We start from the raw sequence: 118,671 nt of genomic DNA on the forward strand, positions 1-118,671 counted from the left end.
TTTGACTGCAGGTATTGTGGTTCATGCAGACATGAATCCTCGTAAAAAGGTTTCAGTTTTGTTGCCAGAAAAAATGGGAAAAACCCTATTATAACCCCCTACCTCCTCGTGGTGCCGGACGGCAATGCTGTGGTGGACAGTGCCATGGGGGAGGGCCTATTTAGATTGGCCTTTCCCTTCATGGCGTTTGTAGCCACGACAGTGGCCAAATGTGGGCTCTGGATGGGTGCTAGGGGCAGGTAGCCCCTCCACCTTCAATTAACTACCACCAAACTACGATGCAAAAACGTATTAAGCTTGTGCCAGACGCCCCGGGGGAACAGGCGTCTATGACATCTCCTGGCCAAACCCCATTTGGCGGAACCAGGAGACTGAATCTCTACCCTCGGGGTTCCTCCAGAAGCAACAAAAAGCCACTACGGATGGCCACGTGGAATGTTCGAACGCTCACTGCGGAGGAGAGGCTGCCACTCCTCTGTCGGGAGCTGGACCGGTACCGCCTGGATCTCTGTGGTATTCAGGAGGTCCGGTGGACCGGTTCTGGTCCCTGCCACAATGAGGGGTGGACAGTCCTCTACTCGGGGCAGCAGACTGCCAAACAACAGGGTGTGGCTCTTCTTCAGAAGAAAAGAATGAAGGGGGCGTGGGAGCATAGCGGTGAGGTGTGGGAAGCTGAAAGCACCGGACTACTTTGGGCTCACCTTCCCATAAACCAGAGGCGAGGAGTGGTGGTCGTGGTTACTTATGCCCCCACTGAAGACGAACATCCGTGGAGGGATGCAGGCAAAGCCGATGAGTCAGATGCCTTCTATGACCTTCTGTCACAGGTGCTGGCTAAAGTGGCCCTTCGGCATAGTCATCCTGTTGGGTGACTTCAATGCCCGAGTTGATCATGATGCTGGCACCTGGTCTGGAGTGATTGGAAGGCATGGGCCAGATCAGCTCAATAACAACGGCAGGAGGCTGCTAGATTTTTGTGCAGCCCATGGGCTTGTAATTACCAACACGCTGTTCTGGCATCGGCGCATCCACACAACATCATGGATGCATGCCGGGTCCAAGCAAGAACACCTGCTGGACTACGTAGTGACGGAACATCGGATGCGGGCCCATGTCCTTGACACCAGGACGTACCGTGGAGCTGATCTGCCCACTGACCATCGACTTGTCATCTGTAAGATGCGCCTGACATTCTTCCACTCCAGTGGTGGGTGTACACCCAGGACCCCATTCAAACCCTTGGTGGCCTGGTCTCAGCTAGCTGATGCAAGTTGCAAGCGAGAATTTAATCATCGCTTGCGGCTGGGGTTGGCATCGTCCCCCACTCCTGATGTGGAGGGGAAATTGGCGAGGTTTAGGACTGTGGCTCATGCAGCTGCAATGGCTGCTTTGGATACACGGTCCAGACCTCCCCAGAGACCCTGGCTGACAAAGGAGGTGATCCAATCTGCAACCCCCAGGGACAGGTTTGCAGATTTGCTGAGAATCTCTGAGGTCCTGGGGGAGGGGACATCCCTCAGCCTGGATAACGTGGGACTAAGCGGGGATGACCCTGCTGAGGCTGCGGTGTCTCAAATATTGGAAGAGGAAGTCACCCCCTGTGAGCGGCTGGCTGAGGTGCCATCTGTTGTGGAAGTACTGAAGGCGATCCAGAGTCTGAGACGAGGAAAGGCACCGGGCAGAGATGATCTCGCAAGCGAAATGCTGAGGGTGGCGTTTGTGCATAGACTGCCCTACATATCATCATAACAGCCTGGAACACTGGACGGGTTTCACAGGATTGTAAGGATGCCCTGGTGGTCCACCTCTTTAAGGGGGACCGCACAGACTAACAACTACAGGGGCATCTCACTCCTCAGTGTGCCGGGAAAGGTCCTGGCAAGGATTATTCAACATCGCCTTGCCAGGCACGCTGAGGAGAGGCTTGCGGAGCCCCAATGCAGTTTCAGAAAAGGGCGGTCCTGCACAGATGCCATATTTTCTGTCCGTCTACTACAGCAGAGGTGTAGAGAATTCTAACAAGACCTACATTTCTGCTTTATTGACCTGGTCAAGGCCTATGATACCATCAGTAGGCCTGGGCACTGGGTTGTTCTGTGTGCTTTTGGAGTCCCTGACCCTCTGCTCACGATCATTAAGGACCTTCATGATGGTGAGCGGGCCCGGGTAAAACTACGTGGCCTGGAGTCAGAGCCATTCCCTGTACACCTTGGGGTGCGACAGGGATGTCCTCTGGCTCACACATTATTTAACATCTATTTTGACCGCGTAGTTCGTGAAGCCTTCAATAGCTGTACCGTGGGAATCTCCATTTGGTACAGCTATAATGGGAGGCTGATCGATGCCGGGGTGCGGTCAAGGGATGGCTCCCTATTGCTCAACCACATTATGTATGCTGATGATTTGGTAATAGCTGTTCATTCAGAGGAGGAGTTGGAGACGCTGTTGCTGAACCTGGAGCTTGCCACTGAGAGGTGGGGACTTACCATCAGCCCCACCAAAACCAAGCAACCTGCCTGGGTATTTTGTACCATCGGACACTCCACCCCCACAACTCCCAATTGGTGACAGGGCAGTTGTGGAGTGGAGAGTTTCCCATACCTGGGCAGTGTGCTCATGACCGGCTCCGATTTATCAGCAGAGGTCTCACTCCGAATCAGTCGAGCGGCATTATCTTTTCATCAGTTGCGTAACGCTGTGTGGAAGCTACCTGGTCTGTCGCTCTGCCCTAAGCTTCAGGTCTTCTCGGCCACAGTCATTCCCTCCCGTCTCTACGCTTGCGAAACGTGGACCCCCTTAATGGAACATCTTCGCCGGTTAGAAACATTTAGGCTGCCCTGCTTACGATCCATCCTGGGTATAATCAGGTTGGATTGTGATCTCACAAATCCTTGAAAGATCTCGACAAAGTCCCATCGGTGAGCTACTCCGGCAGGCAAGGCTGCGTTGGCTGGGTCATGTAGCGCGCATGCCTAAACAGCTTTTGTTCGGCCGGATCGAGGCGGCTAAACGGACGCGGCACGGGCTAGAGAAGAGATGGAGTGATGTGGTACAGAAGGACGTGGAGCTGAGTGGGCTTGCCGATGACTGGCACCAGCGGTGTCAGGATCGGCCAATGTGGAGGAGGCTCGTGAAGGACGCTACTGGGCAGTTGGAGGCAGTCGCCCTCCAACAACAACAGAGGGCAGAGGAGCGACGCTCACAACAACGAGCGGAGCGCCGGGTGGCTAAAGCACAGCAAGTTGGTAGAGTAAACGGCACAGGTGGCGTATCAGCCAGTCGTCTCAGTCATTCGACCTATTGCACCTGGGTCTGCCCTGTGACCTCCTGCCAGCGGGCGTTCGACAATTCACGTGGCCCCAAGGTGCACCTAGCCTGGCACAAGCGTCGTGGTGACGTCACCGCCACTTAGTGGCGTGTGTGTGCACGTGTGTGTCCGTCTTTGTGTCTGCGTGTGCACGTGTGTGCACGTGTGTGTGTCTGTCTTTGTGTGGGGAGCGATAGTGTAGCGGTTAGCGCGCTGCGTTATGAACCCGGCGACACGGGTTCGATTCCCGCTCACAGCCAACACCAAGTGACGATTATCTTAACCGATCCATGACCTCCCCTACGTCGACTCAGCCTCAAATGAGACAAAGGCGGTCGGGCGTGGTGCTGGCCACCCACCCCCTCGTGTACCGTTACCGGCCTTCATAGGTGCTCGCTAACAGCACTTGCCCCTACAGTCTGTTAAGGCTATATGGGGGATCTCTGTCTTTGTGTCTCTGTGGTGGTTGGGTGGGGTGGTGGGTGTCCTTGTGAATTCACGACACACCGCTGAGCCACGGCTCCTGTCACGGGATGCATTATTATACAACCAGTGACATTACCCGTCACGCGACAGGTTCGTAAAACACGATCGAACTTCAAAACGGTAAAGACTCACATTTTAATTTTTTGTTATAATCAACATCTCTCATTACAGGAGCCCGACCGTGGAACCTTCCCCGGTTCCAATTCTCCCACGACCGTCAAAGCGAATCGGGGGCGGCCGGGCCACGTAGCCGCCCGATGGCCACGGAACGGTCCTCCGCCGACGATTCGGAGGCAGTGGGGGCCACGGAACTCCCAAAAAGGGTCGATTCACGTCGTACGAAGCCGCTGCCTTCGCCGATTTAAGAAAAACAAAACGGGGAGAGCGGGCGAGATCCAACTCTGCATTCGAGCGGGAAATTGAGCGGATAACAGAGCATCTACAAGTGCGTCTTTAATCTGCTGCCGTGAATCCGTGCGAAAGAATGATTTTATTGTTTAAAATGTCTCCATGCAAAAATCACGTTTGGTGCACAAAAAATTAACCGTCATTGTACGTACGGTGGTTTTTTTTTTGGGGGGGGGGGGTGGGATTAAATTTATTCTCTTGTAACAAACTAATAATTGGTTACAAATTTTAATAAAGCCCTTAATGAAAAACACAAAAATTGCGTGAAAATCCACGTAGGCCTAACCCAGCGTTACACACAGCGGTAGCGTCAGGCACAAATCACCAAAACTTATTTGCATTTCATACTAGTTCTAGATTTAAAGCTTTCGTGACTGCAAGGATCCATACTCTTTGGTTCTATTGTGGCCGAAACGTCGTGAATTTTTTTTTTATTTTTTGTTGTTTTTTTTTACGCGACTTCATACTAGTTCATAAAGCCCGTCTTTGCCAGGAAAAAAACGTTTAAAACGAACAATAATTAAGCTTTTGATTTAAAGCTTTCGTGACTGCAGTAATTCATATTCTTAGTTTTTTCGGTAAAGTCACGTTGAAGAGAAACAACACACCTGAAGATGACCGTTTGAGTTATGGTCGAAACGTCGCGAGAATTTTTAATTGTTTTATATATATTTTATTATTTTGTTGTTTCTCTTCAACGTGACTTTACCGAAAAAACTAAGAATATATAATAATTAAGCTGATATTATTCTTGTCGTCACAGTTTGTATCTACGAAGAGACACCAACTAATTCGCAATACAACCAAATTTGACTTAAATCAACTCATTGTATTTAAAAGACGTACCTATTGGAAACCGCACAATTTAAAAAAAAAAGATTTCGTTCTTTTGTTATGAGAAAGAACACACATTAACTTGGTTTATAGAGGGGAAGCTCTGCGGTCTTTATATCGTTTTCGAATTATTCAGATGTGATCATAAAATGTGGAATTTTGATTCATTCAAAACAGCTTGAATTCGAAATATCTCAAAAAACCAAAAGATAAAACAACGGCTCTCGCTTTAATTTTATTTGTCGTCTAGCGCTCTATCAAACGTGAACCTCCCACCCCCCCACAATCTTATATTTTGAACGGTTTCTGAATGCCGCCACGCACAAACATGGTTATGGGAGCACTTCAAATCAATATTTGAGGGCCCAAAATGAAAAAATATCGGTCTTTTCAGATTCTTCCTGTTGTTTTTTGTGTCCTAAAAGCTACCCGTGAACGACATTGCAGCTATATGCCTCGACGAGAAGTATCCGAGACGCGTTCGAAACGTACAGACGAAGGTCTTCATTAATATACAAGATTTATTCTAACTCTCGAGACAGTTGCGACCTCTAGCGCGAAGGCCGCGTAAATGCGAAAATAAGCTAAAACAATTTGCCATCGTAAAAAACGCCGTGTGAGAACGACCGAGTTATTATTATTATTGTGGTTCAACAGTCACGACGGCGGTGTGGTGCTGGTGGGAGAAGTCACAACACCGATAAGCCTGGGTTCAACATCGACGTACAAAGGTCTTCATTTATGTACAAGATTTATACCGGTAGGAACGAAGTTGTAAACTTGAGTGTACCAGCCTGCAATAGATCAATGTGTCCGTCCGTCCGTCCCCTTTCAATACTTTAACGAAGTGAAATCTCGTGCTGTTGGGTGTAATAAAATTGCGCAAAATTCCAATGTTCCTACCAGCCCACCCTGCAGGGACCCGTTTATAATTCTCGAGCCAGTTGCGACCTCTAGCGCCAAGGCCGCGTAAATGCGAAAATAAAATAACAGGTCCCTGCAGGGTGGGCTGGTAGGAACATTGGAATTTTGCGCAATTTTATATTTACACCCCAACAGCACGAGATTTCACTTCGTTAACGTATTGAAAGGGGACGGACGGACACATTGATCTATTGCAGGCTGGTACACTCAGTTTACAACTTCGTTCCTACCAGTAAAAGTTTGCCATCGTAGAAACTTCGTGTGACAACGACCGAGTTATTATTATTATTGAGGTTCAACAATCACGACGGCGGTGTGGTGCTGGTGGGGGAAGTTACAACACCGATAAGTCTGGGTTCAACATCGACGTACAAAGGTCTTCATTTATGTACAATAATTTATTATAACTCTCGATACTCTTTGGTTCTATTCGGTAAAGTAACGTAGGTAAAAAATAAAATAACAAAAATCACGACGTTTCGGCCACAACACAAGTGGCCTTCATCAGGTGAAGGGACCGTGCTGTCATGAGGACAGCATTGGAGTGAAAACAGCCAAGCCCAGGTCGCGTCCTTTAAGCTGTGTGGGAGGAAGCAAAACGCTTGACAAAGGAATTAGCATAAAAATGAGCATGATGTACGTAGGAGGTACATGGACCATGATGGACCAGGGGCGGAGGGGGGGGAGTAGAGTGAGTGAGTGGAGTGAGTGAGTGAGTGGAGTGAGTGAGTGAGTGAGTGGAGTGAGTGAGTGAGTGGAGTGAGTGAGTGGAGTGAGTGAGTGGAGTGAGTGGAGTGAGTGGAGTGAGTGGAGTGAGTGAGTGGAGTGAGTGGAGTGAGTGAGTGGAGTGAGTGGAGTGAGTGAGTGAGTGGAGTGAGTGGAGTGAGTGGAGTGAGTGAGTGGAGTGAGTGGGTGGAGTGAGTGAGTGGAGTGAGTGGAGTGAGTGAGTGGAGTGAGTGAGTGGAGTGAGTGGAGTGAGTGGAGTGAGTGAGTGGAGTGAGTGAGTGGAGTGAGTGAGTGGAGTGAGTGAGTGGAGTGAGTGAGTGGAGTGAGTGGAGTGAGTGAGTGGAGTGAGTGGGTGGAGTGAGTGAGTGGAGTGAGTGGGTGGAGTGAGTGAGTGGAGTGAGTGGAGTGAGTGAGTTGAGTGAGTGAGTTGAGTGAGTGAGTGGAGTGAGTGGAGTGAGTGAGTGGAGTGAGTGAGTGGAGTGAGTGAGTGGAGTGAGTGAGTGGAGTGAGTGAGTGGAGTGAGTGGAGTGAGTGGAGTGAGTGGAGTGAGTGGAGTGAGTGGAGTGAGTGAGTGGAGTGAGTGGAGTGAGTGGAGTGAGTGAGTGGAGTGAGTGGGTGGAGTGAGTGAGTGGAGTGAGTGGGTGGAGTGAGTTGAGTGGAGTGAGTGGAGTGAGTTGAGTGAGTGAGTTGAGTGGAGTGAGTGGAGTGAGTGGAGTGAGTGAGTGGAGTGAGTGGAGTGAGTGAGTGGAGTGAGTTGAGTGGAGTGAGTGAGTTGAGTGGAGTGAGTGAGTTGAGTGGAGTGAGTGAGTTGAGTGGAGTGAGTGGGTGGAGTGAATGAGTTGAGTGAGTGGAGTGAGTGGGTGGAGTGAGTGAGTTGAGTGAGTGGAGTGAGTGAGTGAGTGGAGTGAGTGGAGTGAGTGGAGTGAGTGAGTGGAGTGAGTGAGTGGAGTGAGTGGAGTGAGTGAGTGGAGTGAGTGGAGTGAGTGAGTGGAGTGAGTGAGTGGAGTGAGTGAGTGGAGTGAGTGGAGCGAAATAAGCAGCTGTGAAAGTTTGGGATACCACTATAACTCTCGAGCCAGCTGCGACCTCTAGCGCGAAGGCCGCGTAAATGCAAAAATAAAACAATTTGCCATCGTAAGAAACTTCGTGTAACAACGACCGAGTTATTATTATTGAGGTTCAACAATCACCACAGCGGTGTGGTGCTGGTGGGGGAAGTCACAACACCGATAATTCTGGGTTCAACACCGACGTTCCCAAAAAAAACAAAAGGGACATTTTTGCCAGTATCAAAGTAGGGAGAAACATTTACAGAGGTATTCTTTGGGTCTTTCGGTAAAGTCGCGTAGATCGGTTCAAGTTAATAAAATCAACAAAAAGCTACGTTTCGATCACAACACAAGCGATTGTCCACCCCCCCTCTATATTTCCTCCTGATGACGATCGCTTGTGCTGTGATCAAAACGTCGCAGTTTTGTTTACAGCAAAATCTTGCATTGCGAGTAACTTGGTCTGCGAGTGTTTTGCAAGACGAGCAAAACTTTTAAATTAATATTAATTTGATAAACGAGCGAGGGTCTTGCAATACGAGTAGTAGTACGTGTATACGCTTTGTACTGCCGAGCGTCACGTGATCACAACTGATATACGAGTGCTTTGATATACGAGTGCTTTGGATTACAAACACGTTTCCGGAACGAATTATGCTGCGCAATCCACGGTTTTACTGTATTTTATTTGTATTCATTTTAACCTATCCACGTGACTTTACCGAAAGACCCAAAGAATATGAATTCCTGCAGTCTCGAAAGCTTTAAGTCAATAATTAAAGAGGTACTGTACCCTTTCTGGCAATAAAACAGGTGTTAAGATGTTCAAACACTAAATAGATACCTTTTGCAAGGAATCATGCGTGGTGGATGCAGACAATACTTGCGTGGTGAAACGCAGACACACAAAACATGCTCTGATAATCTATGATGCATTTGTCTTTGAAGCCGATTGGCCCACACCAGAGACGACGTTCTTCATGGCCAGGTCTCACCACCAGTGTCAGACCCAGAGAACAACGCCAAAAGACGAACAGGACAATGCCACTATCAGGGGTGAGCAGCTAATATAAAATAGATTGATACTGGTAAAAATGTCCTAAGTACGATATCGAAAGGGCTATTTTGAATTGCAATGCAGGGGCTATTGCCCCGTAACGTGGAATGTTACTTTTTTTTAAGGTTACGTTTTAGTTGGGGGGGGGGGGGGGGTTTAATCGTCACTCAAGGGGGCTTCATACATCATTAGACCTCTTTTGCCAGTACCAAAATATAATAGGGTTTTCCCCTTTTTTCTAGCAACAAAACAAGCCCTTTTAGGAGGAATCACGTCTGCATTAACCACAAAATGTGGTCAAAATGCAAAAAAACACTGATAATATATGCATCGTCTTTGAAACTGATTGGTCCACACCAGAGATGGCTTTCTTTTGAGCCTAGATGGCTTTATTTTGAGCCGAGGCTCAAAAGAAAACCATCTCTGGTGTGGACCAATCAGTTTCAAAGACAATGGATATATTAGTGTTCATTGTTTGCATTTTGACCACAAGTATTGTGGTTAATGCAGACATGATTCCTTGTAAAAAATGTTTCAGTTTTGTTGCCAGAATAAAGGGGAAAACCCCTATTCTTATTATTGGGGCGTAATACATTCACACCAACTCCGTCGTAATTCACATGTAGAATGTGCGTCTCTATCCTAGGATCCCAAGGCACGGACACAGCAGGAACCAGGGGGGGCACAATCGACCAAACTAAAACATGGGAAGGAGATTTAAAAAGAGATGGGCTTCCAAAGCACACTTAAAACATTTATACAGACTCTGCCCGATTTCAAGTGGCAAGGCGTTCCCCTTGTGGGTGCCACGCTAACAAAAGCACAGATCGCTAAGAGTGCAACCTGGAGGCCTGGGAGTGCCGAGCGGTTCGAGACAAGATCTTAAAGCACCATTTATACTGGAATAGGTTTTACCCTTTTAACTGGCACAAAAACTGACACCTTTATTCAAGGCATCATGTTTGCAATAACCACAACACAAGCAGTCAAAATGCAAACAGAAAAGACAACTCTGATAATAATATGCACTGTCCTTGAATTTGATTGGCTGTCTCGGGTGTGGACCAATCAAATTCAAGGACAGTGCATATTATCAGAGTTGTCTTTTTTGTTTGCATTTTGACTGCTTGTGTTGTGGTTATTGCAAACATGATGCCTTGAATAAAGGTGTCAGTTTTTGTGCCAGTTAAAAGGGTAAAAACCTATTACTATATCTTGTTACTGGCAAAGGAGGTCTCGTAACACCATTTATACTCTTTGGTTTCTTTCGGTAAAGTCACGTAGGTAGAAAAATAATAGATAACGTTTCGATCGCAACACAAGCAATCGTCATCAGGTGGGACAACCACGGCAAGAAACAAAGCTGCTCAAGTAGGCTTCATCACCTTTACCGGAAGAGAGAAATGTTTCGTTTCCCGCACAAAATGTGGGGTGAGCAATTAAAAAAAAACACGTACTTCTACCCCCCCCCCCTTACAAACTTAGTTTCACAAACTACGTCGTCACCTTTGACACCGCGACCCGATCTTTGTCGTCTCAAACCCCGCACTTAACGTCGCAGACAGCATCCGTTTTTAACCTATCCGCCGCCTCCACCTGCACCGTGTCAAGTTGCTTCGATATACGTCGCTTCCATACCCATCAGTGCCCTACATTAGACCAATTCAGACCTTACTGGTCACCCCGTGTCCTTTATGTCAACGTTCATCCAACAGTCCCATCACAGGGGCGAAACACAAATAGGCAATCACTACCACTCACCACCACGTGCCTGTCAACCCCTTATCAGAGCCCTACCTTATTACAGATCAATGCAGACCTTATTTGGTCACCCCGCGCCCCTTACATCAACGTTCATCCAACAAAGTCCCATCACAAGGGAGAAACAGAACGACTAAAGCAAAGTCTCAATTTCCATGTACAAGAACACAGGTAAAGCGTATGATTGACAGGTGTGTTGCGATGTCATCACTGTACCCATCAGGAACGCATCCCCAACGTAACACGGATGGTGGGGATGCGGGGAGGGGGGGGTATTCCTGAGTCTTATAAACTGTGTAAGTTTGCAGCTCTAAATGCACAGGTCCTTCGCCTTTAGGGGTCATCCATTTAGTACGTACGCAGAAAATCTGTCAAAACCACTCTGAAGTTGGGTTAAAACCCCCCTCCCCCGCTCCGTGCGTACGTACTAAATGGACGGCCTCTTACCGCTGCATCGCACACACCCCCCACCCCCATCCTTTGGTTCTTAAATATTTAAAGAAATGTTAATAACTACATATGGCTTGATGACAAAGTTGTAACTTAAGCTCCGTGTTTTCAATTGTTTACCTTCCAAAACAATATCTGGCCGTCTCGCACCCCCCAGAAAGGGCATCTCGCACCCCCAGGCTAAGAAGAACCACTACTGCTCTAAAAAGTCTCAATCCCATCGGCCCCCCACCCCCCCCCCCCCCATCTGGGCATCCCTCAATTCGGATCATAACCAGGGAGGCATAGCAGTTCAAACTCAATCTTTTGAACCGAGATAGCACTTTAAAAAAGGCACGCACACAATATTCAAACTTGTCACTTTTATTAATTACACAGCGTTACATATTTGTTAACGTTTACTCACGGGGGGGGGGGTCCATACACTTGCAAGCAATGCCTAGAAATACTTACCATGGACGGGAAGGTGCCACGCACTTAGACGGACCTGGGTGGAGACATTATACCCAGCACAAACAAGACTGGCCCCTCTCCTACTTTGACAAAGCCTCTTGGTGGTGGTAAGATTGAGGGGTTCCGTTCCCGCCCTCCCAGAAACCAAACTCTAAATTTCACATTGGGGTGGTCAAAGCCTAGAGATAGCCGGCGTCGTCAGGAGCTAGGCGGAGTAGCGAGTGGATCATCGTATTCGTGGGTCGGGTACGTCTTGGTTCTGGATGAACCATAACCAGGTCGTGTCGCACACCTACACCACCTGGGAGAGGTTTTGTTTATTTCCCCATTTGTAGAATCCACTGGTATAAAAAAAACATTTAATTCGTGCCCAGTCACCCGTGCAAGGGGGGGAGGGGGGGGGACGCCAAAAGACGGCGTGCAAAAGACCGGCCAAAAATATAAAGCTCATCGCGGCAGTGTCTCGAGTTACAAGATCTTACACGTATGTGGAGGGCCTCCCCCCCATCCCACCAGAAATTGGCCCACAAGCAAGCAACTTGCAGGGCTGCGCCTTTAACCGTTACACAACCACCGAGTTGGGGAGCGACTCACAATCCGCCTTATAAACACGCGCGGTGTTCACACGAAAACGCGGTTCCCTTCCGTGGGAGGGAACACGCCCCATTCAAGACATAAACAGGAGGTTGATTTCTCTACTCTTTGGTTCTATTCGGTAAAGTCACGTAACAAACAAAAATTTCCGACGTTTCGGCCACAACACAGGTGAAGGGACAGCACGGTCCCTTCACCTGACGAAGGCCACTTGTGTTGTGGCCGAAACGTCGTGAATTTTTTGTTGTTGTTTGTTACGTGACTTTACCGAATAGAACCAAAGAGTATGGATCCTTGCAGTCACGAAAGCTTTAAATCTAGGGGATTTCTCCGACAACCATGACTGCTCGCGCCTGATGCTGCTGCTGGTTGTTATAATTACTGGCGAAACGTCAAGGTACCCAAATTGTAAATGTCGGAGTGGGTGAACTCACCGACACGCGTAATTGGTGTGCTCAAGTAGTACTCGATTGGTGTTACACATCTCCAACAGCCGGCGGGGGCTGTGCCGAGCAACGAATTGGCTCGGGTTTGTTTACTTGACCAACTCCTTACCAAATTGGCTGGTTGAGCGACACATTTACGCGAATCCCAAGTAGGGGGGAAAAAAAACCACCTCAACTTTTTCCACAACCCCGTTAAAAAAAAGGCGGTAAAACTCGCGCACCGCGTTATAACCACGCGGCTTTGACGGCGAACTACTTTCAGCTTATAGGAATAGGTTTTAACCTTTTAACTGGCACAAAAACTGACACCTTTATTCAAGGCATCATATGTTTGTAATAACCGCAACACAAGCAGTCAAAATGCAAACAAAAAAAAGACAACTCTGATAATAACATGCACCGTCCTTGAATTTGATTGGTCCACACCCGAGACGGCTTTCTTTAGAGCCCTTAGTCTCCACTGGTGTTGGACCAGAAGACGCCAAAAGGCGTACAACTCAAAAACAGCGTACTATCAGACAGTGCCAATATTATTATCAGAGTTGTCTTTTTTGTTTGCATTTTGACTGCTTGTGTTGTGGTTATTGCAAACATGATGCCTTGAATAAAGGTCAGTTTTTGTGCCAGTTAAAAGGGTAAAACCTATTCCTATATCTTGTTACTGGCAAAGGTCTCAATGTAAATGCTCAACCCGAGCCCTCAATACTCCTCTGAGTTGTCTTTTTTTGTTTGCATTTTGACCGCTTGTGTTGTGGTTATTGCAAACATGATGCCTACTCCTATATCTTGTTACTGGCAAAGGAGGTCTCACAATGTACTTTCAGCTTGCGCGGTACCCGGGTGATGCGGAGTGATTTCAGTGACGGCGGCGTAACCCTCGGGAGGCATTTCGTCCAGCCGTTTCACTGCTGCGCGGAGTAGTTGGGCGGTGTTGGTTGGGTGCACATCAACTCGACAAACGTGATCGTTGGTACATTATAATTAATATTTTGTTTCCACCCCCCCCCCCCTACCTAACCTCGGGCACTTTCAGGAACGGATCCAACTACCGCGTTCAACGGAGGCCTCGCCGTTTAACAGAGGTCAGAATTTCCCGAGAGCAGTGGGGGGGGGGGGGAGGGGGGAGAGAGCACGGTAATCTGTAACCGAATTAAAAAACGAGGCATTTTTTTCGCGTTCGGTTTTCAAATTCGGCTGAACACAAACAAAACAAATCTTTACTTTAAGAGCCACGCGACGCGACTCCAAGACGGCGGGGGGTGGTGGCGGTCCTTATTAATACATAACGGTCAGAGAAGACCGTCCTGGACAAAACAATAATCCGACGCGATTTGCTCGACCCCACCCACGTTCCCGCCCCCCGTAGCAAAAACTTTCGGCATCGTCGTGAAATCCCTGAACAACAAAGCAATGATCGTCTACGCAACGTGCGATTCACGCACGCTCGCTCGGCTCGCCGCCGCCGTGTAAGGTTCGCGAGAAAGTTCCAAATACGTACAAGTTCCCCGGGGGAGGGGAGGGCGAGAGAGAGAGAGTTTGCCGTCGTGCCAAGCCACCGCAGATAGACCGAGACGAGTGCAATGCTCGATGGGAAAGTCAAAGCACTTGCTCAAGTCTCGGCCTCTCTGTGGCGGCAAAAGTCCTTTGCAGAGGAGGAGGGGAGGAGTAAAAGCGGGAATTAGCAAACCCACGACACAACTTGCTAAATGCAAATGTTCTGTAAGCATGAAGCCTTTAGTAAAAAAAAAACTATCGGCGTGGAAAAAAATGGCCGCAATTATCATCGTCACACGTGGTTAATTAAACCGAAAAGTCACGAATATTTACAAAAAAATTTGTTTGTTAGAGCAGGTGGTCACAAGATAATTTAGACAAACCTTCCAATGCCTCACAAAAAAACCCTCGCTACCCCCCCCTTAACGTCCATCGCTTCCGTCAGCCAATTTCCGGCAAGCCGTTGCAATCAGACACGGACGTTCCGAGTCTCATCATCATCCAAGGCGTTCAGGAAACTCTTATTTCGAGGACAACGGTTAATAAGGTTGGTCTCCGTCAGCACCACAATTTGGCTTTTCATCTCTGGTTGTAGACCTCTGGGCAACCTTCTTAAAGGGCCCTGTCTCACCATCAGTGTTTTGCGGACCAGAGAATGAAAAAAGGCAACTCGTACAAACACAACGCAAGTGTCAGAGCATGTATAGCTTGGGTCGAGCATTCTCTATCTACGAGACCTTTTTTTGCCAAAACCAATACCATGAAAAATAGGTTCAACTCTTTCTGAAAATAAAAACAGGTGTTAAGATATTCACACAACCGAAGCAAGACAACTTTTTTTGCAGTGAATCAAGTCTGCAATAACCGCAGTACTCTTTTGGCGAAAAACCATGCCAAACAAGCATGCTCAGATAATGTTTTCGTTGCATTTGAATCCGATTGGCCTATACCAGGGACAAAAAAACGTGTTCATGGCCTTGTCTCACCAAGTAACAAGGGGAATTGGCCAGAGAACGCCAATAATTGTTACAGATGACAGTAGTGCACCTGCTTATATTGGACGCCTGTAATATTGCTGCTCTATTGGACGATTCGTCACGCTTAAGAGCTACAAACGCAGCGACGCTTGCATCGCCTCTGTAACCGGTCCATTGCATCTGCCGCGCGCGTGCGTTCAAGTCAAGTCTAAAAACAAAGGGGGGCTCGACCCCCCCCCCCTCCTCCTCCCCCCCCCAACAATCAGCCCACCTCCGACTAACACGCGTCAGTGGCCATCGTCCCGTGCGAATTAAATTCAACGCAAGTACGCACACCAACTAAAAATGTACCCCCCCCCCCACGCCCCACCGATGTCACCACCATAAGACATTCACCACTGTTGTTGTTGTTATCATAACACTCATCATCGTAATAATAATAATCATCATCATTATCCCACGCTATTCTTCTACCGACACGTCTAGCCGTAAACGTACAACCCCCACCAGCCAGTCACCCCACCCCCACGTGCGTCTCTCGCAGCACATACAGGCCGGGACAAGTGCAATACAGGACCCAGTGGCAGCGTATTGACGCGCCTGCCCCAGCCTGGGTGGACTGCGCCACTGTGGAAATAAATGGGGGGGGGGGGGGGTGGCGGGCTAACACAAAGCAGTCTCCATTGGTGGGAGGGGGGGGGGGGAATACAATAACCCCCCCCCACTACCGTGATTTGGTTGAGGCGATCCAAGGTTCCGATCGTGGCAAGGATGACAGAAAAACGACGGTTGGGTGCGGGGGAAGGAGCGAGAAACCCCTCCCCCATCAAAAAACAAATGTACGGCGAACCTAAAGCAGCCACATTCAGTTTTGCATGGATTTGCACAGCAGGTCGGAGGGAAGATGCGAGCCGAGGCTGACTGCAAACCCTGCAAAACTAATCGTAGCGCTCAGCTCCTTTTTTTTGTTGTTGTTGTTGTTGAAAATAATGAAGAACATAACCACGCGGCAGGAAGACTTAACAATACTTCACTATTTGTATAGTCACCAGGTAGCCCACCACCCCCCCCCACCCATTCCCTACCAACCAATGGAGCTATGCAGCTCTCTTTTCAGAAGCGACCATGGTCCATCGGCAAATCAAGAGTCCAACCAACTGGGCGGGCATAAATCGCGCGGCAATTACAACATCGGCCAGACACTAAACAAAAACGCACGTTTCTTCTAAAAAAACAAAACGTGGGAGGGGACCTGGACAAAAAAAATGCACGCGCCCAAGGAGGAGCAAGACATGCAGAATCTGAATACAACAGATGTCAGGGGTCGGGATCGAACCCACGCCCTCCTGCTATACCACCAGGCGAGGTAGTCGACACCGCCACGGTGGCACGCAAGACGCCCCGAGGATCAGACGAAGCAGTGTGTGGCAGGGTTTTTAAAACAGGGGGGGGGGGGGGGGGGGGAATTGTTTGGGTTCTCTCCAACACACAACCGGTGCGTGCTGAACTCGGTCACGAATAAATAGCACGTTTAGTTTAAGTGACAAAACCTTTACCTGGAATTAAAAAAACACAATTAGGTTTTCACCCATTTCTGGCAATAAAACAGGTGTTAAGATGGTTCAAACTACAAATAAAACCTTTAGCAAGAAATCAAGCTGCTGCATTCACCACACACAGCACTTGTGGTGAACATGCAAACAAACGTTACTAATTGGCCGTGTCCGGGTGATGGTGGCTGGTTCAATGCCACATTTTACGTGACCCGACCGAGAATGAAAACTTGATGGATAATGGTTATTAAAGCCTACGTGTAAAAAAAAAACAGGTCTCTTACATTTCCGCCCCCAACACAATGCAGTGAAATGTTTTCAAAGTAAGAATTTTATTTTTTTACAACCGAGCGATGCCACGCGATTGAGTGGTTTATTATTTGCCGGGTTGTTGCGCGCGATGCCCGGGAGCGAAAGTTTAAACAAAAAAAAGTGGGGACACTTTTCGTAATCGTCACTACGACAGGGGGCCAACTTTTATCTTTGTTTGTAACGCACGAGCAAACACTGTCGATTTCGGATAAGTTGGCGTCTCAACGCGTCAACGGAACCGCGATGATCCTTCACAGCCCGGCCCACGCCTGCAATGCCGGGCCAATTGCGAAAAAAATATCACCTTTATTTACGGAGCGATTTTACACAACCAGGGTGGTGCTGCAAGGGACATTCTAAGACCCTGGCTGACGAGAGGATCCAACTCTACGGATTGGTGGAGGCGAGTTAAAGCCCGACCAGGGTTCGTGTCCAACGTTCGTTACCGATGTGCGCGCGAGGCCGAGTCTCGCTACGCCCACAGATATTTTTTTGGTTGCTTGTCAACCAAACGACACCACTTTGTTGTTTACGCGTCTGGAGTCCATCGCCATCCCCTCATACGCTTAATTTAACCCAGGAATGTCCAGCACCAAGAGCAATTTTTGAGAAATCGGTCATTTTTCAGGAGCCGCACCGCGTGTGGTGGGGACTACGAGACTTCAGGCTACTTTATGAAGTCACCAAGCAGCCGTACTTTTAAAGAGCCGGGCACGCGGCTCTGGAGACACAGGATTGTTTGCCTTATCGCAGAGCTAACACCAACATCCACCCCCACCCACCCCTTGCTGGACAAGACGACTTACAGGGGTGGGGGTGTCTCCCGTAAGTCTCGATTCATAGCGGGGGACAATAACTAATTCATATTTTGTTTTCTCTTTCCCGCAGGCCCAAGATGTCCGAGTAAGGAAGAACGTGTCCAGATTATTCGTGAACAATGGAGGACGCATTGAGCACGTTCTGCGATTAAAAGCGTTATTTGCCTTCGTATCAATTTTTTTTTCCTCTACGTGTAGCGCCCGAGCAGGTTAGTACATCGGGCCTCAAGAAGATTCGCCCGCCCTCGACCGATACAAAACAATTGCGTTCACGAGTCTGCATGCAGCAGGTGGTACACACGCAAGGCGACTAATTTAAAACCACCAACATCTCCCTAATAAACACCACCACCGCCGCCGTGAAAAGAAACCCCCTAAGGTGACATTTTACATAACCAGGGCTTTCATCGTAAGTCAATTTATATATACCTTCGTAACAATACATACAGAATCAGAATGTATTTATACTGGAAGAATCCGATGAGCTATAAAGCTCTTTCACAGATGCCGGGGCGGATAAGAATGTTACAAACCATATATACACACACAGGGGCTCGTCTGCTTACGAACGAGTTAGGTTCCAGAGGTCTGTCGATTTGTTCGCAAGTCCAACTTTATACTCCTGTCGATTCCAAACATGTTGTACGGCATGTTACACTAAACAGAGGGCATGGCTTTAAAAAAAAGTTGTATAATCCCATGTAGATGCCACTGGTTCTTCACGTTCTGCAGATGTTGATTCCACCGGTGCCATCTATTGCGCGGCAATTGAACTTACGACTCTTGGCCCGAACAGGCAACTGGACATACGGACAGGGTTTCTTTCGCATCTCTGAAAAAGTTCGCAAATCGAATGTTCATAAGTAGAGGAGTCCCCGGTACCTTCTTCCCTTGTCGACAGCAGCTGTTAGCAAGGACAGGACCGTGCAACCTCGTACCGATTTTACGAATACTAATAAAAAAACTCAACTCTTTCAGCAACACCTCCAAGAGCCATCGACTCAAAGGGTCCGCTCGCGGTTCTTCGCAGCGTTTTCCCGTCGTCACTGCTGCCAGGCCAGGGTGAAACAACCCTCCACTCCCTCCCTCCGCCAAGGTGGGGGACGGAGCGATGTCGGAGTCTATGACCTCCCAGGCGCTGCAAGTGCTCACAATGCAGTAGTCGCATCAAGGGAGCCTACCTGCACTATCAGCACTTTGGCGCCTGGCGAGGCAACTTCCGTGGACAGCGAGCGGGCGGTAGGCAGGGGGGGTGGGTGTTCGTCGTCAACAAAAACAACAAAACCGCGATATTTAAAGACTGCGCGTGGAACCCGAAAGCGGCGAGTGGGTGTTCCGTTTCTTTCAGAAGGGAATTAAGTGGATGGTTTTATTAAAAAAAACACCGAGTTAGGAGGCTTTCGCGACCAATATTATCCCAGAGGTTTTTGGGTTAGATCGCCACACCACCCCGACACGGCCAATTAGTAAGGCTCAGTCACGTAAACAAACCATGACAATTTCGTTACGAGCACAGCAACCCCGGTGTGGAGAAAAAAACCCGAATTGTAAATGTTGTGGATTTACTCTCCAACACACACCCGTGTGCCGAGCCAGTAACGAATTGGATTTTTTTTATTTTACGCGACAAACGTCGCTAATTGGCTGTGTCCAGTGGTGGCGAGTTTAACGACACATTTACGCGATCAAACCCCGCCACCACCCCCCCAAAAAAACTATAATGAAAGTGGTACCCTTTGCTTCTTTCGGTACAGTCACGTAGGTGTAAAATAAATTATTTTATACCTACGTGACTTTCCCGCGTATGGATCCCTGCAGTCGCGAAAACTTCAAAATCTAGATTGAATGCAAGTGGTGTCAAAGCAATGGTTCCGTACGCCGTGAACGTTTATCAAACATACAATGGGGAGAGGGGGGAGGGGGATGGGTTGCGCGACTCGTATTGAAATCCACCTCTGCATAACGGCGAGGACCAATGTTCTGGATGCCACGGCCAAGACAAGCGCGGTTGGCTACGTACGGCGCCAAAGTAGTTTAATGAACACACACGACCCTCGGGGACAGATCGTGGCGGCGAGCTGCATAGTCGCTGTGCAGAGACCTACAAAAGGGCTGTCCCCCTGGCACTATTCCACCAGCTGTCTCCGGGATTCCCCTGGTGGGTTGGTGGAGGAATCGTGAAACCCACGTGGATTCTCACGCAGATCCCCTATAGGTCTCGTGTCTACAACAGACGAATTCACAAGCTATACCGCACATCTTTTACTTCTAGCACATGGCAGGGGGGGGGGGGTCTGCAACCAAAATACCAAAGGAGATATTTCTTCTCAAACTTAGACGAAAATAATTATTTTAACTGACAATGCACGGAATACTAAAAAAAAAAATTCTACCAGGCAAGGCCTGCAGAGCTATATGGCTCTTTCAGTCGTGGCCTGGCCATCACAAACCATAGCTCGGCAAAGTGGCATTTAATCCATCATGTTGACATTGATAGCAGTCAAATACAATGACCCATCACGAATACTCAACACGAAGCACTGCTTAAGGATCTGTGTGGTGCGTCGGAGCTGCAGTGTGCAACCGCCACGCTGTTCTTAGACCATTGAGAAATAAAACTGTCATGGGATAAGTATAGAATTATTTCCAAAACTCAAGACAAAATTCAAAAGCCGGGACTCTACTTACGAATTAGTTCGGTTCCCGGCGTCTGTTCGCAAGTACTTCACTTCTGTCGACTCCATACATGTTGTATGGCGCGTACACTAAACACGCAGGGGTTTTAAAAGGTGTACATTCTCCTGTAGATGCCACTGGTTCTTCGCGTTCTGCAGCTGTGCACGCCACCACCGCATCGACTGCACGGCGCTTGAACTTGCGACCCTCGGTCCGAACAGGCAACCGGACGTACACAGGTTTTTTTCGCATCTCTGAAAGTTCGTAAGTCGAATATTCGTATAGTCCCTGTACCCATATTATTGAAATCGGCGATTTGCCCCCAATCTAAGCTACTCGGTAGTGCACCGTTCATTTCGGTTGATCATTTTTTCTCCACGTCTCCATGTTGGGCGCACTGGCCCAACATGGAGCAGCTCCCAGCCCTGGAGTCTCTGCTGTAAAATTTCCACACGACGATCAGCCACCATTTGTGGCCAGGTCACTTCTACAAAGTGACTTATGCAGCTCTTTGGGCCTCACCAGGTAGAACGATGTTTAAATAGTTTCACTCGCCGCGTGGAATAGATCACCGCGCCGCTAGAGGGCACCAGAGCGCAAGGAGACATCGCGGCAACGCCAGTGGACCACTTTCAACTGGCGCGAACTAAAAAAATAAAAGTTTCCAAACCGATGCTGTAAAGACTCGAAGCGCACCCCAGCAAAGCAAGACGTGTGTTGTGTGGTGCGTGTGGAGTATTCGTTTTAACAAGACGGACAATATCCCCACCAGCACCATCGTGGATGGGGGGAAAACAAAAAAAAGATCCTCTAAGGGTGGCATTCAAGCAGCGTTTGTGCTAGAGCGGTTCCCTCCATCAGGGAACGATATTTTTACACCGCTCGGATTGTGCACCGTTATAACGCGTTCGGAGCGGAGCAACAGTGAACACGGCACCGTACCCACAGCTCTTTGTCCAGCCATCTCACCGTGCGCACTGTGCAGCGTAGCTCAAACTTCGGCGTTAACATTTATTTACGGAGACAATAATTTCGCTCGACGCGGCACTCCTGAGGAACGCATCAATCGAGGACTCGGCTGTACACTCTCACTTAGCGGCACGCTTCATTGTATACGGGGATGCAGACCTCCCCCCACCACCCCCCTCACGTGAAGAGGGTTGGTGAACAGTTGTGTTGGTGTGGGGGCGGGAGCAATGATGCTCCATGCTGTTAGTATTTTTTTTTTACACGGTACCCTCAGCTTTGCGTAGGTTTGCACAGCAATGTCCAACAAAACGCGGTGCTAAACACGCAAAACTGCGGAGACCGGCAATGAAGAAGAACGTCTTGGGGGAGAAATTGGGCCTCGCTTATTTGGAGGCGCACAAAACAAAAAAATCCACACCACGTTAACAATGTTGCTGCCCCCGGGCAACTCAAACCGTCCCCCCCCCCACTTCGAGCTTGGAAGGCAGAAAGATCTTCATAAAGTCTTGCGTGCAGACGGGAATCCACCCGTCTCTCGGCGAGACGCACGGAGGCCAAAATGCAAATGGAGTAGGCAGACGGCAGTGATCACTACCTACCACTATTTGCACTTTTCCCCCGCGCGCTCATTCACGGACAGGGCGGCGTTTCGTCTCGGCCGAGAATCTTGCAGGCCACAAAAAAACCGGACGGGATTTGGATTTGACAACACAAGTCCGTGACGATGGTGCGCGACAGATTTAGTTTAAAAAAAAAAATCGTAACCACACACTCCATCCCCCCGTAACCCCCAACGGCCAAATGCCGTGGTCAGAGAATCATCATCATCATCATCGATCAACAAGATCCATGCGGTCAGAGCGCTCGACAAAATTTGCGGGTAGAGTTCAAACGCTAAGGTCCACGCAACAAAAAAAAGAGAAAAGCTACGCTAACAAAAAGGTCTCTTTTGCTCAAAATTGGCAAATGGGATTGGTGCAAGTAATGTGTCGAGTTGCACCGGAGCAGTGAAGGGAACCTCCAGGGTGGAGCCAGTGTCGTCAAAACAATGCCGGTTAATCCTGGATGCGTGGAGAAACTGATTTTCGCACCGTACGTAGTAGCCAACTGTCACCACGGTCAACATGACTCATTATGAAATAGCTTTTACGATTTCCTGGCAATAAAAACAGGTGTTAAGATGTTCAGACAAATTAAACCTTTTGCAAGGAATAAGGGTTCGCATTATCGACACGTACTTGGTGAATATGCAAACAAACATGCTCTGATAATATATGCATTGTCTTTTAAAATGATTGGCCTACAAAAAGGAACAATTTTGTAACATCTTTACGATATACTTAGTTCTTTCGGTAAAGTCACGTTGAAGGGAAACAACAAAATAATAAAATATATAAAACAATAAAAATTCTCACGACGTTTCGACCATAACACAAACGGTCGTCTTCAGGTGTGTTGGGTTTGTCGTGAGAACTTTTTTTATTGTTTATATATATTTTATTATTTTGTTGTTTCCCTTCAACGTGACTTTACCGAAAGAACTAAGAATATTAATGACTGCAGTCACGAAAAGCTTTAAATCAAAATCTTCACGATAATTGTTTCACAATAACCGATGTACACGTTGACGCTTGTGACGATGACGGACGAACCGCCACCGAGAGGGTTTTTGAACTTCCCAAAACATTTGCAGCCGACGCGACAAGACGGGCGCGACACGACGCCGGCACAAACAAAAAAACAACCCCACACAGAATCAGCAAGTCCACAGGTTGAAAATAAAATAAAATAATAAAAACCATGGGGGACAAACAATTCCTACGACCACAAAGCGCGGTGGTAAAAAAAAAATGCCAAAAATTATTGCAAAGCGGCGGTGAAATAAAAAAACAATGACAAAGGGCATAAAAGCCATGCTGGAGGGAAGGTGATGCATGGGAAGGGGTGGGTTGGGGGGGGGTCAACAAGGCAAGAATCCAGACAAAGACATCTTCGAAGGTCAAGCAAGACTAGCCCATAACCACGTCGATCTTAAGGGGAGACAACCCCCAAAATAAGTAGTTTAAAGTTGTTTAATTTTATTTTTTTTTTAAATTAGTCACATGCCCACGTGGCTCTGTCTGGGTCAAGTTGTCCCGTTTGTTAAGCGAACGAGAGAAAGGACGAAGGTACGGCCGCTTGACCAAGTTTGTTCGCTCGGAAAGTGGGGGGGGGGGAGGTGGGGAGAATCTTGGATGTAGTATCCACTTGTGGGGGGGGGGGGGCACCACGGAGTGTTACACCGCTTCCCTTGGGAATACCGAATTCTCAGTCTCATTGCAGAGAAGACAGCCCAGTAGCACGAATGGGATCAAATTGGTTAACATTTTAATAAATACACAAAACCACGAGTTGTCGACACCACCACCACGATGTGGCCATGGCAGCACGCCTGACAACCCAAATCTTTCCCCCCCCAACCCCCTAACCCTAGCCACCCAAATGACGTTTCAAAACTCAAGAATCTCCTGTCCAAAATACAAGCCCAGATTAAATGCATCGCGCCGGAAGTTCGCCTTTCAGGGTTGTGTGTGGAATACGACCCGGCAAACACAAACGATAGCTCAACGGCAAAGTAGTGGCTGATCAGCGGGCCAAATAGTCCGGAAACACGCAATGTCGATTCTAAAAATGTGGCGAGGGAAAAAAACCGGGAGGGGACCCGGTGAGAAAAAGCACAGGTAGCGAGAGACGTGCAAAGTCCCAATATAGAGCAGGCATCGTCGGGAGTCTGGATCAAACCCATGATTCTCCTGTATACCAGGCGAGGGAATTAACATCAGCCACCACGAAGCTAAACGCGGCTCCCCTGGCGCCAGAGACAAGTCGGAGGGGGGGGGGGGTCAAGAAACTCGATTAAGGAAATGGCCTCGAAAAATAATAAAACGGTCTTGCAACCAAATCTGGATGTCTGGAGCACTTTGCGCGCACGCACACACACACACACACACCTCACCACGCGCGAGACGGAGGAGGCCGGTGGCCAGCGAGGGGCACACGGTGGGGCGTGGAGGCGGCGGAGAGGGGATGGGGAAAGGGCAGCAAAGCAGCGAGCGTGACCTCTTGTGGGTAAAGGAGCACATAGAGCAGTAGCATTTACGCAGCGGAACTATCTGCACTAGATGCACCTTAGCACAAGCAAGCACAGGGTTCAGCCAGGGCGGGCAGGCGGAAGCGGTAGTATCGCAGGATGCTCGTACACACACGCGGCACGGCGCGGCGCGCGGCAGGGCACGCACACAAAGATCCACCTGCTAAGCCTCCAACGGGCTCGGCGAGTTAGCGCCGACGAAAGATGGCGACGCGAGGGGGCGGGCAGGCGGCAGTCGCACCCCCGACCACCTTCGTTTCCCCCCCCCCCGAGCGGCGGTGTTTCACGCAGCACACCCAAGATACTCACCGAGGCCGAGTCGAGCCAAGGGGGTATCAAATCGAGTCGGGTAAATCGTAGAGTCGGGCGCGAGCGGAGGAATCGAACTCGGGGCCGGCCAGGTTCGTAGTGACGTGCGTCAAACAAATACACCACCGCACGTGCGCAAGTACCCCCCCCCCCCCCCCCCATAGGCCAGACTCGCATTAAACAACGGGCAAATGCAGAGTGCTGTCGATACAAGCACAGATTATACTTGGTCGAGCAGCAGTGCATTTTGCGGACTGTTTCAGGTTTGTCAAAACAAGCACAGCGGGGGCACCCTGGGTAATAACCAGGGTGGGGCACGCGACGGTGGCTAAAGATATGTTATAACTACCTCGCTTGCTATACAGGAGGTCGTGGTTTCGAAGCCAATCCCAACGCCTGTTAATTTGGAGTTTGTATGTTCTCCGTGGCCACGTGGATTTCTCTCCGGATCCGCCACTTTTTTATGCCCCCCCCCGCCTCCGCATGTGGAATCAACATCACACGTTTTAGGAGTATTTGGCACCTATAAATGTCCACGTGACAAGCCACTTCGTCGAGCTATCATTTGCGATGGACAGGTCGCTTCTGAAAAAAACGACAGCTCAGTTGGTCCTTACCTGGTAAAATAAAAAAAGTTTCGTTTTTAGTCAAAGCGCTATATAGCAAGGCTAAAACCAAATTAGCTTTTAAGTATCAATTAAGGGCAGTAAAGAACATGGGTCTGCAAGAGGACAGCAACTATGCCCATCCAACCGGTGCCAAATCTTGTGCATTAGATCGAGTACATGCGTACTTAAGTTCAGATAACACTAGCCACAGGTTTACCAAAACTGTAGCGTAGTGCATCAACCAACGTGCCAAACCACTCCATACCAAACCCTCAATCATTCACTGTTATTGCTGATGGGGGGAGGGGAGGGGGGGGGTGTCAGTGAAACCCATCAAAACGTGGCACAGGTAAATCAAAATCTCTCGGTAAAACACCCGAGTCGATTTCGACTCTTCTTCTCAAAGGCTCCAACAGCTGCTGCAAGCACCCCAAGGTGTGGACGAGAGTTGTTGGGGGGGGGAGGGCCCCCCCCCCCCACCCACGTTGTCTGCACCGGCACCTGAAAATGAAAAACAAAAAAAACACCCTATGAAAAAATAAGCAGACGTTTACCCTTTCTGGCAATGAAACAGGATGTGTTAAGATGCTCAAACAACAAATAGAGAAACCTTTGGCCAAGGAATCATAACTGCGTTAACCACACAAGTACTTGTGAACACGCAAACCAAACATGCACTGATAATATATGCATTGTCCTTTAAACTGATTTGGCCTACAGAGACAGCTTTCTTCAGGGTGAGCTGCTACATGGGACCTTTTTTGCCAGTATCAAAGAATGAAAAAAATGTAATAGGTTTTAAACTATGAGACCTCCCTTTGCCAGTAGCAAGATATAGTAATAGGTTTTTACCCTTTTATCTGACACCAAAACTGACACCTCTATACAAGGGATCATGTTTGCAATAACCACAAGAAAAGCCGTCTCGGGTATGGACCAATCAATTTCAAGGCCAGTGCCAATATCATTATCAGAGTTCTCTTTTTGTTTGCATTTTGACTGCTTGTATTGTGGTAATTGCAAACATGATCCATTGTATAAAGGTGTCAGTTTTGGTGCCAGATAAGGGTAAAAACTTATTACTAGGTTTTAAACGGATTTATTTTTTTTACCTATTCTTATTTCTTTATACTTTGATACTGGCAAAAAAGGTCGCAATTTGAAGACACCATCCTGCCCCCGCAGGCCCACGTTTATAATTTGGCAAAACACGGGAAAGTTACACAACATGGAAAGTCCCTCGCGCAGTGTCCAAAAACTACACGCGTCTCGCGATAATTAAATTCTTCCGCTAGGGAAGACTTTCGCACAACGTGCACCGCTATAAAGCGCGTTTTCTGCGCGGTCGACGACAAACTACTTTAAGCGGCACGGCTGAGCGACACAGTAATGCAGTGGGCGGCGTACCCTCCCGTCATTCTTCTCGCCATCTCACTACAACGAGGCGTGCCTAGAGGTACGTCGTTATCTCGCCAGACTATCATCAACTACATCACAAGGGGCGAAATAATTTTTGCTCGACGCGGCACCGTTCAGGAACACACACACAATCTGCCGACATGTTAAACGAGGACTCTGCTGTAGGCGAGGATTCTGCTGCCGTGGTGTAAGGGTTAGGAACGCTGGACCTGCAATAATACAGAGTTCAGGAGGGGGGAGGTGTGGCAAATCTCCCAGTCGCGGCAGTTGAAATGGTCATTGACTGGCCAGCATTGAAGGGTAGGCTAATTGTCTCGCCAACTTTCTCTGGTGGGGGCTCTTGCACTTAAGACAGATGTTAAATACCTTGCCTGGTATGCAGGAGGCCGTGGGTTCGATGCCGACCCTTATGCCTGCTGTGTATTTGCAGTTTGCGTGTCTCTCCCAGTGGTCACGTGGATTTTTCTCTGGGTCCTCCTGTTCCCCCCCCCGCCCCTCCTCACCACATTTCAAATCAACATCACGCATTAAGAGCATTTGGCCTGCTGTAAATTTCTCGCGCAATAAACCACTTTGGTCGAGCTATCATTTGAGATAGCTCTTTCAGATGCGACCTGGCTACATAGCTCAACGGGGTTGACCTGGTTAAATAAAAATAGTTTAAAAAAGTGCCGTGAGCCAGAGAATGAGGAACTGCAGCTTAGGCCTTTTTTTTACAGGCGAGGTTGTAGCTTCCTTGATTTAACAAAAAAAAACGGGGTCCAGTCTCTGCTGCTCCTAAAGTACCGCAACACCTCCCGAGTGACTTCGGGTCCTGCGTCCCAGACGCGACGACGAATATCCAAACCGTGTAAATCAAAGCGACTTACGGGGTAGTCGTGGGTAGCGATTGGCAAAAAGCCGAGAGGCGACGGATAACGGGAAAGGACGTACCACGATGCCATCGGCAACGGGAGCGTGTGGTTGAGGCGATGCTAAAAACCGGGTCGCGGCATTTGCAATAAAGTGACGACGCATTTGCGAAACGACGTAAAATTAGGGTATTAATGTTATTGGAAGTCCCTTCCCCCCCCCCAGCATTCCATGGGCTACCGACTGTCTGACACAAGAGGCCAAGCCCAGACACCGCTTTATTCTGCCACATCTAAGAATACAATACAAATTATACGACGCCTTTCAGGGAGAATCTCAAAGCGCTGTACAAGAGACTGCAAACTTAATTAAAACACCCTCAATACTAAGCTAAAAAAAAAACACGCAGATTGGTAAAAACGCCAAGCCATTTTGTAGATATGCCTATCTTTTGTGGATTGTCCGTGCGTGCGGTTGCATTTAGAGACACCATGTAAATTCTGTTTCCACCTTACCCCACACAATGCGCTTGTAGGAATATATTATTCACGATTCATGCAAATTCTAGGGAAACATTACCTTCGGGGCTATCGAGACAAACCAGACAGCACCAACACGGGACGATTTAACCAAATCGCGATCACACAATGCTGCTGCGAATCACGTTGACGTGCAAATCATGGCACGCCTCCTAACTTCACCCAACCTCGCATAGAAAGCCATCGCACGACCCAAGGCAACCCCCACAACCTTGCAATCATCCCCACCCACACAGGAAGGTCTCGCCAAAAGTTCTATCACGACTTCCCGACAACGTAGAACTCGACGCCCCCCCACCAACAAGTTTCATTCAGGTATACGCCAAGCCATTTTTGAGAGTCAATTCTTCGCCATGCTGGTCAGTGGTTTGTGAAAGCGGCGGGGCAGGGGGGGGGGACGACTTAGTCAAAATAACTACTAACATTACTCGTTGGTTATTTCGGTAAAGTCACGTAGGTATAAAATTAAATTAAATAAATCACGACGTTTCGATTGCAACACAAGCAAATCATCAGATGGGAAAACCACGGCAAGAATTTTTTATTCATTTCACATCTACGTGACTTTACCGAAAGAACCAAAGAGTACGGATCCCTGCAGTCACGAAAACATCGAGATTGAACCATTAACATTTGTCAGGTGCACTCCATCCGTAGATGCCAATGCACTTCCTTCAGCAACCAACTCGTGCAAAGTTAGCACAGAAACCATTCCCGCGCCTCCGATTGGCACGGTTGGCTACGTACGAGGAGTGAAAGTTCAACTTGCGTGCATGGCAGTTTTAACCTCTTCAGCTCAAACTGTAGTCTTCCCCTCAGTCTCATGATTTATGGATGTCAGAATGAGAATCTTAATCCGATGAGCTACAAAGCTCTTTCACAGATGCGAGAGCACCATGGACGCCAAGTGTGGCTGCAAATAATGTTTGCGAGGCATAGGAATGCTGTAACTGTACACAATGCCACTATAATCGTACAATTGTACAAGAACATCAAGCAGTGCGAGGATGGCCCCTAATCCAGCAGCTGTCATGACCACGTCATTGGGTACTTGCAATCTTTAACACAAGTTTAAGCGAGACTAATTGGAGTAGGGTAAATATTATTTCAGAACGGTAAAAATACAAATTGACAAGTCTTTCAAGTATGAGATATATTGGTTGTAACATCAGATGCACTTGAAGATAAAGAATACGGTAAACTCCAAATTTTAAACAAAATAGACACGTTATATATTGACACTTGATGGGGGTTTACTCGCGCGACAATAGGGTCATTTGTGATCAATAGATTTCTAGTAAATGCCGACAGCTAATGGAGGAAGATGCCAAAAGGAATAAAATTCTTAACCAAAGACCAAAATTGTAACCGACCCAACTATAGGGTGAGAATCAGTCTATGTCCAACAGAGACCCACTTACAAAACTATCTACACAGACACCCCTATGTGCCCGCATACAAAAGTTCCCCCAGTATAGTGGCGGTGTAGCGGTTAACGTGCTGCGCTATGAACCCGGCCACCCGAGTTAGATTCTAGCTCGCAGCCAACACCGGTAAATATTCTTATCCGAACTGGCCATAGGCCGACTCGGCCTCAAATGAGTACCTGGTGCGATGTGTAACCACCGCTGGAGAGACAAAGGCGGCTGGGCATGGTGCTGCCCAAAGCCACGCCCCCTCGTGTGCTGCGTCGGCCTTCATTGGGTGCTCGCTAACTGTACTTGCTTCAACCTGTATGCAATTATACCTTGCACATCTCCCCCCATATGGCCTTTAACAAACGGTAGGGAAGGGTTTGCGAGCGCCTACCAGCGGGCATGAACGGCGCACAAGAGTGGTGTGGCAAGGACCACCACCACGCCCAGCCACATCTCCCATGTCTACACATTTCATTCCCTTTTCTTATTCTTACCAGGCAAGGCCCACCGAGCGACATAGCGGTTTTTCAGAAGCGACCCGACACGGCCGCAAAATCGGCCCAAGCGGACGATCTTGTAGAAATTCACAGCAGCCAAATAATCTTTAAACCCAAGTCGATTCTCAAGGGGGAAAAAAAAAAACGGAGGACCCAGAGGAAAACCCCCACGACCACAGCGAGACGCACGCAAGCTCCAAAATAAGGAGGCGTCAGTTGGAATTGAGCCCACAACCTCCTGTATACCAGGAAAGGTAGTTAACATTGAGCCACAACGGCACCATCATACTAGGCAACGATTTTAAGGTCATTGACGCGAGGCTCCGAAAACAGTTTAGAAAATGACTCCACAGTTGCCAACCAGCCGTTTAAACCACAGCAGGGAATCAAACTCGGGCGATGGTGGTTCTAAGCACAACAATGTCAAAACTACTTGCAGCACAACCACCTTCCCGTCCCCGCCCCCCCCATCGCCGGGTAAAAAGTTAGCCAGCGCCTTCGCTAAAAGTCGGTAAGCACGTACCCCCCCCCCCTCCTCTACCCGCGTGCACTGGCTCAAAAAAACGTAAACATGCGCCAACACACGCTCACTCTTGTTATGACAGTCCACCACAGTTCATATCGCAGGTGCTCAAATAACAGCATATCTTAAACAAAAAAACTTAGGAGAGGCATAGCCGTTGCTATGTAATATTTTTTTTACACTCCCACTTGCGAGCAACAATTGCACCCCCCCCCCCACCTCTTCCAGCAACTTCTACGAATGATCCCACAAGCCGAAAAAAACCATCGACAATCTCAGATCTCAAGGTATTGTAGTTCGGGTTGCAGTGCTTTGAATGGGCGACCACCATTAACCAACACGGTTATGCTATGGGAGGTGGGATGTGGGAGGCTTTCCTTTGGGGCGGTGGATATGCAACAGAGGGCACTGCGGCAAAAAGTGTGTCCTATTTGTATTGTTCACCCGACGCTCACACAATCGGTGTGGACGTTCAGCAGTAACGTTAGCGTCCGCGTAAAATAGCCGGGGCCGAACTGTGATCATCCACATAACGAATTAAATAAACGCACCAACTGAAATGACAGCGACGAAAGAAAGCAGGGAGCAGTAATGGTCAAGATGAACTTAAAAAAAAACTTGCTAAAAACATTGATATTTTTTTTCGCACGTTAGGCCATTCCCCATTGGGCTGTCATTACATCGGATCAATTGGCGTTTAAATTAAAATTGATTTGAAGTCTCCGCAGATGATCTCCTTTGCCACACATGCTACGGTTTTTCCACCCTCCACATTTAGAATCAACACCACGCATTTTAGAGTATTTGGCTGCTACGCATTTCCACACAAGCCGCCAATTCAATGAGCCATCATGTGTGATAAGTCAGGTAGCTTCTGAAAAAAAAAGCTGTCTAGCTCAGTGGGCCTTACCTGGTGAAAGTCTTATTTAAGAACCCCAAGATACGACCAACCATAACGTACGATGTCCAAGCACCATACCACAGGCACAAACACGCATTCGATTTTTAGCACGCATCAATTCGGGTCGGTAAAGAACAGGACAGGAACTATGCCCATCCACCTTTGTCTTTCCACCAGTGCCGATGTTGGCACACATTTTGGCTGCGATAAATTTTCCACATGACAAGCCACCCACACCTTCACCGAGCCATCGTTTGCGATAGCCAAATCGCTCCTGGAAGAAAAAGAACAATATTATTGCTCAGTGGGCCTTACCTCGTAAAATATATTGTTTTAAACGCATTAAAACAGTTCCGTTTAAGTTTTGCACAAAAAAGTTGACAGGAAACCAGAACAAATAGCGGGCCGGAGAGATTGAGCGAAGGGGAGGAGGAAAAAAAGCCAACAATGAGAAGAAAAGGCTCTTGAAAAACAGGGGCATGCGCCCTGCCCATCCCCCAACAGAGCCATGTGGCTCTAAGACTCCCCCCCCACCTCCCGCCTCAATAACAAAACCCCTCGGTGTCTCTGCATTATACGCTTCATTATTATTAAAACCAAAAACGTTTAAAACTATTCGATTTTTTTTTTAACCAGGTAAGCCCCCCCCCCACTACGCAATGTAGCTCATTTGTCAGAAGCGACGCTGGCAAGTGGTAGCTCAACAAAGTGGCTTTTCAGCATCGTGTGGAAATTTACAGCATCCAAATGTACACCCTAAAAAAAGCGCATGATGTTGATACTTAAAATGTGGAGGGGGAAAAACCGGAGGATCCGGAAAAAAAGACGCGCGTCCACGGGGACACGCAAACTCCAAACACACACGAGTAAGGGTCGTGGATCGAACCCACGACGACTTCCGGTGTAACAGGCGAGGTAGTCGACATGGCCAGCGGCGCTCCTAAGTTGCAGGCAGGTCTCAATCTGTTATTAATAGTCATTTCCCGAACCGCCGCCGTTAACGCATCTACAAGGACAAAAGACTCACACCCCCATAATCACCTTTAGACTGCGAGCAAACACCTCTGAAGGCCGAGTTGCTGGTGTTTACACCGCACCAATTATTCATTTGGAGGTTGATGTCGACCTAGGGAAGGCACGGGACCGGTTACAAAAACAACAACAAAATCGCCACTGGTGTTGGCCGTGAAGCAGCAATGGAACCTCGCGTCACCGGGTTCGCAGTGCGCTAACCGTCACATACTTTCGGTTCAGTGTTACCGAATGCGTAGAGTTTGACATGCCAAGGGCTTTCACGACCAATATCATCAATCGGCCGAAAAAGGATTTCTCCACAACTCCTCTCGCCTGATGGCGCTCGTTGTCATCGCTGGCGAAACGTCAGGGACTCAAATTTTAAATGTTGCGTGTCAGGTGGTGGCGGGTTTAACTACACATTGACGCGATCTAACACAAAAACCTTTGTTACGAATGCGTAAAGCGTGCTTATATATACGACACAACCCAGTTTCATCTTCTTTGGTTCTTTCGGTAAAGTCACGTAGAATGAGAATAAAATAATAAAATAAAACAACCACATTTATTATTTTATTCTCATTCTACGCGACTTACCGAAAGAACCAAAGAAGATGAATCCTTGCGGTCACGAAAGCTTTAAATCGAAAACTACCCAGTTTGTTCAAATGCAGGTGGTCCATGACATCGGTAGTAGTTGCGGTATAATAGCCCGATGGCACATCAACTGAAAGTGGGAGGTAAGTATGCACAACCCTTTAAATGGATCGCCGATTTCTTCATTTTATAAAACTCAACAACGGTCATTCTTAATGTCGTGAGCAAAAAAACTAGAGCTGGGGCTACGTTTTGTGTTTTTACGATTACACTGGAATTATCGAAGGGTTAATAGACTGCACGAATTCACCCTGGATTTGTGGCGTGGTGTTCTAGGGGCTCCCCAACTCGAATGTAATTTTAGCAGTAATTTGGCTCTAATATGTTTTAGTAGCAATGTCTTAAAAGAGATAGCCATGCAATTGATTATATTGTCCTGCCCATTGTTATACACGTGCATCTTTAATACCTACAAAGCTTGTGTTAAGTTCTGATGAGAAATGTATTTTGTATAAAAAAAAAACCCATCATAAGCCTACTTTGAGACCAACAAAACAATTAAGCTCATGCTTATCAGTTTTATAACAGCTATACATTTAGGTTATTTATGTATTCACATTTACAACAGTGCCAGATCACACTGCACGTATCATACGCACCATTCAATTACACGGCTCAAACAAAGTTAACTGCCCGCCAATAAAAATAAAACGTTCGCCACACAAAAAACCTAGGAACACATTGGTACGGGTTATTTTTTTTTGTATCGTTACTCCAATCTATTGCCGGAGGAAGGGCATCCCCGTCAACTATACCACACGTTTCAACAGTATTAAAGCGCGCATATTAGCCGGTAATTACAACGTATTTCTTGAAACTTAACTTTCGGGTGAGCGTGCAGTGGGAGCACAACAGACGCCCAAAAACGACTTCTGAGGCATATACCAGCAAGCACTAGAAACTATTCGCATACATTAATGGGTCAATCACTGAAAAGGTGGTGGGGCTCTTCCCAAATCATATTATTAGGGGCGTAACTTGAATCCATTAAAGACAAAAACCGTGCCAACCGTTTTCTACACAACCAGGTCCATTAACAAGATCCACCAATGATTTGCAGATATTTATTACAGCTCTATAGTTATGATCGTATAATTTACCAGCATCACTATGCCACTCTGTTGCTGGTATTCACCACTTTGGTCAGAGCGAGCTGGAGCGATTAGTATTAAGACCGTGGCGTGAACCATGATTTGGAATCGAACATGCGACTACGGGGTTCGGAACAGTGCGCGAATATCCGCGCCTCCGCTAACTAAACTAAAACAATTTGCAACAATTAATAATGGTGTAAGAGACGCATTTAATATTTACGTAGAATTTTTTTTTAGTTTAAACAATCAAATTTTTATCTCAGTAATTTTATTTTTTTACTCCAGAGGGGAGGGACATTCAGATGACACTAATCACTAACATTGGATAAGACTCGCCCAGATACGAAATCAAAAATGAAAAAGTGTAAATGCTCAAAAAGCTTACACGGTCTGGTGTTCAGTTCAACAGCTGTAGCAAACGCGTGTAACAAACTAATACTACGTTAATGCATTAACACACTAAGGTACTATTAAGCGGTTAAACACGTTGCGTGTTCAATCAAGTTTGTTTAGTCTGGCTCACATTGCTGAGGAAATCCTATGCGGGTAACGGAGTGCATTTGCCGGAAGACCACAGATACAACACTGGTCAACTCTTAAATCATTGGTCAATAAGAGTATTACAATGGAACTTAATCACTGCGCGCCAAATGTCACGTATACTGTATAGGATTTAAAACCTGCAGTATATACTAAATACAGGCGGGAGTTCCATTGCAACAATAGCAATGCGAATTAACACCCGATGACCCTGTAATAAATTACACGTGATTTTTAGCTAGTTTGAGCTACGTATTGCGAACCAGTCAAGCGTTCTATTCTACAAGAATTAAATGATCCGCTTTGCAATTCCCATTTGTCCAATGTCTCGCAAGCGCTTACCGAATTGCATTGCTATCCGTCCCGAATCAACGATGAATATTAAATAGCAAGCATTATAACGATACCATAAAACAATAAAACGTTACAAAAATAAGCTTAGTATTATAACGCATTAACTTAGATGACACTGGTCCATTAAATAGTAGTAACCTACACACTGACCCATGAACTTCCATAGTAGTTTTTTTTCTCAAATATCCATGAACGGGCGTCTTTGTCGAACCTATTTGTGTTAGTCTGGGTGCTGATTAACGTTATCGCCATACATCTGTAAGAATCAGTTATCGATCGACGTCATTAATGTCCGAGGAGGTGAAATGCTCTACATTGTATTCGCATTACTAAAAGAAAATTAAAACAAAGGCCTTCATACAAATAACCTTACATGCGCGCACGCGTAACATTGTAAATCACTCTGATCAGAAAATTCAACATCCCCCACAAGTAGGTATTCATCATTATCGACACACTTAAAACAACGTTTTGTCGCATCTGAAATAATTTACAAACCCCCAAGCGGGAGTAAGTCTGCAACTTCAAAAACTACAGTACTGTAGCACTAGTCAGTATCGCGCCACTTTACACGATAGAAAAAAATAACTGCACATCTAAACTTAAAAAAAACATGTAACCACCATCAGATGACCGATTCTACACACACTATTTAATCGCGCGTAAACATTGGGAGCTATTAAACTAATCTTATTACCTGTCATCATCTTTGTTTAAGGGATTCCGAGCGATTGTTGAGTCGCATCATTATCTGTGCTCCGTTGTAAGAACAGAAGATTCGCCGACAAACTTCAAAAACAAGAGTAACGGATTACACAAAACCACGAAAACTAAAACTGGAAGTAACATATATCCACTTTGAATTAAAACACAACCCCGAAGGCTCAATTTTATATTATTTTTTTTCAAACTACAATGACAGCGGTAACAGCACCGTCAGCGCACGTCCCAAAAAAAAAAATCCATCTCTTTCACAAACAACCAACAAGCATTTACTCGCTACCGCTCACCTAAACACCAATTTCGCAACGCTGTATAATAATAACACTCCTCTGTGCGCGAGCGATTGTCACTTGAAAAGTCTACAAATCTGCGTTCACCCCCCCACCCACCCCAATCTTTGTGCCCGCGAGCGGGCGCCGCAAATCGTAACAAAAACACGAGCACGTGTGCGGCCTGGCGCAGGCTTCATCTAAGCAGACAACCAAAACAACAATAAGGTCGCGCCTAAAGCAACCCCGAATTCCGCTTCGCGCGCGCTCTCGTTCGCAAACATTCGCGCGCGGTTAGTTCAATAAGCTATTTATAGTCACTTGGACTGTGGAAGAGTAAGGAAAGGTGAGCGAAGGGGGAGGGGGGGGTGGTGTAAGGTTGACTCTTACACGAGGCGCGCGTGCCATGCCTCCCCGGAGCACGCGGCTGGGACGGCGGCAGCGCGGACAGGCGAGACCGAGGCTTCATGCAAGACCCCGCGAGGCCTACCCGAAAACCCACCTCCTTATCAACAACTCTTAGGAGATTAAGAAAAAAAACACCACAAAGCCAAATTTCCTGGCGCTACGAACAAAAACACGAACGTGAAAAATAACGCAAATATTTCACGAACTAAAAAAATCCAACATTTAAATCAACGCAATTTTAAAAAACAGCGGAGCGCTGAGGTAAACTTATTTTGGAAAAAAAACACACACTTGGATGCCCCATCCCCCCCCACCCCGCAAACTCTTGCTTAAGATTTCTCACTATAAAAAAAAACAGCTGCGGTATTTTTTTTTACTCGAGTTTCATTTAAAAAAAAGTTAAAACTCCCTCGGACGTCGTGCGAAGGAGTTGAAAGGCGCCAGAGAGCGCGCGCGCGCGCGCGCACCACCACCCACCTCAGGGAGACGCGCGCGCGCCACTCGTTATAAAAATGGCGCGAACTGCGGGGGGGGAAAGAGGCGTGGGTGGACGAGGAGGGGGGGGGGGTGGACGAGGGGGGCGGACGGTCGCGTCACGTGACCGCTCCCTCAAAAGCCCCCCCCCGCCCCCGCGACTCACAAAACAATTCGCGTCGCTAGAATTCCTACCAAGCATGGGCGGGGTGGGGGGCTCGCGCTTGCGCGGTCACAGCGGCCGGTGGTGGGCCGCTCTTGTTTATGATGAAGCAGAACAATCAACGGCGGAGTCGCCACACCCCCCTCCCCGTTCCTCCGTGGGACAATTACCCCCCACCCACCAACCAACCAACCCTCCATCCACCTTCCACGTGACCGCGCGCCTTCATTTGAAATCGGCAACGCCTCGCGCTCCTTATATAGGCAGTGAAGGGGGGGGGGCGATGGGGGGGCGGAGCCTCGCGCGCCCCGCGCTCCATGTATGGGCAACAGGAAACGGGGGAGGTCAGTCCACGCCCCCTAATTATTCGCCTCGATGCCCCTCCGCGCTCCTTACATGGGCAACAGGAAACGGGCGGTCACGTGGGAGTCCTCGATGTTTGCAAACATTCGAATTGCGACCACACCAAGGGGGCCCACGTTGTGTAGCTGCTCACCCCGAGATATATAAAAATGCCCTGATAGTGGCATTGTCTTTGTGCTGCTCGCCTTGTATCGTCCTCTGGTCTGACACTGTTTGAGACTGGACCCAAAAGAAAGCTGTTTTTTTTTTGGTGTGGACCAATCAGTTTCAAAGACAATGCATCAAACACTACCAGAGCATAATTTTGATTTAAAGCTTTCGTGACTGCAGTAATTCATATTCTTAGTTTTTTCGGTAAAGTCACGTTGAAGAGAAACAACAAAATAATAAAATATATAAAACAATAAAAAAATTCTCACGACGTTTCGACCATAACTCAAACGGTCGCACCTGAAGACGACCGTTTGAGTTATGGTCGAAACGTCGTGAGAATTTTTTATTGTTTTATATATATTTTATTATTTTGTTGTTTCTCTTCAACGTGACTTTACCGAAAAAACTAAGATTATGTACTACCAGAGCATGTTTTTGTTGTTGTTTGCATGTTCACCACAAGTACGTGTGGTTAATTCAGACATGATTTCTTGCAAAAAAAGTTTTCTGTTTGGTGTATTTAACATCTCAACGCAACTGTTGCATTACCAGAAAGGGTTAAACCAATTCTTATATTCGACTTACGAACTCGCAGAAGCGACCTGGCCACACAGATGATAGCTCGTCTTGGGGAAATTTACAGCAGGGACTCCGGGCTGGGAGCTGCTCCACGTTGGGACAGCGTGTTCCCGGGACTTGGAGAAAAGAATTATGATCCTAAATAAAATAAAAAAGGTGCACTCACTCCAAGTAGCTGAGATGAGGACAAATCGTCGAGTTTTTTTAATAATAATATGGGAACAGGGACTCCTCTATTTACGAACATTCGACTTACGAACTTCCAAAGAGGACGAACAAACCTGGTTCATACGTCCAGTTGCCTGTTTGGACCTGGAGTATATGTTCAACCGCCGTGCAATAGACACCGGTGGTGGCACCTACATCTGCAGAACGTGAAGAACCAGTGGCATCTACATCTGCAGAACGTGAAGAGCCAGTGGCTTCGACATCTGCAGAACGTGAAGACCCAGTGGCATCTATATCTGAAGAATGTGAAGAACCAGTGGCACCTACATCTGCGGAACATGAAGAACCAGTGGCTTCTACATCTGCAGAACGTGAAGAACCAGTGGCATCTACGTCTATAGAACATGAAGAGCCAGTTGCATCTACATCTGCAGAACGTGAAGAGCCAGTGGCATCTATATCCGAAGAATGTGAAGAACCAGTGGCATCTACATCTAAAGGAGATTATACCCCTTTTAAAACTATTTCCCCTGTTTTTAGTGCAAATGCCGTACACCAGGTTTGGAATCTATAGGAGTAAAGTTGGACTTGGGAACACATTTATTTATGAACAGATTCCTCTGGAACCTAACTCGTTCGTAAGTAGAGGAGTTCTTGTATGGGGTAATACAAAAGTTATCACGTGACGCCTCAATTGGTTTATTATTATTCTTGGTTCTTTTGTTAAAGTCACGTTGAAGGGAAACAATAAAGTAATAATATATTTAAAACAATAAAATTCTCACGACGTTTCGACTGCAACACAAGAAGTCATCATCAGTCGTCGTCAGGTTTTCAACGTTGGTTTTCACACCTGATGATGACTGCTTGTGTTGCAGTCGAAACGTCGTGATAATTTTATTGTTTTTTATATATTTCATTATTTTATTGTTTCCCTTCAACGTGACTTTACCAAAAGAACGACGAATATGAATCACTGCAGTCACGAAAGCTTTAAATACAAATGTAGGTTTATTATTTGCAACGGAATCAGAATTATTTATTATTACCGGAGGAATCCGATGAGCTATAAAGCTCTTTTTTTTACACATTTCCAGTAATCAATTGCCCCCCCCCCGTCCACAGACTAATTTTAGTTTTATTTGAGAAAAAAGTTGTATTGCTTCATGCTTATACTTAATGCTTACGTGCGATGAAGAAGCACTACTGCTCGAAACGTCGTCGATCATATATAGTATTTCCTTTGAAGGCCACAACCGTGCTATTACGTTGTTGTCACACGTAAAGGGACGGAAATGCCACGTTGCGGCCTTAATTAGTTTAATTTATTATCTACATCGCTTTTAGTAATAGGTTTTACCCTTTTAACTGGCACAAAAACTGACACCTTTATTCAAGGCATCATGTTTGCAATAACCACAACACAAGCAGTCAACATGTTGTGGTTATTGCAAACATGATGCCTTGAATAAAGGTGTCAGTTTTTGTGCCAGTTAAAAGGGTTAAACCTATTACTATATCTTGTTACTGGCAAAGGGGGTCTCATAATGTACATCGCTTTTTCTGCTAATAAATTATCACGTGATGATGATAAGACACTTTGCTGAGCTGTAATTTGTGGGGGGCCAGGTCGCTTCCCAAAAATAACTCAGTGGGGTTTACCTGCTGAGATAAAATATAGTTTATACATTTTTAAAATGATTTAGTTACCTTTCTTGTACTTTGCACTCCTATCGTGTTTTTTGGATTGTTCGTTGTAACTTTGTGATCCCGTCCTCCCCCCCCCCCCCCTTACTGGACATCTGTAAAAAAAAAGAGCTTTATAGCACATCTGATTTCTCCTGCAGTCTAATTAACGATAGGAGGTAATTACCAACGTCACGTGACCACCGCGGTGCTGCACGCGCGCGCGCGCCCGAGCGAGCACACCGTTTTCAAATCCGCATTCTCGATAAGCGCGGCGCGCCCCGGGCTGTTTGAATTCGCACAGCGGACAGACGCGCGCCCGTCGATGTGCTTATAAGGGCAACAGCCGGAAGTGGGTCATACGAGCGTTTTGATTGGTTAAGGGCGCCACCTCCCTCCACCCCTCACTTCCCCCCCTCTCACCCCCTCCGCCCTTATTAGGAAGCGATCGCGCCACGTGACTAATTGTGTGTTGACAGTCCCCCGTGCAATCAGAATGTTTATCTGCACTGGTTGAATCCGATGAGCTATAAAGATGTTTTTTTCCCCCCACATGTTCCAGTCGGGGCATGGGGTTAGAACGTTACTACAACAACAACAAACAATGAAAATAAAAACACAAGAGTGTAAAGTATAGTATGGGAAAGTTAAACAAATTACTTTTTAAAAAAAAAAATTCTATATAAATAAAAACGTTAATCTGTATGTAGGTTTCAAACCTCTGGGGTTACTTCCCGACAAGGTTTGAAGCTGAAATTTGCTACACAGGTAGCCTTTAGGATACAAAACAACAGGAAAAATCTGAAAATCCGATTATTTTTTTATTTTAGGCCCTCAAATGTTGATTTTAAGTGCCCCATAACCATATTTGTGCGTGTCATTCGGGAGGAGAAGATTGTGGGATGTTTCGTTTGATAGAGCGTTCTATATTTAATTGTTCTTGAGATATTTCGGATTCAAGCGGTTTTGAATGGAAAAAAAATCCGCATTTTATGATATTTACATTTCAATAATTCGAAAAAGGTAAAAAAAGATAGCAGTGCTTCCCCTCGTAGATTAGTAAGTTCATAATTTCTCGTTCTTCATAACAATTAAAGAGAACGGAATATTAAAGTTGAGCGGTTTCCGATGGCTACGTCTTTAAATATAAGACGTTGAAACAAGTCAACAATTATTTGTGGGTATATTTGCGGAAAAATACCAAAACAAATTGAGTTGTTAAGTGGTCTCATATCAGGCGAATTATTATGTTCATTTAGAACTTCATCCTGGGGAAGATAGCCTTCACGGACTAGTATACAACTTCAACTAAACCATAGTACTCTTTGGGTTATTTCGGTAAAGTCACGTCGATAGGTTCAAATTAATAAAAATAAAATATTCTTAGTTCTTTCGGTAAAGTCACGTTGAAGGGAAACAACAAAATAATAAAATATATATAAACGTGACTTTACCGAAAGAACTAAGAATATGAATTACTGCAGTCACGAAAGCTTTAAATCAAAAATAAAATAAACAAAAAACTACGACATTTCGATCGCAACACAAGCGATATCTCTCACATTAACATAGCCACCTCTCCGATCTTACATCAACATGCTAATTTATCACATCAACATGCTAATTTATCACATTAACATGCTAATTAATTAAATTAACATGACTAGCCCCGCCCACATCGTTCATGACCCTTGGCGCTACACCCATTTTAAACGTTTAAACCAGTCTGCTTTTAAATCTTTATTTGAAGCTTTCGTGACGGCAGGAATCAATACTCTTTGGTTCTTTCGGTAAGGTCACGGAGTTAGAAATAAAATAAAAACAAATCACGACGTTTCGATCGCAGCACAGGGGCCGTGCATAAATGACGTCACGCGATTTTGGACAATGTTTTACCTCCTCTCGTCAAACGACGTCACAAAAAGTCAGACCCCCCCTCACATATGACGTCACAAAGCTCTGCCCCCTCCTTCCCCACCCCCAAAAAAATAATAATACTAAAACATGCTTCAAATCGCTTTAAACAATTGTTGTCATTGTAGTTGCGTATTTAATGTGGCGCTGCACTCTGATGTTGTAGGAGAAAACATTTATACTGGTAGGAACCTTCTGGTTACTACACCACCAGCCCACAGGGGATTATTGTGTCCGTCCGTCCGTCGTGCATCCAAAAATGTGAGAGGTGGGGCTGGGTGGGTAGGGGAGGGTGGGGAGGGGCTGGGTGGGGAGGGAGGGGCTGGGTGGGGAGGGAGGGGCTGGGTGGGGAGGGGAGGGTGGGGAGGGGAGGGTGGGGAGGAGCTGGGTGGGGAGGGGAGGGTGGGGAGGGGCTGGGTGGGGAGGGAGGGGCTGGGTGGGGAGGGGCTGGGTGGGGAGGGGAGGGTGGGGAGGGGCTGGGTGGGGGAGGGTGGGGAGCGACTGGGTGGGGAGGGTAGGAGGGGTGAGGCTGGGTGGGGAGGGGCTGGTCACCCCGTGGTGCCCTTATAAAACTCAACGTTTAACCTACTCACGCCGGCTTGTGCCCGCCCTCACAGTCGGGCATATTTGCGGAATACACCACGTGGTGGTGCCGCCGTTGACCCTGGCCATTGACCGAGCAACCCAACGTTCCTACCAGCTCCCTCCGCAGGAGAATGTGTTTAAAAAAGTCTATTTAATTAAGTAGAACGTGTTGTCTATATTTATTTAAAGTTGCGCATTTTGATGTGACGTCACATTTCTCAAACCCCCCCCCCCTCGTCACACATCATCACAAATGTCTGACCCCCCCCCCCCACCCCGAGGTGCGTGACGTCATTTATGGACGGCCCCACAACCGTTCGTCATCAGGCTTTTAGCAGCTTTCCCCGTTATGTTTTCCCCCTGATGACGATCGCTTGCGCTGCGATCGAAACGTCGTAGTTTTTTAGTTATTAACTTTTATTAATTTTAACCTATCCACGTGACTTTTCCGAAAGACCCAAAGAATATGAATTCCTGCTGTCACGAAAGGGGCCGTCCATAAATGACGTCACGCACCTGGGGGGGGTGGGTGGGGGGTGGTCAGACGTTTGTGACGATGTGTGACGATGGGGAGGGGGGGAGGGGTTGAGAAATGTGACGTCACATCAAAATGCGCAACTTTAAATAAATATAGACACAACACGTTCTACTTAATTAAATAGACTTTTTAATAAATGTTTTCTCCTACAACATCAGAGTGCAGCGCCACATTAAATCCGCGCTACAATGACAATAGTTTAAAGCCATTTGAAGCATGGTTTATATATTTTTTTGGGGGGTGGGGAGGGGTAGAGCTTTGTGACGTCATATTTGATGGGGGGTTCTGACTTTTTGTGACGCCGTGTGACGATGAGGGGGGGGGGGTTTGGGGCAAAAATCGTCCAAAATTGCGTGACGTCATTTATGGACGGCCCCAAAGCTTTAAGTCAAGCCTAGACCGAAGTGTTTTTTAAAATCTTTATCAGGAACATGACCACTAAACAAAAGAGCTAAGAATATGAATTACTGCAGTCACGAAAGCTTTAAATAAAAAAAAAGTAACTTTTGTGTCAGAAGTGGGATTCGAACCCACGCCTCCAGGGGAGACTGCGACCTGAACGCAGCGCCTTAGACCGCTCGGCCATCCTGACCACGTGGTTCCTACGCAGGCTATAATAATTCATGATCACCCATCATCCTAGATCAGCCACTAGCTGGAATTAGCCACTAGTCAATAGTACTGTAAACTCGATTTAAAGCTTTCGTGACTGCAGGGATTCATCTTCTTGGTTCTTTCGGTAAAGTCACGTAGAAGGGAAATAATAAAATGATAAAAATGCAAACATAATAGAATTAAATATTTTAATAACAAAGCATTTTATTTTTATTCTTAGCTCTTTCGGTAAAGTCACGTATATGGAAAACAATAAAATAATAAAATATATATAAAACAATAACAAAATTCACACGACGTTTCGACCATAACACAAACGGTCATCATCAGGTGTGAAAAAACAACGGCAAGAAACATCTGAAAGAAGTGGCGTTCCGCATTTATTTATTTATTTTCAAACGGTGTGTTTGCTTATTTATTAAAAAGCTTTAGCGCCACGGTGAGCGATTTGGTAGTTTATTTAGAAGGACGAGTCCATCTATGTTCTGAAAAGAGGAGGTGGGACACGATAATTTAATATATGGTGTCTGAAAGCCACTGTAAGCGTGAACAATCAATTAAGACCTGAAATGGTTAATCAAATCTTTCCAATGATTGCTAAGCCAGAATCCATCTTCTCGGTTGAAATTGTCTCTGTGCTTGTATATGTGGATAGCCTCGTGAACGAATCTCTCATGGTAGCCAGATGGCTTACAAACAACCTCTGTCTTGGAGAAGTCAATGTCATGTGAGCCGACTGAATTATAACAATGATCTGCCACGGCCGAGGTGTTGGTCCTACCATGTTTAAGGTCTGCTTTGTGTCCACGAATGCGGTCCGAGACATGGCGTTTGGTTTCTCCAATGTAACTACTACCACAGAGGCAACTTAGTTTGTAGACACCAGGGTACTGTATGTCCGGAATCACATCTTTACAGACGGAACCAGATCACGGATTTTATGTAATGTGTTGAAACGGACCTGGATTTTGTGTTTATTCAAGAATTTGGAGTTCTTTTTTGTGATCCCCGCAATGTAGGGTAAAGTGATGGTTTTGAAAGGCTCCTCAAGAGGGTCCTTCTTCATGGTTTGAGTGATAGCTTTGCGGATTGTATAGTCGGAGTAACCATTAGCTTTAAGAGCTTGGTGTACGTGCTTGAGTTCACTGCCTATGTGTTCCTGGTCGGATATGCATTGGGCTCTATGGTACAGAGTCTTGATGAGAGAATTCTTCTGTGATGGATGGTGGTGGGAATCCGGTTTCAGATAAGCATCCGTATGGGTAGCTTTCCTGTAGACAGAGTGGCTCATTGAACCATCATGTCTCTTTTTTATTAGGACATCCAAAAAAGGTAGCTTGCCATCTTTATCGACTTCCATGGTAAATCTGATGACTGGGTGTATGGAATTGATGTGGTCGAAGAATTGGTCTAGAGCAGACCGGCCATGTACACCAAGCTCTTAAGGCTAATGGTTACTCCGACTATACAATCCGCAAAGCTATCACTCAAACCATGAAGAAGGACCCTCTTGAGGAGCCTTTCAAAACCATCACTTTACCCTACATTGCGGGGATCACAAAAAATATCTCCAAAATCTTGAATAAACACAAGATCCAGGTCCGTTTCAACATATTACATAAAATCCGTGATCTGGTTCCGTCTGTAAAAGATGTGATTCCGGACATACAGTACCCTGGTGTCTACAAACTAAGTTGCATCTGTGGTAATAGTTACATTGGAGAAACCAAACGCCATGTCTCAGACCGCATTCGTGAACACAAAACAGACCTTAAACACGGTAGGACCAACACCTCGGCGTGGCAGATCATTGTTAGAATTCAGTAGGCTCACGTGACATTGACTTCTCCAAGACAGAGGTTCTTTGTAAGCCATCTGGTAACCATGAGAGATTCGTTCATGAGGCTATCCACATACACAAACACAGAAACAATTTCAACCGAGAAGATGGATTCTGGCTTAGCAATCATTGGAAGGATTTGATAAACCATTTCAGTCTTAATTGATTGTTCACGCTTACGGTGGCTTTCAGACAACATATATAAATTTTTCGTCTACCCCCTCCTCTTTTCAGAACATAGATCGACTCGTCCTTCTAAATAAACTGCCAAATCGCTGCGCGTGGCGCTGACGTTTTTTTAATAAAAAAACACCGTTTTAAAATAAATAAATAAATGAGAACCGCCACTTCTTTCAAATGTTTCTTGCCGTTGTTTTTTTTCACACCTGATGATGACCGTTTGTGTTATGGTTGAAACGTCGTGAGAATTTGTTATTGTTATATAAATATATTTTATTGTTTCCCTTTAACGTGACTTCACCGAAAGAGCTAAGAATATGCATTACTGCAGTCACGAAAGCTTTAAATAAAAAAATAACACTTGTGTCAGAAGTGGGATTCGAACCCACGCCTCCAGGGGAGACTGCGACCTGAACGCAGCGCCTTAGACCGCTCGGCCATCCTGACCACGTGGTTCCTGCTCAGGCTATAATAGTTCATGATCACCCATCATCCTAGATCAGCCACTAGCTGGAATTAGCCACTAGTCAATAGTACTGTAAATTCGATTTAAAGCTTTCGTGACTGCAGGGATTCATCTTCTTGGTTCTTTCGGTAAAGTCACGTAGAAGGGAAATAATAAAATAATAAAAATACAAACATAATAAAATTTAATATTTTTATAATAAAGTATTTTATTTTTATTATTATTCTTAGCTCTTTCGGTAAAGTCACGTATATGGGAAACAATAAAATAATAAAAAATATATAAAACAATAAAAAAAAATCACGACGTTTCGACCATAACACAAACGGTCATCATCAGGTGTGAAAACCAACGGCAAGAAACATTTGAAAGAAGTGGCGGTTTCCATTTATTTATTTTTAAACGGTGTTTGTATCTATTTATTTATTTAATAAACGTTAGCGCCACGGGCAGCGATTTGGTAGTTTATTTAGAAGGACGAGTCCATCTATGCTCTGAAAAGTGGAGGGGGGAGACGAAAAATTAATATATGTTGTCTGAAAGCCACCGTAAGCGTGAACAATCAAGTAAGACCTGAAATGGTTTATCAAATCCTTCCAATGCTTGTTAAGCCAGAATCCATCTTCCCGGTTGAAATTGTCTCTGTGCTTGTATATGTGGATAGCCTCGTGAACGAATCTCTCATGGTAGCCAGATGGCTTACAAAGAACCTCTTTCTTGGAGAAGTCAATGTCATGTGAGCCGACTGAATTACAACAATGATCTGCCACGGCCGAGGTGTTGGTCCTACCGTGTTTAAGGTCTGCTTTGTGTTCACGAATGCGGTCCAAGACATGGCGTTTGGTTTCTCCAATGTAATTACTACCACAGAGGCAACTTAGTTTGTAGACACCAGGTTACTGTATGTCCGGAATCACTTCTTTACAGACGGAACCAGATCACGGATTTTATGTAATGTGTTGAAGCGGACCTGGATTTTGTGTTTATTCAAGAATTTGGAGTTCTTTTTGTGATCCCCGCAATGTAGGGTAAAGTGATGGTTTTGAAAGGCTCCTCAAGAGGGTCCTTCTTCATGGTTTGAGTGATAGCCTTGCGGATTGTATAGTCGGAGTAACCATTAGCTTTAAGAGCTTGGTGTACGTACTTGAGTTCACTGCCTATGTGTTCCTGGTCGGATATGCATTGGGATCTATGATACAGAGTCTTGATGATGAGATAATTCTTCTGTGATGGATGGTGGTGGGAATCCCGTTTCAGATAAGCATCCGTATGGGTAGCTTTCCTGTAGACAGAGTGGCTCATTGAACCATCAGGTCTCTTTTTTATTAGGAGATCCAAAAAAGGTAGCTTGTCATCTTTTTGGACTTCCATGGTAAATCTGATGACTGGGTGTCTGGAATTGATGTGGTCGAAGAATTGGTCTAGAGCAGACCGGCCATGTACACCAAGCTCTTAAGGCTAATGGTTACTCCGACTATACAATCCGCAAAGCTATCACTCAAACCATGAAGAAGGACGCTCTTGAGGAGCCTTTCAAAACCATCACTTTACCCTACATTGCGGGGATAACGAAAAAATATCTCCAAAATCTTGAATAAACACAAGATCCAGGTCCGTTTCAACATATTACATAAAATCCGTGATCTGGTTCCGTCTGTAAAAGATGTGATTCCGGACATACAATACCCTGGTGTCTACAAACTAAGTTGCCTCTGTGGTAGTAGTTACATTGGAGAAACCAATCGCCATGTCTCGGACCGCATTCGTGAACACAAAGCAGACCTTAAACACGGTAGGACCAACACCTCGGCCGTGGCAGATCACTGTTATAATTCAGTAGGCTCACATGACATTGACTTCTCCAAGACAGAGGTTCTTTGTAAGCCATCTGGCTACCATGAGAGATTCGTTCATGAGGCTATCCACATACACAAACACAGAGACAATTTCAACCGAGAAGATGGATTCTGGCTTAGCAATCATTGGAAGGATTTGATAAACCATTTCAGGTCTTAATTGATTGTTCACGCTTACGGTGGCTTTCAGACAACATATATACATTTTTCGTCTCCCCCCTCCTCTTTTCAGAACATAGATGGACTCGTCCTTCTACATAAACTGCCAAATCGCTGCACGTGGCGCTGACGTTTTTAAAATAAATAAATAAACACACCGGTTTTTTTATAAATAAATAAATTCGAACCGTCACTTTTTCCAAATGTTTCTTGCCGTTGTTTTTTTTTTCACACCTGATGATGACCGTTTGTGTTATGGTTGAAACGTCGTGAGAATGTTTTATTGTTTTATATATATTATTGTTTCCCTTTAACGTGACTTCACCGAAAGAGCTAAGAATATGAATTACTGCAGTCACGAAAGCTTTAAATAAAAAAATAACACTTGTGTCAGAAGTGGGATTCGAACCCACGCCTCCAGGGGAGACTGCGACCTGAACGCAGCGCCTTAGACCGCTCGGCCATCCTGACCACGTGGTTCCTACTCAGGCTATAATAGTTCATGATCACCCATCATCCTAGATCAGCCACTAGCTGGAATTAGCCACTAGTCAATAGTACTGTAAACTCGATTTAAAGCTTTCGTGACTGCAGGGATTCATCTTCTTGGTTTTTTCGGCAAAGTCACGTAGAAGGGAAATAATAAAATAATAAAAATAAAACACATTAAAATTAAATATTTAATTTTTATTATTTCCCTTCTACGTGACTTTACCGAAAGAACCAAGAAGATGCTGTAAACTCTTCGTTTTTTTCTGTAAAGTCACGTAGTGATAAATAAAATAAAACAAATCACGACGTTTCGATCGCAACACAGGGGCCGTCCATAAATTACGTCACGCGGCGTCACTAAAAGTCAGACCCCCCCCCCTCAAATATGACGTCACAAAGCTCTGCCCCCTCCCCCTCCAAATCGCTTTAAACTATTGTCATTGTAGTTGCTTATTTAATGCGGCGCTGCACTCTGATGTTGTAGGAGAAAACATTTTCTTCTTTGGTTCTTTCGGTAAAGTCACGTAGAATGAGAATAAAATAATAAATTGATAAAATAAAATAACACAATAATATTCTCACGACGTTTCGGCCACAACACAAGCGGCCTTCATCAGGTGAAGGGACGAGACTGTCTGGTAGGACAGCGCTGGAGTGGAGAAAACATTTATCAAAAAGTCAATTTAATTAAGTAGAACGTCTTGTCTACATTTATATAAAGTTGCGCATTTTGATGTGACCTCCCCCCCCCTCGTCACACACCGTCACAAATGTCTGCCCCCACCTAGTTGCGTGACGTCATTTATGGACGGGCCCTACCCAAGCTTAGGCACAACCCAAGATTAGCCACCATGGATCCCTGAGACTCGCTGGGGTGAGCGAGTGCCAACCTAACAGCGGTTAAAGGAGCGCCCATTGTACCATCGTGTGTGTGTGAGCCGCGAATGTATTTTCAGGTTTGTTGAATTCTCGCCTCTCATCTTTTTGCTGCATTTACCGCCGTGATTTGTTCTTGACACCTGATGAAGATCGCTTGCGTTGTGATCGAAACGGCGTGATTGTTTTTTTTTGTTTTAACATAATTTAATTGTATTCTAGATTTAAAGCTTTCGTGGCTGCTAGGATCCATACTCTTTGGTTCTATTGGGTAAAGTCACGTAGGTGAAAATAAAGTAACAAAAAATCACGACGTTTCGGCCACAACACAAGCGGCCTTCATCAGTGATGATGATGATGAATGATGATGAAGGCCGCTTGTGTTGTGGCCGAAACGTCGTGATTTTTTGTTATTTTATTTTCACCGACGTGACTTTACCCAATAGAACCGAAGAGTATAATTTAATTGTATTTCTACATACGTGACTTTACCGAAAAAACCAATGAGTAATTTTATGCAGTCACGAAAGCTGTAATTCTTTATTGGATAGATGATCGTGGGTTCGATCCCCGATGCCTGCTCTACATTTGGAGTCGGCGTGTGTCTCTTTATCTCTCGCCCGTGGTCGCGTGGATTTATCTCCGGGTCGTCTGGTTCTTTTTTCCCCTCCACGTTTCGAATCGACGTCACGCATTTCGATCATTTGGCTTGTTGCTGTTCATTTCCACGTGATGATGATGATGATGAAAAGCCTCCACTTTCGTTGAACTGTCACTTGTGATGGTCAGGGCCGCTACTGAAGAGCTACACAGCTCGCTTGGACCTTACCTGGTCAAATAAAATATAAAAAAAACACAAGAGTTTCGTTTGTCTTATTTGGTTCTTTCGGTAAAGGTCACGTAGAATGAGAATAAAATAATAAAATAAGACAATAAAATTATCGCGACGTTTCGGCCGCAACGCAAGCGGCCTTCTTCAGGTGAAAGGAACAGACCTGTCGGGACGACAGAGCTTCAATGAACGTTGTTAAGATTCGTAGCGTCTTTTTAAGCTGGTTTAGAGAGGTGAGGCACCTTGACAAAGGGGTTTACATTTCAAACATGAGAATTTAGCATTGAAATAGCTGAGTGATTAGCTTGTGACTGGTCATAGAAATAGCTATGTTAAAGTCAAAGCTTACACATCCACAGAGGCACCAAGTACAAATCAAACAGGAGAATTTAGCATTGAAATAGCTGAGTGATTAGCTTGTGACTGGTCACAGAAATGGTTATGTTAAAGTCAAAGCCTACACATCCACAGAGGCACCTAGTACAAATCAAACAAGATAATTTAGCATTGAAATAGCTGAGTGATTAGCTTGTGACTGGTCGACAGAGCTTCTGTTCAATGTATTGAAGCTCTGTCGTCCCGACAGGTCTGTACCTTTCACCTGAAGACGGCCGCTTGCGTTGTGGCCGAAACGTCGTGAGAATTGTGTTGTGTTGTTTTATTATTTTATTCTCATTCTACGTGACCTTACCGAAAGAACCAAAGAAGATGAATCCTTGCAGTCACGAAAGCTTTAAATCGAAGGTTTCGTTTATGTTTGGATGCGTTCACGGTGGCCTGATTTTTTTTCGTATCGGTAATAATAACACAATTACAGGTGATGACGATTATCTCATAAATAATCCGCACTAGTGACGGGGAGGACGCCCGCGGATAATGCTAAATCGCGGATAATAAAAAAATATATATAACAATTTTCCTGCCGGATATCGATGCCAAAAACCACTAATATAGGTCAAAATTACGTTTAAGTGAAGGAAATTGAGTTTGTTAATGAACAAAACAAATATTTGTGGGAAGGAATCGACCGATCCTGTGATAGTAACACTTTGCTAAGCTCTCACTCTGCAAGAAGACTTGGCCCACGAAGTGAATGATAACAGCAGAGCCACACCAATCAACATAAATCAAACTCCGCCACCCACTATTGTAAAGATATGGCAACTACTGTACTGTAGAGGCGATCATATGGATTTAGGATTAACAAAATCTAACTCCGCCACTCACTATTGTAAAGATATGGCAACTACTGTACTTTTCTAGATTTGAAGCTTTCGTGACTGCAAGGATCTATACTCTTTGGTTCTATTCGGTAAAGTCACGTAGGTAAAAAATAAAACAACAAAAATCACGACGTTTCGGCCACAACACAAGCGGCCTTCATCAGGTGAAGGGACCAGGCTGTCTCGAGGACAGCGCTGGAGTGAAACACAGCCACGCTCAGACCGCGGACCTTTAAGCTGTGTGTGAGCAAACAAGGTGCCTTGACAAAGAAATTAGCATAAAAAATTAGCATTTGATTGGCCGATTTTAGAAAAGAGGTGGTTTACATGCCGGTGGACTTGCCGTTTGGCGCGGGGGGGGGGGGGGGGAGTTTACCTATTGATGGTGTGAAAAGGGAATTTATAAGAGCTGCGAAAGTTTGGGGTACCACTGCTTGAAAAATATATTGTACCATTGAAATTAGTTTAATGTTTAGTTCGATTTAGAACATCTTTCCAATGGTTGCTTAATTTGAAACCATCTTCTCGGTTGAAATTGTGTCTGTGTTTGTAGATCTGAATTGCCTCGTGAACAAATCTCTGATAAAAACCCGTGGGTTTGCAAAGAACCTTGGTATCGGAGAAAAATATATCGTGATCACCCACAGCGTTGTAACAGTGATCAGCCACGGCAGAAGAATTCGTTCTGCCGTGTTTCAAATCTGATTTGTGCTCGCGAATTCGGTCAGAGACATGTCGCTTTGTCTCCCCGATATAGCAATCACCGCAGGTACAACTCAATTTGTAAACCCCGGGGTACTGTAAGTCAGGAATGACATCCTTCACGGATGGGATCAGATCACGAATTTTGTGTACTGTATTGAACCGGACCTGGATCTTGTGTTTGTTTAGAATTTTGGAAATCTTCTTAGTAACGCCTGCTATATATGGTAGTGTGATGGTTTTGACCGGAGTATCAAGTGGTTGCTTCTGTATGGAGGGAGAAACAGCTTGGCGGATGGTACGGTCAGAGTAACCATTCCTTTTGAGGGCCAGGTGTACATGTTTTAATTCACTGGTCAGGTGGTGTTGGTCCGAAATGCAATGAGCCCTATGGTATAAAGTTTTGATGAGAGAATTCTTTTGGGCTGGGTGGTGGTGGGAATCAGGTTTCAAGTAGGAATCTGTGTGGGTGGGTTTCCTGTAGACAGAATGCCCCAATGAGCCATCAGGTCTCCTCTCAAACAGAACATCTAAGAATGGTAGCTTGCCATCTTTCTCCACTTCCATGGTGAATTTGATGGCGGGATGTCTGGAATTGATGTGTGTGTAGGAACAGGTTCAGAGCTGGGAGGCCATGTGGCCAAATGACGAAAGTGTAATCCACATATCTCTTCAACAAGGAAGGTCTGAGGGTGGAAGTCTGGATGGCGTCTGATTCAAATTTCTCCATGAAAATATTGGCTATCACCGGTGACAAGGGGGATCCCATGGGGGTACCCTCATTTTGTTTGTAGAAGGAGCCATTCCAAGTAAAGCAGGTATTGTTGAGGCAGTGCCTAACCAGTGCAGGTGTGTCGGGGTCTAGTCCATGTTGGACCAAATTTTCAATTATTTCAATGGTATCAGGTACTGGGACCTTGGTGAACAAAGATACCACATCGAAGCTGACAAGGATATCGTCAGGGGACTGTACAACGTCTTTGACCATAGAGACCAATTGGGCTGAGTTAAGTACTGCTGAGGCGGTCTTGCCAGTGAAAGGCAGCAAGGTATCTGACAGAAAACGGGCCAGTCTATAGGTAGGAGAGTTGATCGTGGATACGATGGGTCGTAGTGGGGTGCCTTCTTTATGAATCTTGGGAAGACCATAGAATCTAGGGGGTCTTGCAGCAGAAGGTTTTAGGGAGGGACGTTTAGTTCGGTCGATTAGGGAGGTCGAACTTGTGATGATTTTGTTGGTTTTTATCGCTAGGCTATTGGTAGGGTCATTTTTAATTTTTGAGTAACTTCCATCGTTGAGCAGATTCTGGATTTTGTTGTTGTATGTGTTGTGTTTCACTCCAGCGCTGTCCTCGAGACAGCCTGATCCCTTCACCCGATGAAGGCCGCTTGTGTTGTGGCCGAAACGTCGTGATTTTTGCTGTTTTATTTTTTACCTACGTGACTTTACCGAATAGAACTACTGTACTGTAGAGGCGATCACGTGGATTTAGGATTAACATAAATCAAACTCCGCCACCCACTATTGTAAGGATATGGCAACTACTGTACTGTAGGGGCGAACACGTGGATTTAGGATTAAACGTATTTGCTCGGTTTAAGCACCGCGCGTTACTTGTCATGAACATTTCCAAGAACAAGAACGCGTAGCTGTGGTGAGATTATTAATTATTCGGGCTGAAGGGAAAATCCATGAGTTCATCAATTCGCGTCAAAATCTCAGGTGCACGGTCCAACCGCACATCGGATGAACCGCACGCGGATAATCGAGAGTCGGCCGGCACTAAGAACATGTGTGTGTGCTGTCGCCGAACAAGCGAGCACTTACGGCAGACGTTGGTGTGGTTTATCGACCGCTGTAGGTGATCGTGTCAAACACAAGGTGGCGCTTAAGGACCGAATAAGTGTAAGCACACGGGGCGAACGGCACGGAAACATAAATACCATAAGATGCCACCCTCCCCCTTCCTAACCTCGCCATCTCTCCCCATCACCACCCTCCCTTACCATCCCTCCCCATCTCTCCCTCTCCTCATCACCAACCTCCCTTACCATCCCTCCCCTTCCAAAACTCCCCATCTCTCTCTCTCTTCCCATAACCACCCTGCCTTACCATCCCTCCCCATCTCTCTCTCTCTCTCCATCACCACCCTGCCTTACCATCCCTCCCCATCTCTCTCTCTCTCTCCCCATCACCACCCTGCCTTACCATCCCTCCCCATCTCTCTCTTCCCATCACCAGCCTCCCTTACCATCCCTCCTCCTTCCCAAACTCCTCTCCCTCTCCCCATCACCACCGTCCCTTACCATCCATCCCGGTCCTAACCTCCCCACCTCTCTCTCCCCATCACCACCGTCCCTTACCATCCCTCCCCCTTCCTAAACTCCTCATCTCTCTCCCCATCACCACCCTCCCTTACCATCCCTCCTCCTTCCTAAACTCCCCACCTCTCTCCCCATCACCACCGTCCCTTACCATCCATCCCCTTCCTATCCTCCCCACCTCTCTCCCCATCACCATCCTCCCTTACCATCCCTCCTCCTTCCTAAACTCCCCACCTCTCTCCCCATCACCATCCTCCCTTACCATCCCTCCTCCTTCCTAAACTCCCCACCTCTCTCCCCATCACCACCGTCCCTTACCACCCCTCCTCCTTCCCAAACTCCCCACCTCTCTCCCCATCACCACCGTCCCTTACTATCCATCCCCTTCCTAACCTCCCCATCTCTCTCTCCCCATCACCACCCTCCCTTACCATCCCTCCTCCTTCCTAAACTCCCCATCTCTCTCTCTCCCCATCACCACCATCCCTTACCACCCCTCCTCCTTCCCAAACTCCCCACCTCTCTCCCCATCACCACCGTCCCTTACCATCCCTCTCCCTTCCTATCCTCCCCACTCTCTAATGGTTGTTATTGTTTGACTTGCATCCCACTGGGATTTTTTGCACACGGCGTTGAAACGCGGTGTTGTTGTTTTTTTATGGAAGACTGCGCTGTTTTTTTTTTCCCAGGGATTTTTCTGTTGCGCGTAGTCACCTTAAGATGTTTCTTTGTTCATGTTTTTGTTTTGTAGCTGTTGCACCCGAGTCAAGAGCCGCACGGCTCACAGGGCTATGCACCTAATAAATGAAACTGAACAGCTGAAGCGAAAAACCTCTACCCCCCATCACCGCCATCATCGTCGTCACCAACACCGCCACTCGGCTAATTGCCAATTCATCGGAACGGTGACGTTGGGAGTTCATCGCGGACGGACGGAAAGCCAAATCCAAGGGGCTAAACCACAGCGGTGATCGATACCTCATTATTGTAATCAATTGCGAATCAACTAACAAACACGTGTCACCGGACGCGCTAACACGGGGCGGGGAATAAGTCCGCGACGCAGGCAAGCCAATGCGTTTTGTAGTCGTTGATTTTCGTTCGTCTCTAGAAGGCCCCCAACACTGAGCTGATCTCTGTTGTTTTGTTATGAGAAGGAGCGATCTGGCCAGCACAAATGAGAGCTCAACGCAGCGAGGCGCTCCATCGTCGGCGTCGCGTGTAAGTTTCATACTCGAAACGCGCGACGTTGGTTAAATATGTGGGATGGAGGGGAAAAAAAATCGGGAGGACCCGGAGAAAAATCCACGCGACCACGGTGACAGAGAGAGAGAGAGACGCAATATACAAATATACAGCAGCAGCAGGCGTCAGGGTCGGGATCGACCCCACGACCTCCTGTACACCAGGCGAGGTAGTTAACATCTCCTAGCCACCGTGATGAGAGAGAGAGACACGCAAACTCCAAATATACAGCAGCAGGCGTCAGGGTCGGGATCGAACCCACGACCTCCTGTACACCAGGCGAGGTAGTTAACATCTCCTAGCCACCGTGATGATGATGAGAGAGAGAGAGAGAGACGCAAACTCCAAATATACAGCAGCAGGCGTCAGGGTCGGGATCGAACCCACGACCTCCTGTACACCAGACGAGGTAGTTAACATCTCCTGGCCACCGTGATGATGATGAGAGACACGCAAACTCCAAATATACAGAAATCAGGGTCGGGATCGAACCCACGGCCTCCTGCACACCAGGCGAGGTAGTCAACATCTCCTAGCCACTGTGATGATGATGCAATCACCACCACGGTGGCTAGATGCAGCCATTCTCCTCATTGCTGTTAGGGTACTAATTGAAATAGTTAATGATAATAATAGTCAATGATAGTTAATGATAACGAGAGTTAATGATCTTGTGAGAATGCTTGCGGTGGCTGCTCCTGCTGCTGCGTTGGCAGTGACGCAAGCCCGCATCAATGACACAACACGTGTGTTCACATTCTTAGTTCTTTCGGTAAAGTCACGTTGAAGGGAAACAACAAAATAATAATATATATAAAACAATAAAAATTCTCACGACGTTTCGACCATAACACAAACGGTCGTCTTCAGGTGAACTAAGAATATGAATTACTGCAGTCACGAAAGCTTTAAATCAAAAACACGTGTGTTGTTTACGTGTACGTGTGTGTGTGCGTGCATGTGCGTGTGTGTACGTGTGTGTGTACGTGTGTGTGTGTGTGCGTGTGCGTGCGTGTGTGTGCGTGCGTGTGTGTGTATACGTGCGTGTGTGTGTTGGAGACGCTTCTGCTGAGACTGGAGCGTGCCACTAAGAGGTGGGGCCTTACCATCAGCCCCACCAAAACTAAGCACCTGCCTGGGTATTTTGTACCATCGGACACTCCACCCCCACAACTCCCAATCGGTGATGGGGCAGTTGTGGAGAGAGTGGAGAGTTTCCCATACCTGGGCAGTGTGTTTATGACCGTCTCCAGTTTAACAGCAGAGGTCTTACTCCGAATCAGTCGAGCGGCAATATCTTTTCATCGGTTGCGTAACGCTGTGTGGAAGCTACCTGATCTGTTGCTCCGCACTAAGCTTCAGGTCTTCTCGGCCACGGTCATTCCCTCCCTTATCTACGCTTGCGAAACGTGGACCTCCCTAATGGGACATCTTCGCCGGTTAGAAACATTTAAGCTAGCCTGCCTACGATACATCCTGGGTTTAACCAGGTTGGATTATGTGAGGAGCTCACAAATCTTTGAAAGATCTGGGTAAGGTCCCATCGGTGAGCTCCTCCGGCAGCCAAGGCTGCGTTGGCTGGGTCATGTAACCCGCATGCCCAGTCACCGCATGCCGAAACAGCTTTTGTTCGGCCGGGTCGAGGGGGCTAAACGGGCGCGGCACGGGCTAGAGAAGAGATGGAGTGATGTGGTACAGGAGGACGTGGAGCTGAGTGGACTTGCCGATGACTGGTACCAGCGGTGTCAAGATCGGCCTCTGTGGAGGAGGCTCGTGAAGGACGCTACTGGGCAGTTGGAGGCAGTCGCTCTCCAACAACAACGGAGGGCGGAGGAGCGACGCTCACAACAACGAGCGGAGCGCCGGGTGGCTAAAGCAAAGCAGGTTGGCACAGCAGGGGGCACAGGTGGTGCATCAGCCAGTCATCTCAGTCATCTCAGTCAGTCGACCCGTGGCACTTAGGTCTGCCCCGTGACCTCCTGCCAGCGGGCGTTCGACACTTCACGTGGCCTCAAGGTGCACATGGCCTGGCACAAGCGTCGTGGTGACGTCACCGCCACTTAGTGGCGAATGGCGGTTGTTGTTGTGTGTGTGTGTACGTACGTGAGTGTGTGGGGGAAGCGGTAATGTAGCGGTTAGCGCGCTGCGCTACGAACCCGGTGACCCAGGTTCGATTCCGGTCCTGGGCCTCCCCTAGATCGACACCACGCCCGGCCGCCTTTGTCTCCCCAGTGGTGATGTTAACACACCGCACCAGCTACTCATTTGAGGCTGAGTCGACCTAAGGGAGGCCCAGGCACGGTTCCGCAGGACAGTGCACAGACATTGATCCTAACAGACCGTAGGAGCTGCTAGCGAGTAGCAGCAGCGCCTCTGAAGGCTACCGGCACTGTGGCACACGAGGGGGTGGGTGGCCCAGCACCACTCCCGGCCGCCTTTGTCCGACGGAAAGACGAAGACACGCAGACACACACACACGTGTGTAGTGTAGTGTAGGTGTGTAAACACTACATACACACGTGTGTAAACACTACACTACACTAGACACGTGTGTAGTGTTTACACACGTGTCTAGTGTAGTGTTTACACACACACGTGTGTAAACACTACACACGTGTGTGTGTAGGTGTGTGTAGTGTTTACACACGTGTGTGTAGTGTTTACACACTACACACAGTGTTTACACACTACACACACGTGTGTAAACACTACACACGGTGATCGTTATTTATATAAAATGCACACACAGAGAGACACACGCAGACCAGCAAACAGTTCCCCGTAACATTTCTCATTTCATTTCTCATTTTATATTTTTTTGGGTCACAGGTTCTGAACTCGCCGAGTTTTCCGCCTGTGCGCTTTGTGGAGTAATACAGGCAAAGCGCCCCCCGACCCATGTAGCCTTTCACCAAACTTGGGGCAAGTGCCGTACATACGCTCCCCGAGTCGTCGCTGTGTCTTCAAGACGTCTCTGTGTCTTCAAGACGTCACTGTCTTCAAGACGTCACTGTGTCTTCAAGACGTCACTGTCTTCAAGACGTCGCTGTGTCTTCAAGACGTCACTGTGTCTTCAAGACGTCTCTGTCTTCAAGACGTCACTGTGTCTTCAAGACGTCACTGTGCCTTCAAGACGTCACTGTCTTCAAGACGTCGCTGTGTCTTCAAGACGTCACTGTGTCTACAAGACGTCACTGTCTTCAAGACGTCGCTGTGTCTTCAAGACGTCACTGTGTCTTCAAGACGTCACGCTGTGTCTTCAAGACGTCACTGTCTTCAAGACGTCACTGTCTTCAAGACGTCGCTGTGTCTTCAAGACGTCACTGTCTTCAAGACGTCTCTGTCTTCAAGACGTCACTGTGTCTTCAAGACGTCACGCTGTGTCTTCAAGACGTCACTGTCTTGAAGACGTCACTGTGTCTTCAAGACGTCACTGTCTTCAAGACGTCACTGTGTCTTCAAGACGTCACTCTGTCTTAAAGACGTCACTGTCTTCAAGACGTCACTGTGTCTTCAAGACGTCACTCTGTCTTCAAGACGTCTCTGTGTCTTCCAAGACGTCACTGTATTCAAGACGTCACTGTGTCTTCAAGACGTCACTGTCTTCAAGTCGTCACTGTGTCTTCAAGACGTCACTGTGTCTTCAAGACGTCACTCTGTCTTCAAGATGTCGCTGTGTCTTCAAGACGCCACTGTCTTAAAAACGTCACTCTGTCTTCAAGGCGTCACTGTGTCTTCAAGACGTCACTGTCTTCAAGACGTCACTGTGTCTTCAAGACGTCACTGTCTTCAAGACGTCACTGTGTCTTCAAGACGTCACTGTCTTCAAGACGTCGCTGTGTCCTCAAGACGTCACTGTGTCTTCAAGACGTCACTGTGTTTTCAAGACGTCGCTGTGTTTTCAAAACGTCACTGTGTCTACAAGACGTCACTGTCTTCAAGACGTCGCTGTGTCTTCAAGACGTCAATGTGTCTTCAAGACGTCACGCTGTGTCTTCAAGACGTCACTGTCTTGAAGACGTCACTGTGTCTTCAAGACGTCACTGTCTTCAAGACGTCACTGTGTCTTCAAGACGTCGCTGTGTCTTCAAGACGTCACTGTGTCTACAAGACGTCACTGTCTTCAAGACGTCGCTGTGTCTTCAAGACGTCACTGTCTTGAAGACGTCTCTGTCTTCAAGACGTCACTGTGTCTTCAAGACGTCACGCTGTGTCTTCAAGACGTCACTGTCTTCAAGACGTCACTGTCTTGAAGACGTCACTGTCTTCAAGACGTCACTGTGTCTTCAAGACGTCACTCTGTCTTCAAGACGTCTCTGTGTCTTCCAAGACGTCACTGTCTTCAAGACGTCACTGTCTTCAAGACGTCACTGTGTCTTCAAGACGTCACTCTGTCTTCAAGATGTCGCTGTGTCTTCAAGACGCTACTGTCTTCAAGACGTCACTCTGTCTTCAAGACGTTACTGTGTCTTCAAGACGTCACTGTCTTCAAGACGTCACTGTGTCTTCAAGACGTCACTGTCTTCAAGACGTCACGCTGTGTCTTCAAGACGTCACTGTCTTCAAGACGTCACTGTCTTCAAGACGTCACTGTGTCTTTAAGACGTCACTGTGTATTCAAGACGTCACTCTGTCTTCAAGACGTCGCTGTGTCTTCAAGACGTCACTGTGTCTTCAAGACGTCACTGTCTTCAAGTCGTCTCTGTGTCTTCAAGACGTCGCTGTGTCTTCAAGACGTCACTGTGTCTTCAAGACGTCACTGTCTTCAAGTCGTCTCTGTGTCTTCAAGACGTCACTGTGTCTACAAGGCGTCACTGTCTTCAAGACGTCACTGTCTTCAAGACGTCACTGTGTCTTCAAGACGTCATTGTGTCTTCAAGACGTCACTGTCTTCAAAACGTCGCTGTGTCTTCAAGACGTCATTGTCTTCAAGACGTCACTGTGCCTTCAAGACGTCACTGTCTTCAAGACGTCACTGTGTCTACAAGACGTCTCTGTGTCTTCAAGACGTCACTCTGTCTTCAAGACGTCACTGTCTTCAAGACGTCACTGTGTCTTCAAGATGGCACTCTGTCTTCAAGACGTCACTGTCTTCAAGACGTCACTGTGTCTTCAAGACGTCACTCTGTCTTCAAGACGTCTCTGTGTCTTCAAGTCGTCACTGTCTTCAAGACGTCACTGTGTTTTCAAGACGTCTCTGTGTCTTCAAGACGTCACTGTCTTTAAGACGTCACTGTGTCTTCAAGATGTCACTGTCTTCAAGACGTCACTGTCTTCAAGACGTCACTGTGTCTTCAAGACGTCTCTGTGTCTTCAAGTCGTCACTGTCTTCAAGACGTCACTGTGTTTTCAAGACGTCTCTGTGTCTTCAAGACGTCACTGTCTTCAAGACGTCACTGTGTCTTCAAGATGTCACTGTCTTCAAGACGTCACTGTCTTCAAGACGTCACTGTGTCTTCAAGACGTCGCTGTCTTCAAGACGTCACTGTGTCTTCAAGACGTCGCTGTCTTCAAGACGTCTCTGTGTCTTCAAGACAACACACACAACACACACAGCACACACAACACACACACAGCACACACAACACACACACCACACACAACACACACAGCACACACAACACACACAGCACACACAACACACACAACACACACAGCACACACAACACACACAACACACACAGCACACACAACACACACAGTACACACAACACACACAACACACACAGCACACACAACACACACAACACACACACAGTACACACAACACACACAACACACACACAGCACACACATACACACAACACACACAACACACACAGCACACACAACACGCACAGCACACACAACACACACAACACACACAGCACACACACACAGCACACACAACACACACAGCACACACAGCACACACACAACACACACAGCACACACAACACACACAGCACACACACACAACACACACAGCACACACAACACACACAACACACACACAACACATACAGCACACACAACACACACAGCACACACACACAGCACACACAACACACACAACACACACAGCACACACAGTACACACAACACACACAACACACACAACACACACACACAGCACACACACAACACACACAGCACACACAACACACACAACACACACACAGCACACACAACACACACAACACACACAACACACACAGCACACACAACACACACACAGTACACACAACACACACAACACACACAACACACACAGCACACACAACACACACACAGTACACACAACACACACAACACACACAACACACACAGCACACACATACACACAACACACACAGCACACACAACACACACAACACACACAGATACAACACACAACACACACAGACACAACACACACAACACAGATACAACACACACAGACACAACACACACAGACACAACACACACAGACACAACACACACAACACACACAACACACACAGATACAACACACAGATACAACACACACAACACACACAGATACAACACACAAATCACACACAGATACAACACACACAACACACACAGATACAACACACAGATACAACACACACAACACACACAACACACACAGCACACACAACACACACACAGTACACACAACACACACAACACACACAACACACACAGCACACACATACACACAACACACACAGCACACACAACACACACAACACACACAACACGCACAGCACACACAACACACACAACACACACAGCACACACACACAGCACACACAACACACACAGCACACACAGCACACACACACACAACACACACAGCACACACAGCACACACAACACACACAGCACACACAACACACACAACACACACAGCACACAGTATACACACAACACACACAGCACACACACACAGCACACACACACAACACACACAGCACACACAACACACACAACACACACAGCACACACAACACACACAACACACACAGCACACACAACACACACAGCACACACAACACACACAACACACACAACACACAGTACACACACAACACACACAGCACACACACACAGCACACACACACAACACACACAACACACACAGCACACACAACACACACAACACACACAGCACACACAACACACACAACACACACAGCACACACACACAGCACACACAACACACACAGCACACACAACACACACAGCACACACAACACACACAACACACACAGCACACAGTACACACACAACACACACAGCACACACACACACAGCACACACACACAACACACACAACACACACAGCACACACAACACACACAACACACACAGCACACACAACACACACAACACACACAGCACACACACAGCACACACAACACACAGCACACACAACACACACAGCACACACAACACACACAGCACACACAACACACACAGCACACACACACAACACACACAACACACACAAAACACACACCACACACAACACACACAACACACACAACACACACATCACACACAACACACACAACACACACACACAGCACACACGACACACACAGCACACACACAACACACACAGCACACACAACACACACAACACACACAGCACACACACAGCACACAAACAATGACATCGTCAATATATTGTGCCGAAAATAAATTCAATCGTTCTAATCTTACACATGACGCCAGTTTCTAATTCAAAATCGTGCATAGTTAATGGGCCACCCACTTAATATTTAATAAGGAATCCTAAAAAAAAAAATCTAAGCGTGCATATGCACACAAAGATAAAGACACCCACCCCCACACCAAAGACAAAGGTCCCCCGTGTAGCCTCAACAGACTGCAGGGGCAAGTGCTGTGGGCGAGCAGCACCTGTGAAGGCCGGCACCGTGGCACACGAGGGGGGGGGGGGGGTGGCCAGCAACCACCCCCCGGCCGCCTTTGTCTCCCCCGCTGTGCATCGCACCGGGGACTCATTTGAGGCTGAGTCGACCTAGGGGAGGACAATTGGTGGCCGTGATCGGGAGTCGAACTGGGGTCTCCGGGTTCGTAGCGCGGCGTAGCGCTGACCGCGGCGCCACCGCTCGCCAAGCCGCAACACACGACGCTCATTCTCAGCCCCGGTGCAAGGGAAATATAAAAAAAAAATTCTTTGTCATCACTTGGCCTTTTAATGGGAGAAAAGAACTCCCAAGTGGAACGTCGTTTATTTTCATCATTTATGTACACACGTAATGTTCGTGCAATGTGCGTGCTTATTCTATTTTAATGTTTGACGTAAAGCAATTCTGTTGGGCGTGAAGCTGTCCGAGTTGGTCCGCGCACGTGGAGTTTCTGTAGGGAGCCGAGCCTGAGACACGAAGGCACTGCGGTGGCTAGGAGATGTTGACTACCTCGCCTGGTGTACAGGAGGTCGTGGGTTCGATCCCGACCCTGACGCCTGCTGCTGTATATTTGGAGTTTGCGTCTCTCTCTCATCATCACGGTGGCTAGGAGATGTTGACTACCTCGCCCGGTGTACAGGAGGTCGTGGGTTCGATCCCGACCCTGACGCCTGCTGCTGTATATTTGGAGTCTGCGTGTCTCTCTCTCTCATCATCATCACGGTGGCTAGGAGATGTTGACTACCTCGCCTGGTGTACAGGAGGTCGTGGGTTCGATCCTGACCCTGACGCCTGCTGCTGCTGTATATTTGGAGTTTGCGTGTCTCTCTCTCTCATCATCATCACGGTGGCTAGGAGATGTTAACTACCTCGCCTGGTATACAGGAGGTTGCGGATTCGATCCCGACCCTGACATCTGCGGTATATTTCGAGTTTGCGCGTCTCTTTCACTCCCAGTGGTCGCGTGGATTTTTCTCCGGGTCTTGCGGTTTTTCTCCCTGCACATTTAGAATCGTCACGCGTTCAGAATATTTGGGCTGCCGCTATAAACTACGGCACGCTGTTGATAAGCCGCCGAATTCGTTGAGCCAAGAAGTCGCTTCTGGAGAAAGAGCTTTATTGGCTCAGTGGGCCTTACCTGGTCAATTAAAAATAGTTTATAGCACCGTCGCTCATTAAGAGACAGCCTGGGAAGCGCCTGGATCCCCAACTCTTGCTTCTGCTGCTTCTCCTCCTCCTTCCCGATATCTATGGGACCGTGTTTGCCAGTGTCAACAGTGTGTCAAGTAAGAATATCACCCTTTCCACCAGTAAAACAGGAGGCGTGAAGATGTTCACACAAGCAAATGGCCACAAATCGTCGCAAGGAATCAAGTCCGCGTTAGCCACACACAGTGCTTGTGGCAAAAAAAAAAATGCAAACGAGCATGCCCTGATAATAAATGCATTATCTTTCAAACCGATCGGCCTACACCAGAGACAGCCTTCTTTATGGCCATCTTTCAAGGCCAGTGTCAGACCAAACTCAGGTCTGTATGCCAGGCGAAGTAGTTAACATTTCGCCACCGTGATTATGATGATGAGAGAGGAAGACACGCAAATTCCAAATATACAACAGGCATCGTCAGGTCAGGAATGAACCCACGACATCCTGTAAACCAGGTGAGGTAGTTAACGTCTCCTTGCCATCGTGATAATGAGATACACGCAAACTCCAACATACGATAGGCATCGTCAGTCGGGAGCAAACCCACGACCTCGTGTATACCGGGTGAGGTAGTTAACATCTCGCAGGTTGTCAATGGCTGTTCTCGGTTGTGAGAGTGTTTCTAAATGTACGTACCAACAGCAGCATAAGTTTCATCGATGGCGAGCGGCCCGTCCCGAACGAGCCCCCGTCGGAATGTCTCGCTCTGCTTCCAGCCTTGGGTGAAAGGTCATTCATCTTTCTCTGGTCATCTGGACGTCTATCTGCCTATCATCTGTATGTCTGTCCGCTTGTCTGCCCGGAAATCAGTTTGTCCGTCCATCTGCCATTTGTCCATCTGTGTCTGCCTGTATGTCTATTGATATGTCTGTATATGTCCTTTCTGTCCATCTGTTTGTCTGCCTGTATGTTAGTTTGTATGTCCGTGTGTCTATCTATGTGTCCGTCTATCTGGCCGTCTGTTCGTCCGTCGGTCTGTTTATTTGTCCGTGTATCAGCCCATCTGTCTGTTTATCTGCTTGTTTGTTTGCCTCTTTGTCCATCCGTCCATCTATCCATCCGTCTGTCTATCTATCCATCCATCCGTCTGTCCATCTATCCATCCGTTCGTATGTCCATCTATCCATCTGTCCATCTATCTATCCGTCTGTCTGTCCATCTATCCATCCGTCCATCTATCCATCCGTCTGTCTATCTATCCATCCGTCCGTCTGTCCATCTATCCATCCGTCTGTCCATCTATCCATCCATAGTCCGTCTGTTCATCTATCCATCCATATTCCGTCTGTCCATCTATCCATCCATCCGTCCGTATGTCTATATGTTCGTCTATCTTTCAATTTGTCTGTCGGCCTGCCCGTCTTTATGTTCATATATGTGTCGATCCATCTATCCGTCTGTCTGCCCATCTATCTGTCAAACTATTTGTTTGTCTCTCCATTCGTTTTTTTTATCCATCTATCCGTCTGTAAATCCATACATCTCTCTGGCCATCTATCTGTCTATCTGCCCATCTGTCTGTTAGTCTGTCTGTCTATCTATCCATCTCTCTCTCTCTGTTTATCCATCTGCCCGTTCGTCTCTCCATGCGTCCATCTGTCCGAATCTCCGTCTGTCTGTCCATCTGTCTCTCTTCGTATGTCTGTCTGTCCATTTGTCTGTCAAAAGGGCCATGTACATCTGCACAATTGCATTGGTGGATGTGTAGTGGAGTAGGAAGGCGCGTAGTGCAAACAGCGTGATTACATGATCACACAGACAGTAGTACGGGTTACCTTGGGTCAGCCTGTAGCGAAGGCGAATGCAGTGCAGGTTATGTTGGGGCAATTAAGCTGGGAGAGCCATGGACGGCTGTGATTGGTTGGAGCTGTTGCCAAGGCTAGAGCGGCGCCTACAGGTCTGGAGGAGACACAGGTGTACGGTGACACGGAGCGCTGTTGGGACGTGGACTAATTAATTGGGGGCGTAATGAGAGCGGGGATAAATTGGGGGGGGTCGGCAATTGGAGAGGGGGAGTTGGAGCTTGGAGAAGGTTGTTGAAGTTGAGGAGTTGGAGTTAAGAGTTGAAGGGGGAAGACGCTGTGTGTGAAGACGCTGTGTGTGAAGACGCTGTGTGTGAAGTCGCTGTGTGTGAAGACGCTGTGTGTGTAGACGCTGTGTGTGAAGACGCTGTGTGTGAAGTCGCTGTGTGTGAAGACGCTGTGTGTGAAGACACTGTGTGTGGAGACTCTGAGTGTGAAGACGCTGTGTGTGAAGACGCTGTGTGTGAAGTCACTGTGTGTGTAGACGCTATGTGTGAAGACGCTGTGTGTGAAGTCACTGTGTGTGAAGACGCTGTGTGTGAAGACGCTGTGGGTGAAGTCGCTGTGTGTGAAGACGTTGTGTGTGAAGACGCTGTGTGTGAAGACGCTGTGTGTGAAGACGTTGTGTGTGAAGACGCTGTGTGTGAAGACACTGAGTGTGAAGATGCTGAGTGTGAAGACGCCGTGTGTGAAGACGCTGTGTGTGAAGACGCTGTGTGTGAAGACGCTGTGTGTGTAGACCAGTGGTTCTTAACCTGGGTTCGATCGAACCCCAGTGGTTCGGTGAGTCGATCTCAGGGGTTCGGCAGAGCCCCCGCCACGGAGGTCCGGACACACTTGAATTATTGTGTAAATTTGTGATGACACACACGGCCCGCTTGGCCATCACTGGCTGCAGATGATCATGCTACACTGCTTGGCCAATCAGCGCTGCGGGGAATTTAGTGCGTACTCAGTAGTCAACGTGTGACTGTTGTTGTCGTACGTCGTGTGATTTCTTTAATATTTTATCCATACTAACTATGTCGGGCAAAAGAAGAAAGTGGTCGGACGAATATGTACAACATGGATTCTCATGTATCACGGAACGTGATGGGAGTGAGCGTCCTATCTGCATGATTTGCAACGCCAAGTTGAGCAACTCTAGTCTTGCACCGGCAAAACTAAAGGAACACTTCTTGAAGCTGCATGGAGACGGGGAATACAAGAACACAACACTTGCTGAATTCAGGGTGAAGAGAGCCAGATTCGATGAAAGGGCCACTCTGCCTGCTCTTGGATTTGTACCTGTTAACAAACCGATCTTGACAGCATCGTACGAAGTTGCTTACCTGATCGTAAAGCAGGGCAAGCCACACACCATTGGTGAAACACTTGTGAAACCAGCTGCATTAAAGATGGCGAATCTGATACTCGGAACAGCGGCCGAAGGTAAATTATCCCAAATTCCCCTTTCAAATGACACCGTCAGTGACAGAATAGAAGACATGAGTAAAGACATCTTGGCTCAAGTAGTCGCGGATCTGATTTCAAGCCCGGCAAAATTCAGCCTTCAACTCGACGAAACCACAGACGTTTCTGATCTAAGCCAGCTTGCTGTTTTTGTACGCTATGTGAAAGACGACATGATAAAAGAAGAGTTTTATTTTGTAAGCCTCTTACAACAACAACGAAGGCAGCCGATGTGAAGAAGCTTGTGGATGACTTCTTCAGAGACAACAATCTTTCATGGGATATGGTTTCTGCAGTTTGTACGGACGGAGCTCCAGTCATGTTGGGAAGAAAGTCTGGTTTTGGTGCGCTAGTAAAGGCCGATGCACCACACATCATTGTGACGCATTGTATTCTGCACAGGCATGTGTTGGCAACAAAAACCTTACCTCCAAAAATGGCAGAAGTATTAAAAACTCTGGTGGAATGTGTGAACTATGTGCGAAAAAGTGCTCTGAGGCACCGCATCTTCAGTGAGCTGTGTAAAGAAATGGGCTCTGAATTTGAGGTACTTCTGCTCCATTCTAATATTCGGTGGTTATCCCGGGGACAGGTGCTGAATCGTGTTTTTGCCATGCGTGTGGAATTAGCCCTGTTTTTGCAAGAGCACCAACACTGCCATGCAGATTGCTTCAAAAATCCTGAGTTCATTCTCATTTTAGCGTACATGGCTGATATATTCGCAGCTCTCAATCATCTCAATCAGCAGATGCAGGGTGGTGGAGTCAATATCATGGAAGCGGAAGAACACCTGAAGGCTTTTCAAAAATAGCTACCGTTATGGAAACGACGAACAGAGAACAATAACTTCGCAAACTTCCCGCTTCTGGACGACTGTGCAAGTAAGATCGAAGATGTGTCTGGAATCGGAGATATTTCTGTATCCACGGAACTGCAGCAAACAATTGCCACGCACTTAGATGAGCTTGCAAAGTCTCTCGACGGATATTTCCCTACAAGAGAGTCATATCCAGCATGGGTGAGACAGCCGTTTACGTTTGCTGTTGAAACAGCAGATGTCAATGATGAATTCCTCGACAAAATCATTGATATTCAGCAGAGCCAGGTTCAACAGCAACTCTTCAGAACAACAACGCTCTCAACGTTTTGGTGTCGACAAATGAACAAGTATCCAGTTATTGCTAAGAAAGCCCTGGATTTTTTATACCATTTGTTACAACATATCTTTGTGAGCAATCCTTTTCGAGGATGCTGGACATAAAAACGAAGAAAAGGAACAGACTTTGCTGTGAAAATGACATGAGAGTGGCACTTGCCAAGGTGAAGCCACGCATATCTGAACTGATCTCTCAAAGGCAACAGCAGAAGTCACATTGATTTCCAGGTATGTAATTTGTTGTGAGTTTATGCATTGTGTTGGTTTTATTCTTTGAACAAGGTAATGTTCATGCACGGCTCATTTTGTGTACCAGTAAAAAACATATCTATGTCTTGAATTTGAAAAAAATCACATTTTATTTTTCACTAAAGAGGGGTTCGGTGAATGCGCATATGAAACTGGTGGGGTTCGGTACCTCCAACAAGGTTAAGAACCACTGGTGTAGACGCTGTGTGTGAAGACGCTGTGTGTGGAGACGCTGTGTGTGAAGACGCTGTGTGTGTAGACGCTGTGTGTGAAGACGCTATGTGTGTAGACGCTGTGTATGAAGACGCTGTGTGTGTAGTCATTGTGTGTGAAGACGCTGTGTGTGAAGGTGTGTAAAGACGCTGTGTGTGAAGACGCTGTGTGTGAAGACGTTGTGTGTGTAGACGCTGTGTGTGAAGACGCTGTGTGTGAAGACGCTGTGTGTGAAGACGCTGTGTGTGTAGACACTGTGTGTGAAGACGCTGTGTGTGAAGACGCTGTGTGTGAAGACGCTGTGTGTGTAGACGCTGTGTGTGAAGACACTGTGTGTGAAGACGCTGAGTATGAAGACGCTGTGTGTGTAGACGCTGTGTGTGAAGACGCTGTGTGTGAAGATGCTGTGTGTGAAGTCACTGTGTGTGAAGACGCTGTGTGAGTAGTCGCTGTGTGTGAAGACACTGTGTGTGTAGACGCTGTGTGTGAAGACGCTGTGTGTGGAGACGCTGTGTGTGAAGACGCTGTGTGTGAAGACGTTGTGTGTGAAGACGCTGTGTGTGAAGACGCTGTGTGTGAAGACGCTGTGTGTGTAGTCATTGTGTGTGAAGACGCTGTGTGTGAAGACACTGTGTGTGTAGACGCTGTGTGTGAAGACCCTGTGTGTGAAGACGCTGTGTGTGAAGACGCTGTGTGTGTAGACGCTGTGTGTGAAGACGCTGTGTGTGAAGATGCTGTGTGTGAAGATGCTGTGTGTGAAGTCGCTGTGTGTTAAGTCGCTGTGTGTGAAGACACTGTGTGTGTAGTCATTGTGTGTGAAGACGCTGTGTGTGTAGTCATTGTGTGTGAAGACGCTGTGTGTGAAGACGCTGTGTGTGAAGACGCTGTGTGTTAAGTCGCTGTGTGTGAAGACGCTGTGTGTGTAGACGCTGTGTGTGAAGACGCTGTGTGTTAAGTCGCTGTGTGTGAAGACACTGTGTGTGTAGTCATTGTGTGTGAAGACGCTGTGTGTGTAGTCATTGTGTGTGAAGACGCTGTGTGTGAAGACGCTGTGTGTGTAGACGCTGTGTGTGAAGACGCTGTGAGCGAGGTGGCTGTGTGTGAAGACGCTGTGTGTGAAGACGCTGTGTGTGGAGACGCTGTGTGTGTAGACGCTGTGTGTGAAGACGCTGTGTGTGTAGACACTGAGTGTGAAGACGCTGTGTGTGAAGACGCTGTGTGTGTAGACGCTGTGTGTGAAGACACTGTGTGTGAAGACACTGTGTGTGAAGACGCTGTGTGTGTAGACACTGAGTGTGAAGACGCTGTGTGTGAAGACGCTGTGTGTGTAGACGCTGTGTGTGGAGACGCTGTGTGTGGAGACGCTGTGTGTGAAGACGCTGTGTGTTAAGTCGCTGTGTGTGAAGACACTGTGTGTGTAGTCATTGTGTGTGAAGACGCTGTGTGTGAAGACGCTGTGTGTGAAGACGCTGTGTGTGAAGACACTGTGTGTGTAGTCATTGTGTGTGAAGACGCTGTGTGTGTAGTCATTGTGTGTGAAGACGCTGTGTGTGAAGACGCTGTGTGTGAAGACGCTGTGTGTTAAGTCGCTGTGTGTGAAGACGCTGTGTGTGTAGACGCTGTGTGAAGACGCTGTGTGTTAAGTCGCTGTGTGTGAAGACACTGTGTGTGTAGTCATTGTGTGTGAAGACGCTGTGTGTGTAGTCATTGTGTGTGAAGACGCTGTGTGTGAAGACGCTGTGTGTGTAGACGCTGTGTGTGAAGACGCTGTGAGCGAGGTGGCTGTGTGTGAAGACGCTGTGTGTGAAGACACTGAGTGTGAAGACGCTGTGTGTGAAGACGCTGTGTGTGTAGACGCTGTGTGTGAAGACACTGTGTGTGAAGATGCTGTGTGTGTAGACGCTGTGTGTGTACACGCTGTGTGTGAAGACACTGTGTGTGTAGTCATTGTGTGTGAAGACGCTGTGTGTGTAGTCATTGTGTGTGAAGACGCTGTGTGTGAAGACGCTGTGTGTGTAGACGCTGTGTGTGAAGACGCTGTGAGCGAGGTGGCTGTGTGTGAAGACGCTGTGTGTGAAGACACTGAGTGTGAAGACACTGTGTGTGTAGTCATTGTGTGTGAAGACGCTGTGTGTGAAGACGCTGTGTGTGTAGACGCTGTGTGTGAAGACACTGTGTGTGTAGTCATTGTGTGTGAAGACGCTGTGTGTGAAGACGCTGTGTGTGTAGACGCTGTGTGTGAAGACGCTGTGTGTGAAGACGCTGTGTGTAGACGCTGTGTGTGTAGTCATTGTGTGTAGTCACTGTGTGTGTAGTCACTGAGTGTGAAGACGCTGTGTGTGAAGCCGCTGTGTGTGAAGAAGAGAACAGCCAGCAGTGGAGTGAGCATAGTGACCGTGATAGCGGTGAACAGAGACGAAGTAGTTAGCAGTGGAGAGAGCATAGTGATGTTGATAGCGGTGAACAGAGACGAAGCAGTTAGCAGTGGAGAGAGCATAGTGACGGTGATAGCGGAGAGCGGAGACGAAGCAGTTAGCAGTGGAGAGAGCATAGCGACGGTGATAGCGGAGAGCGGAGACGAAGCAGTTAGCAGTGGAGAGAGCATAGCGACGGTGATAGCGGAGAGCGGAGACGAAGCAGTTAGCGGCGGAGTAAGCGAAGTAATCGTGGGGAGTGGAGAGACAAAGGTGGCGAGCAAGTCGAGTGAGGCACAGCGAGCGAGCCGTGGCGACCAGGATACCGTGGAAAGTGGAGGACATGCTGAGAGTTGTAAATAAAGCGGTGTTCGGAGAAAGACAGAAGTTGTCCGAGTGAAATCGAACACTACAGATGCATTGTTGAGCGGACCAAAGAGCTCCTGAATCTTTGAAAAAAAATGCATGCAATAATATTACTATATATTTATTTTTCACCATTATTATTAACAATGTTGCGTTGCGACCCAGTGATATTTGGAAAGTTTGAAATATTAATGAATCGAATCCAATTTCAGTGACAAAAAAATAACTGACTCTGCCCTTGACTTTACATTCGTTGGAGATCTGCAAATCAATCTCAAAGGTCTCTCTGCGTGAGTGTCTCTCTCTCTAGTGGGTTCATAACGGCCAGGTCACACGTACTGAGACACACACAGCTGAGAGCCTGGGGTTGGAGCCCTGGGTCTGAGTATCTCTCTATCTCAGGGATTCATAATGGCTAAGTCGCACGCACTGATCCAACACAGCTGAGAACCTGGGTTTGAACCCTGCATGTGTGTCTCCCTATCTCAAGGATTCATAATGGCTAAGTTACACGCACTGATCCAACACAGCTGAGAACCTGGGTTTGCACCCTGCATGTGTGTGTCTCTCTGCGTGAGTTCATAATGGGCAGGTCACACACACTCAGACAGCACAGCTGAGAGTCTAGGTTGGAGCCCTGGGTCTGAGTGTCCCTCTAGCTCAGGGATTCATCATGGCCAGGTCACACACTGAGCTAACACAGCTGAGAGTCTAGGTTGGAGCCCTGGGTCTGAGTGTCCCTCTATCTCAGGGATTCATCATGGCCAGGTCACACACTGAGCTAACACAGCTGAGAGTCTAGGTTGGAGCCCTGGGTCTGAGTGTCCCTCTATCTCAGGGATTCATAATAGGCAGGTCACACACACTCAGCACAGCTGAGAGTCTAGGTTTGAGCCCTGGGTCTGAGTGTCCCTCTATCTCAGGGATTCATAATGGGCAGGTCACACACACTCAGCACAGCTGAGAGTCTAGGTTGGAGCCCTGGGTCTGAGTGTCCCTCTATCTCAGGGATTCATCATGGGCAGGTCACACACTGAGCCAGCACAACTGCCAACCTGGGTTTGAGCCCTGGGTCTGAGTGTCCCTCTATCTCATGGGTTCATAATGGCCAGGTCACGCACTGAGACAACACAACTGCCAACCTGGGTTTGAGCCCTGAGTCTGAGTGTCTCTCCTCTCTCTCTCACACGGGCTCATAATGGCCAGGTCAGAGACACGGGGTTTGGCAGATCTCGCTAACAAACACTTGTGAGCAGAGTCCGTCAAGGGCTATGCGGTTCTGGGTGAGTGGTGGTGGGGGGAGGAGGGATGCTTTGTCTTCTGAGCGAGAGAGAGACTTTTGACTTTTAAACAACTTTTATTGCCGCCAGCAGCTACAGCACTGGAGGCGATTCCGATATCAAATACACAAAGTCGCCAGTAACACAAATATACAAAGTCACCAGCAACACAAATACACAAAGTCACCAGCAAACACAAATACACAAAGTCACCAGCAAACACAAATACACAAAGTCACCAGCAACACAAATACACAAAGTCACCAGCAACACAAATACACAGTCACCAGCAACACAAATACACAAAGTCACCAGCAAACACAAATACACAAAGTCACCAGCAACACATATACACAAAGTCACCAGCAACTATAATACACAAAGTCACCAGCAACACAAATACACAAAGTCACCAGCAACACAAATACACAAAGTCACCAGCAACACAAATAATCGCTACAAATCCACGCGCTGTGGCGCTAAAAGCACCGCGCACAACACGAAATAAAAGTCACGTGGTGGTGGTGGTCATCGCGCACGTCACGGTGACGAGCGAGCGCTTCAGAAGGTGAACACGTGGGGTGGTGCCGTCCACGCTGGTACAGAGAGGGGCTTGTCTGGCTCCCCAGCGTTCTAAGAAGACGCGCTGCACATCACCGGCGTGAAAGAGAGAGAGGGAGCGGTGGTGGCAGTTACTGCGAGAGTCAAGAGATAACGTCTTTACAGCCCGTAAAACCCCACGACGCATTTATAAGCTCCGTTTGCTCCAACGAGCGATAAACTTTTACTTAAAACGACGCCAGACTCGGCAGATTTCTTTTAGTTTTTGGGGTGGTGGTGGGGGGGTGTTGATTTCTTCTTCTGCTTGTTGTTGTTGTCGTTTCAACCCTTAAAGTTTGTTGGAGATCCCGTTATTGCCCGTCACGCGGAGTCTGGCTCATCGATGATCGGTCGGTCGGGTTTATCGATCGGTTGATCAATCGGGGTCATCCTTTGATCGTGGTAACTGTCACCCGAACGTACGGGGCCAAGCAGCAGAAGCCGTACAGAACTAAGTAGAGATGCACACGGACTCATAGAGGCTTCATAGAGACACATAGAGACTCGTGGAGATGCACTCAATAGAGAATCGTAGACGTGAATAGAGACTCACAGAGATGTATAGACTCTGATATATAGAGACGCATAGAGACTCTGAGATCCACAGAGACTCGTAGAGATACAGAGATGCACAGCAACTCGTAGAGCTACATAGAGATGACCAGAGACTTGTAGAGATACATAGATATGCACAGAGACTCGTAGAGATACACAGAGATGTACAGAGACTCGTAGAGATAGAGAGATGACCAGAGACTTGTTGAGATACAGAGATGACCAGAGACTTGTTGAGATACAGAGATGACCAGAGACTTGTAGAGATACACAGAGACTCGTAGAGATACATAGAGAAGCACAGAGACTCGTAGAGATACAGAGATGCACAGCATCTCGTAGAGATACATAGAGATGACCAGATACTTGTAGATATACAGAGATATGCACAGAGACTCGTAGAGATACACAGAGATGACCAGAGACTCGTAGAGATACAGAGATGACCAGAGACTTGTAGAGATACATAGAGATGACCAGAGACTTGTTGAGATACAGAGATGACCAGAGACTTGTAGAGATACACAGAGACTCGTAGAGATACATAGAGAAGCACAGAGACTTGTTGAGATAGAGATGCACAGCGACTCGTAGAGATAGAGATGCAGAGACTCGTAGAGATACATAGAGATAACCGCAGACTTGCAGAGATACATAGAGAGGCAGAGATACTTGTTGAGATACAGAGATGACCAGAGACTCGCAGGTATACATAGAGATGCACAGAGACTTGTAGATATACACAGAGATGCACAGAGACTCATAGAGACACAGAGATGACCATAGACTTGTAGAGATACATAGAGATGTCCATAGACTTGTAGAGATACATAGAGATGCACAGAGACTCGTAAAGATACATAGAGATGTACAGAGACTCGTAGAGATACAGAGAGATGACCAGAGACTTGTAGAGATACATAGAGATGCACAGACTTGTTGAGATACAGAGATGACCAGAGACTCGTAGATATGCAGAGATGCACAGAGACTCATAGAGATGACCAGAGACTTGTAGAGATACAGAGATGCACAGAGACTCGTAGAGATACATAGAGATGACCAGAGACTTGTAGAGATAGATAGAGATGACCAGAGACTTGTAGAGATACATAGAGATGCACAGAGACTCATCGAGATACATAGAGATGCACAGACTTGTAGAGATATATAGATGACCAGAGACTTGTTGAGATACAGAGATGCACAGAGACTCGTAGAGATACAGAGATGACCAGAGACTTGTAGAGATACATAGAGATGCACAGAGACTCGTAGAGATACAGAGATGTACAGAGACTCGTAGAGATAGAGATGACCAGACTTGTTGAGATACAGAGATGACCAGAGACTTGTTGAGATACATAGAGATGACCAGAGACTTGTAGAGATACACAGAGATGCACAGAGACTCATAGAGATACATAGAGATGCACAGAGACTTGTAGATATACACAGAGATGTATAGAGACTTGTAGAGATACAGAGATGACCAGAGACTTGTAGAGATACATAGAGATGACCACAGACTTGTAGAGATACATAGAGATGACCAGAGACTTGTTGAGATACAGAGATGACCAGAGACTTGTAGAGATACAGAGATACACAGAGACTCGTAGAGATACATAGAGAAGCACAGATACTTGTTGAGATAGAGATGCACAGCGACTCGTAGAGATACACAGAGATGCAGAGACTCGTAGAGATACATAGAGATAACCACAGACTTGCAGAGATACATAGAGAGGCAGAGAGACTTGTTGAGATACAGAGATGACCAGAGACTCGCAGATATAGAGATGCACAGAGACTTGTAGATATACACAGAGATGACCATAGACTTGTAGAGATACATAGAGATGCACAGCGACTCATAGAGATACATAGAGATGCACAGACTCGTAGAGATACAGAGATGTACAGAGACTCGTAGAGATACACAGAGATGCACAGAGACTTGTAGAGATACATAGATGCACAGAGACTCGTAGAGATACATAGAGATGCACAGAGACTCGTAGAGATACATAGAGATGACCGGAGACTTGTAGAGATACATAGAGATGACCAGAGACTTGTAGAGATACATAGAGAGGCACAGAGACTTGTTGAGATAACAGAGATGACCAGAGACTCGTAGATATGCACAGACTCGTAGAGATACATAGAGATGACCAGAGACTTGTAGAGATACATAGAGATGACCAGAGACTTGTAGAGATACATAGAGAGGCACAGAGACTTGTTGAGATAACAGAGATGACCAGAGACTCGTATTCACAGAGATGAACAGAGACTTGTAGAGATACATAGAGATGACCAGAGACTTGTAGAGATACATAGAGATGACCAGAGACTTGTAGAGATACATGGAGATGCACAGAGACTCATCGAGATACATAGAGATGCACAGAGACTTGTAGAGATACATAGAGATGCACAGAGACTCGTAGAGATACACAGAGATAACCAGAGACTTGTAGAGATACATAGAGATGACCAGAGACTCGTAGATATACACAGAGATGCAGAGACTCAGAGATACATAGAGATGCACAGAGACTCGTAGAGATACAGAGATGCACAGAGACTTGTTGAGATACATAGAGATGCACGGAGACTCGTAGAGATACATATAGACCTCTGATAGACCAGCCACAGCGGTGCAAATGTAGCGTGTGTGTACACGTGCGCGTGTGTGTACACGTGCGCGTGTGTGTACACGTGCGCGTGTGTGTACACGTGCGCGTGTGTACACGTGCGCGCGTGTCCCCACGTGTTCGCGTGCAGTACTGCACATACTGCGCTCAGATTAGGCGCTCACGACACCCACAGGCGGTGAATTGCCGCGCGACATCGCTTCTGTCTGCCTCGGAAGAGCGGGGGTTGTTGTGGGTGCGGTGGAGGAGGTGGCAACTCGGACAGGAGCAGTGGTCCGTAGCCAGGCTACCCGTTCCCGTTGTGACTCATGATCCTTGTCAGAGTGCTAAATGTACAATCCGAGCGTGTGTGTGCGTGTTTTATATATATGTCACAGGGAGCGGTGGTGCAGCGGTTAGCGCTACGCTGCGCTATGAACCCGGCGAGCCGGGTTCGATTCGCGCTCACGGCCATCACCGGTGACGGTTATCTGAACCGGTCCCGGGCCTCCCCTAGGTCGACTCGGCCTCAAATGAATACCCGGTGCGGTGTGTAGTAAACATCGCCACTGGGGGAAACAAAGGCGGCCGGGGCGTGGTGCTGGGCCACCCACCCCCTCCTGTGGCCGTGCCGGCCTTCATAGGCGCTGCTCGCAAACAGCACTTGCCCCTGCAGTCTGTGACGGCTACACGGGTGACCTTTGTCTTTGTGGAGTGTATATATGCGTGCACGTGTAAACAAACACGCATGAAATAAAATATCCACTGGAAATTTTGATGACGCGTGCAATATTTGCTCCTTAATGTCAATGGGCCCGCTAGACGTTGCCGTGGTTATTATGAAATAGGCATATATATATCAATTAATATAAATATCACAGACATATCATGTATATAATACATGCAGGTATATATATCACGTCTGTGATATACACATTCATATTAATTTACATGTAAATACACGTACACACAACCGAAGTTTTGGGTTTTCTTGTTCTGTTTAGTCAGGCATTTCACAAAATAGTTTATTTGTTTCCCAATTTCACGATGCATGAGCAGGGCCCATTTTTCGTTTGGGTTTCGCTTCAGCCTCCCGTCGCGATGCTCGCCACGCCAACCATCCGGGTTCGATCCCCGCTCACGAGGCAGCGACACTGCCGGCGAGGGATCGCCCGAACCGGGGACTCCGCTCGAGGCCCGGCCGGCCTCGAGCGGAGCCACCCGCTGGAGACGAAGGCCGGGCCCGTGGTGCTGGCCGGCCACTTACGCTCGCCTAGAGCGCTTGCACCCAACAGTCCGGGAGATCTTGCGGTGGCGGTGGTGGCGGGGATCTGGGGTGGTAGTGGCGGTGGTGGAGGTGGGGATGGTGGTGGCGGTGGTGGAGGGGGTGGTGGTGGGGATGGTGGTGGTGGCGGGGATCTGGGGTGGTAGTGGCGGTGGTGGGGATGGTGGTGGCGGTGGTGGACATCTGGGGTGGTAGTGGCGGTGGTGGTGTTGGGGGGGGATAGTGGCGGTGGTGGGAGTGGTGGTGGTAGTGGGGGAGGTGGAGGGAGTGATAGTGGGGGTGGTAGTGGCGGTGGTGGAGGGGGTGGTGGTGGGAGTGGTGGTGGTAGTGGCGGAGGGGGTGGTGGTGGGGGAGTAGTGGCGGGGATGGTGGTGGGGGGGTGGTGGGTGGGTAGTGGTGGCTATGCTCCACGTGCAGCAACCTTGGAGACATCAGCGAGGGTAGGTGGATCACACACGGATGCTGTTGTCACATTCCCTCTGCTTCCCTTTCATTCCCTTTGCTTCCCTTTCATTCCCGTGCCGAAGGCGGTCGGCCAATGTGAACTCTGCCTGTTCCATGTCCACTGTGCCACCCATCGCTCCCAATGCTCCCAAAGATTCCCCGTGTAGCCTCGGCAGACTGCCAGGGCAAGTGCTGTTCGCGAGAAGCAGCGCCAACCAATGAAGGCACGGCACACGAGGTGGCCAACCGCACGCACGGCCGCCTTTGTCTCCCCCGGTGGCGATACTTAACTACACACCGCACTAAGGTACTCATTTGAGGCCGAGGCGACCTAGGGGAGGCCCAGGACCGGTTCAGGTAATCGTCACTGGGTGTTGGTGGCCGTGAGCGGGAATCGAACCCGGGTGGCCGGGGTTCGTAGCGCAGCGCAGCCAACCGCTGCACCGCCGCTCCTCATTTCTCAGCAACAAAGACAAAGACCCCCCGTGTAGCCTCAACGGACTGTCGGGGCAAGCGCTGTTGAGCGAGTAGCAGCGCCACCTACGAAGGCCGGCACGGTGGCACGTGAGAGGGATGGGTGGGTGACCAGCACCACCCCCGGACGCCTGCGTCTCCCCCCCCCCCCACGGTACACAACCGCACGGGGTCACTCATCTTTTTAAGGCCGAGTCGACCTAGGGGAAGCCCAGCGGCGTACTTGCGGCAACTCTCTCGCGCCCACTTCAGCAACAAAACAAAAAAACATTTCTCGCTGTGATTTTCCCCGCCCGACGATGACCGCTTGCGTTGCAATCGAAACCTCGTCATTTCATTTACCTTGTAGCTACTTGACTTCACCGAAAGCACCAGAGCGCATGCCCAGCGGTGTTGTTGTTGGCCGTGAGCCCCGGGGAGAGAGGGGTTCGTAGCAGCGGCGGCGTGCTAACCGCGGCGCCACCGCTCCCCAACGCACAGGCAGACGCGTGCAAGGGAACATGCCGAACATCAATCCTGGGAAGGCGAAATTATGAAAACGCATCGGCAATGTTAGCAGCGCCGAGCGCGACGCTCTTGACATTTGCGCCTGCGGAACATCCGAGGGTACTGCGCTGCGTGGCCGAGTGCTGCCCCGTGGCAGATTGGTCCGGCGATCAGAGAAATCAAAGGTCTGTTTTGGCCTCGTCTATAATGCAGTTATCCAAAGTCGCGTTTTAATGTGCAATGTTATTGAGGTATTGTTGTTGTTGTCTTGGTCGTGGTCTGGTACTGTTGTTGTTGTTGTTGTCTTGGTGTGGTCTGGGACTGTTGTTGTTGTCTTGGTGTGGTCTGGGACTGTTGTTGTCTTGGTGTGGTCTGGGACTGTTGTTGTTGTTGTCTTGGTGTGGTCTGGGACTGTTGTTGTTGTTGTCTTGGTGTGGTCTGGGACTGTTGTTGTTGTCTTGGTGTGGTCCGGGACTGTTGTTGTTGTCTTGGTGTGGTCTGGGACTGTTGTTGTTGTTGTTGTTGTCTTGGTGTGGTGTGGGACAGTTGTTGTTGTCTTGGTGTGGTCTGGGATTGTTGTTGTTGTCTTGGTGTGGTGTGGGACTGTTGTTGTTGTTGTCTTGGTGTGGTCTGGGACTGTTGTTGTTGTCTTGGTGTGGTCTGGGACTGTTGTTGTTGTTGTCTTGGTGTGGTCTGGGATTGTTGTTGTTGTTGTCTTGGTGCGATCTGGGACTGTTGTTGTTGTCTTGGTGTGGTCTGGGACTGTTGTTGTTGTCTTGGTGTAGTCTGGGACTGTTGTTGTTGTCTTGGTGTGGTCTGGACATCTGTAAAAAAAAAGCGCTTCACAGCTCATCGAATTCCTCCTCCTCCTCCTGCCGTTCGTCAATACATCTTCCGACTCCGCTTCCGAGAGATTTGGTCTTCTTTGACGACGCACAGCCGGCCACGATGCGGTGGAATTTCAGCGCCGCACGCGAATCTTGGACAACTCAACCAGGCCAGGGCCCTTCGTGGCTCGTGACGCCTAGGCGCTCCCGACGCGGCACCATCAAGAGTCTCGAGCAGTTCTCAAACTCGCGCGTGCCTTTAACGCGAGCCGACCACTGCTCATCAAGCGAAATTAACAAAACAATAAATAAGACAAAGACTCCACCCACCACCCCACCCCTGTGTAGCCCTTAACAGAGTGTCGGGGCAAGTGCTGTCAGCGAGCAGCAGCAAAAGCAGCGCCTACGAAGGACGGCACGGCGCACGAGGGGATGGGTGGGTGGCCCAGCAGCACGCCCGGACGCCTTTGTCTCCCCCCAGTGGCGATGTTAACGACACACCGCACCAGGTGCTCATTTAAAGGCCGAGTCGGCCTTGGGGAGGCCCGGGACTGGTTCAGATAAAATTCGTTTAAAATTTTGATTTAAAAGTGGCTTTATAATGTCGGAAGGAAGAACGTTCCAGACGGCCGCAAGAAGCGCATCTGGTTAGCCAAAAGCTGCTGCGAGGATGATCAGTTTGCACGAGGGAAGCACAACAAACTGAACAACTCGATGTAAAGACATAATACTGAGGGCCAGTCAAAAGCAGGCCAATTTATGTTAAGCGGCATGGACAGTTATGTTTGTACAGCCCTTTTTTGTCAAGCGACTGCTGGATGAAGGCCTCTCCCCATGCCGTGGTGTTCGTGGCGTTGTGTTGACCGTACTTCACCAAGATGGTTAGTCCGAGCTGGTCTCAGAAAGGTGCAGGTTAATGACTGGTTCAAATGCCGTTCACCACCGATATTAGACGCTTCTCCGCGACTGAGAAGCGTCTAATATGCCGTTCGCCGGACTTGCAAAATGCTTGACGGGCTGCAACGGCCTCGCGTTTTGTTCAATGCAAATTACAGATAGTCCTCCAGTTACGATGGTCCGACTTACGATATTTTGCTCTTACGATGGCGATACAACAATTAAATTGCAGTTCATATAGGTAGGCTAAGAATTTACCGCGTGTTTTTTTACTTTACACTTTACTGTGCAATGCAGTATTGTAATTAATAAATGCATACAGTATATAGTTTGTACAGTACGGTACTGTAAATTGCTCTGTTTTGCTAAATTATCATCATTCTTTAAGACTCCTGGGTAGGCTAGGCCATCTTCGACTTACGATATTTTGACTTACGATGGGGTCGTCGTAACGCGCCTCTATCGTAAGTAGAGGACTACCTGTACAAACATATAAAGGAAAAGGATGACAACTCAAAGATACATTTGCTACCATATGCTGCACTTGCAATCCAGATGTTCCCGGGTTCCGTTCCGTGTCTCAGCGTTTCTTGTTGAAACCATGGGCAAGTTTGTTTTAATGCCTCCCAGTCTCTGTCCACCGAGCAGCATAAATGGCTACGCCACAGCCATTCAGTGGACCACAGCCATTCATTGGACTGTTTAGTGATGAAAAGTGTGGGTATTCCCACTTTTTCCAGTGTAACGTAGGCCACATGCCCTCTAGAATGGGCTCTCTCTAAAGTTCTCTAGAGTGTAGGCCAGTCCACTGGCAGTGGCTTGAGAATGCAGTTTCTGGGTTTGCACCTTTATCTTTGTTACTTTTGAAGACATATTCAATCCTGTTTGTTTCGTGCTGAATTGCAGAAACCGATGATGATGGTGGCAGCGCCCAACGTGGGCAGGGTCAGAGGTCACAGACGAGCCCTCGCCCCTGCTCTTCGTGCGGCTGCAGCCCGGAGGATAAGACGTGCACGCAACGCTGCGAGCAGACGTGTCCGCAACCAGGCCCACGTCCCCCAGCCTCCACTGCTGCCCACGCCTCCAGCACCTGCGGTGACCAGCGCTCAGGACCCTGGGCCAGCTGAGCTCACCTCCACCGCTGCCTACCCATCCAGTACCAGGGGAGACAAAGTCTCATGATCCTGGACCAGCCGAGCCCACCTCCACCGCTGCTGCCCCACGTATCCTGCCCCTCGGATGGCTGCGGCCCGGAGGGAAATACGTGCGTGCAACGATGCGACAGGATGCGGCCACAACCAGACCCACGTTCCTCCGCCTGCACTGCCGCCCACCCCTCCGGCACTGGCGAAGACCGGCGCTCGCGACGCTGGCCAGCGAGGCATCCCTTCGCTGATGTCCACCGTTACATCGCCGGCGGGTACCGGCGCTCGCGATGGTTACCGCGGACAAAGACCACCGCTGCTGGTCACTCCGCCACAATCCGCCACCGTGGCCGCCGCCGCCGGAGCCGATGCGCCCGCCGGAGCTGGTTCCCCGGTGTGGTCTGCCCGTCCGCGCGGCACGCGGCGCCGTCGGCGTCCCCGCCGTGACGCTGTAGACGTCCCGCCGTGGCTCGGGTATCGAGACCCCAATGGTTTCACTTTGACATGAACAGAGAACACTGCTCCCGATACCAGGTGGTCTGGTAGCGAACGATTCGCACGAACACTACGCAGCGATGCACTCGCCAAGACAATCACATGCATACACACACTCACACAAGTGGATGGAACTGCACCGGACCGAAATGGTTGCTTTAGAGGGGCTCTCTGCTGCTCCCTTTGGTGGACATTGCCATTTTGGTCGCGGTGGGAAGGGCGTGGCCGAGTTTTGTTCCAACAACGAATAAAACTTGTGCTCCTCACCGCAGTTGTCAACGCGTCGTACGTGTGCAGGTGGATTGCGGTGCACGAGAAAAAGGTGCATTATATGTGCTCAACACACACACACACACACACTTTAAACATCGTGCGTGTACAGTAAACGCTTGTTAATGCGACACATATGGGGTTTCCGGCCTTTGCCGAATTATCCAATATTCCGATTAATGTGCAATGGTACTCCACAGTGCCTCCTGCCCCAATACATTATGTTTTCCAAATTTGGTGAAGGTGGGGGGTGAGGCGATGGTGATGGTGGGGGGTTTGGGCAGATAGTGGTGGCGGAGGGCACGGTGAATAGTGATGGTGGGGGTTGGGGCTTTTGTGATAGTGGGGGGGGGGGGTGAGATGGTCGAGCAGGATGGAGGGGAGGCGGAGAGAAGATTTTCAGACGAAAATCTTCTCCCCGTGGCAGCGCCTTTTTCCCGATTCAAGGCCTCCTGCAAAAGTCATTATAAATATTCGAGAGGTTGACTCTCAGGTGGCCTCCCACTTCGTGGACCCGCTCCTCGGCCACGCAGGAGGAGCAGGCCCTCTGTGACCCACGCCGTCACCCCCACCGCAGCTCGGGGGTCGCTTTGCGGGACGAGCCAATCGGCTGCTGCTGTCGGGTCCGGCTGCTCTTTTTCCGCCGGGGTCGTTGAGGTGGCTCCATGGCCGCCTCCATCTCGAGGCGGATGTCCTTGACAGCGGCCTCCTCCCAGAACCCGACTGGAGAACTGGTCGACCTCAGATATAACTGAGGACCGCACGGGCACAGACAGCAGCTGCTCACATCCGAGCAGGGGCGGCTCGGCCCGTCAGGAGTCAGGCGTCTTGGAGGAGGTGGATTCTGGGGGAAAGCGAGAACTAGGGCAAAGTGGGGGGATGCCATCAGCACTGGGCAGTACCTGGACAGTAGCCTTAATCGTCACGCAATGCCAGCACTCACATTCGTCATTCAGTCATCGACGTCAACATGCTATTATCATTGTACTTAAACGTCGGCCGCACGGAGAGATTGCGATTGGAACGGAGCTTGCAACATGTACGACCCAAAGACATCATCGTGACCTTGAGAAGGGTGGCCTTGGCTAGGTAACGTGTCTAGACGGCCATGTCATCAATGTTTTTATTGTAATTATATACTTATATTTAATATCAACGTAATTGTAACGTGTAACGTTCTACGATGGGGGCGGAGCCTGCAGAAGAAGAGGGCGGGGCCACCACAGAGGTCGTGGCAGTGACGTCACCAGAGGGCGGGGCTCGAGGCCTGGACTGTTGGCAACAGTTGGAGCGGGGGGGGGGCAGTTGCCATGGCTACCCGGGTTTGTTGTTGTTGCCCAGCCACATCGCCATCATATTTACTTGTATAATTAGTGCTCATATTCTTGGTTCTTTCGGTAAAGTCACACTGAGGGGAAACAATAAAATAATAATATATAAAAAACAATAAAATTCTCACGACTTTCGACTGTAACGCAAACAGTCATCATCAAACAGTCATCATCAGCAAACACCTGATGATGACTGTTTGCATTACAGTCGAAACGTCGTGAGAATTTTATTCTTTTATATATATTTTATTATTTTATTGCTTCCCTTCAACGTGGTGACTTTACCGAAAGAACCAAGAATGTGAATCACTGCAGTCGCGAAAGATTTAAATCACAATTGGCGCTCGTTTACCATGTATTTACTTATTGTTACCGAGACCATCCTCACTAACTTACTTGTTTAAAAGATGGCAACTCGTCACGTTTTCAAGAGGAAAAACCAGAGGCAAATGTACATACAAGTGCCGCTGGGAGGGAGATGTGGCCATAAGCCAAAGAGTAACACACCTTGAATGTCATAAACTCTACGTATGAATGTACTCATAATCGGACCACCTCCTTTGCCAGTAACAAAAAATAATGTTTTTTCCCCTTTTTTTCTGGCAACAAAACTGAAACCTTTTTTTATTATTGTTATTATGATTACATTTTGGTACTGGCAAAGGAGGAGGAGGTCCAATGATGTAGATGCTTAACCCCGAGCTCCTCATTACTTTGATAGTGGCATTGTCTTTGAGCTGTACGACGCCTTTTGGCGTCATCTGGTCGAGCACCAATTGGGTCGAGGCTCTAAAGAAAGCCGTCTCTGGTGTGGACCAATCAGATTCAAGGACAATGCATCATATTATAAGAGTGTGTTTTTACTGGTAGGAACGAAGTTGTAAACTGAGTGTACCAGCCTGCAATAGATTCATGCGTCCGTCCGTCCGTCCATCCCCTTTCAATACTTTAACGAAGTGAAATCTCGTGCTGTTGGGTGTAAAATCAGCAATAGACAGCGCAGAGACTTATCCTACCAGCCCACCCTGCAGGGACCTGTTTGTTGTTGCATTATTGACCACAAGTATTGTGGTTAATGAAGTAACATGAATCCTTGTAAAAAAAAAGCTTTCAGTTTTGTTGCCAGAAAAAAGGGGAAAAACCCTATTATTATATTAACGTACTCATCGTCGGTATTAAATAATTGTTTACTATCGATCAAGCTCGGGCACGTCAAAGTTGTTTCCCACTGAAGCAAGCGAGTGGTGGTGTTGACTGGTACTCGTGATGAGCACCTGCCCCAAGTCTGTTACGGCTACACGGAGGGTTTCTTTCCTCGTCTTTGGTCAGAATCTCAATCTATATTCACGCTGGAGGAATACGATGAACCCGAAAGCTCGTTTTCACACATGATCAGTACCTTGGTTCGCCTCGTAGACCGCGACCGCTTCGGCCCAAGCGGCTGTGGATGAGGACCTCGCAGGCTTCTTAGAATCCGGAGTCAAAAGGCAGGGGAACCGGGGGCGGAGGGAAAAAATTGTGAAGCGTGCCGCTAAGCACGCTCCTCACGTACAGCTGCAGAGACGAAGATCCCCCCCCTGGTAGCCTTGGGCCAGAGCCGTGCTGAAGACCAGCACGGCACACCACGCCTGGCCACCTTTGTCTCACCTATGCTGATGTTTTCAAGGGGAGGTCTCCACATTGGGTAATGTTTTTTGTCTGAGTGGACGTAGAAGAGGCCCACGACTTTTTCAAATAAATCTCAACCACTGTAGAATATAAATTCGCGCTACTCCTCTAGCGAGGCAACAGCCCTGCCGACTCCCCACACGGGAATCTACACACACACACAGCGACACTCGCTCCACTCACCATGCCAATGTCTTTCTGTGCAATCTTCTCGTACGAGGTCATCCTTCGGGAACCTTGAGCTTGGCAAGAACGCAGCTATTTGGCTGACGTCACGGCACGTCACGTGCTCCGTGGTGCACGAATCAGAGAGGAGCCCAGCACACGAACCACTCGCACGCGCCTCGCGCACCCTTCTGAACAGACTGTTGGTAGAAGGTGCACACACACCCCAACAAATACACTTCGTATATAACACGCATGAATACGAATGTAAATACATGTTCTGTTGTCCAAATATTGAATTCAGATACCAACGTGGTGCTGCGGGGTATTTGTCTTTGCGTGTGTAAATGTGGGAAGCGGTAGTGTCGTGATGAACACACTTCACCACAAAGTCGGCCAACTAGTTAGATTCCCGCTCACGGCAAAGACCAATGACGATTGTCTGAATCGGTTATGGCCTTGCCTCGGTCGATCACTGTTACGTTGTTTTCATAGCTATATTTTGGCGATTTTGATAACGTTTTGGTTTAGCCATGTGTTTGTTTTAGCACAGAGTTAGCCTGATAACTTCAATCTAAATTTTCTTATGGTTGTTATTGTTTGACTTGCATCCCACTGGAATTTTTGCACACAGCGTTGAAATGCGGTGTTTTTTCTGGAAGACTTTGCTGTTTTTTCCTGCATTTTTCTGTTGCGTGTGGCCACTTTAAGATGTTTCCTTGTTCATGTTTTTGTTTGTTGCGGTTGCACTGGAGTCAAGAGCCGCGTGGCTCACAGGGCTATGTGCCTAATAAATAAACTCGAATTAGCACGGTTGGCTACGTACGGTAATAACGAAGTTCAACATACGTACAATGAAAGCACCAAAGAGTAATTCCTGCAGTCACGAAAGTGCCAAATCAAGTTTGATACGTACACTGCACGACAAAGTCGGAGATCCGACTGAAATTCCCAGCCATGGCCAACATCAGTGGTCAGTGATACCTGAAGCACTGCTCATCGCCAACCCACGCTGACAAGCGTAGTGAAGTTATGGTCAAACAACCCAGATCATCAACATGGCAAAAAGAAAGGCCTTCATCTAGCCGTGGATTGTCAAAGGTCTGCTGAGCTCCATTCTTCAGATGCAAATCGATGGTATTCACATTCTGGTGTTTAAAGACGACTTAAGTCATAATTACATCTCTTTAAAGCCTAATCAAAACAGCCACCAAGTTTTATAAAAATAAAACACCCACTTAAAATATATTTTTAATAACAATTATAATACAATTAATGAGTCCTGCAAAGCTTTGATAAGTCTCACAACACACTTTGGTGAGTCCTGCTTTGCAAAATACCTGACCAGTACCTCCTCAGTAAACAAGAGTTCAAATACAACTCTTGTCCGCACCAATATTACCCTCGCATCATGTCATCCGCCGGTCCTATACGGTCCACAAAAAACTCCTATTACTCGCACCCCTGTTCGTCATATCACCCACGGATATCCACATGTGTTGTCCCATCCCTGCAATGTGGAATGACATAATCCCGTCATCCGCAAATCTTTCGAGGATAAGAGAGTCGCCGCGTGCGGGTAACAGGGCCGGAGGATAAGCGGAGATCTCCGGAACACGACTGAAATGTCGGTGCTGTGCTGTGGCTCGCCTGTGACACGTAGCCCGTTGGCACGTGGATGGGAGGTATGGACCCATTGCGAAAAACCATGGGAACTTCGGTTGGACCTGGTTCCAGAGCCAAAATCAATAGGACGTTTTTGCCAGTATCAAAGGATGAAAAAATAAGAATATGCTTTACCCTTTCTGGCAATTAAACAGCAGGTGTTAAGATGTTCAAACACCAAATTGAAACCTTTTGCAAGGAATCAAGTCTGCATGACACCACACACACTACTTGTGGTGAACATGCAAACAAACATGCTCTGATAATATATGGGCATTGTCGTGGAAACTGATTGGCCTACACCATAGACAGCCTTCTTTAGGGCCTAGTCTCACCAGTGTCAGACCAGAGAACGCCAAAAGGCGAACGATACAAAAACAATGTACTATCAGAGCAGCTAGAAAATGGGACATTTTTGCCAGTATCAAAGTATGAAAAAATAACAATAGTGATTTGAAGCTTTCGTGACTGCAGGGATCCATACTCCTCACAAGGCAGCAGACATCGCAGCTGTCACAATTTTCACCTGAAGACGGGTGCTTGTGTTGCGTTCGAAACGTCGTGATTTATTTCATTTTATTTCTACCTACGTGACTTTACCGAAAGAACCAAAGAGTATAAAGAACAATAGCGTTTACCCTTTCCGGCATTAAAACAGCAGGTGTTAAGATGTTCAAACAACAAATATAAACCTATTGCAAGGAATTAAGTACTGCTTTAACCACACGTGCTCTGTTACAGTTATATACACAATGGGTCCATGTTAACCAACCCAACGCCCCCACACAACACCCCCACCACAATGCTAAAATACATTCTGGAATCTTCATTCTGGAATCCAATCGCAAACCAAACGGAATCGCCGAATCGCGACGATTTGCATAATTGATCGCTAGGATGCGAGACATCTCGAGTTTAATATGATCGATGTTTTTACTTGGTTTTGCATTCAGAACTGCAATCGTGAGCCTGGACAATTTGCTCGATTGAGATGATTAATCGGCGGCTAACTCGTGAGGACAATGCCGGTAAGGGGGGAGGGGGGGGCGAGTTTACGGATTAATCCAGCAGAAGATTCACTCCGGGTGATTTTCTTTCGAGGATTCGGGGATGTTTGTTTGTTTGTTTGCCCCCGCCCCCCCATTTCCAGAGCCAAAATCAATTAGTTTGATCGCGACGCCAGTTTGAATTAGCGTGGCGGACGCAGCGGGCTAACCGCTTGTTGTTCATCACAGCCACAGAAAGCCACCTGGGTTCGATTCCAGACCGCGTGGGGAGTGTCTCTACGTTTGCGCCTCTGTTAAAACTGTACAGTAGTCACCCTACAAGGTAACCGGTACCGGTCATGCTCATCGCAATCCTGAAACAAATCTGTGAAATTGGGATTGGACAGCAGCTGCAGCAACTTTGGCCGCAAATTATTGCAGAGCCCACGCCCCCACCCCCACCCCTCCTGAAAAAGTCGAGTGACTGTGATGTTCTCCTCTGGGGTGAAACGATTGAAATAAGGAAATAATATTTTTAAAAAAACCTTTTTTTTTAAAGCACGCTTTAATGTACCCCACTGGTAATGTAATAACTCCACGACTCCAGGAAGTGGCCCCGAAGCTTGCCGTGACGTAAGGAAACCCGTGGTGATTTACAGCCAACGTTAGTTGAGCGTGGACAATTAGACCCAAGCTGAAACATCTCCATATATATAAAAGGCAAAGTTGTGATTGTGTGTGTCTGTTCAAAAATGTTTAGCGTACTTCCCGACATGCAACAAACTTGAAATTTGCCACGTGGGTACTTTCCAGACTGTACACCATGCAAAAATTATAAAAATACACTTTTTTTGGGGGGGGGGTGGGGGGGGTGAGCTCAATAATGCATTTATTTTTTGCACGGCAAGTGAGCTGTGACGTCAAATCTATCATCTGACCCGCGCATGTGGAAGCGTAACGCATTGTAGTGTAGTGGTTAGCGTGCTGTGTGTGTGTGTAATCTGTGTGTGTTTGGAAGCATAACGCAGTATAGTGGTTAGCGTGCTGTGTGTGTGTAATCTGTATGTGTGTGTATCTGTGTGTGTATGTGTGTGTATGTGTCTCTGTGTGTGTAATCTGTGTGTGTGTGTGTAATCTGTGTGTGTGGAAGCATAACGCAGTATAGTGGTTAGCGTGCTGTGTGTGTGTGTAATCTGTGTGTGTGTGGAAGTGTAACACATTGTAGTGTAGTGGTTAGCGTGCTGTGTGTGTGTGTAATCTGTGTGTGTGTGTGTAATCTGTGTGTGTGTGTGTAATCTGTGTGTGTGTGTGTAATTTGTGTGTGTGTGGAAGCGTAACGCATTGTAGTGTAGTGGTTAGTGTGCTGTGTCTGTGTAATCTGTGTGTGTGTGTGGAAGCGTAACGCCTTGTAGTGTAGTGGTTAGCGTGCTGTGTGTGTGTAATCTGTGTGTGTGTAATCTGTGTGTGTGTGTGTAATCTGTGTGTGTGTGGAAGCGTAACGCCTTGTAGTGTAGTGGTTAGCGTGCTGTGTGTGTGTAATCTGTGTGTGTGTAATCTGTGTGTGTGTAATCTGTGTGTGTATGTGTGTGTGTAATCTGTGTGTGTGTGGAAACGTAACGCATTGTAGTGTAGCGGTTAGCACACCGCGCTACGAACCCAGCGACCCGAGTTCGATTCCAGCTCACTGCCCCCACCGGTGACGATTATTTAACCGGTCCTGGGTCTCCCCTAGGTCGACTCAGCCTCAAACGAGTAACTGCTGTGGTGTGTGAACATCGCCACTGGGGGGACAAAGGCGTGTGGTGGATCCAAGTCCCGGGCGAAGCCGGGGGTAGTACAGCTAGTAACATATGAAACATGTTTAAAAGTTTGCAGTCGATACCACATTGGGAAGTGAGTAAAAATGTAGTTACAAGATTTGAGGATACAACAGAGTGAGTTAATAGAAAGCGTGTATTCTTGGTTCTTTCAGCAAAGGCACGTAGAAGGGAAATAATTAAATAAAATAAACCAATACAATTCCCACGACGTTTCGATTGCAACACAAGCAATAATCATCAGGTGTGAAAACCACTTTTTTCAAATTTCCTTGCTGTGGTTTTTACACCTGATGATGATTGCTTGTGTTGCAATCGAAACGTCGTGATAATTTTATCGGTTTATTTTTATTATTTTATTATTTCCCTTCTACGTGGTGGTGACTTTACCGAAAGAACCAAGAATATGAATCCCTGCAGTCACGAAAGCTTTGGATCGAAACAGAAAGCGTGTAAATAAACATCCGTTTCGTATTGTTGATTCTAAGCGGGTTTTTTTGGTGATATTCCCCCATGCCCCCCCCCCTAGGCAAAATTAGTATTTCAGCCGATGAGATGTGCAGGTGAATTTTTGATGGCCTTACACCGTATCGGCCAGACCACACCAATACCAGTTACCTGGTGTGCTGTGTAAACATCGCCCACTGGGAAGACAAAGGCGGTCGGGCGTGGTTGCTGGCCAACCCCACCCCCTCCGTGTGCCCCGGTGCCGGCCTTCACAGGTGCTGCTCCTCGCTGACAGCGCTCGCCCCAACAGTCTGTCACAGGCCACACGGTGACGGTCAAGGTCTCTGTAGAGTGTTTACAATGAAAGGGTCAACATCTCGCGACTAGAAACAACAACAACCAAACAAACAGCCGCCGCCTTTCACGATTAAGTTGGCGGGAGACGTCAACCACGGCGCTTGTGCCAGGCTAGGTGCACCTTGAGGGAAGTGCACTAAACAAAACAAAAACCCAAAACCGCTCTCGCCTGCCGATGGATCTACATCCACCAACCCAAACGCAGAAGCAATGTATACGTGTTAAACTTCTTTCGCACCGTACGTAGCCAACCGTGCTAATCGCAGAGTTCCAGAGCCACGTGGACAGCATGCAGAGATCAGTGTCGACGAGACTCAAAAAAAGGGGCAGCAATTGTTGAACAGAATCATTGCGTCTTGCGTTAATTGTGAAGTAAATGATTCATGTTTTTTTGTTTGGTATCGAGATTCGGTTAACCCCAAAGTCGTCAACGCCACACACGCGCACGCGTGCGAACTAAACTATAAACATGTTTTTATATATATTCTTGGTTCTTTCGGTAAAGTCACCACGTAGAAGGGAAACAATAAAATAATAAAAATATAAAACAATAAAATTCTCACGACGTTTCGACTGCAACACAAGCAGCAATCATCATCAAATTTTCTTGACTGTGGTTTTCACACCTGATGATGACTGCTTGTGTTGCAGTCGAAACGTCGTGAGAATTTTATTGTTTTATATTTTTATTATTTTATTGTTTCCCTTCTACGTGGTGACTTTACCGAAAGAACCAAGAATATGAATCCCTGCAGTCACGAAAGCTTTAAATCAAAATATACTAAAATGTTAAATTCTCCCATAGACTACAATGTTAAATTCTCAAAGGTACGCCAATGTTAAATTCTCCGACAGACGCCAATCTGAAATTATCCTATAGACGCCAGTGTTAAATTCTCCCATGTTTATATATTTACCCAGTTAAGCCCCACCCCACTTAGCCACTATAAAGGTAGTCCCCGACTTACGATACAGGGTAGTCCCCGACTTACGATGGAGATGCGTTACGACTCCATCGTTAAGTAAAAAATATCGTAAGTCGAAGATGGGCCTAGCCTAACCCAGGAGTCTTAAAGAATGGTAATAATTTAGCAAAACAGAGCAATATACAGTACCGTACTGTATAAAGTATATACTGTATTTATTAATTACAATACTGTATTGGCACAGTAAGATGTAAAGTTAAAAAAAACAAGGTAAAATTATCAGCCTACCTATATGAACTGCAATATAACGGAACGTTTTTTTTTCATGAAACAATCCTATCTGCTACATATATTAAAAAAAACACGTTTAACGTGCATTGAACCTACGTACCGTATCGTGGTAACCCTAAAATGAATGAAATCGCTAAAGCAAAGAATCATCATACATTCTGTCCGTCGTCTGGCATACTTGAACGATATGCAAACCGACACACCTGATGATGACCGTTTGTGTTATGGTCGAAACGTCGTGAGAATTTTATTGTTTTTTATATATATTTTATTATTGTATTGTTTCCCTTCAACGTGACTTTACCGAAAGAGCTAAGAATATACTTGAACGATGTTAAGCTTATTGTTGGTTCTTTCGGTAAAGTCACCACGTAGAAGGGAAACAATTAAAAATATATGAAACAATAAAATTCTAACGACGTTTCGACTGCAACACAAAGCAATCATCATCAGGTGTGAAAACCACAGTCAAGAAAATTTGATGATGATTGATTGCGTTGCAGTCGAAACGTCGTGAGAATTTTATTGTTTTATATATATTTTATTATTTTATTGTTTCCCTTCAACGTGGTGACTTTACCGAAAGAACCAAGAATATGAATCACTGCAGTCACGAAAGCTTTAAATCAAGATGTTAAGCTTGTTGATGGCCACATTAAAGTACGCTGCTGCTGCTGATGCTGCGTTTGCTTGCCGGGAGAAATTATTAGTTTTTAAACAATTTTGTCGCTGACGCCATCGTTAAGATCGAAATATCGTAAGTCGGGGACTATCTGTATATTTACTCAACTAAGCCACTAAATATAGTAGCTTTTTGTTTCTTCATAATAGTTCAACGAAGCGCGCGCGGAAATGTTAATATCGTCAGATAAATACACAGCAACCATTCCGGGCGCCAAGCATGAGTACAGTACAACTAATTGTACAGTGACCGCGAGTTAATTAAACTTAATTTTGTTTTTAAAATGACCACCACACACACCGCGATATAAGTGGAGGCGGGAGGGGTGTAGTTTTAATTGCGTGTAAGTTTGGTGCTCTGTGTAGGCTCTTAACGAGTGCGTCAAATATATGTACTGGTTTTTTTTACTCTATACACCGTTTTGTGTTTTATTACTTTAGCTAACTTTAGCTCGCGGTTAAAAACAAACTCTACAAGAGCTCACCCCGAGGTGCAGCGAATACACAAACTGGGAGGGCTTCGTTAGTGAGCAGGGGGTATGGAGTAGAGGAATCCCTTATTTGTTAAAGATCAATTAGATGTACAGTACAGTATAGTTAACTCTTTAAGTGTAAGTAAAGTCACGTCAAAGGTGATTTGCTGCTCGAATGAAGCGTAAGAGTTAGTGTTCATCTACTGGCCCTGGAGGTCACCGGGTGAAGTTTCACGATCGTATGACGGGGTTAAGTCCATCCATTTAACAACAATTATTAACTTACCCACATAGCTGTACTGTACTAACTATAGCATGGGGGGGGGACTTGCTTACTCAGCCACTGAGACTATGGAGGGCTAAATATATAAGTTTATAGGCTTCAAACATGCAATTGAGATGTAAATGTGTACAAGTCAGATGGAAATGTATACACATAACGTAAACTTATATGCACATTTCACACTGATATTTAAATTAATTAATTTACATTAAACTTTACGATCTATGAACCTTAAGGTCTTTTTATTTAACGTAAAATTTATTTTGATAGGGCCTTACATATGTATAAACAAGTAAATGTAAACTTAACTGGCTGCAGTAATTCATATTCTAAGTTCTTTCGGTGAAGTCACGTTGAAGGGAAACAATAAAATAATGAAATATATAAATAATTTTATTGCTTTGTTTATATTTTATTGGTTTCCTTCAACGTGACTTTACCGAAAGAGCTAAGAATATTAACTGGTAAACATCAAATAAAAACACGAGTCAGTTCAAGAGAATTTGCTGCTAAAATGAGCATAAGAGGCGGCGTTCATCTTACCCGTTTACAGGCCCTGGAGTAATCGGTTGCAATTCCATGTTCGTACGACGGGGACAAGTCCATCCATCGTAAGTAACCGTAAACTAAATTTTGATTTAAAGCTTTCGTGACTGCAGTAATTCATATTCTTAGTTCTTTATTATTTTATATATTTTATTGTTTCCCTTCAACGTGACTTTACCGAAAGAACTAAGGATATATAACCGTAAACTATTTCCGTTCAACGCCATTCAAACCGCTCCAACCACACGTGGTGTCCGTCACGTGCTAGTGACGTAATAACCATTGGCTGACGTCACGCCGCCGGAAGTGTCGTCACGACGACCGCGAACTTTGCCATCGTTGGCTGTGGTTTTCACACCTGATGACGATTTGCTTGTGCGTTGCGGTCGAAACGTCGTGAGAATTTTATTGTTTTATATTTTTATTATTTTATTGTTTCCCTTCTACGTGGTGACTTTACCGAAAGAAACAAGAATATCGTTGAGGAGACTTTTATTTTATTTTTGTTAAAAAAAATATTTCTGTTAAAAATAAAATAAAATAAAAAATGTTTTGCTAAACATGGCGAGTTCCTTCAAACACGTCTTGTGGCTTCTGGGCATCCTCCTAATCCATCGTGGGGAGCAGCCAGAAATGTCCGCGGTCGAGAACTCCACGACAACCTTCTACGAGTTGATGAACAACAACAACCACCACCACAACCACCGCGAGTTAATTAAAAACTTAAACCGAGCGTCTCTCCAGGACGAGTTGATGAACAACAACAACAACCACCACCACCACCGCGAGTTAATTAAACTTAAACCGAGCGTCTCTCCAGGACGAGTTGATGAACAACAACAACCACCACCACCGCGAGTTAATTAAAAACTTAAACCGAGCGTCTGTCCAGGACGAGTTGATGAACAACAACAACCACCACCGCGAGTTAATTAAAAACTTAAACCGAGCGTCTGTCCAGGACGAGTTGATGAACAACAACCACCACCACCGCGAGTTAATTAAAAACTTAAACCGAGCGTCTGTCCAGGACGAGTTGATGAACAACAACAACCACAACAACCACCGCGAGTTAATTAAAAACTTAAACCGAGCGTCTCTCCAGGACGAGTTGATGAACAACAACAACCACAACAACCACCGCGAGTTAATTAAAAACTTAAACCGAGCGTCTCTCCAGGACGAGTTGATGAACAACAACAACCACCACCACCGCTGAGCGTCTCTCCAGGACGAGTTGATGAACAACAACAACCACCACCACCACAACCACCACCGAGCGTCTCTCCAGGACGGCGTCGTTGCACGCCGCGTGGGAGGGAGGGCGACCTGGACAGGTAAGGAGCAGGGCCACCCCCCCTCCCTGTAGCAGCCCCCCCCCCTCCCTGTAGCAGGGCCACCTCCCTCCCCCCACGTAGCAGGCCCCCCCCCCCCCCCCCCACGTAGCAGGGCCCCCACCCCCCCACGTAGCAGTGCCCCCCCCCCACGTAGCAGTGCCCCCCCCCCTGTAGCAGGGCTCCCCCCCCCACGTAGTTCATAGTTCTATTTATTTTGGTATAGCCCTGTGAGCCATTCGGCTCTTGAATCGGGTGCAACCGCAACAAACAAAAAACTAAAACACGAACAATAAACACATCTTAAAGTGACTACTTTGTGTGTTGACTGTGCAAACAGAAAATCCAGGACACAAAAAAAACATCAAAACATCAAAATAAGGCCATCAGCCTAACACCGTACTACAATAAACAAAAACATGGCCAAACCACACAAAAAAACCAGCGAGGCGACACACGGACGGACATCACAAACAGCACACACAACAATGTCAAAACCGCACGGAGGCAGCAATGAATCTCCCTGGCTTTAATCGTTTTGATAAGATTGGGACATGCGCACTGACCAGATGAATGTGGACTGAGAGGAGGAAGAGAGTGGTGGGAGATGCGTTGGGAGATGGGGAGTTCGATATCTATCGGGAGAGACCAAGGACGCATGGAGTCGGGAGATTTACAGAGATGTCATCATAGAAGGCTGTAAGCATCTGTTTGGAGATGCACCAGGAGGAGGCATGCTTATTATTTTAACTGGGCTATTGTATACGTGTGTATTATGGTAACGATTGATGATACCAAGCGTTGGTAATCATGGAAGTGTGTGTACAGATGATGTGGGTGTTGTATATTATAATTTATGATGACTGTGATCGTGATGGTGATCGCGGTCATTACCAGCAGCAGCGATGATGCTGTGATATTCCTTATGGATAGTGGACAGTTAAGATTATTAAGATGACGAAGATATCGATCATGGTGATTTAATACGAGAGACGATGATGCTACTGCTGCTGCTGATGTTGCTGCTCGATGATGATGTGGTGCTCTAAGACTCGCGCAGATGATTTGTGTGCTTGCAAATTCCCTGCGGGGAATCCCCACGTAAATATTCCCATAGACCACTGCGCGCTGTGCAATCCGAGGGTTCAACAACCATCGCCAACCATCATCATCACCACCACCAACATAAATCATTATCAACACTGTCGTCATAATCATCAGCTCCTGCAGCAGCAACATCACCACCACCTCGGCCAGGACCACCATCATGACAATATAACTTACTGTGCACCGTTATTGTCGTCAACGTGCCACCATCACCACCATTACCACCACCACCACTACCATCATCACCACCATCATCATCACCATCATCATTAACATAGTGGACAATATCGCCATCACCACCACCACCATCAACACTCTCTCACCTGACCTGGCGATGGCCCGCCTCTCGTTCCGTCCCTCTTCCTCCCCCCTCTTCTCTCTCCATCTCCTCTTTTTGTTTCGCCTTCCCACTCCTCTTCAGTGACGAGCTTCTTCCTCCCTCTGCTGCTGCTGCTTTCAGTGCCCCTCTCTCCCTGTGCCATGCCTCTGTCACTGTCTCTCTCTCCCTGTGCCATGCCTCTCTCCCTGTGCCATGCCTCTCTCCCTGTCCCTCTCTCCCTGTGCCATGCCTCTGTCACTGCCCCTCTCTCCCTGTGCCATGCCTCTGTCACTGTCCCTCTCTCTCTCTCTGTGCCATGCCTCTCTCCCTGTCCCTCTCTCCCTGTCCCTCTCTCCCTGTGCCATGCCTCTGTCACTGTCCCTCTCTCTCTCCCTGTGCCATGCCTCTCTCCCTGTGCCATGCCTCTGTCACTGTCCCTCTCTCCCTGTGCCATGCCTCTCTCTCTGTGCCATGCCTCTGTCACTGCCCCTCTCTCCCTGTCCCTCTCTCCCTGTGCCATGCCTCTGTCACTGTCCCTCTCTCCCTGTGCCATGCCTCTCTCCCTGCCCGCCTCTGTCACTGCCCCTCTCTCGTTTTTTTCAAGGATCAGAAGAAACAAGATGCTCGGTGTATTCGGCAACTTGGTTCCGTTCATCATTTCGGTTTTGTTTGTGTTTTGTTTAATGCTTTGTTTTACGTAACCCCCACCCCCTTGTCTTTTCTAGAAGGAATTTGTTTTTACTTCAACATATTTTTTTTGTTTTTTCTTCACGCCGTGCCGGGGGGCAGAGCCACGAGCGGCCGTCGCGTAACGTCGTCACCCGCTACGTCCTCGAAACGCTTTCCTTGGTGGTCGTCGCGATGCTGCTGCTACTACTGCTGCTACTCCTGTTACTCCTGTTACTACTCCTGCTGCTACTACTACTCAAGGCACGAGGCCCCCTCGTGCCGTGAGGCTCCCTCGTGCCTTGAGGCCCCCTCGTGCCTCGAGGCCCCCCGTACCGCGAGGCGGAGCGTGTGGACTGCTCAGTGCACTACCGCTCCGGTTGCATCAGCGAGCAGGAACGGAAGCAGCACTCCTCCACGATGCCGCCCGCCCCGGCGCCCGCCCCGGCCCTCGCTCGGTCGCGCCACGTAGAGCCCCTCGGTGCCGCACACGAACTGCAGCGCCCCCCACCAGCTCGGAGCCGCAGAGCGTCTTGGCCGAGCAGGGTTCGCACCGCAGCGTGGCGCACGGCACCAGCGCCAGCCACGCCACAGCCTGGCCGAGGCGGTGCGGACGCGGCTGGCGGCTTGAGTGGAGGAGGCTCGTGGCGATGGGGGAGCGGTGCCGCCCCTGCTTGCTGCTGCTGCTGCCGTGATCGCGGTGAGGGTAAGAACGCCGTGGCTCCCTCCACTTGCCGACTTTCAGCCCCCTCACGCCTCGCTCCTTCCCTCACCGCCTCTCTATCGCCTCAACTCCGCACCTCAAATCACGTAGCAGGGCCACCACCCCTACCCCCAACCCCCCCTCCACGTAGCAGGGCCACCCCCCCCCCCCCAACGCGACGGGGCTCCCAAGGCAGCGGCCCCCATGTAACCCATCCACCCCCCCCCGCCACCGTCTCACGTTGTCTACGTTGTCCGTCTGCTGCTGTCCCAACAGAACCGACGAGACCTCGGCCGTCTACAACGTCCTGGATCAACGTCCCTTCGGCAGACTCCCACCGTGGACCAAAGTCGAAGCCTCCGACCGCCTCAACGTTCTGTGCCACGTCGTCATCACCCTCGTGCGGCTGTGCCTCTCTGTGCGTCGCAAGGCGGGCGAGCGGTCAGAAGCGCGCGTTGAGATCACCGACATTATTATTAGTATTATTATTTTGGCTGCTGTGAATGTCCAAATGATGGGCCGCTTTGTTGATCTATCACTTTGTGGCCAAGTTGCTTCTAAGAAAATAAGTTAATGGCTCAAGTGGGCTTGGCCTGGTCGAGTGATGGTTTGGTGTTGTATTTGTACGTGTTTGGGTGATTTTGTTTCCCTTGTACTTTGCACTACCGTCATATTTTTGTATTGTTCGTTGTGAAGTTCTTACAACCGTGGCCCTACCGGACAACTGTGAAGAAGAGCGTAATAGCTCATCAGATTCCTACAGCATTAATACATGTTCTGATCCTGGCACTCATTGGACTGGTATATTTCATCATCACCAGCAGTCATGATTCATCCACTGCTGGATGAAGGCATTCCCAAGCTCTCACCATCTCTCACGCTCCTGCAGTGTAATAATTCACTTAGCAGCTAGCTACACGCCGATGTTAGCACTCCATCTGACCTGAAGATGTCCTCTTAGACGCGTTGTAGTCCTTTATTACCGCTCCTTTATTACGAGAGACCCTCAGCTAAGCCAACTTTCTCTAATCCAAGTGTTCCTCCTTATGTATGGTATATTGAACTTCTTTCGCACCGTACGTAACCAACCGTGCTAATCGGTGGTGCGTGCGGAGGACACCAAACTAAACACAAAACGCAGAACCAAAGAAATGAGTTTGAAATTTAGATTTAAAAGTGCATAGCTCCGGTAGCTTTCTAATATCGGAAGGAAGAGCATTCCAGACGGCCGCAAGAAGCGCATCTGGTTAGCCAAAAGCTGCTGCGAGGATGATCAGTTTGCAAGAGGGAAGCACAACAAACTGAACAACTCGATGTAAAGACATAATACTGAGGGCCAGTCAAAAGCAGGCCAATTTATGTTAAGCGGCATGGGCAGTTATGCTTGTACAGCCCTTTTGTCAAGCGACTGCTGGATGAAGGCCTCTCCCCATGCCGTGGTGTTCGTGGGGTTGTGAAGAAGAAGAAAGGGTTTTATTCGCCATGAAAGTTCACACCGACACGGAATTTACTTTGGCACGATGGTGCATACATTCAACATATAGGAATCTAAAAACTTAAATAAGTTTTAAACAAGTCTTACTATAATAATAAGGGTTAAAAGTCTAACTAACACCAAGGGGCTGAAGTATATAAAATTGAATAAATATCGAATATAAAATAGCTTTAAGATATAATTTAAAAATAAAAAATACAAATAGGTTAACATAGTTAATATCGGCAAGGTGTCATTATGTAGATAAAATGTTAAAATCAGTGTAAGCCCTTGGCCTTGTTTAACAGGCCAGCAGCAGATGGGAAGAAACTGTTTTTATGGCGTGAGGTTTTGGTCCTGATGGACCGAAGCCTTCTGCCGGAGGGGAGTAGCTGAAACAGAGTGTCCAGGGTGGGAGAAATCGGCCACAATCTTCCTCGCTCGCCTCATGGTCCTTGTCGTGTGCAGGTCCTCGAGGGTTGATAGATTGCAGGCAATTACCTTCTCAGCAGTGTGGATGATACGCTGCAGTCTGCTCTTGTCCTTGGCAGTGGCAGCAGCGTACCAGACGGTTATGGAGGAGGTGAGGATGGATTCAATGATCGCTGTATAGAATTGCACCATCATTGTCTTTGGCAGGTTGAATTTCTTCAGCTGCCGTAGAAAGTACATCCTCTGTTGAGCTCTCTTGGTGAGGGAGCTGATGTTCAGTTCCCACTTGAGGTCCCGGGAGAGAATAGTGCCCAGGAAGCAGAAGTACTTCACCAAGATGGTTAGTCCGAGCTGGTCTTACAAAGGTGAAGGTTAATCACTGGTTCAAATGCCGTTCGCCACCGATATTAGACGCTTCTCCGCGACTGTTGACTCCCCCGTTGCAGCCCGTCAAAATGCTTGATGGGCTGCAACGGCCTCGCGTTTTGTTACATAAAATTTTCAAATTCATAAAAAGGATGACAACTCAAAGATACATTTGCTACCATATACTGCACTTGCAATCCAGATGTTCCCAGGTTCCATTCCGTGTCACAGCGTTTCTCGTTCAAACCATGGGCAAGTTTGTTTTAATGCCTCCCAGTCTCTGTCCACCCAGCAGCATAAATGGCTACGCCACAGCCATTCAACCGATTGGACTGTTTAGTGATTAAAAGTGTGGGTATTCCCATTTTTTCTAGTGTAACGTAGGCCACATGCCCTCTAGAATAGTGGCTTGAGAAGGCGGTTTCAGGGTTTCCGCTTTTATCTGTTACTTTTGAAGACATTCAATCCTGTTTGTTTTCTGCGGAATTGCAGAAACCGACGATGATGGTGGCGGCGCCCATTGTGGGCAGGGACAGAGGTCACAGACGAGCCCGTCGCCCCTGCTCATCGGATGGCTGCAGCCCGGAGGCAAATACGTGCGCGCAACGATGCGACAGGATGCGGCCACAACCAGACCCACGTTCCTCCGCCTCCACTGCTGCCCACCCCTCCGGCACTGGCGAAGACCGGCGCTCGCGACGCTGGCCAGCGAGGCATCCCGTCGCTGATGTCCATCGTTACATCGCCGGCGGGCACCGGCGCTCGCGATGGTTACCGCGGACAAAGACCACCGCTGCTGGTCACTCCGCCACAATCCGCCACCGTGGCCGCCGCCGCCGGAGCCGATGCGCCCGCCGGAGCTGGTCCTCCGTTGTGGTCTGCCCGTCCGCACGGCACGCGGCGCCGTCGGCGTCCCCGCCGTGACGCTGTAGACGTCCCGCCGTGGCTCGGGTATCGAGACCCCAATGGTTTCACGTTGACATGAACAGAGAACACTGCTCCCGATACCAGGTGGTCTGGTAGCGAACGATTCGCACGAACACTACGCAGCGATGCACTCACCAAGACCAGCACATGCATACACACACTCGCACAAGTGGATGGAACTGCACCGGACCGAAATGGTTGCTTTAGAGGGGCTCTCTGCTGCTCCCTTTGGTGGACATTGCCGTTTTGGTCGCGGTGGGAAGGGCGTGGGCGAGTTTTGTTCCAACAACGAATAAAACTTGTGCTCCTCACCACAGTTGTCAACGCGTCGTACGTGTGCAGGTGGATTGCGGGGCACGAGAAAAAGGTGCATTATATGTGCTCAACACACACACACTTAAACATCGTGCATTTAACGCGAGCCGTCCACTGCTCATCAAGCGAAATTAACAAAACAATAAATAAGACAAAGACTCCACCCACCACCCCACCCCTGTGTAGCCCTTAACAGAGTGTCGGGGCAAGTGCTGTCAGCGAGCAGCAGCAAAAGCAGCGCCTACGAAGGACGGCACGGCGCACGAGGGGATGGGTGGGTGGCCCAGCAGCACGCCCGGACGCCTTTGTCTCCCCCCAGTGGCGATGTTAACGACACACCGCACCAGGTGCTCATTTAAAGGCCGAGTCGACCTTGGGGAGGCCCGGGACCGGTTCAGATAAAATTCGTTTTAAATTTTGATTTAAAAGTGGCTTTCTAATGTCGGAAGGAAGAACGTTCCAGACGGCCGCAAGAAGCGCATCTGGTTAGCCAAAAGCTGCTGCGAGGATGATCAGTTTGCACGAGGGAAGCACAACAAACTGAACAACTCGATGTAAAGACATAATACTGAGGGCCAGTCAAAAGCAGGCCAATTTATGTTAAGCGGCATGGGCAGTTATGATTGTACAGCCCTTTTGTCAAGTGACTGCTGGATGAAGGCCTCTCCCCATGCCGTGGTGTTCGTGGCGTTGTGTTGACTGTACTTCACCAAGATGGTTAGTCCGAGCTGGTCTTAGAAAGGTGCAGGTTAATGACTGGTTCAAATGCCGTTCGCCACCGATATTAGACGCTTCTCCGCGACTGAGAAGCGTCTAATATGCCGTTCGCCGGACTTGCAAAACGCTTGACGGGCTGCAACGGCCTCGCGTTTTGTTCAATGCAAATTACAGAAAGTCCTCGAGTTACGATGGTCCGACTTACGATATTTTGCTCTTACGATAGCGATACAATTAAATTGCAGTTCATATAGGTAGGCTAAGAATTTACCGCGTGTTTTTTTTACTTTACACTTTACTGTGCAATGCAGTATTGTAATTAATAAATACATACAGCATTTAGTTAATACAGTAAGGTACTGTACATTGCTCTGTTTTGCTAAATTATCACCATTCTTTAAGACTCCTGGGTAGGCTAGGCCATCTTCGACTTACGATATTTTGACTTACGATGGGGTCGTCGTAACGCACCTCTATCGTAAGTAGAGGACTACCTGTACATGTATATAAAGGAAAAGGATGACAACTCAAAGATACATTTGCAACCATATGCTGCACTTGCAATCCAGATGTTCCCGGGTTCCATTCCGTGTCTCAGCGTTTCTTGTTGAAACCATGGGCAAGTTTGTTTTAATGCCTCCCAGTCTCTGTCCACCCAGCAGCATAAATGGCTACGCCACAGCTATTCATTGGACCACAGCCATTCATTGGACTGTTTAGTGATGAAAAGTGTGGGTATTCCCACTTTTTCCAGTGTAACGTAGGCCACATGCCCTCTAGAATGGGCTCTCTCTAAAGTTCTCTATAGAGTGTAGGCCAGTCCACTGGCAGTGGCTTGAGAATGCAGTTTCTGGGTTTGCACCTTTATCTTTGTTACTTTTCAAGACATATTCAATCCTGTTTGTTTTGTGCTGAATTGCAGAAACCGATGATGATGGTGGCAGCGCCCAACGTGGGCAGGGTCAGAGGTCACAGACGAGCCCTCGCCCCTGCTCTTCGTGCGGCTGCAGCCCGGAGGATAAGACGTGCACGCAACGCTGCGAGCAGACGTGTCCGCAACCAGGCCCACGTCCCCCAGCCTCCACTGCTGCCCACGCCTCCAGCACCTGCGGTGACCAGCGCTCAGGACCCTGGCCAGCTGAGCTCACTTCCACCGCTGCCTACCCATCCAGTGCCAGGGGAGACCAAGTCTCATGATCCTGACCAGCCGAGCCCACCTCCACCGCTGCTGCCCCACGTATCCTGCCCCTCGGATGGCTGCGGCCCGGAGGGAAATACGTGCGTGCAACGATGCGACAGGATGCGGCCACAACCAGACCCACGTTCCTCCGCCTCCACTGCCGCCCACCCCTCCGGCACTGGCGAAGACCGGCGCTCGCGACGCTGGCCAGCGAGGCATCCCGTCGCTGAGGTCCACCGCTACATCGCCGGCGGGCACCGGCGCTCGCGATGGTTACCGCGGACAAAGACCACCGCTGCTGGTCACTCCGCCACAATCGGCCACCGTGGCCGCCGCCGCCGGAGCCGATGCGCCCGCCGGAGCTGGTTCCCCGGTGTGGTCTGCCCGTCCGCGCGGCACGCGGCGCCGTCGGCGTCCCCGCCGTGACGCTGTAGACGTCCCGCCGTGGCTCGGGTATCGAGACCCCAATGGTTTCACGTTGACATGAGCAGAGAACACTGCTCCCGATACCAGGTGGTCTGGTAGCGAACGATTCGCAGGAACACTACGCAGCGATGCACTCACCAAGACCAGCACATGCGTACACACACTCACACAAGTGGATGGAACTACACCGGACCGAAATGGTTGCTTTAGAGGGGCTCTCTGCTGCTCCCTTTGGTGGACATTGCCATTTTGGTCGCGGTGGGAAGGGCGTGGGCGAGTTTTGTTCCAACAACGAATAAAACTTGTGCTCCTCACCACAGTTGTCAACGCGTCGTACGTGTGCAGGTGGATTGCGGTGCACGAGAAAAAGGTGCATTATGTGTGCTCAACACACACACACACACGCACTTAAAACATCGTGAATTTAACGCTAGCCGCCCACTGCTCATCAAGCGAAATTAACAAAACAATAAATAAGACAAAGATTCCACCCACCACCCCACCCCTGTGTAGCCCTTAACAGAGTGTCGGGGCAAGTGCTGTCAGCGAGCAGCAGCAAAAGCAGCGCCTACGAAGGACGGCACGGCGCACGAGGGGATGGGTGGGTGGCCCAGCAGCACGCCCGGACGCCTTTGTCTCCCCCCAGTGGCGATGTTAACGACACACCGCACCAGGTGCTTATTTAAAGGCCGAGTCGACCTTGGGGAGGCCCGGGACTGGTTCAGATAAAATTCGTTTAAAATTTTGATTTAAAAGTGGCTTTCTAATGTCGGAAGAACGTTCCAGACGGCCGCAAGAAGCGCATCTGGTTAGCCAAAAGCTGCTGCGAGGATGATTAGTTTGCACGAGGGAAGCACAACAAACTGAACAACTCGATGTAAAGACATAATACTGAGGGCCAGTCAAAAGCAGGCCAATTTATGTTAAGCGGCATGGGCAGTTATGATTGTACAGCCCTTTTGTCAAGTGACTGCTGGATGAAGGCCTCTCCCCATGCCGTGGTGTTCGTGGCGTTGTGTTGACCGTACTTCACCAAGATGGTTAGTCCGAGCTGGTCTTAGAAAGGTGCAGGTTAATGACTGGTTCAAATGCCGTTCGCCACCGATATTAGACGCTTCTCCGCGACTGAGAAGCGTCTAATATGCCGTTCGCCGGACTTGCAAAATGCTTGATGGGCTGCAACGGCCTCGCGTCTTGTTCAATGCAAATTACAGATAGTCCTCGAGTTACGATGGTCCGACTTATATTTTGCTCTTACGATGGCGATACGACTAAGAATTTACTGCGTGTTTTTTTTACTTTACACTTTACTGTGCAATGCAGTATTGTAATTAATAAATACATACAGCATTTAGTTAATACAGTACGGTACTGTACATTGCTCTGTTTTGCTAAATTATCACCATTCTTTAAGACTCCTGGGTAGGCTAGGCCATCTTCGAATTACGATATTATGACTTACGATGGGGTCGTCGTAACGCACCTCTATCGTAAGTAGAGGACTACCTGTACAAATATACAAAGGAAAAGGATGACAACTCAAAGATACATTTGCTACCATATGCTGCACTTGAAATCCAGATGTTCCCGGGTTCCGTTCCGTGTCTCAGCGTTTCTTGTTGAAACCATGGGCAAGTTTGTTTTAATGCCTCCCAGTCTCTGTCCACCGAGCAGCATAAATGGCTACGCCACAGCCATTCATTGGACCACAGCCATTCATTGGACTGTTTAGTGATGAAAAGTGTGGGTATTCCCACTTTTTCCAGTGTAACGTAGGCCACATGCCCTCTAGAATGGGCTCTCTCTAAAGTTCTCTAGAGTGTAGGCCAGTCCACTGGCAGTGGCTTGAGAATGCAGTTTTTGGGTTTGCACCTTTATCTTTGTTACTTTTCAAGACATATTCAATCCTGTTTGTTTTGTGCTGAAATTGCAGAAACCGATGATGATGGTGGCAGCGCCCAACGTGGGCAGGGTCAGAGGTCACAGACGAGCCCTCGCCCCTGCTCTTCGTGCGGCTGCAGCCCGGAGGATAAGACGTGCACGCAACGCTGCGAGCAGACGTGTCCGCAACCAGGCCCACGTCCCCCAGCCTCCACTGCTGCCCACGCCTCCAGCACCTGCGGTGACCAGCGCTCAGGACCCTGGCCAGCTGAGCTCACCTCCACCGCTGCCTACCCCTCCAGTGCCAGGGGAGACCAAGTCTCATGATCCTGGACCAGCCGAGCCCACCTCCACCGCTGCTGCCCCACGTATCCTGCTCCTCGGATGGCTGCAGCCCGGAGGGAAATACGTGCGCGCAACGATGCGACAGGATGCGGCCACAACCAGACCCACGTTCCTCCGCCTCCACTGCCGCCCACCCCTCCGGCACTGGCGAAGACCGGCGCTCGCGACGCTGGCCAGCGAGGCATCCCGTCGCTGATGTCCACCGTTACATCGCCGGCGGGCACCGGTGCTCGCGATGGTTACCGCGGACAAAGACCACCGCTGCTGGTCACTCCGCCACAATCCGCCACCGTGGCCGCCGCCGCCGGAGCCGATGCGCCCGCCGGAGCTGGTTCCCCGGTGTGGTCTGCCCGTCCGCGCGGCACGCGGCGCCGTCGGCGTCCCCGCCGTGACGCTGTAGACGTCCCGCCGTGGCTCGGGTATCGAGACCCCAATGGTTTCACGTTGACATGAACAGAGAACACTGCTCCCGATACCAGGTGGTCTGGTAGCGAACGATTCGCACGAACACTACGCAGCGATGCACTCACCAAGACCAGCACATGCATAGACACACTCACACAAGTGGATGGAACTGCACCGGACCGAAATGGTTGCTTTAGAGGGGCTCTCTGCAGCTCCCTTTGGTGGACATTGCCATTTTGGTCGCGGAGGGAAGGGCGTGGGCGAGTTTTGTTCCAACAACGAATAAAACTTGTGCTCCTCACCACAGTTGTCAACGCGTCGTACGTGTGCAGGTGGATTGCGGTGCACGAGAAAAAGGTGCATTATGTGTGCTCAACACACACACACACACTTAAAACATCGTGCGTGTACAGTAAACGCTTGTTAATGCGACACATATGGGGTTTCTGGCCTTTGCCGAATTATCCAATATTCCGATTAATGTACAATGGTACTCCACAGTGCCTCCTGCCCCAATACATTATGTTTTCAAAATTTGGTGAAGGTGGGGGGTGAGGTGAATGGTGATGGTGGGGGGTGAGGCGATGGTGGGTGGTTGGGCAGATAGCGATGTTTGGGGGTGGGGCGGAAAGTAATGGTGGGGTGTTGGGCGAATAGCGATGTTGCGGGGTTGGTCGGATAGTGATTGTGGGGTTTATGGCGGATAGTGATGGTGGAGGGTGAGGCGATGGTGATGGTGGGGGGGTTGGGCAGATAGTGGTGGCGGAGGGCACGGTGAATAGTGATGGTGGGGGTTGGGGCTTTTTGTGATAGTTGGGGGGGGGGGGGTGAGATGGTCGAGCAGGATGGAGGGGAGGCGGAGAGAAGATTTTCAGACGAAAATCTTCTCCCCGTGGCAGCGCCTTTTTCCCGATTAAAGGCCTCCTGCAAAAGTCATCATAAATATTCGAGAGGTTGACTCTCAGGTGGCCTCCCACTTCGTGGACCCGCTCCTCGGCCACGAAGGAGGAGCAGGCCCTCTGTGCCCGCGCCGTCACCCCCACCGCAGCTCGGGGGTCGCTTTGCGGGACGAGCCAATCAGCTGCTGCTGTCGGGTCCGGCTGCTCTTTTTCCGCCGGGGTCGTTGAGGTGGCTCCATGGCCGCCTCCATCTCGAGGCGGATGTCCTTGACAGCAGCCTCCTCCCAGAACCCGACTGGAGAACTGGTCGACCTCAGCTATAACTGAGGACCGCACGGGCACAGACAGCAGCTGCTCACATCCGGGCAGGGGCGGCTCGGCCCGTCAGGAGTCAGGCGTCGTGGAGGAGGTGGATTCTGGGGGAAAGCGAGAACTAGGGCAAAGTGGGGGGAATGCCATCAGCACTGGGCAGTACCTGGACAGTAGCCTTAATCGTCACGCAATGCCAGCACTCACATTCGTCATTCAGTCATCGACGTCAACATGCTATTATCATTGTACTTAAACGTCGGCCGCACGGAGAGATTGCGATTGGAACGGAGCTTGCAACATGTACGACCCAAAGACATCATCGTGACCTTGAGAAGGGTGGCCTTGGCTAGGTAACGTGTCTGGACGGCCATGTCATCAATGTTTTTATTGTAATTATATACTTATATTTAATATCAACGTAATTGTAACGTGTAACGTTCTACGATGGGGGCGGAGCCTTGCCGAAGAAGAGGGCGGGGCCACCAGAGGTTGTGGCAGTGACGTCACCAGAGGGCGGGGCTCGAGGCCTGGACTGTTGGCAACAGTTGGAGCGGGCGGGGGGGGGGGGCAGTTGCCATGGCTACCCGGGTTTGTTGTTGCCCAGCCACATCGCCATCATATTTACTTGTTTAATTAGCGCTCATATTCTTGGTTCTTTCGGTAAAGTCACGCTGAGGGGAAACAATAAAATAATAATATATAAAAAACAATAAAATTCTCACGACGTTTCGACTGTAACGCAAACAGTCATCATCAAACAGTCATCATCAGCAAACACCTGATGATGACTGTTTGCGTTACAGTCGAAACGTCGTGAGAATTTTATTCTTTTATATATATTTTATTATTTTATTGTTTCCCTTCAACGTGGTGACTTTACCGAAAGAACCAAGAATGTGAATCACTGCAGTCACGAAAGCTTTAAATCACAATTAGCGCTCGTTTACCATGTATTTACTTATTGTTACCGAGACCATCCTCACTAACTTACTTGTTTAAAAGATGGCAACTCGTCACGTTTTTAAGAGGAAAAACCGAAGAGGCAAATGTACATACAAGTGCCGCTGGGAGATGTGGCCACAAGCCAAAGAGTAACACACCTTGAAAGTCGTCAACTCTACGTATGAATGTACTCGTAATCGGACCACCTCCTTTGCCAGCACCAAAATATAATAATAGGGTTTTTCCACTTTTTTTCTGGCAACAAAACTGAAACCTTTTTTTATTGTTATTATGATTATATTTTGGTACTGGCAAAGGAGGAGGAGGTCCAATGATGTAGATGCTTAACCCCGAGCTCCTCATTACTTTGATAGTGGCATTGTCTTTGAGCTGTACGACGCCTTTTGGCGTCATCTGGTCGAGCACCAATTGGGTCGAGGCTCTAAAGAAAGCCGTCTCTGGTGTGGACCAATCAGATTCAAGGACAATGCATCATATTATAAGAGTGTGTTTTTACTGGTAGGAACGAAGTTGTAAACTGAGTGTACCAGCCTGCAATAGATGAATGCGTCCGTCCGTCCGTCCCCTTTCAATACTTTAACGAAGTGAAATCTCCTGCTGTTGGGTGTAAAATCAGCAATAGACAGCGCAGAGACTTGTCCTACCAGCCCACCCTGCAGGGACCTGTTTGTTGTTGCATTTTTGACCACAAGTATTGTGGTTAATGCAGTAACATGAATCCTTGTAAAAAAAAGGCTTCAGTTTTGTTGCCAGAAAAAAGGGGAAAAACCCTATTATTATACTAACGTACTCATCGTCGGTATTAAATAATTGTTTACTATCGATCAAGCACGGGCAAGTCAAAGTTGTTTCCCACTGAAGCAAGCGAGTGGTGGTGTTGACTGGTACTCGTGATGAGCACCTGCCCCAAGTCTGTTACGGCTACACGGGGGGGTTTCTTTCCTTGTCTTTGGTCAGAATCTCAATCTATATTCACGCTGGAGGAATACGATGAACCCGAAAGCTCGTTTTCACAGATTTTCAGTACCTTGGTTCGCCTCGTAGACCGCGACCGCTTCGGCCCAAGCGGCTGTGGATGAGGACCTCGCAGGCTTCTTAGAATCCGGAGTCAAAAGGGAGGGGAACCGGGGGCGGAGGGAAAAAATTGTGAAGCGTGCCGCTAAGCACGCTCCTCACGTACAGCTGCAGAGACGAAGATCCCCCCCCTGGTAGCCTTGGGCCAGAGCCGTGCTGAAGACCAGCATGGCACAACACGCCTGGCCACCTTTGTCTCCCCTATGCTGATGTTTTCAAGGGGAGGTCTCCACATTGGGTAATGTTTGTTGTCTGAGTGGACGTAGAAGAGGCCCACGACTTTTTCAAATAAATCTCAACCACTGTAGAATATAAATTCGCGCTACTCCTCTAGCGAGGCAACAGCCCTGCCGACTCCCCACACGGGAATCTACACACACACACAGCGACACTCGCTCCACTCACCATGTCAAAGTCTTTCTGTGCAATCTTCTCGTACGAGGTCATCCTTCGGGAACCTTGAGCGTGGCAAGAACGCAGCTATTTGGCTGACGTCACGGCACGTCACGTGCTCCGTGGTGCACGAATCAGAGAGGAGCCCAGCACACGAACCACTAGCACGCGCCTCGCGCACCCTTCTGAACAGACTGTTGGTAGAAGTTGCACACACACCCCAACAAATACACTTCGTATATAACACGCATGAATACGAATGTAAATACATGTTCTGTTGTCCAAATATTGAATTCAGATACCAACGTGGTGCTGCGGGGTATTTGTCTTTGCGTGAGTGTGTAAATGTGGGAAGCGGTAGTGTCGTGATGAACACACTTCGCCACGAAGTCGGCCAACTAGTTAGATTCCCGCTCACGGCAAAGACCAGTGACGATTGTCTGAATCGGTTATGGCCTTGCCTCGGTCGATCACTGATACGTTGTTTTTTTAGCTCTATTTTGGTGTTTTTGAAAACGTTTTGGTTTAGCCATGTTTGTTTGTTGTAGTACAGAGTTAGCCTGATAACTTTAATCTAAATTTTCTTATGGTTGTTATTGTTTGACTTGCATCCCACTGGAATTTTTGCACACAGCGTTGAAATGCGGTGTTTTTTCTGGAAGACTTTGCTGTTTTTCTGTTGCGTGTGGCCACTTTAAGATGTTTCCTTGTTCATGTTTTTGTTTGTTGCGGTTGCACCGGAGTCAAGAGGTGCGTGGCTCACAGGGCTATATACCTAAAAAATAAACTTGAATTAGCACGGTTGGCTACGTACGGTAATAAAGAAGTTCAACATACGTACAATGAAAGCACCAAAGAGTAATTCCTGCAGTCACGAAAGTGCCAAATCAAGTTTGATACGTACACTGCACGACAAAGTCGGAGATCCGACTGAAATTCCCAGCCATGGCCAACATCAGTGGTCAGTGATACCTGAAGCACTGCTCATCGCCAACCCATGCTGTCAAGGGGTGCCTCTGCGGATGTGTATACTTTAACTTAGCTATTTCAATGCTAAATTCTATGCTAATTCCTTTGTCAAGGGGTGCCTCTGCAGATGTGTATGCTTTAACTTTAACATAGCCTTTTCTGTGACCAGTTACAAGCTAATCACTCAGCCATTTCAATGCAAAATTATATGCTAATTCCTTTGTCAAGGCGCATTGTTTCTTCTCACACAGCTTAAAGGTCGTGATCTGAGCGTGGCTTTTTCACTCCAGCGCTGTCCTACCAGACAGTCTCGTCCCTTCACCTGATGAAGGCCGCTTGTGTTGTGGCCGAAACGTCGTGAGAATATTATTGTGTTATTTTATTTTATCAATTTATTATTTTATTCTCATTCTACGTGACTTTACCGAAAGAACCAAAGAAGATGAATCCTTGCAGTCACGAAAGCTTTAAATCGAAATTTAAGCGTAGTGAAGTTATGGTCAAACAACCCAGATCATCAACATGGCAAAAAGAAAGGCCTTCATCTAGCCGTGGATTGTCAAAGGTCTGCTGAGCTCCATTCTTCATATGCAAATCGATGGTATTCACATTCTGGTGTTTAAAGACGACTTAAGTCATAATTACATCTTTTTAAAGCCAAATCAAAACAGCCACCAAGATTTATAAAAATAAAACACCCACTTAAAATATATTTTTAATAACAATTATAATACAATTAATGAGTCCTGCAACGCTTTGATAAGTCTCACAACACACTTTGGTGAGTCCTGCTTTGCAAAATACCTGACCAGTACCTCCTCAGTAAACAAGAGTTCAAATACAACTCTTATCCGCACCAATATTACCCTCGTATATCCTGTTATCCGCCGGTCCTATACGGTCCACAAAAAACTCCTATTACTCGCACCCCTGTTCGTCATATCACCCACGGATATCCACATGTGTTGTCCCATCCCTGCAACGTGGAATGACATAATCCCGTCATCCGCAAATCTTTCGAGGATAAGAGAGTCGCCGCGTGCGGGTAACAGGGCCGGAGGATAAGCGGAGTTCTCCGGAACACGATTGAAATGTCGGTGCTGTGCTGTGGCTCGCCTGTGACACGTAGCCCGTTGGCACGTGGATGGGAGGTATGGGCCCATTGCGAAAAATCATGGGAATTTTGGTTGGACCTGGTTCCAGAGCCAAAATCAACAGGACGTTTTTGCCAGTATCAAAGGATGAAAAAATAAGAATATGTTTTACCCTTTCTGGCAATTAAACAGCAGGTGTTAAGATGTTCAAACACCAAATTGAAACCTTTTGCAAGGAATCAAGTCTGCATGACACCACACACACTACTTGTGGTGAACATGCAAACAAACATGCTCTGATAATATATGGGCATTGTCTTGGAAACTGATTGGCCTACACCATAGACAGCCTTCTTTAGGGCCTAGTCTCACCAGTGTCAGACCAGAGAACGCCAAAAGGCGAACGATACAAAAACAATGTACTATCAGAGCATTTATAACTTGGAGTGAGCAGCTAGAAAATTGGGACATTTTTGCCAGTATCAAAGTATGAAAAAATAACAATAGTGATTTGAAGCTTTGGTGACTGCAGGGATCCATACTCCTCACAAGGCAGCAGACATCGCAGCTGTCACGATTTTCACCTGAAGACGGGCACTTGTGTTGCGTTCGAAACGTCGTGATTTATTTCATTTTATTTCCACCTACGTGACTTTACCGAAAGAACCAAAGAGTATAAAGAACAATAGCGTTTACCGTTTCCGGCAATAAAACAGCAGGTGTTAAGATGTTCAAACACCAAATATAAACCTATTGCAAGGAATTAAGTACTGCTTTAACCACACGTGCTCTGTTACAGTTATATACACAATGGGTCCATGTTAACCAACCCAACGCCCCCACACAACACCCCCACCACAATGCTAAAATACATTCAGGAATCTTCATTCTGGAATCCAATCGCAAACCAAACGGAATCGCCGAATCGCGACGATTTGCATAATTGATCGCTAGGATGCGAGACATCTCGAGTTTAATATGATCGATGTTTTTACTTGGTTTTGCATTCCGAACTGCAATCGTGAGCCTGGACAATTTGCTCGATTGAGATGATTAATCGGCGGCCAACTCGAGAGGACAATGCCGGTAAGGGGGGAGGGGGGGCGAGTTTACGGATTAATCCAGCAGAAGATTCACTCCGGGTGACTTTCTTTCGAAGATTCGGGGATGTTTGTTTGTTTGTTTGCCCCCGCCCCCCATTTCCAGAGCCAAAATCAATTAGTTTGATCGCGACGCCAGTTTGAATTAGGGTGGCGGACACAGCGGGCTAACCGCTTGTTGTTCATCACAGCCACATAAAGCCACCTGGGTTAGATTCCAGACCGCGTGGGGAGTGTCTCTACATTTGCGCCTCTGTTGAAACTGTACAGTAGTCACCCTACAAGGTAACCGGTACCGGTCATACTTATCGCAATCCTGAAACAAATCCCTTAAAATCTGTGAAATTAGAATTGGACAGCAGCTGCAGCAACTTTGGCCGCAAATTATTGCAGAGCCCACGCCCCCCACCCCCGCCCCTCCTGAAAAAGTCGAGTGACTGTGATGTTCTCCTCTGGGGTGAAACGATTGAAATAAGAAAATAATATTTAGAAAAAAAAACACTTTTTTTAAAGCACGCTTTAATGTACCCCACTGGTAATGTAATAACTCCACGACTCCAGGAAGTGGCCCCGAAGCTTGCCGTGACGTAAGGGAACCCGTGGTGATTTACAGCCAACGTCAGTTGAGCGTGGACAATTAGACCCAAGCTGAAACGTCTCCATATATATAAAAGGCAAAGTGGTGAATGTGTGTGTCTGTTCAAAAATGTTTAGCGTACTTCCCGACATACAACAAACTTGAAATTTGCCATGTGGGTACTTTCCAGACTGTACACCATGCAACAATTATAAAAATACACTTTTTTTGGGGGGGGGGTGGGGGGGGGGTGAGCTCAATAATGCATTTATTTTTTGTACGGCAAGTGAGCTGTGACGTCAAATCTATCATGTGACCCGCGCATGTGGAAGTGTAACGCATTGTAGTGTAGTGGTTAGCGTGCTGTGTGTGTGTGTAATCTGTGTGTGTGTAATATGTGTGTGTGTATGTGTAATATGTGTGTGTGTGTAATCTGTGTGTGTGTGGAAGCGTAACGCATTGTAGTGTAGTGGTTAGTGTGCTGTGTGTGTGTGTAATCTGTGTGTGTGTGTAATCTGTGTGTGTGTGTATGTGTGTGTGTGTAATCTGTGTGTGTGTGTAATCTGTGTGTGTGTAATCTGTATGTATGTGTGTGTGTAATCTGTGTGTGTGTGTGGAAGTGTAACGCATTGTAGTGTAGCGGTTAGCGCGCCGCGCTACGAACCCGGCGACCCGAGTTCGATTCCAGCTCACTGCCCCCACCGGTGACGATTATTTTAACCGGTCCTGGGTCTCCCCTAGGTCGACTCAGCCTCAAGCGAGTAACTGCTGTGGTGTGTGAACATCGCCACTGGGGGGACAAAGGCGGCCGCGTGTGGTGGATCCAAGTCCCGGGCGAAGCCGGGGGTAGTACAGCTGGTAACATATAAAACATCTTCTTTGGTTCTTTCGGTAAAGTCACATAGAATGAGAATAAAATAGTAAATTAATAAAATAAAATAACACAATAAAATTATCACGACGTTTCGGCCACAACACAAGCGGCCTTCATCGTCCCTTCACCTGATGAAGGCCACTTGTGTTGTGGCCGAAACGTCGTGAGAATTTTGTTGTGTTATTTTATTTTATTAATTTATTATTTTATTCTCATTCTACGTGACTTTACCGAAAGAGCCAAAGAAGATGAATCCTTGCAGTCACGAAAGCTTTAAATCGAAATGTAAAACATGTTTAAAAGTTTGCAGTCGATACCACATTGGGAAGTGGGTAAAAATGTAGATACAAGATTTGAGGATACAACAGAGTGAGTTAATAGAAAGCGTGTATTCTTGGTTCTTTCAGTAAAGGCACGTAGAAGGGAAATAAATAAATAGAACAATACAATTCTCACGACGTTTCGATTGCAATCATCATCAGGTGTGAAAACCACAGTCAAGAAAATTTGATGATGATTTGCTTGCGTTGCAGTCGAAACGTCGTGAGAATTTTATTGTTTTATATTTTTATTATTTTATTGTTTCCCTTCAACGTGACTTTACCGAAAGAGCTAAGTATATACTTGAACGATGTTAAGCTTATTCTTGGTTCTTTCGGTAAAGTCACTACGTAGAAGGGAAACAATAAAAATATATAAAACAATAAAATTCTCACGACGTTTCGACTGCAACACAAGCAATCATCATCAGGTGTGAAAACCACAGTCAAGAAAATTTTATGATGATTGCTTGCGTTGCAGTCGAAACGTCGTGAGAATTTTATTGTTTTATATATATTTTATTATTTTATTGTTTCCCTTCAACGTGGTGACTTTACCGAAAGAACCAAGAATATGAATTCCTGCAGTCACGAAAGCTTTAAATCAAGATGTTAAGCTTGTTGATGGCCACATTAAAGTACGCTGCTGCTGCTGATGCTGCGTTTGCTTGCCGGGAGAAATTATTTTTTTTAACAATTTTGCCGCTAACGCCATCGTTAAGATAGAAATATCGTAAGTCGGGGACTATCCGTATATTTACTCAACTAAGCCACTAAATATAGTAGCTTTTTGTTTCTTCATAATAGTTCAACGAAGCGCGCGCGGAAATGTTAATATCGTCAGATAAATACACAGCAACCATTCCGGGCGCCAAGCATGAGTACAGTACAACTAATTGTACAGTGACCGCGAGTTAATTAAACTTAATTTTGTTTTTAAAATGACCACCACACACACCGCGATATAAGTGGAGGGGGGAGGGGTGTAGTTTTAATTGCGTGTAAGTTTGGTGCTCTGTGTGTAGGCTCTTAACGAGTGCGTCAAATATATGTACTGGTTTTTTTTACTCTATACACCGTTTTGTGTTTTATTACTTTAGCTAACTTTAGCTCGCGGTTAAAACAAACTCTACAAGAGCTCACCCCGAGGTGCAGCGAATACACAAACTGGGAGGGCTTCGTTAGTGAGCAGGGGGTATGGAGTAGAGGAATCCCTTATTTGTTAAAGATCAATTAGATGTACAGTACAGTATAGTTAACTCTTTAAGTGTAAGTAAAGTCACGTCAAAGGTGATTTGCTGCTCGAATGAAGCGTAAGAGTTAGTGTTCATCTACTGGCCCCGGAGGTCACCGGGTGAAGTTTCACGATCGTATGACGGGGTTAAGTCCATCCATTTAACAACAATTATTAACTTACCCACATAGCTGTACTGTACTAACTTTAGCATGGGGGGGGGACTTGTTTACTCAGCCACTGAGACTATGGAGGGCTAAATATATAAGTTGATAGGCTTCAAACATGCAATTGAGATGTAAATATAAGTCAGATGGAAATGTATACACATAACGTAAACTTATATGCACATTTCACGCTGCTATTTAAATTAATTAATTTACATTAAACTTTACGATCTATGGACCTTAAGGTCTTTTTTTATTTAAAGTGAAATTTATTTTGATAGGGCCTTACATATGCATAAACAATGTAAATGTAAACTTA

The 118,671-nt window shown here is 47.6% G+C and overlaps 3 long non-coding RNA genes and 3 other non-coding genes across 7 annotated transcripts; all 6 read right to left on the bottom strand.

The window, feature by feature from the left end:
- Nucleotides 1-11,349: 11,349 nt before the first annotated feature.
- LOC142906416 (uncharacterized) lies at nucleotides 11,350-39,879 on the bottom strand. The gene is made up of 2 exons (XR_012930230.1): nucleotides 39,819-39,879; nucleotides 11,350-12,778 (listed from the first exon to the last, which is right to left on the bottom strand). It is a non-coding gene; the product is annotated as an uncharacterized LOC142906416 (long non-coding RNA).
- LOC142906414 (uncharacterized) lies at nucleotides 25,409-37,111 on the bottom strand. The gene is made up of 2 exons (XR_012930229.1): nucleotides 32,532-37,111; nucleotides 25,409-25,842 (listed from the first exon to the last, which is right to left on the bottom strand). It is a non-coding gene; the product is annotated as an uncharacterized LOC142906414 (long non-coding RNA).
- A 3,802-nt stretch (nucleotides 39,880-43,681) lies between the features above and the next one.
- TRNAL-CAG (transfer RNA leucine (anticodon CAG)) lies at nucleotides 43,682-43,764 on the bottom strand. The gene has a single exon. It is a non-coding gene; the product is annotated as a tRNA-Leu (tRNA).
- Nucleotides 43,765-46,171: 2,407 nt separating this feature from the next.
- TRNAL-CAG (transfer RNA leucine (anticodon CAG)) lies at nucleotides 46,172-46,254 on the bottom strand. The gene has a single exon. It is a non-coding gene; the product is annotated as a tRNA-Leu (tRNA).
- Nucleotides 46,255-48,676: 2,422 nt separating this feature from the next.
- Nucleotides 48,677-48,759, bottom strand: TRNAL-CAG (transfer RNA leucine (anticodon CAG)). Its single transcript has one exon. It is a non-coding gene; the product is annotated as a tRNA-Leu (tRNA).
- Nucleotides 48,760-74,080: 25,321 nt separating this feature from the next.
- LOC142906417 (uncharacterized) lies at nucleotides 74,081-96,216 on the bottom strand. Of its 2 annotated transcripts, XR_012930232.1 has the most exons (5): nucleotides 95,777-96,203; nucleotides 92,394-92,533; nucleotides 87,326-87,507; nucleotides 80,366-86,940; nucleotides 74,081-74,669 (listed from the first exon to the last, which is right to left on the bottom strand). It is a non-coding gene; the product is annotated as an uncharacterized LOC142906417 (long non-coding RNA). The 2 variants fall into 2 exon arrangements; XR_012930231.1 differs by having other exon boundaries at nucleotides 74,081-86,940; nucleotides 95,777-96,216.
- Nucleotides 96,217-118,671: the final 22,455 nt, after the last annotated feature.

Source organism: Petromyzon marinus, chromosome 64 (genome assembly GCF_048934315.1).
Source record: "Petromyzon marinus isolate PM22_M1 ecotype Great Lakes invasive population chromosome 64, UKy_Petmar_22M1.pri1.0, whole genome shotgun sequence".
Classification (NCBI taxonomy): domain Eukaryota; kingdom Metazoa; phylum Chordata; class Hyperoartia; order Petromyzontiformes; family Petromyzontidae; genus Petromyzon; species Petromyzon marinus.